General features: G+C 34.5%; 1 protein-coding gene across 1 annotated transcript; it reads left to right on the top strand.

Moving 5' to 3' along the window:
- Positions 1 to 65,446: 65,446 nt before the first annotated feature.
- On the top strand, positions 65,447 to 125,468 carry LOC145661728 (trypsin-1-like). Its single transcript, XM_081727063.1, has 7 exons — positions 65,447 to 65,450; positions 69,435 to 69,494; positions 85,821 to 85,957; positions 91,606 to 91,733; positions 95,692 to 95,816; positions 109,900 to 110,075; positions 125,172 to 125,468. Exons 1-7 carry the CDS (start codon positions 65,447 to 65,449, stop codon positions 125,349 to 125,351), a joined length of 810 nt encoding a protein of 269 aa, XP_081583189.1. The 3' UTR covers positions 125,352 to 125,468.
- Positions 125,469 to 144,179: the final 18,711 nt, after the last annotated feature.

The raw sequence follows: 144,179 nt of genomic DNA, 5'->3' as shown, positions 1-144,179 counted from the left end.
TGGTTGGAAAGAAGAGACATTTTGGTAATGTCCTAGTTCAGGAGCCCATGCATGAATTCATGAAGTCATGGAGTTCTTTCATCAAGAAATCCACTTCGATACTATAGGAATTACTTTATTTGGGAGGAATTGCATTCCTATGTTCAAATCCACTTACAGAGGACTTAACTATTCCGGGTGTAAATGTAGCAAGCGAGCATATACTGTAAGAACAACAGCGCAAAAAACACCAACCAACCTGCTAGGTGACCACTAAAACTTACAATTGTAACCTGCGTAAGAGCAGAGCGAAACTGACCTTCGCGTTGAAGAAAACGCTTCGCTTTTATCTGTGACCCTGACCAAATTTTGATAACTTTTGATTCGCTCGTCTAGTTCGCAGGCCGCATACAGACAAACCGACATACAGACAGACTTTTTTCATTTTATTTATTTCACATAAGTTCATTGGCACGCTTGTTCAATCTTAGAGCTTTCGTGTTTGGTACGTGAGGTGCCAGAAAGAAACTTCGTGTGTACTGGTGTTTTGTCGAAAGATTTCAGCTTAATAAAATATATCATAGAATATTATCAAATCTAAATCACACACACATCTTCATTCATATTATTATTCTAACATACAAGAAGTGATGCGTCTTTTCGTTTAGAGTTCGTGTGGTCTAGGACATCTCTTAAGACGTTTCACAGGCCAGCTGAAAACGGATTGAAATATGAAACAACAACAAAACTCAACTAGATACTCAATAATCTTACCTTTTGTTCTTGGAACTGCACAACGTTTGTATGTACCTGTATACGTACTGTATGTCATTTTTCAACGTTGAATTCAATGATAATCTCTCATTCTGTAATGTGTATGATATATGGTGTAACTTAACTTTAATCATGAGATGTAGAACTTGCCTATTTTAATATACAGATGCAGTTGTAGTTAGATGAGCACATAGAAACACTTGAGCTCCTATCAACAAAGACTAAACTCATACATTTTCTATAGGATTAACCACACACACACACACAATCACATGATCTCATACCTCCCACAAAAAGTGACTTTGACAGAAACTTGTCGTAACAAGTACCGGGGCTTTATTCTATGGAATCTAACAACTAAGTATTTTCACATGTATTTCAGGCATAAAAAGTAGATTGAAATAATAGTCAAAGCAACATCCAATTTTTATCCACGTCTTCAAATATTCGAGACCGTATCGTCATCATTCATTAACCATGATCATTTCTCGTGTAAAATCAAGGAGATGTTCCCTTCCAATCATATATTCAAAATATTCTACTTGAGTAGAGGAAATCTCATCCTACGTCTTCAAGTGAACATGAAAATCTGATCCGGTGCTTCCGGAAAAGAAGTGACTTTGAAAGCTAGTCATAGCAACATTCAATTTTCTAATGGGGACGTGATTCAAAAAAATATCCCAACAGTTCTTCAAAATAATAATCAATACTGCATCATCATATATTATAATATCCTATCAAATGGGGACCAAGGCTAAATTTCGATGGTGCTACACTTCTTCAAATAGCAACTTCCACGAGGAACCCAAGAGCAGTTCAATACTTATGGGGTAGATACCTGCACGAGCCGGGCTCGGCCCGAGGCCTAAAGCCCGGCGCGTCCCGCAGGCTGGGCTTGGGCGGGCCGACTCTGTTATTTCTTTGGGCCGGGCTGGGCTTGAGCGGGCCGACATTGATTTGTCTTCTGGTCAGGCCGGGCTAGTGCCAATTAATAGCAATTATTTAATAATTATTGACTTTCGTTAAACGATACTTAGAATAAAGGCAAACGTTGAAGAAGTTTGCCCCTGAAAAATGTTACAAAATGAAACTTTTAAAATTTATCGGGCCCGGGCCGGGCTTGGGCCAAGAATTTAAAAAAACTTATCGGGCCGGACCGGGCCGGGCTCGGACCGAAAATCCCCAAACTTTTCGGGCCCGGGCTGGGCCGGGCCTAGGTACATTCAGGCTGGATTGGGCTTAGGTTGAAAAATTCGGCCCGTGCAGGTCTCTACTATGGAGGACTTAAATATACTAATTCTCATCCTAGGTTTTCAAAAAGCCCGGAAGTGCGATATTCGCCTTAGCAACTAAGACCAACTCGATGAAAGGACAAATTTCATAGTCTGGTAACAGATCCTGTTCCCATGGAAACGTAACCTTTTTGGTGGTGGGTGGATTCCAAAATAACTACCCAATACAAGCCTACGGCCACATACACCTAGCAACTACCAAAAAACACAAGAGAATTTTCCCACCCCGAGTCAAGCCCCTCAATTATACTGCAGCTACATAATTATTAATTTTTCTTGCTAGATGATGAAACATCCTAAAGTGAGTTTATGTTTTTCCTCGCAGTCGTCTTGCAAATCACGATGGGCATTGATTAAATTCTGTTTCACATTTTTAACTTCTATCCATAGCTGACCGGTATTCTTATGAGAAATCTTGCAAACTTTATCTATTAATTGGTAATAGTTCATTTCCATCCTAAGTTTGTCCCAACAGATTTCATTTGTTCAATGGTCGTTGCTTTCGTCTTCATTTCTAGTGAAATTTTATCTATTTCGTTCCTGATGACTGTAATTTGTAGCCGTATGGTATTTGTCTGTTGTTGTATCTTGACTTCAATCTTGTCTTCAATGACTGCTGTCTGTTGCTGCATCTTGGCTTCCATCTTGTTTCCAATAGCTGTTGTCTATTGCTCCATCTTAATTTACAGTTGGTTCAACTATTAGACCATTCTTACCGACAGTCTTTGGATTTGTTCGGTTGACGATTTGAAACTGCATTGTAATAATTTCTTGTTTTTTCTTTTACCGCGTTGTTACAGGCACACAAATTAAAATTCAGAACACAATAATAATATTCTGATCACGTGAACACTTATTCTAGTATCTAAAACAGCACATTTGTCTGAATTACCACTTCCAACTTGTCAACTTACAGTTCCGAATAAGATATGAAGTGTATAATTGTCGTAAAATGTATTTGTTAAAGACACCAACAAATTCACAAACAGAATAAAACTACACCATAAAGTTTGTTTTAGTTATTGAAAATATATAAAAGTATATATAAAACTATAAATAAAAACCCGCTTTCTCTAGAGGCTGAAAATATTCTAATTTCAAAGCTCTAGAATCATTTTAACACTGTAACCGTAATATAACTACCGAAACATTAACTGCAATACACGGTCTGTGAGACCAGTACATTGGTTTTTATTTATAAACCATACATTGTTAGAATTTAAGCGACAGAAAACACACAATCTTTACGTTATATCTTTCTACAATTATATAAAAAGTTTAAACTCACTTTATGAATAAACTTTTACAGTATATATTGTTGTTTGTTTAAAAACAGGAGATGCGAAAAGGACGTAAATTACAGAATAAAACAGGCTAAACAAGTATTCTATAGGAAAAGGGGACGGCTAACATCAAGAAATGTGTTGCTGGACGTTCATAAACGATTTACTTAGACACTGATATGGAGCGTGGCGCTTTAAGGATCAGAGACGTGGACATTGAAAAGAGCTGGAATTTCCGAGCTGAAATGTAGTGTTGGTGTAAAATAATGTGCATCCAATGGACCGAAAGGAAAATGGCTGAAGACGTAATAAAGGAAGCTATTGGAGTGCGACAGATCATGAAGATAATTGGAAAAAGAAGAATCAGCATACTTGACCATCTGATTCGGAACTCCGACTAGATCACCGTGTTGAAGGAGGGAAGGGTAGAAGGAAAACCAGGAAGAGAAGAGCAAGGATAGACTCTCTAGATACAGTTTGAAAGAAGAGGCCTTACCAAAGTATAAAACAGCTCTCCGAAGAAAGAGAAAAGTTTTAAAAGTTCCATGTTACCCACGAACCTATGGTTGAGGTGAACAAGAAGAAAGAGATTTAGATCTCGGCCTTGGTGCCGTAAATAAGTGTTATTAGAAATTTTATGTTTAGGTATTTTTTCTAAAATAATAGAAAGAAGTGAATTTTTAAAGTTTGGGCAAGTACAAAGATAGTATTGAATCCTAGCAAAAGCAGATACAGTATTTTACAATGTACACAAAGAAAGCAAATAAACAAATGGAAGCTCTGGATTTCCCTGTCCACTTCTTCAGCTATGTGATGTGGACTTGCTTGTTCTGCTCTTTCCTCCTATCATCATTCAACTGCAGTCTCTCGTTGGGGGAGTGGATATTCAAAGCGGAGTGGGAAGAAATCAGTATATTTTGTTCTTTAGACGACCACTATAGAACGAATTCAATAATACATAGCAAGAAAGGTTTCCTTGCAGCCAAATCAACATCTTTAAAGGCATTTCATACCCTTTCTTGACTCTCTACTAAATCTGGAAATGTTATTAGATCCGTTATTTCGTGTGTTCCTCTATACGGAAGACAAAAAGTATTTTTGCTTTGTTTGGGAGACAAGAAATCTCAATGGCTACTTGGAAGAAAGTCATCAATTTTGGCCAGGATGTAGATAGATGAACTTTAGGAAACGAAATCAATGGTGAAGGTGATGTTCAAAGCGGAATTGTTAGAGATCAAACCTTTACAATTCTTACGTTCTCTATAGAAAAAAGATGACAATAAATATCAAAAATCGGTATTAAGCTATCGATTAAATGTCCCAAGAGTGCATTTGTCTTTAAAGTTAATTCTCCATTAATACTGGAGAACTAAAAATACAAGAAAAAGAATTCTTGTTATGACAATGGTCTAAATAAAACTAAAACGCTAAGGGAGGCGAGTAGCGTTTTTTTTTAAATGATTGACTAATCGTTCGAATAGTATTTACTATTTTCGCTCTTGATCCTCTGTTCATTCCGGAAGTGGTACAAAACAGGATATTCCGATTTTACCGTTGATCGATATACAGCAAAGATGTATTTATCGAGAAGTGGATTTCTTTAATTTAGTTAGCGTCCCCATAATATGTTTAATTTTGTTACACTAGTCTCTACATTAACCCATATACGCCTAGAATACTTTTCTCACTAAATTAAGCAATACTGTAAACGTTAGTAATAGGGGTGTGTAAGAACCAGAACTTATTAAAAAATTACGTACTTGTCCTACTTAACTAAGAAAGACTGTTGCGAAAACCCAACAATCTATTTTTAATTATTATTGCTCTCAAACTTAACGAACTATTATACAAAAAATGAGACGAATAAAAGTCGTGAATTAAGACATGAAATGTGTTTTTAGTTAATATCCCCTTCAGATTAGAAACACAACATGCATTTCTTCACCAAGGTGAACGACCATTCCGCAAGAAAAATAATACAAATTCGGAAATAATACTCTACACACAAAGTCGTTACGAGTAAGAACATCGAAATTCTCCACTGGAAGCAACATCTATCCATGGGTGGCTACGTAACTTCCAGTAGCAAAAGATCGTTATAAAATAAAAGAAAACACTATTATTTAGTAACACTACAAATGTTGCGAAAACTTAACTATGAGCATATATGGGTTAAAATTGTAAGACGTAGAAATGTACCATAGCTTCGAGTTTCAATATTAATTGAGAAAGTATTGCCCCATATAAACCAGAATCCATGACATGATGTACTCTTGGCACTACTACTTGCTCATTAAATTGATCTTATGAAGCACAGGAGTAGTAGTTTATAATTACAACCATGTTTTCTCTGTACTAATTAAAACTGCACTACAAATTACCTTCTGAAGGTTCTAAGCATCATTTTGTTTTATATTTGTTCTTGGAGATATCTTCTTCACATTTGTTATATTTGAAATGAATATGCGACCCATGTATTTCTTCTAAGAAAACAATTCTCCTTTAAAATATAATTCATGCTTTATATATACTATTCTCTGCATGACCTAATATTTTCTTTCTTTTGTAATATCACCCGTCTATGACATACTTTTGTGTAATTATTTTAAAGACACACAAGGAACTAATATAGTTATTGATTTTGAAAAATTCAATAATCGAATTCATACTGAAAGTTTCCGATAATTATTTTAGTGATCTTACGAAGTCCGTTTTGAATAGTATAATTACGAATTATATATACATTCAACTAACTATGTGATAGAAATATATAATTTTTATCCTTTCGATAAGTTAATTGAATCACAACCGGCTGAGTAATATTTTGGGATAACGTAATCTAATGATATTTTGAGTCAGTGTAATTTGAAGAAATATATTTTTATTGAAGTTTATGATCACTACAAACTTTAAATCTAAATAAAGTTGACAATGTCTTGTAAGAAATCCCATGGAGTGAACTACAGCAATTCCTAATATTACCCAAATTTTAGTTTCATCCTCTCTCAAATGATATTTTAATGAAAATGACATTACTTTCCAACTCAAAACTTTTCGTCCACTGCTATGTAGCTGTATATATCACTATCTCATTATAACACGTTGTATATTTGTAGTGTCCCGCTGAATCTGCAAACATAATAATAATGAACTTATTTGCTGTCATGATAAAGAAGACGTAATTGAGGAAAACAAGAGTCCATAAGTAGTAATAAACACAGTGATAAAGTATTTTGTAAATGAAAACACAAATATATAATTTCACCGAAAATACAACACTGAAGTTCTGATTTTAAAATAATACATCACCATTTTTGAGTAATGTAAGTAATGGTGCGTATCTAACGATTTGCGATTTAAAAAAAAATATAAAGTACAAATATTTAAGATATTTATGTTATTAGTTTAAACCGACATGTTAACTCATATTCAATGAACGTAATGTAACAATTACATGAAAATAGCGAGAAGGCATTTGAACTCTGACCTACCGTAATACACATATTAGATGCAGGCTTTTTATTCAAGGCTAAATTGTATTTTAGTTGAAAATTTTGCGTATAATGAAGCTAAATGTAATAAATTTGTTTATTCTGATTTCTTTCATAAACTTTTTTTTAAAGAAAATTACTAGAGCATATTTAAATCACCTTCTGGCCCCAGGTAGCGTAGCTAGTAACGCTCTCGCCTTCGGTTCGATATGTCGCTGTTTTGATTCCCGGTGGGGAATTAGGTTGACAATTTGTAAAAGTTTTTTTCAGGCCAGCGAACCTGAATGTGATTTTCCTGGGTTTAACTTATTCACCAGCGAAATGCCGGTGCAGTAGCTATTTTAAAGGTACCAAGCCGATTCCTTCCTTCCACAATCCCTTATCCCTGCTGGGCCACGGTGGCTCAGTGTTAGAGCACCTCTGGTGCATGGGGTTCTAGGTTCAACCCTGCTCCCGCCAAGTGAACTTTGTGGTGGACAAACACCATTCGCGTGGGTTTTCTCGGGGTTCTCCCGTTTTCTCCCACGTTCTTCATTCCACCATTTCATTCATTACTCATCATCACCATCTCCTTTAGTCTAGCCGCCATAACCGTGGGACGTAGAACTCAAAAATGTCATTTCATTTTTCCCTTTCTCCCTGCTCTTTCACTGAATAATGTGTTCGCCGAGAGACGTAATCCTTCATACGTGAAGGGCAAAATGACCATAGATGCCAAAAGCTCAGAAATTTAAAAGCAAAATTCTAATCCTACATGAATGAGCTTGCAACTGCTCACTAATTACTTAATAAACTTAAGAAAATTATCTAATACGGTGTCAATTTTGTTTCGTTTAAGACGATAGAAGTTTGCTAATAAGAACATTACGATTAAGCTGTTACTCAGCGACTTAATAGATAGAAACATGAGAATTCTTGTATCAATATGGTTAGTGTACTCAATCTTGGCGTGAAAATGCGTAGTTCGATTCCGGATGATAGATCATGTGGATGCTCTATGTCTACGCTTCATATAGTATCTCCTTAAAAATGTCATATACTATATGTCAATCTAAGATCGATAACAAGATAAGTCAGTATAAATGAATTCTTCCACTCCAGAAGTTATAGGTCGATTTTATCTTGGGTCTGAAAGGAATATAAAATTATTGCTATCTTATATTTCTAAGTTTTACTTACACTCTATTCTTAGACACTACACGACTAATGCTGGGTATTGTTGAAACAAGCGATTCTCCCTCCCACTAATTTCAACCTCCAACTACATTGGTCAATCACTAATCTCTGATAAAGGATACGAAATATTTGACAAAAATGAGAGTGTTCAATATTCTGAGTGAACACAAAAGCAGTCCCCGATTTTAAATGGTATAAATGCAATACCGAAAGCACTGCTCTGGTCAAATTTTTGAACTTGCTACATAAACACAAGAACTTTCGGTATAACCCATTGAAACTAGAAATATGAGTGCGCTATCTGTTACATGGGAACCATCGAGATGTTAATCCAACTTCAGTCAAATATTCTGTATCGTACAAGACATAATAGAAACTTCTAGCTACACTGATGCTTGCCTGAAGGCTATGCAGGTTTCTTGGTAGTGTAGGTACATAGATGAGGTTTGTTGTCCATCAAAACTTCAGAAACGCAATACTGAAAGTATTAACCCCATTACGTACGTTGCGCATAACAAGAATGCCTGGAATTGGATTACTTTTCGATGGTTTTCACGTAACAGATGATGCGCACATAGTGTATTTGTAATTCTAATCAATACTAGTTAAATCGTTTTCAGCTTATGTACCTACTGTGAAAGTTTGAGCAAAATGTTATTTTTGATATTAAAGTAATTTGTTTTCCAAATGAGAGATTGAGTTGCTCATCCTGCCTACTCAGGAAATGTAGTTATAAATTGAGGAAGTCAGACTCTATCATTATTGGCCAATTTGATCTGAAGCAATTGCAACAATGGGAAACTCTCAGAAATAATTAGAACATAATTTTTTTAAAAAATAAAAGTTATAATAACGTTTTTATATAGAAGTAACAGTGTCGATTCTGTTCTGATGTTTCTTTGACTTTTACTAGAATAGAGACTATGGGAAAACCTCAAAAAATGTAAATGTCATTGTTAGGGGTATTACAAAGCAGGTGTTAGTTGTTAAAATTGCAAGTTTTACAAGTATAAGTATTAACAAAATGAATGTCGACTCTCTTCTCTGTCAACGTCAATCTTTAATATGTCAATAAACCACTTCGCTCGGTACTTACTCTTGAGTAGCAACGAAAGTTCAAGAACACATACATTTACACAACTTTATCTTGTTGTACACTTAAAACCATCAACTTTGTACACTTACATCATTTTAGGTGTTAATATTTACATCATAAAGAAAGGCACAACTAAATATTGAATACCATTTTTTTAAAATTCATTTTCTTGTGGTTCATATAAAACCTAAAAATAACTTCAGGAACATTTGTCTTGTACCCGACATAAAATTCCTGGTCACTAAGAAATTAAAAAGTTACGTAACTTAATTGTCTCTACTCAAAACTATGAATGGTAAAATAAGTGACATCTTTCCCAGTATTTGCAGATAATATCAGACCCCAAATCAAGAAACCTTTATCAATCATAATGTGTTAAAATTGATATATATTTATAGAAGTTTTATTACTTTTTCAAACTTCTAGAGGAAGTAATATCTCACGTTTAAGTCCAATTAGTTCGAATAATTTGACGCCTGTGAATGTGTGTGAAGAATTCCGAAAAAATATATTTCAACGAAAGATACTCTGAATAATATAGTTTTATTTTTAAACTTTTAAGGTTGTTTAATCCTACCACATTATGGGACTATATTCAGCGCCCTTTCTTTAATGATTTTAATCTCAAACACTAAAGATTTAGGATAAGAGTAGATGATATATATCGATAGATTGATTATGTATAGATATTAGACATGTATTGTATGCAAAACTAATGGATATTTTGTAAGTTACTACGAAGTTACTATTTTATTTTTTTGCTGATATCAGTTCAATGCAGGCTTAATGCTAGTAAACCTACGAACAGGATGTACGGTATATTACACTAAAACCGGACAGTTGCAATCGAAGTTTTCTTTAACTGTGAGGTTAATTTTATACTAATTTTTCACTGAATTGAATTCCGATGAGCTTTAATACGGATGAGAGTCAAAGAAAGCACGAATTGTATATATATATCATATTTTAATAAATTTTGAAAATTTACTTTAAATACTTAGCCAAGTGGGGAAAAGAGTACCAGCTAAATGGCAACGTTTACTATTTTATAGTTTATTGATTTTAATTTCAAGCAGATTTTATAGTTGTAAAGCCTCAAAGAATATAATTATAAGACGCATTTAATCGAAATCGAACGATTTTATTAAAAGTTAATGTGGAAAAGACATTGTAAATCGACTAGGGGTTAAGTGACACTCTTATGTTTAAAATATTTTGATTGTAAGCAGTGGGCGTATTTAGAACACTATATATATATCCTTTTGACAATTTTTACTTTTACTTTTTTCATATTGGGAAAGTTTATGCATACAGGGAGAAATTAAGCTCATTATATGCCTCTCGCAGCTGATACAATGCCACTCCAAACCACAAGAAGAAGGGCAAGTGCCAAATTTCATCAAAATAAGATTATTATAGCAGATTTCAAATGATAAGCGGCATGGCCTTGAGTTGGCTTCACGCGGCGTCCAATTGGCTTTGAGCGTTGTTGACAATTCGCGACAAGCAGTTCTGCACGCTGACTTCTCGCGCTACTGGGAATCTTGACAATAGCAGAGGCGCTTATTAGAAATATTGTATTAGCACATTAACTGCTCACTTTACGAAGTAGAGAAAAGAATTACGAACACATACGTGAAAACTACATCTTTTTATGACAACTGGTTGTCATGATACACGCTTTGAAAGGTTTCCATATAAAACAATTAGTAAAACGAGCGTTGAGTCCCGTCTAATTTCTAGTGGATTTTTAAAGGATAATCAGGGGTGTAATCAACAGGTTGTTCTAGGGGAACATTACTTTCAGGGGGAGGAAAGCTTTTCACACATTAAAAACAGAACAAATGACCTCTTTCAGAATATGAAAGCATTTCAACTCACCATGTATACTATACACATATTATGTTTTCTCGATGCTACCTTAACAAAAGACGGATCTTGACAGTACTGAAGTTGAAAACCGGATTGTAAGAGATAAATCAATAAGCTATTCATAAGAAAACAAATGCTGTTTCTAGCAGTCTGTTTATCCGACTTTGTGTTTATGTAGGTTAAAATACTAAAGGGAAAAAAACTCGAAAAAATATCAACTCAGATATTATTATGCAATAATATAGTAGTGAGATCACACGGTGAGCGTCCAGTTAGGGAAATAAGAATATAAAGCATATAATTAATATTAGTTGTTTTAATTAGGCAAAGGCGCCGATCCTGGGGGGACTGAGGGAGCCAGGGCCCCCTCATTTTATTTGTAAATTTGCAATATTAGGCATAATTTGAGTGCAATTTGTCTTAAAATCATCATGTATGCTTTCTGCATCTGAATGCCCCCCCCCAAAAAAAATTACAGATAAATCAGCGTCCTTGTAATTAGGTACAGAAACTGTATTGATGATTTCTTTTTTCTTTTATTAAAAAATCGTATTTTATTATAAACGTTCCTAATTTGCATTAACTATTAAATAAGTTTACTAAACATATACCAGATGAATCTCATTTCAGGGCTGGAAATAGTTTGGAAAGTCAAGGCCCCCTTTTCCCGCGTTTCTACACCCTTGAGAATAGTAAGCGATCGAATTAAATAACAAGCCTCTGCAATCTTCTTCATATATATATATATATATATATATATATATATATATATTCGATTCCCGGCGGGAGCTCATGTGGTTCGGATTCCACGTTAATCAGTAGGTCCACGTCTCATATAGCCTCGCTGCTGAATGCTAAACTAAAATCAACTCAACTCAATATTATATATATATATATATATATATATATATATATATATATATATATATATATATATATATATATATATATATGAGAACAGAAGGTATGGGACATTCGTAATATTGTTTTGAAATTGCCTTCATGCAAGATTCTTCCTTCTTCGACAGAAGAAACACAGTATGATTTTTTTCTTCGTTTCAATACCTTACGTATGTGTGGCCAATTACGTACTCCTTTACTCCTCTAGCAGGGATGCAAAAGCACCAGGCGTCTGACTGGTGTCATAAATTATTGTAACCCAAAACAAACTCGACCATATCGTGTTGCTTACGAATCAGATGGATTGTTGTTGTGAGACCTACATCAAGTATAAATTCTCACCAAATGTTAATATAGGAACAGACATGGAAGCAAAGGAGCTAGTTGTGCGTGTAGGAACGCAACTTCTCTTCTAGCATAAACAGAATTCATCAGTGTCTGGGTTGCTTTCTTTCGTGGTAGTTCATTTGTTCTCCAAAATTATAGTTGACAATGTCTTTAAGGAAACCGAGTATAAGTGCGGAATTTTCTTTTTTTAAAAAAAAAAAGTGCTACAAAGTGAAACTCGAAGAATCATTTTTTGTGTTTACATTTTTTGGAACTCATAATAATAAATTTACAAGAGTCAAATTCAGACAATGGCGAAATATTAATTGACATAGAAGACAGTGAAAGTAGTGTTGAAAACGAACGTTAGCAGTTCCACTGGAATAAGTTAATAGGTAGGTTATTCAGTTGCTATATATACTTCTAGGATACACAGCCAAAATCTTTGAGTTTGCTGGAATAGTATATTTACATTGTGAATAATGTTGCCAATGTATGTGTAATAATCTCAACTAGAGGAAGAGCGAGAAGGGAAAGGGGAGTCCGAAATCCGGCAACACCGGGCGGAATATCACACAGCATTGGCTACTGCCCGTGATGCTTTACATCTGAAAAACATAATAGCTTTACTATGTAGCAGGTGATTGGACAGACGCTTGCTACAATTGTCATTTTATGTAGTTGCTATTAAAAATTCTACTTTCATCTTACGTGTTGTAAATGAAAGTTCAATGGAACCTCGCAAATTAATAAGTAGAAATAATTAATTACGCACTTGTAATCATGCAAGAATTTTTTTGCTCTAATAACTTTTGAAGATAATCTTATATATTCTCAGAGGAGTTGCTTCATACTAAAATAAATAAGAAACAACTGTTCCTTAATTACGTAAGAATATTTATTCAAGTGGGATATTAGCAGTGTTAAATCATTCAGAATTTGAGATTTTATTTATATTTTGTGAAGCATTAAATATTTATTGTAGCACTCTAGCAGGTCAGAAAATATGAAAATAACTGAAGATGAATTGAATGTTTGATCTCTTTGCTCTGTTAATATATAACTAATACAAAGAAATTGCATCTGCAATATAATCTCAAAATGATATATATATATAGTTCTAATGCATTTGTGAAAATTAGTTTCTCCGAAATCATCAATCTCCAGAGATGTTTCTAATTCGTACGTGCTTGCTAGGAGCAATTCTAGCTTTGGTAAGAAAACAAAACTAATTATTTTAGTACTCATACTTTCATATTAATTTGTCAATTAGATGTCTTAACAGAAAATTTGTCATTTATTAATCGTATATCAAATGTTAAACATATATTCCTTTAAACACTTTATACACCAATGTAAATGCATCAAATATTAAATTTTAATATGTTCGGTAAGCTGATATCAACTAAACATATTTTTCTACACTGTCATTCTTCCTGTGTATATACATTTAGCTCATTTCGTCTCTATATAAAAAACAATATTTTTTTCTTTTATGTCGGGTTACTGTTTTCAGCTTAAGTCATTTCCCCGAATACGATATGTGGAACTTCATTGCCAAATATCACGAAAAACTATTTATCGTATGCAATAAAATGTATATTGAGCGTGTAACTACCTGAGCACTACATGCCCACTATTTTATTTTGAAACTAGCTTTCATAGCTCAATAATAGAGATTGTTTTATAATTAAATATGGCAGCTATGAGAACAAATATACGCATAAATACAGGCATTTTCAAATATATGGTTTGCCTTTCATTTTTGCACAGTAGTGAACTTCCTCATAAAGAAAAAAGGGATACATTTTGGAAGAGGAAAGAGATGCGGAAGGCGAGGCTTTTTGTCAGAAATCAAACTACGTTATTTTAATTTATAACGATTTGTATTTCCAAAGAGTTCTCTATTTTAGTCGTTTATCAACACTTTTGTTCTTGTTCTACTCTTTATTCAAACACACAGAAATATCTATGAATCTAAAGTACATCCTGTTTGCATAAAATTGTAATGGAATTTGATTGTTTATTCATCAGTGTCACTGGTTTGAACGATTTCCAATTCAGGTTTACACATTCGGTCTTGGAAGTCTTTTATATAGTGGTTTGTTTGCAGTAAAGCAGAACAGGTGACAAGGAAACGCAAATGTTAAAACATAATCATTGAAATCGGCTTGATCAATGTGAACTATTACTGACCAAATACAGGTATCTCACACCTCAAAGTTAAGCTACTCTTTTATCATAGACACTTTGATCAAAAAGAAAATGTCATAGAATTTTAGTGTTTCAATAGCTACCAATATTCATTCGTTAGTACAATACAACAGATTGGTCCCTTCTCATTTTGATCATTTCAATTTTCGTCTTCCAATTGTAATTACTGCATTTTAAACGCTCGTATAAATTGGAGATGATATAGTCAAACAGAAAACATATATAATTATGCTATTCTCCATTATTTCGAATAACAAAAGTGTTATTTCTCAAAAAAGTTACAAACAAGATACCCAACTATATTTGCATGATCTCGCTCTCCGGCTTTTGAGTTCCATTCCCAGGAGATCAGTTATTATGTAACAACAAGTTATTATGTTATTGTGTGCAATACAAAGAACAACATGTGACAAAGGGGTTACTAGATTCATGTATTATCTTCAAAACTAGCTACTCCGATATGACCTATTTTTGAAATAAATACAGGAACCCGGTCCTGGAATGTTTATATATAGTCAATTATGGTAGAAAAGTTATGAAGGACATTGTTCTACAATTTAGTTACTTAGCACATGCCAATCCTTATTTCCAGAAGGAAAACGTGTAATAGTAATTTTAACTAATAATTATTTCAATCCTCGTCTCTCAACTGTATTTTCATGTATTATAAAACTTTCGTATAAAATGGAGATTACATAGGCACAATATATATTTTTCAAATATATTTGTTTTTCTTCTAAGCGGATAATGAAAAATTCATCTTTCCAACTAATTAGTAACATGAAATACAAGTATCTCTGCATGATTTCGCTGGTTGGGTTTCAAATACAGGAGAATAACATATTGCTGTTTTGACCCAGCATTACGAATCAAATGGAGGAACAACTAAACCAAAATAATACATACTTCTTTGCAAAGCCAGAAGTCCTGACGACTGCGAATTGATCCAATGGCCGTGTATCACACAGTTAAGCGAGTGTCACGTGGTCACCCACAGCCATTCATACACTATAAGGCCAGGGAGTTAGGTAAACTCGTTTGGATGAATTTTTTTTCCTGATTTCTTTCACTTTAAAAAGCTTAGTTGATTACTTCAAAAATATCACAAAAATTTATCATTTTGAAATTCCTAGTACGTCAGATGTGACGTACGCCCTGCTGGATAAATATGACATCAAATTTTCACACTGCGATAATAGCCCTGAAACCAATCCATCATTGACATTTTTTGCCAACTTCCGTTCATAACGAAGTGACCTTTTCAATCATGGCGTACATCATTGAAAGCTTTTGATAACGATGGCCACCGTAATCATTCCAGTTGTCTTAGAGTATCTTGTTTGCGATGTGACAGCAATTTTGCGCCTAAATTTAAAAAGATCAATATTGTACTGGTTTGATTTCCCAAACACAACCCATGAATTTACGATTATCGTGTTATAATTAGTCTAAATATCATCTAATACCCCTTTTTTCCCCCTTGCATCAATTCTAAAGTTGTGAACTAGCCAATCATGTGGTAGACACATTCCAAATGTTAATTTTTAGATGTCATAAGGTGTAACTGCTAAATTCTAATATTATCATGATGATGTCAGTTCCACTTCATCACTCGTGAAACAGGATTTATGTTGTCCAAATTTTGTCGTCAAAAAACGACACTTTGAATCGTCTGCGACATATAGCTTATTGAGAACCACTTTCGAATCTATCATTATCCATGTTTTCACTAACACTTTCCTTTCTCTTCATACCCTTTTCACAGTTGAGATCAAATTTATAAAAAGTAGGAGTCGAAAACATACAATATTCAGTGTTTGTAGCTAAATTGTATAAGTTTCTTTCCAGTAATTTATTTTGGTCGATTATGACCAAGTATTGCAGTATCATTTCGTCAACGCTCAAATCACTATGAACAATATTCCCTTGTTGAAACGAATGGCTTACTTTTGTAATAAGAAGACGAACTATGAAACTTTCATCATTCATTAGCTGGTTTACTCTATCAATGAATTGCATTTAGCTTTTCTTTTTTACAAATATTGGTTTCGTGTCATAACATTTTTGAATATATTCAGATCTAAGTCTTAATCGTCACTCCAACATTGTTCAAGCTCCCTCGTGGCTAAGCGGTTACAGTATGCTTCTTAGGCGTGGGAGACCATGGCTCGATTCCCGGCGGAAGCTCATGTGGTTCGGATTCCACGTTAATAAGTAAGTCCACGTCTCATATAGACCCCCATGTAAAAGCGATGATAAATTTAAAGAAATAAAAAGTAATCCAATATTGTTCTTCACGTGGAAGTTTGTTGTAGCCACTAAATAATTCAAATTCTACCTACAGCTAATGCTCACACAACTGAAGATGATGATTATCCTTTATCTCCACACTATAATATATTTTTATTTCACTACGTCACTTTTAGATATGCAATAGAATATTTTAGTAATTAATTGGTTCACACCATTCTGCTTCATTTCATTCAAGTTTTTGTCAGTTTGTACACCAACTTGAGAAAATTTTGTATATGATGCGTCCGTTTTTCTTAAAAATAGAAGAGTAAACAGTTTTCTTTCCGTACCATTTATTTCCTTGCCTACAGATGTTGTAGGGATTCCAGACGAGATGACACTAAGAGTTAGGTTTTCTAACGCACACAGTCATCTTTAATTTTATGTTGAATTACTGTAATAATTCTCTTGGTACGTCAGTTACTCTTTTTTTCCAGTACCGTCATCGTTCCCTTCCTCTTCATTACTAGATTAATTTGGATCAAAATGAACAATAACAAAACATACAATATCAATACAATAAGAGAAATTGGGAGGGTTCAATATATAATCAAATTTCTTGTAGCGAAGGAGATCTGTGCTAGTAATTTATGTAGACATACTTTATACGTCCTTATTATATTGAAACTGTAGCAATTGTGAAAGCTTAAATATCATAAACTGCCTTCCAGTAATAACTGCCCAATATATGGCTTAAGTGTTTAACAATAAATGATAAGGCTGAAAAATAAGGAATGTAGGTCAATCTGTACGTTCCCTTATACAGTTTTTTTTTTAACTCACGGATTTCATTTGGGTCTAGACTTTCTAACTGATGTCCGATTTTCGTCTGATTTTCGGCAAATAGTCAACGAAAAATGGGAGATTTATGAGACTACAGTACACATACTGGTTTAAATTTATCCGGTGTAATATCATCCACTCCTCAAGAAAAACAGTAAATATCCGCCAGTGTAAATTGCAATCGGATTCAGGTTTTGGATTTTTGAAGCAAAATTGCAGGATATAAATTAAATGTTGGCATGAATACAAATTAAGTATTAGCCTGGTGACATGTTTGATAGCTATTGCCAGTTTCTCGTGACAAACGACGGAGGGATTCTTGGGCGACCTAAGGAGTCGATAACTGACATCTTCTACATCAGCCGCTGTCGGGGTCCGATGCTTGCCTGTCTCACTCAGTAGCGATCCTGTTTCTTTCCATTTATTCACTACCGACCATATTATGTTACAGTCTGGGACAGAACGTGAAGCAAATTTGTTTCTAAATGACTTTGTGTAGCAACAGCATAATCCGTTCTCCAAAAACGTTTGACAGTAAACTCATGTTGCTCCGAAGGTTACACTATTCTCAATGTGACTTGATCATACTTAAACAGTAGTACAGAATTGTACAGCACAATTCCCAATACAAAGATCCAGTATTATTTTTCAATTGACCTTGGCAAGGCTGCCATCTAACGAAGAAAACTCAAATCTCCACACCGCATCGCACCTCATTCCAATTGAAAGATATGTTGTTGAAATTTGCTGTTTTTCTTGAGGCGTGGCCACCATTACCCCGGATGAATTTAAACCAGCAAACATAGTCCCATAAATCTTCTATCCTTCGTTGATCGTTTGCCACAAATCTAATAAAAACAGGACATAAGTTAGAAGTTCTATACCCAAATGAAATCCGCATGTTTCTTTAAAAAATCGCACTGTATTACTTGATAGTATAATACTTTGAACCAATGTACAAGTAATATGATAATAATGGTTCATATCACATAATAATAATAATGGTTATATGGTAATAATATCTATAATAATGACATTTATGAGGAAATTAAAATAACTTTCTTCCTGATTGCTGCGTACTTATTTTTGCGTAATGCTCAAAAACAAAATGGACTTTATTAGAACATAAGAATAAAAGTAAAAGATAAGAAAAAGAAAATTTCTTAATCACCATACGTAAAAGTAGTATCTTGAAGGTATACTCGTAAATTTAAACGTTGTTCTTTCACAACGGTATAAACGAGAAATATCAGGAAAATTGTATTATGACAGTCTCCAATTAGTCGCCTGCTACGCTCGCGTGTGCACCTGTTTGACTTCAGGTTCATGTTTGAAGTGGTTCTCTTCTTCAAGAAAAGTAAGTCCCATGACGTTGCGTGGTAGATAAGGCATTCATCTTGGATTCTAATACGACCACCACACATCCATTTATACTTATATCATCGCAAAACTGAGATACAAACTTCATTCTGGTCCAAAATAAACAAAATGCATGTTTCATTTGATTTGAATAATTACTGTTCATTTATGTTGCGACATTTTTGAATATGGTGGATACTGTCAATTTTTTTTCTCAGTTTCATTATATTCGTTCCGTAGCAGATTACTATAAAACTGCCAGAGATGCTTATAAATATCTCGAAATAAATATTATTCAGTAGAATCTCACCTTACAAACTATACCTACATTATTCCTATATCTTAAAACTCTAGGGAGCTGGATTTTTTGTGCAGCCTAAGGTGTTCGATTTTGAGAATTTAGTTTGCGCAAAATAAAGTGGCAAGCTGAAATACTCTTACAAATAAAAAAGGAATAACATTTGGAAATGTAACTATTATTGTAATTTGTTATTTTGGGAATCCTGCACCTCATAGCTGGAATAGAACTTAGACATTCTCTTACAATGACGTCATCAATATTGCAGCCAAGCTGTAGGATGCTCTCGTCCCATGTGCACTGAAATATACCCTCTATTTGAATTCACTTTCATTTTTGGGGTGGTCCACTTCTTTATACAAAATAAATGGTCGAATGATTTGAGTGCTGTTTATAAGTCCCTCATCTTGGATTTCAATATAGCAGCTCTGTCGCTCTGTATATTTTGCATTTCTGTCCACTTTGTCGAAAAGTTTCGCGTTTGATGAATTCCTTCATATGACCAAAATTGAAGGAAATTATGCTTACCTCTTTCGGTTCAAACGAATCAATAGTGCACATTCCCTTCGTGTCTTAAATGAGTCTAAGAAAAAATTAGAAAATTAAGCTTTTGTTACCAGACAAATTTAAAAATGTCATCAATGGGTTTAGAGCCTTCCACGTCTCAGAAGAAATCATGATCTGTCTCGGCTATTAGTTTCTAGATACTGGTAGGTATCTTCTGAGATTGAAACGTGTGAACCACACATTGTAAAGAGTATTCTGAGTATAATGTACCATTCCCTTAGGTTGAGAGGTTTCAGCGTTACATCAGAAGCAATGCTGCTCCTACAGTCCTTAGCATTTCTTGAACACAGAAAGACAACGATAACAGTCGACAGGTGACAGCGACAGTAGCTCTACTGTGTCTGTTGATTGCAAACGTGTAAGGAAAATGCAGAAAAATGTGTATTCCGTAAACGATCAGTTTAATGGTTATGGTGAATTCTTCAGACATTTGTGGATAATGGTATGCAGAATAGTGATATACGTATTCAAATACTGGCATCAGTTTATGTCTTATCTTTATCCAGTGTTACGAAACTTAACTCTTGCACTCAAAGAAGCTGTTTGTTCACAGAGTGAACAAAGCAGTCTCCTTGTCGTTTGCGTCTGATAATTATTTCTGCGTCTGATATCAATTATTTCCGGTGGGAATCAGGTTTCTTAGAGGCCTGTCTGATGTTGCAAAACATTTTCCTACCATATAGGATGAATGTGATCGTGGTAAGTCTGTAGAGAAATACTGTTGTCTCAAATCCAGTTCTATTCCAATTGATCAAGAGTTGGAGTAGCATTGCAACAAACAAGCCAAACAGCATGGCGGAGAAGAAGGCGAAGAAAAGAAGCAGTTGCTCAGCATGATACAATTACGCATATAAAATGCTTACGCTTAGCGCAAAATGTGTGGTTTTATGATGTTACACGAATGTTCTGTAGACCTAGAATTTTCATCAAGTGCAATAACAAGAGATTAGAAACGTAGTAGTCCCATTGTGGTATTCAGTCTAGAAAGATGAAATACTTCTTTGTTTGATTAAAATAGTATCGGATACTACATGTTAAGGAACGTCGTTACTAGATAGATGGTGTATGAATTTAAACTTTACCTCCAATGAAGTGATTTCGTCCAGGAACACTTCGCCACAACATCAAATGCATTAGTGGATACAATTAAGAAAATAAAATGTAAAGAAAGGAAGACAGACGTCGCACTGAATGTGCCCAGGAATGTTCCGTTGGTTTTCGACATATTGATATTGTGAGAGCCATTTAATAAAACATCAACAAACTGTTTAAGTAATTAATATAATTAAATAATAAGTCTTTAAATTACATCAATGTAACTTTTTCTTCCAAAGAAATACCAAAGATACTTCTTTAACCTGTTTCCCATTAAGTTCCTTGTATACACTGGTATTTTACTGTTGTTATAGATTTCATGATTTTGACTAGAAAAGTCAGCGTTAAAATGCTGGAAATGAAGATGGAAAAGTATTGATCTTCTTTTATCATCATCATCATCATCATCATAGGTATTCTGCCTTTATTGGCAGGTCACTTGCCACAGCTGAGAAGCTTCCATGCTCCACGGTCCTCCGCTAACCTTTTCGTCTTCGCGTATGATCTTTCTGTTTTAATATCATCCATTAATTGTAGTCTCCTTCGCCCCCTCCCTCTCTTTCCCGCCACCATACCCTCTAGGACGTCTCTCATGATACAATCTCTTCTTAGGCAATGTCCCAACCAGTTTCTCTTCCTCTTCCTAATAATATCTAAAAGTGTTCTTTTCTCACCCACCATTTCTAACACTCTCTCATTCGTCTTCCTCTCGACCCAACTAATTCTTTCCATTCTTCTCCACACCCAGATTTCGAAGGCTTCCAGTCGATTTTCGTCACCTTTACGTAATGTCCACGTTTTCGCCCCATACAGTACAACACTCCACACGAAGCATTTTATGAGTCTTTTTCTCAACTCTTTGTTCAAGGTCCCACAAAACAGACTTTTCTTTCTTTTAAAGGCTTCTTTCGCCATTCCTATCCTTGCTTTTATTTCACGTTCGCATTTTAATGTCATTACTAAGAATACTACCCAGGTATCTTCTTTTAGCAATAAGATGAAATTTCAGCAGCCCTTCTGCGCGGGGTTCAGACAACACTTGTTATTACAGAACATGTACTCATCTAAAGGGGAGGTTTTCATACGGATGACCATGAAAAATGCAGTTTCCTTCAGGCTGTAGATAATGAAGACAAAGAACTCCTACGTTGTGCTCATGGAGCGCGAATTATCAGTTTCTAGTGCAAATTCATCGTGCAAGAACAGTAAAATCAAGCATTCACATAACAGTTTTGTTTCCAAACACAGATTTATTTATAGAAACGCTATACTGTTTTGAAGGGAGAAAAATCCTTATAGTCCAGGAGTTGTGTATCGTGTATGGATTGGACAAGGTTGTGCGGGCTATTCAACTTCACTCATTAACGAATTTCTTTCGTGCGTACGTTATTTTCATTTTTCCAGTAATTCAGGCGTTAAGTAGCTGTGCAACGACTTCCGAAGGCAGTACTGACGCTGGTAAAGAATATGTGCTACACTTTTTCGAAAGATTTGGTACAACGGAGCTGTCGGATTACATGACAAATAATGCTGTAACATTCGAAGTGTGAACTCTTGGTTCACAGTTGACAACATTCGATTATTTCAATTTGATCATATAAGTGTCTAAACGAAATTCACGGATCTAATTTCTCTGATCACTCTTCCACTTTCATCTTAGAAGAACATCGTTTCAGAGATATAAAAGGTAGCACACCCATCCAAGGTAGCATAACCGATAATACACCCAACTTAAATCCTTAGCATAGAAACAATCTCACCAAAATCATGTTCATTGAGGAAATGTTTCAGAGTAACGATATACTTATGTCAGGTTCTGGAAATAATTTGTTTTATATGAACGAGAAGATGATTATTTTTAAACAGAGCCCTCAAAACGGTATTTATTTTCTATACGTATGTGATGTATTTTTGTGCATTTCGACACAACATGTAAAATGCTTCTTGTAGTGTTCAAAGATTTGTCTGTTTCTTATATAGTGTAGAAGATTAAGATTTTTATCGTTTTAATAGCAGACTATGTCAAATTTCCCGTGAAAGACGGTCGAGAACTCAAGGGAAAGAACAAATGCAACTTAGGTTTCAGCTTATAAATACTCTTTCAATTTCGAAACCGGAAAATATTTGTATGAACTTAATATCTTTCAATTTTGTTCACATGAAAATTTTTCGTGGAACGCGAAATGTTGCTACAAAGTGGATATAAATTCAACATATACATGAAGACTGAGTTTTCATATTCGAATCCAAGATGAGGGCGTTATACATCACACCCAAATAATGTGACAATGTCTTTTGTAGAAAGAAGTGAACTACCCCAAAATCTGAAAATGAAATCAAGTAGTGGGGAACTTTCAGTGCACATGGGATCATAGCAGGCGCATACACTAAATCTTGCTCGCCAAGTTCCAGTATCCGCTATATTTTAAAATGTTAAACTGTTTCCTTAATAGCAAAAATAATAATAATAATAATAATAATAATAATAATAATAATAATTTGGTTTTTCTCTCTTTGTTTATATGTTACTAACAGACATACATAATTTCCTTATATTTTTAAAGAGTATAATAGTGTTGAATATACTACGATGTTTCATAGCTTTCCAACTTTTCAAAATTAGCCTTAAGAGCCTGACTTACTAAAAATAATACAAAACTTACCATTTTTCTTTTGCTTGTTCATTCATAAGTGAAAGCAGATAATGAAATGCAACTCACCACAATCATAAATAACGTTATTTTACAACAGAAAATATAAACCTGAAGAGTTTTCAGTGTTACCATCCATAGAAATTAAAGTGTTGCCAGAATAACAAAGCCCCTAAACTCAAGTTAAACCAGCGATTAGAGAAACAATCTTAATTGCATTAGGTTATGTATAATGTATTTTTGGTATCCTGCGAACTACTTTTTAAATAACATTATTATTTAGTTTTAGTATATGTATGTTAAAACTATTTAGTTTATTACAAACTAAATACAACAATTATTTAAAAATTTTCTCCGAAGTTCAGCAACTCTTCTCGCCGTCGACGAAAATAAGATAAATTCAGTTGCGATTCCTTATATCTCTTATGGACAATACGTAACTTTAGCAACTAGTGAGTACAATGTGATTTTTCTTTCTCCTCGTTTACGAATATTTTGGTAAAATAACAGTAAGCTGCATGAAGAAAGTATTGATACGTGTCTTTGCTCAAAACACGAGTAGCATCAGAAACTTTAAAAGCAGTTCTCAGCTGAAAACCTCATAACTTACATTGTTATGAACTAACTTCTGTTCTGAAGCTTAAATAAAACATCTGTAAAATTAAATTTAAAGTTAGTGATTTATATTCTTTAAATATGTCAGACCAGCGTGAAAGGTTTTTATTCATGTGATGTCTGAGATATTCGGGCATATAATTACAAAATCATTTCTGACAATTCATATATATATATATTTTAGTAAACTAAATTTTCGGCTTCCACAGATATATATTATTTTACACAATAGTATGAAAGTTTCAAAGAACAGCACAAAGTAGCTATCTTGCGATTTTCTCTCTCCTCATTTACAAATAATGCTGGAAAAATAACTGTTGAACTGGAAGAAAGAAGTGTTGATACGTGACTTTGTTCAAAACAGGAGTTTCGGCATAAATTTAGAAAAAAAATATGAGATGAAAACTGCATGTTTTCCTATAACTCATATTGTTATAAACAAATTTTTGTTCTAAAGATTAAACAAAACATTTGTAAAATTAAATTTGAAGTTAGTGATTTTTATTTTTGAAATTTTTCAGACCTGCATGGGACTGTTTATGTTCATATGTCTTTTATGTTCGGGCATATAATATAAATTTTCGGCTCCAGAAGATATGTATCATTTTATACAATAGTATGAATGTTTCAGAGGACAACACAAAGTATTACACACTTGATAATTTGGGAATACAAACTGGTTTGTAGCAACAACATACTGATAGCAGACTAAAGGTTTTATATATTCATATAGAAAAATACTCTTTTATCTCTCCCAGTTAAAGATAAAATATTTTTCCTTGACAAGTCATGACCTCTTCCAGATCAACTACTGGGACACGAATAATTTAAATAGCTTCACACTTTTGCTTTAAATGATGTAAGCTTGGAGGTTGCCCAAAATAATAACAACTTTAACATTTTTAGTTACTACCTCGTTTGTGGAAAATTATATTATTTGACCAACACCGTGACAGAAATTATGTACATGTTTTCATTGAAATAATCTACAAAGTGTTTTTTTTCTTTCCGTTCATGAGATATGGATGTGTTGGGGTATGTGCATAATGTTTCAATAATATTCGTAACTTTATTCGCCATTTACAAGGAAAAAATAATTTGGTATATTTGAATGTGCTTCTTGCCCCCATAGCGTAGCTAGTAACTCTCTTGCGTTCGAAGCAAGCGGTCCCAGGTTCGATTCGCACCAGGGTCCCGAGTTCTGCGGATAGTGTCTTCTCCGAGAGACTTTATCTCCCATACGTGACGGGCTAATTGGCCACAGATGGCAAGTGCCCCTAAATCTGAACCCTAAATAATTATATAAGATATGAATCTAAATAAGGAATTAATGAAAACATTATCCATAATAATAATTTTGAAAGTTTTGTTTTAATTCAAGTACAAAGTAAATACTTTTATTTAAAGTATAAAGTTCCATGCATATGTAGAAAATAAAAGAATATAAGTAAAACGTAAGTTCTTTATGTTCTACCAATCAGTAGTATTGGTGAAAAAAAATATATCAATACTATCGAAAACAATAGGATTAGTATTAAAATAGACGTAAAACCTAGTGAGTTTATTTTCAATATTATAATATCTATGTTGTGTTATATAGCATACATTATAAACTTAACTAATTAATTTATTTATCTATTTACTTTTGATAGTTTCAAAGCGGAACTGCATCTCCAAACCGTGATGCAGGTAAGAACTTTTTGCAAATATTCACAATTTAATTTTTAGATTATACCTACACTAAGGTGTGATGCTACCAATAATAGTTGTACATAGAGAAAATTAGTATAAAATATCTCTTCGTCCTCAATATTAATTTCAAAATCACTATTGTGTTTTGGTTTGAAACTTAGACATATATACATAAAGAATATATTTTTCAATTAAATGTGAACCTCTAGAAAATTGTAAATAATCCAGACTAATTTATTGTTAGTCCACGTTACCCCCGCTGAATATTTCTGAAGTGGTGTGGACAGTAAGATGTGCAATCTTGAATGATAACACGAAGAATGTACATGTATGTGGAATACAGCATTGAACTCAATGAGAAAGGGACCATCATCGGATTAAAACCACACTGCAGCAAGTTATTCGTGTTAATAAACTCATTATAATCCTGGAATACGGCGTTCTTGGTGGGAAGTGACATCTGAATTATAAGGTGCAGATGCTTTCCTTAAAGCGACTTTATCACCAGCATTGAATATTACACGTGGTTTAGCTCAAATTCAGAAAATTGTATCGCGATATTCCATAATCAACGCCGTCTTCCAAGGTTGAGAAAAAATATAATGGATAATATGCTTTTACATATACTTATTAAACATAAGGGATAACTGTGAATCGAAATAAGATTTACTATTACTAATATGAAATAGCAGATGATGACAGAAATCAGCTATACATAAATGTTCGCCACATCCTTGCGCTCGTATCGAAGCTTTATTTAGAGTTATTAGCAGTTTCGTTCATGCAAAGACATTCAAAGTTCGGAAATCTTTCAGTTCGTTCATCTCGAACTGTTGTCCATCTGTTTTGCTACTATTTACTGATCTTTAGAACCTCTGTTCACGTAGTACAGACGTTCTACGAGCATAGCATTTTCAACCTCAATGCACTGCTGTTGGTGCTGGCCGTTCTGACCAAAGATTGACGTGTTTAAAGTTTCTGACGTCATCCTTAAAGAGGTAATAATTTGTATATAGGATCCCTGGTAGTTACAAGGTTAGTGCACCTCTTTCGGACAGGAGACTGGTTCGATTCCTGATGGAAAATTTATGTGGTTTGGGATCCCAATTTAAACTGTCAGATTATGTCCAACATAGTACCGCTACCGAAAACAATGTTAATATTCAATTCAACTTCGGTGTGCGTAGGTTGGAAACACAAATATAATCGATACACGGTTCGGACAAATTGCAGTGTATATGTCTAGAAGACTGATAATTGTACTTTAAAACCAAAAACATGGTGCAATAAGGTTTTTCCAAAAAATCGTTTTAAAAATAATAAAACAAGTCTTTACAATTATTTATAACATAAAGTGGATGTATATACTTGTAGAGTTCAGACTATAGTACTATGCGAATTCAGCGAAGCTGTAGTACTAGATTCACTCCTGTCTATGGTGCGTGTAGTTTCGAGTCTGAAAAAGTGTATGATCATTATACTACCGATAATTACAGCGAAACTATTAAATCAAGTACAGAAAATTGGATATGTATAACCCATTTGTTGCAAAAGAAACAAAGAAATTGGATTGGTTTCTTGTCTATTTTATAAAACCTTTGGAATGTTAATGTGCACTTGAACCATATTGATGTATATACTGAATTTGAATTTCAATGATCTCTTTAATCATACAGGTATTAATGTATTTACTGGAAACTAAGAAAAATGAAGAGTAAAGTGGAAAAATTGGGGATGTCCACTTTTAATAATTTTTCAGGAAACGATTTTTAAAGTTCAAACATTTTATTTTCGGAAGTAATCGTGGAACGTGGTTGAAATTTAGTTATAAGTTCTTTATTATATTGGAAACTAGCTTACCAAATCTTTTGTTCAACGTATATTATTGTGAGTAAAAGAATACAGAAAAAGAAAACTAACATGGAATTGGTTTGTTTTGGGGAAGAAGGGGTCTATTCCAGACAAAACAACGGAGAATAGACGCGATTGTTTTTCAAATTATAAACAAAAGATTGTTTTCTACCTTTGTTGCTTTTAATTACTCTCTTTAACCCAGCTAATTACAGTAAAAGCTTTTTATTCGCGGGGTATATGTTCCATAAATATGCCGCGAATACAGAAACCTTGAATACGGAATTGTAATTTATATGGGATTGTAGGGGATACGTTACTAGGTGACAAAATAAAAAAAACAAATACATATATAATAAATCAATTACTGTAATTGAAGTTTTTGATCATATTGATTAATTATTATCTTCAGGCTTAGGCAATGGTTTGAAGAATTTTGTAATTTTTTCTTGCTTGGCAGTTTTTAAAAGCTCCTTCAATTCAGACTGATATTCAGCAGTGGCATTAGTAATTTGCCTCTTAAAAATAAGACTTCGTTCCATAGACGGATCAATTTTAATAAAGAAATCACAAACCTCATTTGCCATTCTTAAACCTTCACTAAGATTTTTCAAATTAAATGTCACGTTTCCAGTGCTTGTTGAAGCCCCTTCTTCAATGGGCTGTGAATTTAACATTTCCTCCAAGTAGGTTTCAGTCGAATCTTAATCTTGCGATTCAAGCAATTTCTGAATGTCACTTGATTCTATCTGTTCGAACCCATCTCGTCCTATTCCATTAGGAATTTCGGCTATATTTGCAGTCAAAGTTTGAATTTGCACACATTCTTCATTTTCCGCAGTCAGAGCAGGTCACAGCTTTTTCCAGTATGACTTCAATGTGTGTGGCTTCAGTTCTCCCAATGATTCTGTTATGTTTACGATGCATTTTGCTATGTCAAATTTCTTCCAGCATTCTATAACATTCATATCAGGATTACATTCCATATTATTCAATACGATTTTGAAGGTTCGTCTAATGCAATATAGCTTAAATGTCTGGATTATTCCTTGGTCCATAGGTTGAAGCAAAGCCGTCGTGTTGGGAGGTAAAAATGTCACTTTTATATTTAAATGCATAGTTTCAAGTTCACGAGGATGACCTGGTGCATTGTCCAAAACTAGAACGGTTTTAAAGTCTAAATTTTGTTTTTTTAAATAAGTTTCAAATTCAGTAACAAAACAATTCCGGAACCAGTCACAAACAATAGCGCTTGTAACCTATGATTTCTTATTAGCACGCCAAAACACTAGCAGGTCGTCCTTGTTTTGATTTTTTAAAGCCCGAGGATTTAACGATCTGTAAAGCATCAGTGGTTTAATGACACAATCTTCAGATGCATTAGAACATAGCAGCAGTGTAACTCTATCCTTTGCTGCCTTAAATCCAGGAGCAGACTTTTCGCTTTTAGAAATGAATGATTTGTTTGGCATTCTTTTCCAAAAAATACTTGCTCAGGTTTGTATCCTCCATCAGCTACTAAGTTTGCAAATTCTTCTGGATATCGTTCTGCTGGAGCAGTGTCTGCAGATGCAGCTTCTTCAACGATTTTAATGTTATGCAATGATTGTCTCACCTTAAATTTATTGAACCAACCTTCCGATGCTTGAAATCCTCCATCTGTACATTCACCAATACAACTACCATCAGGTTCTTTAAAATGAGCGTAAAGACGCTTTGCCTTCTCCCGGATCATTGGACCACTCAGGGGCGCCGTTTTTTGGTTGCGGTCTTCGATCTATAATGACAACGCCACTTCCATTTTCCCTATTGCTGAATCACGAACAATTTTCGCTGACAGTGAAGTTGAAGCTACAGACGACCTTATTTTATCTTAGGATTTTTTTATCGATCGTACAGTTGTTTCCTTGACATTGAATGAGCGTGATATGGATGCAAACAACTCTCCAAGGCGTAAACGATCAAGCATTTCTGTTCTCACTTTAAGCGGTAACACAGATTTTTTTCGTGTCAAAACTCGTTTCGAGTTTTTTTTAGTTGGCATTACTGTATAAATTAGAACGACAGCGGTAGAGACGTGTTACTCGATCACAATTTTTGTAACGAAAGGAAAGACGAAACAATAAAACACGCAAAGCGGCTCTTACCAATGGACGGAACGTCTAATAATGTGGCATTTAAAAATGTACTTTATTCATTGAGTAATAAGGTTGCTTTCATCCTGTTTGTTTACATTCTCAAAAACACCGGTCGCGGCGAAAGCGGTTTATGTCAAAGTCCGAACCAATACAGCGGCGATATCATTTAACAACATACTTTAGGCGGAGTTGTAATAAGGTCTATTTTACATTTTATTAGTCCATTTGACCTCGTTTGCAAAGGATATTGGGTTGGATATCTATTGGAATCCTTTTTATTATTTGTATGTACGTACAAATTAGATCCGTGATTAAAGAAATCTTTAGCCTCGAATATAGGAATTGGGTCGCATTTTTTAATCCGCGAATAGGGAAAACGCGAATGAAGGAAGCGCGAATAAGGAGCTTTTTTTGTACTTATTGGAGAGTTCCATAAGCTTGCAGATAGTACAATTTTTCTTCCGAGATAAACAACTTCCTTTTAAAAATCAGAAAATATGTCATAAGATCACAGGAATAAATATCGTGTTGATCATTGCATCTTATTCAAAGTATTCCCAACCGATTTAACCTGTTACTTTAATGTACAATGGGAATTTTGGAAATGTACTCTTATTTTTTAATCAGTATCAAGTATGGGGGAGTAGGACAAGGAGAACAAGTGGGGTACAAAAATTCATTGGCTTTGTTGATCTGATAGTCAATGCCGTATAAATGAATATCTGACCTTGCTTTCGGAAAGGTGCAGTTGCTTAAACATGATTGTTGCACAAGTTTGTTAATCTTTTACTTCCCTTCGTTGGGCTGGAATTTAAAACTTTTAATCTTTAAACATGACCCTACTATTTATCTTCCTAGTTGCAACTATAACTACTAAAAATATCTTTTAATTATCGAGAAAGACAAACAATGACGCCTCTTTTGTAAAAAAAAGTGTGATTCAGAAAGAAAATTTGACAATCATAGTATTATTTTGAGTTTCAAAAGATTAATGACTTACCTTCATATGTTATTTTTCGATTTAAGAATTCTCACTCCAATAAATCTGGTTTGGTGCGCCAGTTCTTAATGGGGGCGAATCACAGAAGAAAACCAATTCCCTATGCCAAGTGTCCCTATGCTTTACAAAAAATCTTGTGTGACTTTCCTCTATTCGAAGCATCATGATTGGAAGAGTAAAATGGACGTTTTCTTAAGTACAGTGATTGTAAGGAATGATATCCGATCTCGAATAGTGAAACTGTTAACTTCACTCACTTGAAATAGTAAAGGTTTCACTATGCTGAATCTGATTACATTATTTCAATCCTCTGGTATTTCAGCTCTTGATTTTGTGTTCACCAGTCCCGTGTTCTTCCTTATCACGCACAAAGTAGGAATAAGCACGAACTGGGAATGTTACTTGGATGGAAGTGAACTTTTGCCTTTCATGTGCAATGTAATGAAGCCGTCTGAATAAATTCTTAACTAAGTATTTTGACGACTTCAAGAGTGACAGAACAGTTGAAGATAATGTATATTGGGAGACATTATTTTACTATTTTAAAAACAAGTAGATTGTTGAAGCTATATTTAGCTGCATTAATCTGTCAACATTGGAACACTAACACAGTTGAACATTATCGACAAAAAGGAAGAACAATAAGAGTAAAATGAATGACCCCTTTCCTCCAATGTAAGTGATGACGATAGCCACTAATTCCATTTCACAGAGAATTTTTAAACGGCTATATCAAGCTAACTGTAAACCTTTCCCTCTTTTTGAAATATTGAATGAAAATATTCAACCTGGTCTACAAGATGGCATGGAAATCCAAATTTTGTCCAAAAGTTTACATTCTCTATTTTTCCACTGGAAGTGATGACGATATCCCCTTCTTCCATTTTACAATGATTTTTAAACGACTAGAGCAGGCTAACCGTAAACCTTTTCCCCTTTTTTGATATATTGAATGAAGCTACGCAATGTACTTTACAAGATGGCATGAATATCTAAATTTTGCCCAAAAGTGGACATCTTCCTTTTTTGCCAGGAGTCTTCAAATGTATTTTCCAAAATGTATACTAAATAAATGAACTGGTCAAATGATACAAATTAGCTGAAGTAAAGTATAACAATGGATAAATTTTAAAACAACACTTTTTTAAAATTTTGGCACATTAGTATTCTCAAATAAATATTCATTAATTAAATGAAAGACTGGCATAACCCATGAGGTTAGTTTACTATTCGTTAGTGCGTTAGATCCCAACTTTAATACACTTTTCATCTCAAGAGGTTCTGGTCTGACTTGTGTAGGTGTTCAGGTCAAACGTCAGAATTACCACCGATAGTACGTTTTATTCTAATAGGATAATAAATGAATATTATGTACTTCAATTTTATAAATAGGTTTGGAATTCAAAGGCTTCTGGTTAACCTTTTTATCTTGTGTTCTGGAGAAGCAATATTTACTAATCATGGAAACATTAACATTCGAAAACTTAACGATTGATCTGTAGATAGTTTTCATTAGCTGATCAAAGTAAAAAGAGAATACAAGTACGGAGTAAAGATGCTAAATAGGATAGTGAGCAATTACGACGTAGAGGAATTTTGCATTGAAGAATTACCATATTGCGGAAAGTTTTTCTACATACTTACTAAGATAAAACATATCCTGAGCCTAGAAGATTTTATATTGGAAACCAAGATGAAAACTGGTTTTGGTACGACTTTTTTCCAGAGCACAAAGCACTACTACTATGATCTGTCTCGACGAAATATTTAATCATTGTTATATTGAAAGGGACCTGTCAAAACTCCCGTCTTTACAACGATTCTAGCATTTATATTTTCATATTTATACGGAATGTTAATGCGCATTCTGTATAATAGTGATTTATAGAGACTGATAATGCAACAAGTTCTACCGTTTGAATTGATATACTGGAACATAGACTGTACGTTCTGTTTCTGATTTAACAAACTTTGAACCAATCACTTTATACATATATTTACGTATGTTTAGTAATTGTATCTTGTTTCATCCTTTAGAAAGTAGTGTTATATAGCGTCTATCAGAATAGCTGTAGTTAGAAGTAATACGATTAACGAATAAAGTGAATGATCAATATAGTTGCCATGTGTAATACTGCGCATATTCACAAAAGGTTTGTCAGTAATGGAGCTTGTACTTTGGAATTGTTTGGATTCTTTGCAAAGTGAATTCGGAGATAAATATCTATACTTATATCAATTTTTGTATCTACGTAACATCCTGTGTGAACGGATAGGAATGCCGAAGGTACGTTTAACTTTCTACAAACTTGGCACTTGTACAGTGAAGAATATAATAAAGTCGAAGTTCGAGTTAAACGAAGTAATAGATCTTTCCTCCAGAAGAATTGTATCAGATCTTTTTTTCACTGAACGTCTCAGAGTATTACATCCAACATTGCAGAACAGAATGCTCCGAACCGAGACATGCCAAGATATTTCACTGTATGGAGCAGGAAACATTAGCATCCCTTACGGTAACATTAGATAGACAGAAATTTTATTCAGGTGAGTTCTATTGAGCTCAAATGATAGGAATTCATGCAATTAAATAGAAAATAGTAACATACAATATGCAGAAGAATAAAACGATAGAAAAGGGGGACAAGAGAGAAATAGAAGGAAAGAGGCAAAGTAAAAAGCGAAAAGCATGGGAATAACTGTAATTTTAACGATCAAGAATTACGATTCTGCTTCTTTCCCCCAGCTTCCTCTTTTGATCTTTAATGTTTCTCTCTTAATGGTCTAAATCACTCGCAGTAGTAATCTTAATTATATAGGAAATCACTTCATTACCTAACAACGTTTAACGCATTGAACAAATAATTGGAAATCCTGGAAGGTAATCGCACAAAGAGCCTTTGAACAATGCCATAGCACGTTCTTTAAATAGCAATGTTTTTCCTTTAGCACAAAAAGTCACTGCGAGTATCTGCCACCCAGCTAAGCTTTACTCTTTACTACTGTAAGATACATCAGCTTAATTAATGTAAACTCTTTCAAATCGTGTGTTCTAACACCCGTAATGTCTCAGAAGCTATGTGAGAGATGACATATTTTATTATCCTGGTGAAACAGAAAGAATGTGTGTTCATATTTATATTGGTTTTATTTGAACACCCACAAGTCCTTACACTACATATTAATTATAGACAAGCATAAAAAAACTGGTTTCGTATCTAGTAAACTTTTATACTACGCTGTGCATAGGAAAAGGAATCTTGTAGCACAGATTTATCAATCCATACGTCCGTCTACCACAACAAAACTTTAAACAGTATCGAGAAGCAGTTATTTCAAACGTTTCAGCGTGAAAGTAATGGGTTCCGTCTCCCTATTAAATCTCTATTCCTACCGGAAATTGTTAATTTTTTCATTTGAAATTTAGACATATATCACCCTAGAACGAACATGGTAACATACTTGATGTTACTCTTTTTAAAATCAGTTAATGCAAACTCTTGCTTTAATCAATCTTACAATATCAATGCCTTTTATTAATATCTTAGAACTTCTACTTTACAACTTATAACATTTCTGTTCACTACTCCTATTCAAAAAACATCTTACTTTTCATGATACTCTTATTACACACTTCAATATTAACATCCATTTTCTCTGGCTTTACTCTGTATAAAAACCATACAACATTATTCTGACTCAAAATCTAAACTAACTACAATCAACTTGAGTCCCTCCAAACCACATAAACAACTTACTTGATATATTCCAAATTATATAACAACCATTCTCACTTCTTCTTCTACCTCTCTCTTTTTTCGGTACAGTACAAAAACTAAAGTACTTTCTGCCCTAAAGTCTTACTCAAGCATATCCTCATTCCGTGCCCTAAGCCTCATTTTATCTTATACCCCTAACATCCTCCCCGGGTATCATAAAAAAAAAGAAAAGATCCTCATACATATAACTTTCTTTTTAGCACTTGTCGAAATTCTAGCCCTTCTCTTTGCCTAATCGTTGTTCCTTGTTCTTATGTCTAAGTTTCTGTTCTAAGTATGTTATTATGTGATGCCACTGAAGAACCTTTTGTTGCCAAATCAATAGATGTTCTAAAAGGAACTCCTGTAACTCATGCTTTATCGACTCAATATATTCCGTTACATCTTTTATCTTATTATCTTTCCGACATTGCTTGTAGATCTTCCTTGACTTTTGTGACCTTTGGTACTTGTCCTCGCACTCGTCTGTTTTAGTCTTTCTAGGTAAACTGTACTTCTCTTGACCTGCAATTGTAATATTTTCTTCTTCAGACTCCATCAGTAAACGGTAACTCTCAGAATCCGTTGATATTGTTACGGATGCTTTTTTAGTTGTAGATTTCCTCTTAGTAAACTTTTTATTTCGCTTCGCAGTATGCTGAGATTTATTAACATCTGTTAAATGACTACTAACATGATCTTGTACTACCATGAGCAAAATAAATGACGCGTCTCTTTATTTTGAAGTTTTTTAAAAATATCTCCGTTTTCTTTATATGTTCGAAATTTCGGAAGGTTTCCCCAGCAGGACAGGTTAATAACAAACCCGTTTTTAATATTTGTGTTAGAAATTAGCTTAAAATAAAGAAATTAGAAGCAAAAAACATTAAATCGACAGAAATCTCGAGAATTACCAACTCTGCTAAAGTGGGAAATTTTCAAGAACGCGAGGGAATTCTGCAGTTCAACACGAAGCAGCGACATCTATGTCATTGAGAGAAGCGTGGATTAGATCTACAAACGAAAATTTTAACGAAATATTTCTAATATGTCTTATTATATGCATTATCAGCGAACTCCAAATATATGAATCTATGCTAAGTATTAACGTATAGATAGTGCAAATAGTGGAAATTACCTATGGAAAAAGACGAATTGTTAGCCCAATCGTAATGAAAAATCGTCTTTACTGTAGAACAGGTTCAGCTTACGCAAGAGAGCGAATAGCTCAGTTAGATAAAGCAACGAGTTAGTATACCGAAGGTAGACGGTTCGAATCCCGTGGAAGTACTGTTGTCATTTTTATCACTAAGGTTATTTTATTTATTTTCTATTTGGGAAAGAATCAAATTGTAACATATGTGTAAAACTCATGACGATACCCCCCCAAAAAAACAAAAAAAAAACAAAAAAAAAACAAAAAAAAGAGAAAATATCGTCGCATTTGCATTAGTGTCTCTAATTTTTGTTTGCAAACAGATTCGTAATTATTTCCCCTGTGCTCACTGATGTATAACGAATGTTTTCCAGTAAATGTTAATTCTAATTTGGAGAATTTTATAGTTTCACAATGTTTCTCAGTACATAGTCTTCTATCTACGTGTTTGGATATTTTGATAACAGATTTCCCTATTAAATGTTTAATTTTCTCTATAAATATTTGTCTTAAATTGAAATTGTTTTGAATTTACTACATAAGCAAGGAGGAGAGCTCAAGTAATAGATATTCTACGTAAAAGCAACCTATTGTAGAATGATGATGCTTCTTACCTTCAGCACATAATCTTAACGTTAGAGATTCACAGAGAGAAAAATCCTGTTTTTCCTCCCCTATCACCACTCATCTTAAAGCTCTACCTATAATGATTCGTGTCACATAATTTCGGCTCTCCAAAGACATTCATATTTATTATTATTATTATTATTATTATTATTATTATTATTATTATTATTATTATTATTATTATTATTATTATTCCTGAATATGCCACCCTTACATAATGTTGTAAGACATCTTAGTTTAAAGTGCTTTCTTTAGTAATAATTTGAGCAACCACGTTACAAAATTTAAAATGTATGATTGGGCACGACGTTTTATTTCCCCTCCTCTCTTTTCAGCACTCTCCAACAGAAGGTATATTATTTCTGAGAAGCAGGGCAGACAAAATGAATAAGAAATATATTTAGAGCATCCTTTCCTCCTTCGTGAATGTAATATCACGTAGCATTTTTTATTCTACTGAAGACGACCCTAGGCCGTTATGGTTAGGTAACAAAAGAAATACCTAATATATTTATAGCGCCCCTTAACTGTAATATTACCTCTTCTTTATTTGTTCGAGGCTTCCCTACACAACCAAGGGTGACAAAAAGAATAGGAAAAGTGTCTAAAGATTACAAAAGACTTCATATTTTGTCAGAAACAAGGCAGTATATACACAACATTGCTTTCGTTAACAAGTGTTTCACCCTTGAGTCGCTTATAAAATTAGGCAGAATAACTTTTGCCGATCATTGTTCTAGAGGGATTTGTCCAGGATGGTTTGGTGTCGAGCTAATAACGATGAATATGTTTATTTATATCACTGTTAAAGAAATAGCAAACTTTCTGAAATGAATTTACTTAGGAAACATATCTTCCTTCTACTTAGCCAGAGCCCACTCTGAAAAATTGCATCTGGCACTCTGAGTGAAAGTTCTATGGGACTATTAGAAAAATATATTCCCGTTTTCACGCTGATGGTAGAATTTCTTAAACAGTTATTGAATTACATTCGAAGGGTAGGCGTAAATAGCGCCCCCGCAACAATGTGGCGTGGGGACCGCACAAGCTGCAAGGCCAAATAATATACAGAAAGTACGCAGGGGCGGAGCAGGCCAAATTTTCACACGGCAAAGTGACTTTTTGGCGCCCTTCCTCTAGTAGTAGCCTATATTTTACATTTTATCATAGTGTTTTTAATAGTTTAAACCAGGAGCGTCATTTCAGATTTTCCTTTGGGGGGGGGGGCAAGACCTCTTGATATAAGTAAAATTTCGCTTTTTTCACTGATATACTACTATTCTAATGATAAAATCTATATACATCTCAAACTCACGGGGGGCAAATGCCCCTCCCTGCCTTCCCTAAATGACGCCCCTGTTTTAAACCGATTTTCAAAAAGAAATCCATTACCTAGGAAAACTTCACAAAGAATATGGCCCGCTATAAACAATACCAACTCCACCCCCCCCCTGGTCTAGTTGCTAGCACGCCTGCCTTCTGTGGTACCGGGTCCAATTCCCGGTGGATTACTGTTGAACGATAAAAGTGGTTCGGATTCCACTATAATTATTATCCACATCTCCCTTGCCCATTAAGGCATAACCGTGGAACGCTAAACTCAAGCAAACAAACAAACAATAGTTAATTCCCGGGACTCTTTATTCTACATGCCATCTCTCAATTTTTCGATACAGCCCTCTTAGTACTATAAAACTCTCTTCTTCCATAGTGAAATGGAAAAAGATCATACAATTGCCACTACTTTACAAGAATATAAACCAAAAACGTCAGTAGAAAGCACATTATAAAATTTACTTTTTGAGGCTCGTTTTGGTGCCCTCTTTCTCTGGCGCCCCGGGCAGTCGCCCGGCCCTTAGTCTGCCCTTGAAAGTACGGACGCATAACTAAGGACTGCGGAGGAGAGGTTAACCTTCATGTTATGCCACTGGTTTGACGTGTTTGAAATGTTCAGTAAGTGATCGGTTAGTGAAATAATTTCGACGGTTACTGATGTTTAAAGTTTAGCTAAGACAAAGCTACCTAATCAAATACATTTGATATCGCGATGTCACAATTTGATTTTTCCTCACATAAAAAAGATAAAAACAATAGTAATAAAAACCCTTACTCGTACTGGGCTCTTAACTAACTAACAACCTAATTCCTACAGACTAGTTGCTCTGTCCAACTGAGTTTCGATTTCTTACGCGAAAGAAGTCTGTTATATTAAGAAGCATGCTTTTCATTATCAAAACTGTTCGAAGTAATACGAACATGGCTTAAGAACAGAGACGGAACTGAATTACCACTCGATTGACCTTGAGGGCAAATCACCAAAGCGTAGCTATAAACGTAAGGTCAGCATGCATTTCTCTGGAGTTGTGTTCAGTATTCCTATCTGCCACTCATGCTTGTTCGTAGGAGTAATATGTTACAAACCTAACCTTTCGATAGAGCACAATGACAGAGAACCAAAATTAATGAATTCTTGCCATTGTGAACGTGGGATACCACCATGTGCAATAAAACTGTCGCGTCTCCTTGAAGTGATATTTTATCGAAAATAACTCGTTTTCCTTTATATATCCGAAGTTTTTGACGGTTTCAAAATGAGGAAACGTTACTGACAAACAAGGACGCATTTAGGGGTGGGTCCAGGTGGTCCGGACTCCCCTCTGAAATCCCAACTTTTCTGTAAATTTAGCCTAAATTTAAGGATTATCTTTTAAATTTTATTATAATTTATCCTAATATTAAAGTCGGACTTCTCCCGAAATAAATTACTGCATACGTGCCTGATGACAATTTTCAATATATTCGTTAAATAATAAAGTAAAATAACTAAATTAGGAGCAAGAAGCTTCAACACGGGCTAACTTTTGTCCACTGCCAATATTGTTAGAAGGGATATTAATAGCAAAAACTGCTAGGCAATGCTGAACCTTGGAATTTCACTCCGAACAGCAAGCCTATTATTGAGAACTACATATGAAACATTTTATCAAAACATATCTAGCTTTTACCTGGCATGAAATTATTATATACACCAAAATTCACTCTCCTAAAATGTGTATCTAAAAAGTGCTCTACGTATCTACGAAGCAATGAAAATTATTTATCGAAATATGTGAGCAGGGAATTCTAACAGCCAGCCATTTTATTTAAATCGTAGTAAACCTTTAACCGGGCGTTAACGTGAAGAAAAGCTTGGTCCATTGGTAAAGTGTTGAAAGAATATAAACTCAATGTTCGTAGGTTCGAATCTATCCACTCACCATAACATTTTGTTTTTATGTGTAACGATGAAATAAGAAAGAAAAAATGTATAACCGTTAAGACAAAACTTCAACCAAGTCTGAAGAGAACAATACTAAAATAGTAACACAATGACGTCAACCAAAAATTATTTCATGTAGCGTTTGGACGAAATTACAGCTGTTAACAATTGCAGAAATAAAAAGAGGCTGATAGCTGTAATGCAGCCTAGACTTCTGAATGCATTTACTTCCTCAAAACTTCCGTCTCGTTATTGGTATACCGTTAATCATTGTAAAACCTTTCAATTGGAAGTGAAATGACACAAACTAAAACAGTTTTAAATCAATAAATGTCTATGTGTAAAAGTAGGTGTCTTTTATCTGTAGTTCTGAGTTCCTTTTACTTTGAAGTGACAAATGAGAGAAGAAAGTATGGTGTTCGAAAAAAAAATCAAATTTGAGATTTCAACGAATTTACACGTATTATAGACCCTAACACCGAAAAAGTTATTTTTCGATAGATGTCTATCTGTTCGTCCGTCCGTTCGCTACACTTTTCTGTGCACTCGCCTAGAAGCCATACCGTTCAACTTATCTGCACCAAATTTTAGTTTAAGATTTTCATAGTGTTTCCTATAGTTTTTTTTTATTTCCCTCCTACTCCCAAAACAAGGGTAGTTTCCTGTACGATGAAAATATAAAAAAGATATTTTCTCATAACTGGCTCTAACGATCTTGTTTTCTTTCTTTTTTTATAAATCAATATTTAATTAGCAACCCTATTTTGTGGTATAAGGCATTTATCTGAGAAAAATCTACAAGGGGTAGAGTTTTTTCTCAGTAATTTTCTCAAAATGGACTCAAATGTTTTCGTTCATATTTCATAAATAAAGATTTCATTAATAACTTATCAATATGGCATAACTCGTTTGTCCTAAAAAAAAATGCGAGGGGTAGTTTATTCTTGGTGGAGTGTTGTCTGGGCGATTTTCTCAAAAACGACTCAAAAGAGTTTATTCATATTTCAAGAATAAATATTTCGTTAATAACCGAACAATATGGCAAAACTCGTTTGTCCTGAAAAAATATGCGAGGGGTAGTTTACTCTTGGGGGTGTTTTTCCTCCACGGTTTTCTCAAAAATGAGTCAAGCAATTTTGTTCGTACTCAGAAATAAATATTTCATTAAAAACCTAGTAATATGGAATAACTCGCTTACCCTGAAAGAATCCTCAAGAGATATGAGTTTATTCGGGGAGTTATTTTTCCCTCACGATTTTCTCAAAAATTACTCGGACAATTTTATTGATAATTCATAAATAAGTATTTCATTAATAACCCTATATTTTAGTATAAGTCATTTCTATGAAAAACAATTACAACGGATAGTTTATTTTTGGGGTCAAGGTTATTTCCCCGACAATTTTTTCGAACGACAGGCGATTTTGTTCAAATTTCGCAAATAAATATTTCATTAATAACCAAAAGTATATCTTAACTCATTGTTTGAAACAATTCACAAGAGGTAGGTTACTCCTGACGTGTTCTTTTTGAACGACTTTCCCAACGTGACTCATTTGACTTTTTTCATATTTCATAAACAATGATTGCATTAATTGGTCTATTATATGTCTAATGAAAATGTGCTCAAAGTGTGAGTTAGTTTTGTAGTATGGATTTTCTTCAATCGAAGTTTCTTATTCGATAATCTGACATTCGATGTATTTGAATAATACGATAATTTTATTCGTATTATCCAAATACACACTTCAGTAACAACTGCGGTCTAACACAGTTAAGAAATTGAATTGAAAAAGTTTAGTGCGGTGGTCCTGTAATTGAATATTTTTTGAGAAACTCCCTAGCTTTTTGTGGTAAACTCAGGCTTTTCTCAGCGACAAAAGAGAGAAGAAAATACAGTGATTGTGAAAATAATATCAAATTCAGAATTCAACGGATTTACATGTTTCATGGCGTCTACATACCGAAAATGTGACTTTTCGACACCCGTCCTTCCGGTCCGTCCGTTCGGCACACTTTTATATGCACTCGCCTAGAGGCCATACCGTTCAACTTATCTACACCAAATTTTAAACTTAGGGTTTACTTAGTATTCTTACAGGAGCTTTAGCATTTTTTCCTACCACCTAAAATAAGTGTGATTTACAAACAGCTAAAATCGAAAAACGCTATTTTCTCAAAAATGGTTTTAACAATTTTGTTTATTTTTCATTAATCAATATTTAATTAACAACCCTATATTGCAGTATCAGATATTTCTCTTAGAAAAATTTACGAGGGGTAGTTTATTCTTTGAGGTGACTTTTTCTCGACGATTTTCTCAGAAAAGACCCTGGCGAATTTTGTACACACTTCATAAATAAATATTTGACCTTACAACATGGTATAAGTCAATTGACCTGAAAAATATATGAGTAGTAGTTTATTCTTGGACTTGAATTTATTCCCAGTGAGTTTCTCAAACACGACCAGTTGGCAACCCTGTATCTCTACAACGAAGCTGAATTCGAAAACTGCAAGAGGACCATTTGTCTCCTTTTGATGTCACGAATCACCTCCCGAAATTTGTGGACATCTTTCAGGTTCACCCTTAATGAAGCTTCTTTTCGAAAAGTTAACTATTAACTTTAGGCATTGTTTATCTTTTTTTAAATCACAAATGTCGTTATTAATTTTAAGGCAGAGAACTACTTCTGAGAGAATAGATCTTGAAAAATAATTTTAAAACTTAGACTTTTGTTTTCGAGACATTCCAGACAAGACGAGACATTTTACAAGCTATCTCGTGTCTAAAGCATTTGCCTCGTATTATCTTGGATGTCACAAAGCGCGTCTTGTCTCTTTCTCGAGACATGTCTTATCTCGTGCGCATTCGTTAACACTTGGGAAGGATTATCTTTCTACTCAAAGCATTGTTTTTATAATGGTTGCATATTTATGATAATTGCTGTCCACATAAATTACAGTCCTTTCAGTTGAATTAATTATTATTATTATTATTATTATTGAAATTGCAATATCTAGTTTAACGTTGGACGATTATGCACCTACGCTAAGGGAGAATGATGATGAATGAAATGGTGAAATGAAGAAAGTGGGAGGAAAATGGAAAATCTCAAGAAAACACATACCCATGCACACGGTATTTGTCCACCTTAAATTTCACTTGGCACGAAGTGGAATCCAGCCACGGACCCCCTGCACCAAAGGTCCCTGCAATGCTTTATTATTATTATTATTATTATTATTATTATTATTATTATTAATAATAATAATAATAATAATAATAATAATAATAATAATAATAATAATAATAATAATAATAATAATAATAATTGAAGCGAGCTTAACGAGTTTCAACCGTACGACTCAACCAACGTTTGGGTGCCTGTTCGTTCGTCTGCTCCTCTCATAAAAGACATTTCATTTTAATGAAACTAGTAAGTGCCTTCCTTTAGCTCTGCGAAATACCTATTGCTTGGAATATGAATCTGCAAAACATAAGAGGTAAAATTAACCAAATGGTGCAAGTTTCCACTTATATATACAAAACAATTTTGCAATATCAACTACGTGAATCTTGTCCCATAAAGAAGCCGAAACCCCTACACCGAAGAGCCCTCCGAGATTTGATCATTGTCCACACGGACTGAAATCGTCATTTGAAGCCAAGACTTTAATATGAAGCCAATAATGTCTTTAAAATAGACGGAAAATTCGGAAGTTATAAGCATTTTCATATTTTTGCCTTTTCCCATAAGGGACCCGTAGCTCCCTATACTGAAGATTTCCCCCCGGAGATTTGATCATTGTCCACTCGGACTGAATTTGTCATTTGGAACCAACACTTTAATACGAAGCAAAATATTTCTTTAAAATAGACGAAAAATTCGAAAGTTATAAACATGTTAATAATTTTGCCTTTTCTCATAAGGGGGCCGTATTAGCCTACACTGAAGAGCCCCACGAGATTTGATCATTGACCACTTGGACTGAAATTCTCATTTGAAACCAAAACTTTAATATGAAGCCAAAAATTAAACTTTTACATCAATTTAAACTGACTGGGTTTCGGTTCCCCCCACTATTGTTTAGTTTAGTTAAGTGGTAATTTGTGACAGCTTCACATCATCAAAAGAATGTTTCACTTCCCCTCCCCTCCCCTCCCCCGTTTTTTTTTGTCTATGGATCCACCACTGGAATCAATAGACACTCTTCCTATTCTTTTTGTCACCCTTGATTGTGTAGGGGCTCCCTCGTACAAATAAAGAAGCGGTAATATTACAATCAAGGGGTGCTATATATTAGGTATTTTTATTAGTTACCTACCCCTAACCGCACAGGGCCATCTTTCGTAGAATAAAAAATATTACGTGATATTCCAATCATGAAAGGGGAGAGGATGCTGTAAATATATTTCTTATTCATTTTGTCTGTCCTGCTTATCAAAGATTACTTTCTGTTGGAAGGGTACTGAAATGAGAGGGGCAAAATAAAAAGTCGTACCCCCTCCTACATGGTTGCTCAAATAAGTACTAAAGAAAGCTTTTTAAACTAAGATATTTAAGATTTAAACTAGGAAACTAAGATATCCTTACATTATGTAAGGATGGCATATTCAGGATTATTATTATTATTATTATTATTATTATTATTATTATTATTATTATTATTATTATTATTATTATTATTATTATTATTTGAATGTTTTTGGAGCACCGAAATTTTGTGAGACGAACAATGATATGTGGAGGTTTAAGATGGGTGGTCATAGAGGAGGAAAAACCAGGATTTTTCTCTGTCTGACTCTCTAACGTAAAGATTATGTGCTGAAGGTAAGAAGCATCATCATTATACAATAGGTTGCTTTTACGTAGAATATCAATTATTTGAGTTCTCCTCCTTCGGTCTACTTACCTTATGTAGTAAATTCAAAACAATTTCAATTCAATACAAATACATTGTAAAACTTTTCCGTAATTAAACATCTAGAGAAAATTAAACATTTAATAGGGAAATATGTTATCAAAATATCCAAACACGTAGATAGAAGACTATCTAGTGAGAAATATTGTGAAACTTTATAAAATTCTCCAAATTAGAATTAACATTTACTGGGAAACATTCGTTATGCGCCAGCGAGCATATGGTGAGCAGTGAGCACAGGGGAAATAATTACGAAACTGTTTGCAAACAAAATTAGGGACGCAATGCAAGTACGACAACGGCATTTTTTCTTTTTTTTGGTATCGAGTTTTACACATACGTTACAATTTGATTTTTTCCCACATAAAAAAATAAATAAAATAACCGTAGTGTAGTGATAAAAATGGTAACGGCACTTCCAAGGGATCGAACCCGCAACCTTCAGCATACAGACTCGTTGCTTTAACTAACCTAGCTATTTGTTTTTTTACGTGAACTGAGCCTGTTCCGGTAAAGAAGATATTTCATTACGATCGTCCTACCAATTCGTCCTTTTCCATAGATAATTTCCACTATTTGCTCTATCTTTATGTTAATACTTAGCATATATTCATATATTTGGAGTTTGCAGATAATGCATATAATAAGATATACTAGAAATATTCATTAAAAGTTTAGTTTGTAGATTTAATCCACATTTCTCTCAATGACATAGATGTCGCTGCTTCGTGTTGAAAAGCAGAATTCCCTCGTGTTCTTGAAAATTTCCCACTTTAGCAGAGTTGGTAATTCTCGAGATTTCTGTCGATTTAATGTTTTTTGCTTCTGATTTCTTTATTTTAAGCTAATTTCTAACACAAATATTAAAAACGGGTTTGTTATTAACCTGTCCTGCTGGGGAAACCTTCCGAAATTTCGAACATATAAAGAAAACGGAGATATTTTCAAAAAACTTCAAAATAAAGAGACGCGTCATTTATTTTGCTCATGGTAGTACCTTGGACGAAGAACCTGGTAGTGATTCTGTTGATTGATAAAAGATAGTGTCGATTGTTAACATCTAGTACAAATTTTGGACTTGTTCTTTAGCTAAAATTCAAGAACTTTCATCACTCTGATGCTGTAGTTGTTCTAATTCTTGCTCCTTCTCCGAAACTTGGTCATTTATATTTAATTCTTTAATATCTCCATCTATGTGCTGTAGTACACAAGCATACGAAAAATGATGTAATCCTGTACATTTAAAGCAGCGTTTTCTGAAGGCAGGACACTTATTTCTTGCATGTAAACGATGACAACTTTTGCATAGTGTAACTTGTCTATCACTTCCACTTGAATAACCTAACGGCACAGAACCTGCCGACGTTTTCTTTGAACTTCTGTGTGAGGAACTAATACTAGTGAAATAATCCGACCAAGTGCCTGTCTTCCTCTTTGCTCTATTAGTTTGCATGAGATGAACCGGATGTTGATTGCGCTCAGTTGTAGTACTGAATACGGACATTTGTTGTTCGGTAATTTCAATAGCTGTTGCTATATCCATAACTTGCTGGAAATTTAGAGACTATGAAATTAATATCTGTCTACGAGCAATATTATTTTTCATACCAAGTACAAATTGGTCAGGTAATGAATGATCCAAACAACTACCAAAATTACAATAGGCAGCTTGATTTTTCAAAGTCATAACAAATTGTGCCACTGTTTGATGTTCCAACTGTGTTAATTGATGGAATTTGAATCTTTCTGCCCTTTCATTTGTCTTGACTCCATAGTGAACTAACACGAGTTTCTTTAATTCGTCATACGTTTTTTCTGCAGGCTTGTTTGGAGTACACAAATTTCGTAACTCTTCGTACGCCGGAGTACCCATTACTGCCAAAAATGTAGCAACCTTTCGGTCTTCGTGTAAGACTGCTGATAAAGCCACCTGTTCAAAATGTTCTAAGTAGATCTGGAATCTCCCTGTTTCTACATCAAAGGGCTCGAAATTGCCAAAAGAAGCCATCTTGTTTCAGAAGCGTAACTTTAAATCCTACCGATTGCGCAATTGTTACTCTTTTTAAAATCAGTTAATGCAAACTCTTGCTTTAATCAATCTTACAATATCAATGCCTTTTATTAATATCTTAGAACTTCTCCTTTACAACTTATAACATTTCTGTTCACTACTCCTATTCAAAAAACATCTTACTTTTCATGATACTCTTATTACACACTTCAATATTAACATCCACTTTGTCTGGCTTTACTCTGTATAAAAACCATACAACATTATTCTGACTCAAAATCTAAACTAACTACAATCAACTTGAGTCCCTCCAAACCACATAAACAACTTACTTGATATATTCCAAATTATATAGCAACCATTCTCACTTCTTCTTCTACCTCTCTCTTTTTTCGGTACAGTTCAAAAACTAAAGTACTTTCTGCCCTAAAGTCTTACTCAAGCATATCCTCATTCCGTGCCCTAAGCCTCATTCTATCTTATACCCCTAACACTCGAGGTGTTTTTTCGTAATCGTTTCTGCGTGTAAAGACAACATATCATGAAAATCCATAATTTCTAATCAAAACCTGAAGTGATTGAAATTCAACCTAAATGATTGAAATTTACTAATACTTCCTGTATTTGTTACTTTCTACTTTTGTTGCCATTGAATGAGTATGCTAATAGATATCATGAAGTTTTGAGTAAAAACGATTTATCATCTTAATACAACATTGAAGACTATCCAGCATACTTTATTGAAACCGGAAGTAGTTCAAACTTACTAATAATCTAGTTTCCAGAACTGATTTCTCTAGAGCAAAGATGGCAAATACTATCAACATACGGTTGCTTTGATTAATTCAAGGTCTAAGTATAGGTTCCAATAATTCTGTTAACGCTCTATTCAGAACGAAAGTAATGAAATTATCAATTTCAGATTTGAACGTTTGTTACCATAGAAAACTAACTGTAAACTGTAACGGGAATCAGTTCTTTTTAAACAATCTGCGTCTTTAAACAATATATCAAGACTAACCAAAATGTTGTACCGAAAGCTTAAGAGATTCGAATTTACTTTATTACCTGTTTCAATCATGACTTCTATAGAGCATAAACGGTAAATGCATCCAAAATTTAATTTGCATAATTATTCATGCATTAAGGAATATATCATTACATACCAAATATTTTGGCCCCAAATAGAAACGAACCCACAACCTTAAGCTTGAAAGGCTTGCACTTTATCACTGTTTCAAATACTTTATTGTATATTTCTTAGAGAGTTACATCAAAAAGACTAAACAAAATATATACACATTAATAAATTGCTGCTAGAAAATTAACACTTCTGTTCAGGAATAGAAAGTGCTATAGTTTGTGTGCGTAACAAAAGCTGGTTGATGTTCAAATCACATTGATATTAGAATAATTGCATGAAAGAATATCGATAGTTTTAATATAATCAACAGAATTGAATTATGTTTAGTGCTCGGATAAAATTCATAATCAAGAAGCAACATAACTAACGCACAATGATCATTATAAGGAATTGTTCTGGAGATACGGGCAATAATTTTCTGATAGGGGAAAAATATCGTTGTGTTCCGTGAGTAACTTTCAAGCTGGCGTTGTAGAGTATCTGGAATATAACAGGTTCCACAGAAAGAAGTATTACGGATACCCGATTCATAAAGTCTCCCATTAGTTGGATATATATTGTAAACAAAACTATACCAAAGACATTACATGGCCGGGGTAATATCGGGGCAAAATGTTCGCTTTGATTTTATTCCAGTTTGTAACGAAGTAATGTTCTACAATACGGGAAACAGAAACTGTCGTGGAGTTGAAGCGATTATATAATTGTTTAGCAGAAAAATGTTCAAGATCACTCAGTGCAATAACCGAGTAGCTAATATCAATAAATATGTCCTTGAGGTATGGCACAATGCAAATCCAAGATTGTATATGCTGGGTAGCTTGTAACTCAACGTAGCAAAGTGTTATACACAAAGTCATGCTGGAAAGGGTCTCAAGTATGAACAGAGGGTGTCGATGTAACAACAGCAGCGAGTACCTCTAAGGTTGAATGTTTTAGGACCAAGGTCACCGTCACGTGTTAATAAACAAATAGTCGCGTGACTTACAAATAAGCAGTGATTATTCCACATCAGTTGCCCTATGCGTTTTCGTATGATAAAATGATATTACATTAGCATGTAAAATAGTTGTGTAAGGAACGAAAGACGACTAAAAATTTAAAAGGTAAACTCGGTCGGTAAGGCTTACATGCCGGGTTTAAGTTTCATGGATAAGAGAAACCAAAGTACATGTGGTATGAAAATTATAGTGCATAGTGTCTCGTTTGCGAGGTTGGCAAGTGACGCCTAAGATTTTGATGCGATGAGTAAAAGAGGTCACGGATAAATATACGTGTTACTCAGCCTTGTTTATACGCAACAGACGTAGTTTTGTTTGTTGAGAACAGTACCTGAAATGAACTCATAATTCGATATGAGAGTTTCAACACTTGTTCTTTTGGACTGGTAATTAAATGCTGTATATCTACCACTGAGATAATATCTTTAGTTTTTTTCATAGGCTAATTTGCTCAGGGATAGATTCAAACAAGATATTACATACATATGAAAATAGGAAGTAAAAATGTGTTCAAAAAAATCACTGAAACATTGTGTTTACAATACAATAATTACATTGATATACATAAGTGAACTAACAAATGAAAATATTTTCGTTTCTGAACAAGTAATGAGATAATAATGGAATGTGAATGATAAGCTAAATAAATGTTGTAATGTTAATGATCTTCCAATGTTAAAACATGTATCTTCGTCTCAGTGACGACCTAATTTCTATTGTTATAGTAGCAGTATGATAGGTAAAATGAGGATAAAGGATTAAACTCGTAGATTATAAGAAATTATAAGACTAAGAGTGAAGGCGGAATATTTTCCCTAATAATTTACACAACTTTTACCAAACATCTGTTACACTGTTACAGTTTTCTAATTTATGATTAAAAGAATCTTCTTGTTGGCATATATTACGCGTGTCATTCGCATGAGAATCCTTGGAGCGATGAATCAATCGAAAACAAATATATCTTAATATCTTTTAGAGATTATCTTTTTGAAATCTGACACGAAAATTACTAACAAATACAAGCACATCAGGTTTCGACACACTGAAGAGGATTGTAATATATATACGATCGAGAATTTATATCCTCTGCAAAATTCATTTTGTTTGAACAGAAGGTTCTTGTAAAAAAGATCTCACCTACAACTGGCAACCTAAATCAATGAAAGTGAAACGCATGTAGACACCTTTTACCGTTATGGTCTTTGGAAATAAGTATTGGAACTAGTACAATAATAAGTTTCGACAACTTTCTGTTTTGATACAATGTTAACAATAGTTACTCTGAAACGATAGTGAATATTATTTCTTGATATCGTTTACTATTTTTGCTCTAATGCCTGTTAAGAGGCAAAGAGACGGACGTATGGAAGAAGCCATTCGACAATACTTCCGTCACTTATCCAAAACATAGATTAAAAGTTTGAAAATGTGTCCTTGGTTTCATAAACATTATAAACAAATGGTACCAGAAGGACTTCTATATATAATTTAAAAACATCGGCAGTGATAGTATGAGAGATTTTAAACCACTTGTGGTACGCTTGCTTTTCATTAATATGTAACAAATAGATTTATGGGTGTTCCGGTAAAACCATTATAAATTTCATCATACAAACTTCTTACTTTTCGTCAGGGTAATAATGTATAAGTGATAACTCACACAGCCCCTGAAAAATATATAAGCTTGCGAACACAAGATTTTTAAGAATGTTTACGTACAGAACACTGATGTCTCTGGAATTGACAGTGACTAAGGCTTAGCTGGGTGGCAGACACTCGCAGTAACTTTCTGTCCCAAAGACTTTCTGTAATTGCTATTTAAAGAATGCTATATAGCGTTGTTCTGTCCCTTGTGCGCACCGTACTTAACACTAACTTCCGATATCTAGTCACAAAAATGCAAGGTATAAATTATTATTAACAAATAAGAGAATACAAAACCGAATTTTGAAAGACAAAGGTAAACTTTGACTAGACTAGGTTTCAACCGTCGTTGCTTCACTTTACAAGCTGACAACTTACAGAATTATCCACGTCAGAGCTTGCAAGTTACATTTTCAAAACTTTACTTATACTGCACGTGTGTTAATAACAATTCTTTGAGATATCATTGCTATTTCCCCCTTCCTCAAGAACTGGAACTACTTTGGCATATTTACGAAATGACTTTTTTTAATCCTGGATCAATCCGAGATATGTTTTGGAGCAACAGTAAGTCCCCAGGGTACATAAATTCATCTTCATTCTAAACTACAGAATATTATTTATATGAAAGGAAGATTCTTGCTAGGCATAGATGGTTAACGGCAGTTGTCAAAGTTCAAACTTTGAATGAAACTGGATGATTCTCTCGCAATAGCTGATTTAACAGCGGTTGATAATAGTGGTTTAAAAGGCTGCTTTACCAACTTTTGATAAGGTCTGTGTAGCTAAGTGGAAAGCATGAGACACTCATCCTAAATGTTCTTATTTCGTTAACCAGAATGGGTTTCCAAGTATTTGTTCAAGAAGTTAAGCATTGTAAATTATGTTCGCGATTACTACAGAAAGTGATTTATCCAACGAAGGAAGAAACACACAAGAGAAATGAAGGGACAAGGAGAGAAATTTGAATGTGAAATATGATTTAATTATTATTCGTTAAAATTTCATTTATAACCAGTTTTTTCAATTTTCTTTCCCTCTTTACTTCTCTTCCATCTTGTATCTTCTCTCCAAATTTTTTCTGTCTCTGTATTTTGCATATTCTTATTTTCTATTTCTTTAAATTAATTCATTCCTCTTAAAACTCAATTGAATAGAATTTCTGGCTACCTCGTGTTTCTGTAAATGATGCTAATGTTTCTTGTTCCAAAAAGACAAATACCTTGGCATGTATTGTTTTGAGGCATTTCTGTACTGTCAAGTTGATTGTCCAACTGTCATTCGTACAATGTAAAAAATGTGATTCAATTCTCCTGGAGGAAAGAACTATCATTTCTTATATCTCCAACTTTCAGTTAATTATATTCGTAACAGGAAGTACAAATGTAAAGTATCAAGAGAAATTAGAGAAAAAGAATTTTCGAAGCTGCAGAACTTTCAATTTGTCTACATCGTAGATAAAGAAAGAACAACGTCACGATAGAAAGTCAAACTGAAATTAATAGAACAGTTTCGTTTCATTTCTTTTACATTTCTCAATTTGATTTTTTCGTAAAACTTTAACTTCGTTTTTTAGCAGAGGAGATTCGACTAACTGAAAAGGTAACACAAATGGGTGTTATAGGAATTCACTCTTAGAACGTAGGCAGTCCGTTAAACCATATGATAACGAAGACTCATTTTTCGATTTTAAATAGGTAGGTAAACTAATAATTTCAACCGGAAACGCTAAGAAAGACATAAGGTTATCACTTAATAAGGACAACTATATTAATCTACTCTAGCTGATTGACCTCTTGATTTTAATTCTATTTTTTAAAAATATATAGTTAGAATATTTATCTCTGATGACTTCGTAAATGAAGTCAATATCTTAACATTTTCATATGTAACTGTTATTGAAACAATTGCTATCCATTTTACGCTTTCTACAATTGAAAGAAAAGGTACAATTGCACAATAATAGAAACTACGTATTAGTACAGTTAGTTAGATTGTACAGTTAGATAGAACAAACCATTATCCAGCGTTAGGTATCTGGTAAACAAAATTAGTGTTTATAGGTATGACGTTTTTACTGCATTTAGCAGAGTTTATTCTATACACTTTTCATTTTTGCGTGTATAGAGGTAGCATATAGTATATTTGGCCTAATATAATCGGGTTACGAAACGAGTAATTGTAACGTAAACATTTCACTTCAAGGGTTTTCAGTTCAATACGCATATTCCGACAAACGTGTAATTATCAAATCCCAAATATACCCAACCATTCTTAAGTTTGTATACAATGTTGCCAATTAAATTCTTTTTTCATGTTTGATAGGTTAGAAACCTCAACTATGTTATAATTAATTGGCCATTACTTAGGATTGTACTTATGAAAATGAAAAATAATCTCTATGCTGACACAGAAGGAGCTATACTAATCAGTGCTTTCCCGGCATGCTATTCGGAAAGGCTTCTTGTCTTCTGACACAACTGAATTTGGGATTATTTACTAAACTACTATAAAAGTCAAACTAGATAAAAAATTTCCCTAAACTTACAAGAAACTATTATAGAAATTATATTTTTGGCATTGTGCTCATGAATATGAAGAGAGTAATTTGGCAACATCGCGTTGATTTCCAAGCTATTGTAAATCTGTAATAATGTCATCAATACGGCCGCCAACTAATTTCGACTCACTAAATTCACAAACTTATAGCTTCATTAATTTTTTAAATGACAGCCATTTTAAAATATGATCCGTAAAATTCGGAAAATAATTATTTTCCAAAGATAAGTTCCCGTCAAAAATAACAAGAGACAATAAGGATCTGCGGTCCTTAATTTCATTGCTGGATTGTTGCTCCTCTTTTTCAGAATCAGACTCGTCATTGAGGAAACTTCAACAGAACTTGCTGTTGGTTTTATAGATCCGATCAACTGTGATGATGCTGATAATGTTGGATTGGCTATACAGAATTCCATAGATGGGAAGGAATATGCTCAGGTGTATTGATAGAATTAATCATTGTAAACGTTATTGCATTTCAGAGGTTGTACGAATTGGGAAGGAATTCGTTCGCATCGAATTGAGAAGAAATCCACTCTGTTTTGGAGGTTGACTATAATGATGGAAAGAGAAGAAAACTTCATTACTCTTTTCATCTATAAACTTATTTAAACATCGATATCTCTATTTGAGGGCGAGTTTATGAAGAAAGTACGGAAGCGGGTCTTGCGCGTGCTTTCACTCAAAACTTGGAGAATTCCTCTCATGATCCAGAAGCAGAATGCCTTGTTGATGGAGGCTGCTTGCTTCAACACATAGTGTGGCCCAAGGTTGGGACTTGGGATGATGTGTCGATTTTGTACTTGAATTACTTGAGTAAACACTTCGGAAGAAACTGTCTAATAGTCATTAAAATGCAGATGGGCCTTCCATTGAAGATCACGAGCATAGGCATTGAGATAGACAGTCCTTTGCACATGACATTGATATTTCTTCTGGTACTGCGGTGTATAAAAGCCAGCAATCTCTGTTCCGCAACAGAGGAAACGTGAAACATCTCACATTATTTCCTTAAGATATATCTCAAGTTAAGGGTTGTCGAGAGCACAAACCAACTAGTGATAAAGATACATAAATAGTATCTACAACCTCCTTAGCCCAAATTCATCCAACTGTAAATGTAATTGCAGATGATACAGACAAACTTGTACTACTTATTCACCATGCAGACGTAAAGCGGGAAAACTACTCATGCAGACGTTGAGGGAGAAAAGCTCACAGTCTTGCTCTATCTACAACAGACCTAAAATAAGGAATCATCTTTCACACCATGTAATAACATATTATTCACACACGTGATGAATGGTTGCGGCACAGCTTTTGCGCCCTACAAAGTTGGCAAATTAAAAACGCTTAAAGCTATGAACGCAGAAACACGTCAGTAGGCAGATATTTTTCTACTACAAATCGCAACAGCCGGTATAATATCAGAAGCAGGTCAAAAGTTTCTTGTAGCCTTATATGTGGGACAAGTGGAAATGATTTCACTAAGTTGAGATATTCAATCTATTTAAAGAGGACAACAACTCTGTTCAAAACACTTCCACAGTTGCTGCCACCGACGTATGCGTCAACAACGTTCCATTGTTTTCGAGTTTATAGGCAATTTCAGTAATAGAAAATCTATCCCTGGACGGTCTCGACACACAATTTTAGAACTTGAACGTTAAATCACAGCATTTCCTGCCTATTCAGACCGACCTTCCATCAGCTCATGACAACATCCTGAAGATTTTGTGTAGTTGATGCAATCCTCTCGACGATAAATTTTGTAGCGCAAATCAGGTTCATTCCGAAAGCGTAGTCTTCCATGCGTTTCTGCATGCAAGAACTGTTATGGGAGTGACTTCAGCATTTATAAAACGGATTTATCATTACAAACGATCTATGCGAACTATAACGAAGATGACTGCAGACGAAAATATACTGATGCTGATTCATCTCCCGTTTATTTAAAAAAAAATATGAATTTTAAAATGTTAACATTAATTAAAATTTTCTATTAAAGTTTTGATTCAACATATTAAATGGTTTAAGTCCATTTTCAAAAAGGTAAATTTATGTTCTGAGAACGCACAAAAATATATAAACCGGATGGCATGGGACGTCTTAGTTCAGTAATAGGTAAACCCATAAGTGGACTGCGACTTGGTATGCAATCTATTTTATACACTTTGGTCTGCAAAATCAATTTTCTCGCTCGATGTAAATACAATAATAGATTTACACCATATTTTCCTTCCACCACCATATTTGATTGAAGATTTTTTTACTTCTTTTAAAGTAAATTAAGTTCATTATCATTATTGTTTTTCTTAATGACGGTGAATAAAAGTATCAAAAATCAATAAGTCCTATTTTGTACCCTTTCCTATTTGATCAATGTTCTATCTGCGGTGAAACATTCCAAATTAGTATATCAAGATATACCACCGCGGTCATCTTGAATTTATGTAGTCATACAGGGAATCGGAAACGTAAGGATATAAGTACCTTGTGAATAGCAATTCTCCATGTGAAAAGGAATATATTTGGTTGTTAAGTGTTCCTATCATGAAAAGGCTCACAGTCTCTGGAACTACATCCACGGATACACTTTTAGTATTTCGTACATTATTGATGAGAACACCATATATTACCCAATATAAAATTGATTATCTCTATTATTTCTTGAGATACGCCAATGACTTTGGTGATATTCGACAATTATTGAAACATCATCTAATGATTCTTTAATAATGTTTCCCTAAGCCAAACACTTTAAAAGTTGTTTTCTATGAAAGATAAAAATGTTTTGAAAATAGTCATTTTCAAATTTGAGAAGCCATACTTAAAAACGGATTCAATATTGAGCTATTGTTTATAATTACAATAAAGCTTCAACGTTTTCTCTGAAACATAAATTAAGAACGAAGTTTCTATCTTGAACCGCAATAAAGTTGTGACTTTTTTTTTAAATACAGTAAGTCGAAATTAGTTGAAGGCCATATTAATGACGTCACTACGGATTTTCCCCAGATTGGAAACCATTGTGATATTATCCAAATAACTTTCTTCATACTGAACAACATATTCATAATATAATTTCTACAACAATTTCTTCTCTGTCACTTCCTATTTTGACAAGACTGCACCACTAATATACAAAAATAAGGACCGTATTGCACCTCCCTTATAATCTGATTTGCCAAATTCACACTTAAACGTGTGCAAAATTCTGTTAAAGACGGTTAACCGTACTTCGGAATCTTGTAATTGTAATGCTAAAATAACCAAAAGAGTAGAAGTCATGAAAATAAGAAAACTTACTATACGCACGGTTTCTACTAGCACTCTTTGCACCTTGAATTAAAATTTGATCAAAATATTCATTAACATTTTGGCTGATATTGTGTTTTCTAAATAAATAAAAATCAGTTCAAAAGTTTAATCAAACATCGATACCTTCAAGTTACATTCAACAAAAGTCAGCATTGTAGAAAGACAGGTACTTTTGTCCAAGTGACAGAGTCTGCACCTGGGACATCATCTTAGTAAGAGCTTAGACGGTTTTCAGGTTCTTCGTTCATTTCTTTCACGGAGACTATACGAAACAAGGTCTACAGATTAAAATTGAATAGGGGGCGAAATACTCTCCAACTTGTAATTGCTACTGGTACGTTTGCGAAATGACTGTCTACTTGACACTAGAGAAGCAGGGAGAGCAATAATAATATATGGTGTTAGGTCTCTCCATCTATCCAAGATGTGCCTGGCGGAAAGTAGGAGAAATCATTTTAAAAAACTTCAAGACTTTGGGCACTGTACTCCTTCTTTGCTCCAGATTCTCATCCTTCCAATAGCAGGGCTGAGTTCCATGTTCTATTATGTTATATATCGGATTATCAAATATGCTATCAACGGTTTCACTCGTTTTTGTATTTATCAGTATCTTAGTAATTAAGGATGTTTTTGTAAGGAACGAAATGAAAAAAATTGCTGGATACGAAATTAATAAAAGTAAATGCTTAAGCGATTTCTATAGTAAGCTGATTAGTATACTTTTGAAATATTTTGGACGTTATTATTATTATTATTATTATTATTATTATTATTATTATTATTATTATTATTATTATTGACTACAAACTTCACTATGCATAATTATAAGAAGGCTAACTTTGTCTGATTAACCTTCCAACTAGTAGCCTGCTTTTCGCATATAGTGCAAGTCTGCAACCTACATTAATTTGCTGTTGACACAAGAAAATTTGATGATGTTTCTGTGATCAGTTTTCAAATCACTACTAGTTATGTGAGCAGATTTAGGTAACATCCGACTTCAATGATATACAAGAGCACTTTGGACCAATGACAGAGCGTTTCTCTGTGGTCAGAAGCTAATCATTTTCTATTTAAGACTATATATTTGATAGTGGTTATATACTCAAATGTTTTTCATTATCTACTATATCCCCCTCACAAACTCTATGAAACAATTTTTTTCAGGAACACTCATTTTCATTAATCAATCAATTGTCTTCTTCTGCTTGAACGTATAATGAGGATGGATGAACTAACCACTTTTTATTAAAGAATAATATGCAATTGGATAATGTTGAAATAATTGATTACTAACACATCGCTCAAAAAGAATTCTTGTAATAGGAATAATACATAAACTTATTTTTAGTTCAATTAACCAAATTCTGACGAATCTTTCATTCTCTGCCAACCTTTTATAGTTTTGTTTCTTATTCTTGTATCCAGTCCAAGAGTATTGATCGATTATAATAATTCATTTGTACTTACTAAATTTGTGCTTAAAACTTACTGATAGTCACTAATCTGCTACGTGAGCACAAAGCCTACTTATTGTACACTAATATCGGTCTCTTTGTTTTGTTTTATGTCTTCCCGTAACACTGTCTCGAGGCATGATATTGCTGGCTGAAATTAATGGCTTCCAGAAAGCCACTATTTATCTCAGTGACGCCATAAACTATGATTTGAAATAAAAAAAAGTTGTTTTCTATTACTTTTGCAGTAATCAAATTTTCATCTATAATCTTGTGGCTGTAATGGTATCACAACCTTCGAATAAATGCCGTATGAGTGCCACATATTACCTTGAAAGACCCAAAGAACAAATTTGACGAATATAAATTTGGATTGGAATTCATTTCTTAAAACAAAGAGTATAGTTGTACCGTGTCCTGCGAAAACGAACTAAGCGCCACTTTCATACTTTTAAAAAAAATACGTATAAAGGTTGATGTCCAGCATTAATGTAGCCGTAATCAAAAGTTAAATTATGTTTCTTTTTTTCGAAAGGTGTTGGTTTTCCTCTCTTTTCGATTGTGCAAAACGTTCTAATGCTTATCACGATCCAATCGTCGCATTTACGTGGATTTTCAAAGTTTGGCGCTTAGTTCACTTTTGCATAACACGGTACAGTTTGGAATGTAACCTTGAAATGAAACGCTGAACTGCTGAATAAGAATGTACTATTCATAAACATAAATACTTTACATGCTACGTTTCGATCTTCTAAGCAAGATCAACATCAGACATACACATACAGCAAAGAATGTATGTCTGGTGAGGATCTTGATTAGAAGAACGAAACGTAACATGTAAATAATTTATTTGTATGAATAGTACAGTCTTGTTCAGGAGTTCAGTTTTTTTTATTTCTCTTCTTATTCACAAGACCTGAAAGAATTAGGTATTCTCAATGCAGCCTTATTACAAATGACAAATGCCTAATCCCAGATTGTTTCCATTAGTTCAAGGTACAATTTAAGTTAGCTATTTTGTAAACTTTTGTTAAATGCACCTATGATGTTCTTGGGATTAGTTTCGGTATTCTCCACCACTGTTTTGGATCGGTATAGCAGAACCGTATGTGAAAGTGTGAGACACTATTAACGTAGTTGTTAACATGCCATTCATAGCATATTTAATGGTTATGAATGCATGTTCTTGTAGCGAAATGTCAGATATATAAGTCAAAGTGTATGCAATTTCTAAATGTAAAAAAAAGGTTAGCTGGAGCATACTTCAAAAGCGATAAGGATGTAAACCAAATTGAAGAAGTTTCTCTAAGCAAAATGCAGCAATCTTTGAAATATCCATGTATTCAAACAGTCTATTTGAATATCTTCCCCGAGTCCAAATTCCCACTACCTGACTACGATGTACTAAAGATCGTGATTATCAACGGTTTTACTTTTGGGGCTGAAAGTACAGTAGTATAAGTCATAAAATATTAATTTTACAGGAGAAGCGAAAATGTGTTTTCAAGACAATATTTTCTAGAATTGGGTCGATTGTTTATTGAATGAAAAAACGCACTGCAAAGCAGCACGTTCAATGTGTCTCACATGAGACATGTCGTAAGATTTTTTACAATGTCTTTATTAGTTATATGGATTTAATTATGAATTCAATGGTTTAATAAATCACTGTAAGTAGTTATGACACTGACAATTTTTCAGGTTCCTCAGAACTTGATTTTCCGTCATCTTCACAATGCCGTAGGTTTCTGTTGCAGTTGTGCCAAACAAAGAGTTTTCACTTAAAAGTCATTGAATATCATTGTACCTTGAGGAAATAGCAGGCTTCAATGTTTCACTTAACTGCGGAACTTGTAACGGTCATGTAGTATGTCGAGTAGATATGTTTAGTCCAACACTTTGAAAGTCCTCACCAAAGCTTTCCATGTAGTATATCACTCCAGTGCTATCTTTACGCCCTTGCATGTGAACCGTTTTGGATATAAACACATCTTGTTCACTACGACCTTTTTTACGAAGAGGACATGATCGTTTTCCACGAAAGCCTTAAAATTCCTAAAACTGTCCAATTCTATGTTAACAATGATAAAATGTTGTTTATGATTGTAATTTTTTACAAATCAGGAGCGGATTCGGAAGGGGGGTGAACCGGACAATCGATCCTCGCAGTATTACAACCCACCGCCCTCTAGAAGTCCGCCCTGGATCCGCTCCTGTAACACGTTGCAGCTAATCATTATCGATAATTGTGAAAGCGCTTTTGTAGCTTTCTCAATAATAGCATGTATGGAATCCTCTTCCAAGTTCGTTTGTCCTCTTAGAAGAAACTTGTGGTGTATAAAATTCAAGTTTGGAACTGTTTGATGCAGTCACGGATTTAAAAACACTATTAAGTTGTACCTGTTTTGTCCACTATAATTGTCAGATCAACTGTTATCATTCAATATCAGTGCTGGAAAGTTCTATTTCTGGCCACCTGTATACACCGGAAGCCATGCCATTTGCTCCTCTCAAAGCATTTGTTTCGATCCAAATTACACAGGAAATTTTCTGTGTCGTGCTATCAAGAATTTGTAATTGAATTTTGCACAATTGTCTTAACTATAAACTTTCAGAAGTAAAAACTTCGTAAGCAGTGCTATTGGAAGGCACTTTTTTAAAATCAACCATCAATAACCGTTCTTTAAAATTGTTTCTTGCTCGGTTCTTATCTTCCCCTTTGAAATTGTATCGCTGATTTGCCTCTTGCCGCACCAATCCGCACCGATCCTCACGATACAGTTGGTACATTTCAGCTAAATTTAGTTCGGAACCCAAGTACTTTTTCATGAATTGTTCACGAAAGCAATGACTAGTAATTGCTAGAAATCTTGAAAAATGGTGATTTAATTGTTCACGTACTGCTGAAAATATTTTATTCGGACACTCATGTTTCCCTCTTCTGTCATTCACGATAACCCCGTCTTGCAATTGTTTCAGTGCTCACAACTTGGAAGGAAATGTTGAGTGTTAATAGAAGAGAAAAAAATTCTACTTTACGATCTTTGATTCGAAATCTGTAGCAAAGACGTGCGCTTCTTTGACAATTTCTTTGGCCACTGCTTTCTCGTCTAACTTTGATTGGTACCTTTTTTCACATAAGACACTATTAACTGGCGTTTCGGATTAACTGTTACATCTCAATTCCAAAAGATTTTATGAATGTCTCTCATTTTACTTTCAGATATAATTTGAGAGCAACGATCGCGACAAGTTGAAGGAAAACCTGATCTCACCCTTTTCGCGGACACAATTTTGTTCTTTCTAAAAGCGTACTCCTCCCTTACCGGTGTTTTCTTTTGCGAATTTCAGATTTCCATGTGGATTTATTTCTTCTTCTATTCCTTGCCTTTTTACGCCTTGTAGTTTCTTCAGGGCAAATCTGAATCCGATGACGCTATTTCACATTTATAATCTGTATCATCTATGTCACCAGCGTCCAAAAGACCATCAAGAATTGACACATCGCTTAGTGTAAGAGAAGACTGTATCTACTACTTGGTCACGGCACAACAGGTCCACCTGAAATTACAAAAATATATTTTGTAATTAGTATGTTTTGTTTAAATAACGGAAATCACAAATATTTCTATCAAACGTATCCGTGAAGTAACGCTAAAATCTCCCCAAGCAATGAAATAACATTTCGGTATATAAGTTGGCTATACTGGCTTCAAGTGTCATCCTCCGAGGAACATGTATTTATACTGTATCACTCAATCACGAAAGTTTGTTAACTTACAGAAACAGCCGCGAGAGGCTGTCACTGAAAACAAGTATAGCGAATTAAAAACATTGTACTTATGAGCCTACAGTGAATGTAAACTCACTTCAGGATACTCTTCAGCCCCGATAGTATCCAAAACTTTTTGGAATAGTAGGAGAGGCTTAGTAACCACAATGTTCCCGCAGAACACAATTGAAGAACCTCTGACAAAAAAAAAACCTAATACTCATTCAAGTGTTTTAGTGCACTTGCACTTGACTGAATACGGTTTCTTGTACCCTTACTTTCCGAACTCGCCTTGTACAATCCTTTATTTATATTTGTTCGTAGTTCAGTCTAAATAAGCGGTTTCTTAAACTGTGTTCCGTGGATCTCTTGTTATGGGCGGGACCCTGTTAGTACTCCAAAACTACTGAGACCAAGAAATATAATATACCAAGAACATTGAGCGAACAAAAATGTTTTTGAGCGAACAAAAATTATACATATTTACTGGGTTATGTACTGACGTAGGAGAAGTAGAAGTAGATTGGCCGAAAACGTGGACATGGTTACGCATCGCAAGTTCCCACAGAAAACTGACTCATGCTCTGTCTGGGAACTACGTTTGTAACCAATGAAAATAAAAAATATATGTGAGATTTATGCATTATTTCCTTTCTTAATGGTAAAAATGAGAGTTGTAAAACTAAAAATGTATGCTGCAAATTCTGTGTTAATTCTCGAGGATCCACGAGAAAGATTGATTCTTAACAAATTTCTGATATGCGGAGTTTCAAAATAAAAGTGTGTATGGAACAGTTATTTTTTTCGTGATTATAGACTATTAGCTAAATCAGTTCCGTAGTAATAAATTAGTTAAGGAAATAAGCAGTATCAGAGGAAGCCAACCAGTAATCCCTTTCCTCAGGCAAAGTTTGTAACGTACCATCTCAGGGCATTCTATGAGAATATGAATACAAAGAGATCTATATTTTTGTATGCAATATCCCCTTCATTTTATAAGTATCCTAGAGATATTTTCTGAGAGGGAAACTGGAAGTCCTTCTGAAGACTTTCTGTTTCGTATAACCTCTTTTTCATAATCAGAAGGATGAGTCACATATTTAGTTATCTTTTGTAAGATAGAAAGTAAGGTTTTTCTGTTTCTCATTTCTCTTAAAATTAAAAAAATAATCATACTAAGAGATACTTACCAATGTCTGCTTATCATGTTCAATTGTTTGTCTATGGAACATTTCCAATATCATGCATTTTTACACAAATTTTGAAGTGCGTCTGCACAATTAGACAGTTCCAAGATACTAAGAACCCGCCGATCTCCTGCATGAAACAGCACCATTGTCCTAATTCACAATCTTTACTATCTTGATAAGTCAATTTCTTTATTATATCTCGAACTATAATTTTTCTCTCGCCTCCTTCTCCTTCCTGTATTTTTTATTTGAAACTTGTTTTCTTTATCATCTTGAAATCTTCTCGAAAATCATAACTTTGTGTGCGTATTTGTCTCTACGTTCTCCATGTAATATAGTAATGAAACTGATGCATACAAACCTATTTTCTTCTTGTCTGTCATCTTGTAATCTACATTTTCAGCTAAGTTTAAAATATCATATGCGAAGTTAATTACTGTTCTCTCTGTCTTTTGTTATCCTATCTTTTAAATCTAAGTTACAATTACTAATGTAAATTAAATCTAAATTAAAAAATTCTAAATTCGTCAATTAATTTCTTCCGGAAATTCTTGTAAATAATGGTTTCTCAATTATAAATTTCATGAAAGAATTTAATCCATTGGCTACTTGTGCCTTTAGAAGCCGATGTTAACAACACATTTCGTTATTCCTAATCGTTGACTGATACTTCGCATGCATATTCGAACTCATCAAAAACATAATAAATGTCATTATCACTTTTTATGTTGGAATGCTGAATCTTACCAATATCTGTAAATATTGTCTCTGCAACTTTTCTTTCGGATTCAGCCACGTTTTCACTTTTGTTTTTGTTTTTTTTTACGTTATCTACTTGATTACTATTTCCTTCAGAAAAATCTACAACTACTGGTAGGACTTCTCCGCAAGTACCTACTTTAAATTGTGTTTTTCCTAACCCCTCTATATTTCATTCTAATGTCTTAATAATTTCCTGAATCTGACTATTAGATCTTTCTAATTTCTTGTGTTTTCGTACTGTACGAATTGTATCAATTTTAAATATGGTCTCTATTCCTATATCAGTTCGCTCTAATGGTTTCTGTTGTAGCATTGAATACATAAAACTTTAACACTTAACACAACAAATTAACTTGAACTTATCTGATAACTATAATTTCGTAATTTTTTACAGGGATTAATTATGAACGTAGTCAACGAAGATGGGTACAGGCGTAGAAATCACCTCAATTAAAATTTTAACAATTGAACGAAATATATTAATAAACTTTAAATGTTTGAAAATTTTAATTTTCAACTTTCTAAATATGACATATGTTATAGTCAGTCGGAACTTTATATAGGCAGAAGCCACATTTAACATTTCCACCATGTAAACCTTGATTAGAAGTATTTATTAAAAAGCGAGTTAGGAAAGTATCCTTATTACAAACAGAACACTTGAATTCAACTCGGACTGCTTAAATTAGCACAAGGTTCATACCAAATTACATAATTTTGCTAATCTTTCTCAAATGCACATATGATGTGCTTTGTTTTAGTTTCATGATTCTCTACCACCGTTTTGAGTCGTCAAAACAGAACCCTTATATGTAAATGACAAACACTACCTGTAGCGTAGTAGTTAATAGGTATTTCAAGTCATATTTAATGTGTACAAGGGGATGTTCGTGTTACGAAATGTCAGATATGAGTTGTCCATTCCTAAAACAGTTCTTGTTCATTTATATTAAATCCCAGAAAACCGAGAACTGTCGGATCGTTGCGTTTTGTAGAACTGCAAATATTTGAAGATGTTCAAGTTTTTTACAGGAAACACACTGAAGTATTCCCAGTTCTACGAAAGATAGAGATCGTACATTTTTTTCAGTTTTTTGGAAGTCGATGTAAACTTACAACAGCCGTTTTGGAACTGGACGACCCATATGTAATGAATGGGTATATATGGAGTTCTGAATATAAAAGAGGAATCATAGCTCAGATGATGACGACAACAAAATTCAAGAGGTTCATTGAGCAAAGTGCAACAATTCTTCAAGTATCAATACTAAAAATCTATTTGAATTTCTTCGTGAATACGATATTCTCACTAACTGATTGCGATGAACTAAAGACCGTGATTATCAATTGTTTTATTTAAAATTTAAACTGACATGAATTATAACTGAAACCAACTATTACTGTAATATCGACTCGCATTCTCTGAATTCAACAGCATTCCAGTTCCATTCATTGTGAAAATTAGACTAAAGTATTTACACAACGAGCATTCTTGCATTACAGCACATTGCTCCAAAATTCGAGTCAAAATCACACGTGCGTATGAGATTTCTCTGAAGAAATCTTAGTTAACAAATTCCTCTTAAAATTGAGTGTCATGTCAGCACTCTGAATTTGAGGTACCTTACATAACGTTGTCCATTGCAGTGTGTTTGTGTTAACATAGAATTATAAAAATGATTACATTCATTTAACATCATTCGCAAAATTTGTTTACGAAATTACCAATACCAAAAGAAAAACAAATAAACGATGATATTTGAATAACTGAAAAGTAAAATGCAAAATATTTCTAATTAATGACAATAAAATATTAAGATCCCGTGACTCTAAATCTGACGTTTTTGATTATTTCACATACTCTCCCTTCCGCACTCCTTAGATTGCTAATTGGGTTTGTTGCGTTTGAACAGACTTTAGTGTCACTGTTAATATTAAAGATATAGTAAACTATGAATTGGATATTAACATTGGTTGGTTTTGATTATTTGTATTGACAAAAACTGTTCATTCACACAAATATGGTTGCTATTAGTGCGTCGTCGCCCCACTAAACTTAGACTTAACTACCATATGGACTCTCACTAATCCAGTCAACAACACCATGAGGTATGGGTTTGTAAGACATATCTATCGGTTTCTATAATTTTTACGTGTCACCACTATCGATTTTCTAAGGATAATAATGGGGCTGAACTTTAACTTCAAAAGTGAAAAAAATATCTCAGCAACCAAAAATACAACACATATGACATTAATGTATATTTCAACATTTCATTCCTTACCATTCCGTGGGAATATTCAGGTGTCTAACCATTTCTACATAGTTTTATCTGAAATATTATCAGGACTACTGCTCAGCGTAATGGCCCTAAAACTATGGATTCTGCACTACTTACAAGTAACACTTCACATCGTTGCTGCCGGTCTGACGCTAAACTATACATTTTCGGAAAGCACTAGTCCTAAATAGGATAACTACACAGTGCGACGGTCAGACGTTGCCGCGTTCAGGACTTATGGAGCGTCAAACATTAACATGGGGTTTATGAGAGTAACCATAGCAGTCGTATTATTTCATGCTAATTCGTCTTGCATTTGAACTCTGTGCTAACATTTGTGTTGTAGCAGTCGTATTATTTCATGCTAATTCGTCTTGCATTTGTACTCTGTGCTAACATTTGTGTTGTTTTTGTGTTTTTTAGGTATGCGTTGTAAGATGGATCCGAAAGTGGTCGTTTGGGCTCTGGTGGCCGAGATCGGGACAAATGAGCGCAATCCAAATTTGGAAGAGCAAAGGATGGTGGCACACATCAAGTCTCTTTTGACCAGCGGGATGGAAGTCGTTGAAGAGATTCGTACGCTCGGCTTCGGTGACAGTGATGGTGACCAGGGGGACGGAGACATGGATTTTGGAGACGAGGAAGACCAAGAGCAGGAGGATGCAGAGATGCCTTCGTCATCGCAGCAGTCTCATACGTCTTCCGCATCTGGCTCATCAGCGTCAGAATACCTGCCCTCTCCTGTGAAGAAGCCGAAGTTCCAGGATCAGCCTCCAGAAGACTCCAAAATGACACCAGAGCAGTGGCGCGAGTACAAGGCAAAAGCCTATGCCTACTGGACGGTAAATCCAAAAACAGGTGGGCCTTGGAACACAAAGACCGGTCGTGCTACCCACTCGACTCTGCAGAATCAGTTCAGGTATATTCGGAACATTGGCGTGCTACGTCACTTTGGGGCAACACAAGGCAAAGATGACAAGAAGACGCTGATGGCAGAGATCAATGAGGCAGTTCGGGGCATGTTCGCGGAGAAACAGCACACTGCTATCATTCACGATCGAACGTTGCGAATTTGGGCTAGGCAAACAGCTAATGAACTGGACCCTAACAAGAGTCTCAAGTTCAAGGCATCACCGTCGTGGGTGTACAGATTCAAGAAGCGCAACAACATCGTGGACCGTGCAATCACCCACAGGGTCGGCAGGACCTGGCAACTGAAAGAGTTGGACTTGCAGCAGCAGGCTGATGCTTTCGTATTAGCGACTCGCGAGCTCATTGCAAGCGAAAGCATCCCACCAACGCAGGTTGCCAATGCAGATCAGAGTAGCTTCAAGAAGTTGTTGCAGAGTACTCGCACTCTCCGTACCAAAGGAACAACAGTCGTGCGAACGGTTGTGGGATCCATGAGCGCAACAACCCACAGCTACATGATCATGCCCGTGATCACCATGGCCGGAGAGATTCTGTGGCCGATGTATGTACTGGTGTCGGAACCAAGTGGAAAGTTTCCGGGAAACAAGCCTGCAGATCCACCGAACATCAAATCATTTGCTGGCAAAACGTCCAACATGAACAGGGACGACCTTAAGGACTTCTACGAGCAAGTGTTCTGGCCAAGCATGCCTGATGATCGGAAGAAGATCGTTTTGCTATTGGACTCGTGGACTCTGAACAAGGACGACAATCTATCGAACGCACTGAAGCCTGCCGACGTTGCGTTGCACAAGAGACTGATTCCTGGTGGTTGCACTGGAAAGATTCAGCCTTTAGATGTGCATTTCTTCCGTCAGTACAAGTCCTTTGTACGCTTTGTGACCGACACACTGGCCATGGACAGTGTCATGGATATCTGGCATCGCGATCGATTCCTGGCACTACAGTCGTTTTCACTCTACCAGTTCAGCGCACCCCGATTCAAGAACCTGATCCGGTACGCTTTCCACAAGGCTGGCTATCTGGACGAGGAGCCGGGAATGTGGATCTCTCCGCACGAGTACTGCTTTGACTCCCTCGACGAAGGTGACGTGTGCTTCACGTGCGGCGAACTACCGTTCGTCAAGTGTGCACACTGTGAGCGCACTCTTTGCATCTCTCATGCTCTGTTCGACGATTTGCACATTGATTGTACCCTTTAACTTACGCAAACAAGTGCTCAATCAGACAACGTCGATTCAAACGTCACAAACCTTGTGTTCTTCTTCGTTTCCTGTAACTCTCATAAACCCCATGTTAATGTTTGACGCTCCATAAGTCCTGAACGCGGCAACGTCTGACCGTCGCAATGTGTAGTTATCCTATTTAGGACTAGTGCTTTCCGAAAATGTATAGTTTAGCGTCAGACCGGCAGCAACGATGTGAAGTGTTACTTGTTAGTGTCATTTTTTAATCATTTTTACGTGTCATTTAATCTTCATTTTTAAAAACCGACAGCGTCAAATAAATCTGAACCTCAAAACCATTGCGAATGTTTTTATTTGTTTCTGAAACACCGCGACCTATGATTATTTTATATAATATCGAACACTTTCGTTACTTTTACATTTCAGTTTTTCAACGTTGTCCCACGACTAACAGAGTTGTGCTGCTAAGCGACTAACAATGTTTTAGGGGCCATCAGTACTACCAGAATTCAAATCCAGCACATAAAATTGAATATTCGACACTAATGTCACTGGTTTTCTCTTAGGTATTCTATTCTTACTCGGAGTATTTGTAATCTGCAGTATTATGTTTGGTTATCAACGCTAAATATTGGCATCTGTTGCACTCGCTAAGATTTCTCCTGTGGGGATAGCATTGTACAGTTAAACATGTCAAGAATTTGACACGACGATAATGATAAGAATAGGGCGCCGACAATGAATTGCATGTTTTATATAAGAAGTACGTTTGTTCTTGAACATAGAAACACTTTGTATATCTTCCCCTCTTTATATAGTGATTAGATTTAAAGCGTACTTTTCTCTGGGATGTTGGGTTGTCAGTAAACTCGTTCTGAAAACTTCAAATGTATACTGAAAAATATACGCGAGCGACACTAGAATGCCTGGTAGAAAATTCTAACACTTCTAATTGAATACCCTTCTCTTATTTCTGAACTTTTTATGTCCAACCTATATTCCCATGTTACTAAAATGTTTAATCATTTATTTAACTACATTTTATTTTGTTTGAATATGAAATCGTCTCAGGGTATTGATATACGGAATGGTCTAATGTAATTGCAAAACACAATGTGTTGCATAATTATAACCAACACAATAGATAGATAGACAAGGTAGATAGTACATAGGATAAATAATTCATATCGATTCACGATTGTAACTATTAAACTAATGAACGAAACCACTTAAAATTCGTACAACGCCATTACTTCCCATTGGATACGCACTCTGTTGCATCACCAAGTTTACAGTTTTCTCAAGCCAACTTACAGTCATATTTTCTAAATGCATCATGTTAGATTTTCTATGCGTTTAAAATTTACAATGTCTTATGAAAATGCACAATATCAAATTGGCTGTTCATTGTTGTGAACTAAAGATATTACAGTGTCAAAGACACCGAACTTCTAATTTCTTTAGCAGGAATAATGAAAGCAATACAGTTGGGGCAATACGCATCCAAGGTAACTTATTGTATACTTCTATAACTATGTATAGTGTATATATTTGCTTGACACAAAATTTAAGAGTTTTGGATTTATTATTTTAAATTTGCAGGGTAGTATATAGAAAAATAATCTTGTCAGAATGTATTATTATTAAGCTTGATAGAATGACCTTTATAAAAATATGATTTTTCTGTACTTTGATAGGGCTACAAAGTGGTCATCGCAGTGGAAATAGGATATTCAACGGAAATGACGCTCAATTAGGTATGTAGTCATTTTTGTATAACTTTGATGATATAATAACTAAATAACATTCTTTCTCGTGTATTATTACTTATATTTTCAATGTAGGAATTACTACAAGAATTCAGCGACGATATAAGTGAAAGGAGCTGAGAAATGCTGATTCTGAGTAGAAATAAAATATATCTCAGAAAATTATATTTAGGTCACGAAATATGGTGATATTTATTTTCCTGTGAAAAGATGAATTGCTGAAAATGGGATTAGAAACACTCAAAATAAACATCAAAATGTAGATTGGAGTCATTGTTGCAACTTCTTTGATTATCATTAAATGAATTTTTCTCCGTCGATTTCAGCAACGCCAGTTTGTAAAATGAAAATTATATTTGAATAATTTTAGATGTTTTCAAAATATAAGCACTAAGCGTTAAGTATTCCGTTATTTTCTTAGTGTTTACACCTCCAAACACTGATAAATTTACTGGAAAATATTGATTGTGCACCATATAATTGACTAAAAGTATTCATATTGAATTATGGTCTTCTTAGAGGATATAAAATTGAACCTCGTCCATATTACTCAAAAGAAAACAGATTTTCTAGAGACTTGAATATTAATCCAATTTTACCATCATTCAGAATTTTAGTCCCATGTTTACAATTGCACCTATATTTCGTTTCACTAGTTTATTTCGGTTGATACAAATATTTTCAGTATCTTATTTCATGCAACTTGTAATTTCAAAAATTACTTTCTTTTTAACACATACGTATTATTATATGCTGTTTTCTACAACATTCCATTGTGTGTTATTACGTGTATTACGTGTTAAATACATTATCTTTTATTTGTTATAAATATATAGTCATGTTATATATTAGTGGAATAATTAGGTTACTTTAATGACAAGTATTGATTACTATGACTTAGCATGATGATTTAACTAACACAGTAGCCTGACTATTTTATCAAACTACTTTACTTAACATTGCACAAGTCTATTTAGAAAAGGAATTTCAACTAATTAGAATTTTATATATTATTACTATAAACATTATAACTAACATATCAAAAACTACATTTACTTTTGTTCTATCTTACTATGGCTCCACAGTAGGGTATTTATCCCATCTTTGAAAACTCATCTCTTATCATCTACACAACTTAATACTAAATTATTTTCTTCTATGCTAAATATATCGCGCTTATAACTTCTAATTAAATCCATCTCCTTATACTATTCCATACGATTGAGCAATCTTGATATTCTTGAAATATCAATTCTCTATCTACAACACTTTCTTAACATCTTTCGCTCTTTTATAACATTTTTCTTAATGGAACTTTCTTTTAAAGACTTTCTCTGTTACATCTATTTCAGGTGCGTTAATTGAGTACATTATCGATCATAAACCAACAACTTATTCTATAATTGTACTGTAATATCAAAATAATCTTTTATTTTACCAATTATTATCTGTTTATCTGTGGTATATTTTATCTATTATTTTCCGGATATTCTCTTGTATAAAAGCAGTCATATAATTCATTATTTCCTCGTACACATCTTTTGCTTGAATATGGTAAATGTAACGATCTTTATCTATTTAACATATTTTTATTTTATAATTATCTGTTGGATTCATCACATTACAATTCCAGTCGTACATTACATATTTTCATAGGTCTAGTATACTCGTTCCAACATATATCGGTATATTAAAGGTTCATATGGTTTTATTCAATATTCTTGCACATAGATTCTTGTATAAACAATTCTATTTTTAAAATTTGGTTGAGCAATTATTTTTGTGCTCTTGATAGATCACATTCTATTTGAACAGGTTTACATTTTTTTCTCATATTTCATATAATTTCCCGAGTACACTGTTATTCATCAGGTAATAGAAGTCTTTCACAAAATCATTTGTTGTTGCAGGTTTTATTTGTGTGCTTAAATCTACGTAAGTCTTTATCCAATCGGATTGCTCCCGTTCATTATTTATTAGTTTATTTAATTTTAATTCAAGTGACATCCATTAATTTTGGCTGTGAATCACATATTTTTCTTTTTGACATAGGGTTGTTAATAGCATTAGATGTTTTGTCACGGTGGATACAAAATTTGAGGAGCTATGGATAATCTTTCTGATAATCATGTACCTCTTTTGGATATTCAAGATCTACTTCTAATGTATAACCAATATAGGAATTATCGAATATATTTGTAAAATCTATTTGTTCCATTTCGTCCTCATTTAATAATTTAGCTTGCTTATGCGGTAGATATTGATTCATAGCCCATCCGTACAAATTGTTGGCGTCTAAGTACACAATGTAAGAATCTTCCTCTTTCTCATCGTAATCTTCCATATATTTATTATTTGCTTTTACGTATCTTTTGGAGCATTGACTAATTCCACTCCTAATGAATTTTTCTATTATCAAGACCATATCATAATCTGATAATAATTTAAGTTTTATATTTTTCAACTTTAACAGATCATCCTAAACTAATCCTGGTGTTGTCATATATCAAGTTGGATGTAAACCATGAGCATTAAGACATGTTTCTTTAAAACTTTTAAATACATTTGATAACAACAATACTTCAGTTTTAGATATTAATAAGGGTATTGCAGAGATTATTAACTTAAAATGTATCTCAGATTTTCTTTACATGCGCATAGTCTTCATCACTAATATGTGTGAGAGTAAGCTTGCTGAAGAATGCTTTTTCTGGTAGTAATTTTATTGTATACACTTAATTGAATCATAAACATAATCATACGGATAAACACATCTTCTAATTTCATGCTTGAATTATTCTTGATCAGGATAGAATGTTGTGTATGAATCATTTATCTTCTTTTTAGGTTTGATGATAATATGTAAAAACTACATGCTAAAAGTCTAAATGAATCTATAAATTTTAACTTGATGGTTCCAACTTTTTATTGAACGATATATATCGTTGATCGTTATTATATGTAACTCTATTTTGCTTTATTACATCCTAGCTTTCTTAAAAACAAGTGAGAATCATATCTCATTAAGTTACGTATAATCAATCACCCGCACAAAATTTATGCACTTTAACTTTTAAATTACAATTTTTACATGATACAGCTACAAACCCACCAGTTATATGTTTAACTTTATGGTTTTCGTCACAAGTAACACTTCACAAGTGTAACACACTGATTTCGATAAAAGTTTTTAGCTCGATAAAATAAACGAAAAATGTTAATAACAGTAACTCAATGTGTGCAAAGGACACAAATATTGCAACGAAAGTTTTTGTAGGAACAATACGCAAAAATAAAAGAATACTGCTTTCTTATTTTTGGCAGAAAAAACGGTATTATGGTAAACCACCCATCCAAAATTTAGAATTTGACGTCCGAAAGTCAAAAACAAGTGGACCGAAATGAACGAAATTGTGCACATATGTTGTAGACATAAAATGAGGTAATACGTGTTTCAAATTTTCCTGGGAACAACAGTTGGATGCCTCACGGACCTTCCAAATTTTTAGTACGAAACATCAAAAGAAAGTGCTAATAACAGTATGTCTGAAGTACCTAAAGGACATGAAGAATCCCAACGAAACATTGTATACAGACAATACGCCAAAAATTAATTAAAGGTTTTTTTTTTTTTTGAAAAACGGTGTAGGGGCAAAAGTCACATCCAAAAGTTTGAGAGTTGACGGCGAAAGGCAAACTAAATGTGGACCGAAGTGCACGAAATTATTCACAGAGATTCTAGACGTAAAATGACGGAATATTTGTTTCATATTTTCCTGAAAGAAACGGTTGGGTGGGGCACTTACTTCTCCAAGCCTTTAACAACGAAGTACCAAAGGTACTAATAACAGTTTGTCAGATGTATCTAATGCTCGTGAAGAATTCTAACGAAGCTTTATGCAGGGACAGTACAGAAAAATTAAGGGCACGTGTCTTTTTTTCTGTGCAAAAAGATTTTAGGGGAAGAAATCCCCATTCAAAATATTGAAAGTTGACCTCAATGCGAATTACAAGTGCACGGAAGTGAACGAAATTTTACACAGATATTGTGGGCATAAAATAAAGAATCAGGTCCTTTGAATTTTTCGAAAAAACAGTTGAATGGGGCACAGACTCTTCCAAACCTTTCATTATGAAATATCTTAAGTGCGAATAAATATATGTCAAAAGTGCCTAAAGGATATTGAAAATTGTAACGAACCTTCCAAGTAGGGACAACTAACTGTTATATGTTTATAGTTTGTGCGGAGAAACGGTGTTTGGGTCAAGACTCCTCTACAAAAGTAAATATTACCATAGAAGCGCAGGAAGGCATAGACAGGAGCGAATGGAATTTTTTGTAGATAGTGTATATTTAAAATAAGGCAATCCGTGTTTCCTAAGTGTCCTCATTCGATTTGTTTCTAATTTGACACATCAACAGTAAACAGAAAATAAATAGACACGTGTGTTCGTTTATGCGGATAAACATTTTTAGGGTTATAGGCACCCCCAGGTGTTCTAGAAAACACTCTACACCTGAGAAACAACTAGTGTTATAATAGTAAACTTTTTTAAAAAAGATAGATGTCCTGAAAGTGGGAATAAATACAGTGATTTTGAAGTGTGTCTCGCTTCTACCCTGCCAATTTCAATTTCATAGACTGATCATTGCGTCTTCTACCGTGATACAAACAAACGAATAACCAGCAAATGTAAATCGAGTCGTTCCAAGAAGCCTGACTGACGTTCGACTAATGACATGAACATATAAGTTGATCCAACGTTACTGTTCTCTGAAGTCTTTAAATTTTGTACAATTACGAGAATTGTGTATATCTGTAAATTTTTGTCAAGAAGGAATAAGTAAGCCATTATTTAAGAACACACTTTTAGGTGTTTATCTTTCTAATGCGTGTTTCCGGGCCCTCATTAGAATAGTTTGTATAATGTGCTTGTGATTTTCTATTTACTGCTATCAAGTTATTGAAAATAAGTTGCAATATAGATAAAGTGCTATACTTCAAGATGTTTCAAATACCACGGTTATCTGAAACACTTCATGTGTTTGTGCTTTGTTATCAATTCTGACATAATAGATACTTGACCTCTTGAAAGTGTGAATGATATAAATATACGTGAATCTTACACTATGAAACATTATTCACAAAAGTCTGCATTTTGTTAGTTGTTGTCTATAAGTTCTGGTAGTGATGGTGTATGTCAATCCAAACCATACAATTAAACTTTTAGGTATGTACTTCGATATCGAAGTATTCTGTAACGTACAAAAAACTGAAGTCAATGACGTCGAGCGACAAGTCGCAGGTTTTTATACTAGACATTGTAGAACGAGCTGATGATGGGTCGTTCAACATACCGACAATACAACATTAGTTTTATCGAAAGGCAATAACTTCCTCGAACCAAGTGAAAGTGAGGACTCTAGTGATGAAGATAATGCCAGTGGTAAGTGGTATGGAAGTGAAGATTACCACCTTACGATGTATTATAAAAGAAGGCGGTTGACTACTGGAAGAGTGGCAAAAAAACTCTTTCCTTAAAATCCGTCCCTGTTTGTACCTGTTGCTGCAGCCTGCGAATGCCTAATTCCGGAGACGTAACGGAACCAATCACATCGCTGCCACAGGGCGAGAAACACTGAGGCAAATATCGACGTTTGTGTACGAAACAATGCAGGATGCATTGCAAGCAAATATGCCGGTTCATGATATAGATATACAAAGATGGGATGTCCATTTTGACAAGTCGCTTCCCTTTCGTTCATTTAAAGCACCCAGGAAATCTTTATGGAACTTTAAGAAGGCGCATCATATTGTGTCGCAAAAAGTGAAGAAATAAGTAACGAAAATCAGTACCAGTGCTCAAATCAAAGTGGACGAACAAGTACAAAGTGATGCTTTCATTGAAACAGTGAAATAAAACCTAGTAGAAGTAGGGATTTTCAATATATTTATTTCTCACCTGAGCGGTTTCCAGTTAGAGATGCATAGTGGTCGTAGTTTTGCTGTGCAACTAACCAAACAAAGTGGACGTAATTGTACAGTCTGTGTCTTCAAAGACTCACAGCTGTGCTATACAGGCTTTGATATCAGCTACTCAATATACCGCTATTCAAAATATAACGCTACTCAAAAAACCAAAGGGGCTAACTCGAAGAATACAACCATTAGACCTTTATGGATTTTGCTTGTGGAAGACATTTATTCTGCGGTTTTTAGACATAGTTCTTCTACAGGAACACGACGCTAATCTGCATTTACGAAACAGCATTTTCTTTGGAGAGGGCCTTGGCCTCTACACACTTTTCCACCGCAAACCAAACAACATGTAATCCCTTACTTTTTGTGTATTGTCCCTAAACAAAGTTTCGCTTCAATTCTCCACGTCCTTCACACATACCTAACATACTATTATGGGAACTTTTGTTATTTCGTTATCAAAGGTTCGAAGGAGGCGGTGCTCACCCAACCGTTTTTTTTTTTCAGAAACACGTATTCCACTATTTTACGTCTACAATATCTGCGCACAAATTCTTTAATTTCCGTTCACTTGTTCTTGTCTTTCGGACCCAACTTCCAAAATTTTGAGTGGAGATCTTTGCCCCCTAAAACTATCTTTCCACAAAAAACTCCTGTGCGTTTACTTTATGTGTTATATCTACCTACGAAATATTATCAAAATCGGAGTGTTACACTTGGGAAGTGTTACTTAGTATATTCTTCTTTACAATAAGAGCAGCGCTCAGAATTGATTAATTCTTTCTTCTGTTTACGTGTTAAAGGTAATTCGTTATTTTGTTAATATATGGATGATATTTGCTTGACTTCGTTCTTTAATATATTTATGAATTTGTTTGTTGTATCTTTATCTCTATACACCTCAGTATCGGTTTTAGTTAAGTCTCTTTTTACAAGAAAATAACAGAATCCTGGTGGCTTAAGCTGTTGATATTATTTTCGTACATGATTCCTTTTCTGGATAACAGTCTTCGCAACTCATAATTTTATACAGTAACCATCTTCTTCTGTCATTTCTATTTTAGCAATCTGGGAGTAAATGAAATTTTCTTTGATTGTATAATGCATCTTGTGAGAAAAAAATGTAACATCAATCACATAGGAATTTTCGAGTTTTGTTCTTAGTTATTTGACTACTAACTAATCTACTCAAGACTTTAATACCGCACTAATGTGCTTTATTTTATTCTTTATATATAATAAATTTACGTGGATGTCTTTTTTGAGTGATATAAAATGACTCCATATATTTTTTCGTTGTATGTATAAAAGTTAATGGATATGTCGCGTATTTTTTCAATTTGTGGATGTCACATAGATTTACTGAAAAATAAATGTGTTTAATTCTTTCTCTAACTTTTTCAATAGTTTATGCCTTTGTCGTACTCGCACACTATAAAAATTTCAAGATTACAAAACTCTACATATAAGTATAAGAATTTTCTATCTTTGTTTTGAATATTAATTACAGCTTTCTTCTTGTTAATTTCACCTGGTAGTTCTATGTATGGTGGTCTTCTGTATAGTGGATATTTATTAAGTGCTAATTCTAGGTACTTTATATTCATAAGAGGCTACCCGGAACCTCTAGCTTGGAACTCATCCATTCTTGTTGTTAATGTGTCTTTAGCGTTAGTTATGACTTTTTGGTTCGTTGATTCGTATACATGTAAGTTATTAGCGTTAAAATAAAAGTTCTGAATTTCTTTGGTTTCCTTATATTGATAGTTTATTAAAATATTGACTATTAAAGGGCCGTGTTTTTGTAATTATATTTAGTTATATAGTTATTATATAACTAAAGATAATAATTGAGTTATATTAACATATAGTTAACTAAACTTATGTAACTAATTAATGTTAATTAACTACAATAGTTAGTTAACTTATATTTAGTTTCACTGTTAAAGCTTTTGATGTTGAAGTACCATATTGTTCGAGAGGATCCGGTTCTTTCTAATCAGTTTTCAATTTCCATGTTTCTAATTTCATATTAAATACTACATTTTCAAGTTTTAAATCTAGTGATTGTCATTCTGTTTTATCTTTGATTCATCAATTATATTTTCTTTAAATGGAATTATTTTTCGTATGTGCTTGATTTTAATTTTGATAATTCTTGCGGAACTTTATTTCTGGAGAATACACTCTGAGTAAATAGGAATATTTGGGTTAATCTTAATCCGTTTTCTACATACTCATAGTTTTAATGTGATAAATAAGTTCCGCTTTTCTTAATCGGAAGTAACATCTTATCCCCTTCTGAGTACATATTTTCCTAAGTTCTACTACAGTATAATTAACTAAAAACATCATCTTCTTGTTTTCCCCTAGTAATATTTGATCTGATTTCATTTTTAACACTAATAGAACAGATACTATTCATACGACCTGACAAATTCTTTATGTTTATTGGCTGTTATATTAGAAATTCCAAGTTAAGGGGAAAGTTCATCAAAACTAAAAATTATGTAATATATTTCCGTTTTCCCTTTATTCAATAATATGAATCTACTACATCAAATAAGGGCTTCGTATGTCCTTATCGATATATGCTCCTACTATTTCATTATATTCTTCTAACATATTAAGAATATCTATTTTACTATAATCACTATATTCTCATGACATGTTTTTACATAAAACACAAGAATTAATTCCTCTTAACCAGTAAACCATACACATAACAAAACATATGATTACACCTAGTTTTATACATTTTAGATTTTGACTCTCTATATATCGAACATTCCGTTTACTCTCTACCGATTGTAAACCGCTTGCTATTAATATTAATTTATTTCTAAAAGATTTACTTAAATGTTTATTCGCTTTTTGAAACCTGAATAAATCTATTTTGTCTTCAATTTTCATTACGAAGTCTTCAGAAAACTTTCTATTCTCACAGTATATTAGCTAAATTAAGTTTACATCTTTACTTTTATATTCAAGAATGAATTATTCGCTCTTATAATGCAATCTAACGGTTGATCAAATAATATTATACTGGTATTTCTCAACCAAGAGACATCCCACAAACTTGTAATAGACCTTCACTTTATTAAAACATTAAACTCATTTACGCAGTTTGTCAGTTATATATCTTTTAAATCTTTAATATCTTGAAACCAGACCGCAATTTAGTTTGTCTTCAAACGCGTTCAAAAATGAGGTCTTAAATGAATTACTTATACAAGACATAATATTCAATTTATATAAACCATTAAACTGATTACGGAAATCAGTACACATACCTTCAGTGTTCAAACGTATATTCCGAGCAATTGATATGTGATCTTACACAAACGATTGAGGAATGTGAAAATATTGCTTTAAACAAATCTTATTTTTTTCTCATATTTACCAATTTAGTTTATATTTCCTTTTTATGATAACAAAAAATTAAACATATATTACACGACTTAGCTTCCCAATTTATATAATTATTAAAACGTTTAGCAAAGGAAATTGTAAGTGTACATTGATATGAAATGCGTCCCCAATTTAGTTTGTTTTGAGTAATAAAGTTTTCAAAAGTATTCTTTAATTTAGATATATGTTTCCACTCTTCAATGTTTGTTTCATTAAGCACTTCAATAACAACATATCTTCACATAGAGTTTACAAAATATTCTACTGTATATTTAGGACCTAATTTACTAAACATGTCTTTCATAATATCTTTACATTCGGTTTTCAATTTTTCAGCTTGATGTTCTTTGATATTGCCATTAAATTCTTCTATCCCTAGTCGGAAATATTCTTTCATTCCCTTTTCCTTACATAATTTTCTTAATTCTACTCCAGTATTTCCGTTCATACTATTTATTATAGAAATATAAAAAAAGAAATTTCATCTTTTAATATAAAAATTTTATGAGATGACCTCTATGACCGGAATACGATTTTGAAACATAATCGATTAATTCTTGAGATTGCCAATGATCAATGGTAGTTCCTTCCATACCTTACAAACACTTTTTTCCTAAAACTTGTATGAGTAATATCCATAAAAAGTTAAACGTAAATTAGATCTACACAATACCATTATCTCCCTCTATACAGCTATTATGCAAATCATCAAACCCTAGCCATTTAGGATGTACATTATTACCTTCTTTCGTAAAACATTTTCAACAATATACACATCATTATATTTAGGTTTTAATAATTCCTGTTCATGGAACCTTCTTTGAAAAGATTATTTATGCATTTTTATGGTGTGTCTTGGTGGACTAAATGACAAATAAATGTCTTAGCCAGTTAGGTGTATATCAAACAAACCTTTAGATTTACTTATCTAACAATCACCAATTATGTATTTAGGTTAAACACGCTAACTTTCTTTCCTATACACTTTCCTTAATATTATTTGCTAATTTCTCTTATTAACTTCTCAAACTTTATACCAATTGTTCTAGCTACATTATTATTATACTTACCAAACAATTCTTTTACTATATCAATGTATTTATAACTTCCTTTCGTAGTAAACTTTTTCCATATATTTTGCTTAAGAGTTGTATTAAAGTGTTCTACGATGAGTACCTTTTCAAAACAAGGTGTTTAGTGATGATTGATATTATATTCGTTCAACAACTTTAGAAACTTCGTTATAAAATTATTTACCTATATCGGTTTGTAAACTATTAGGTTTTCTCATTTCTGATACTCATTACAACGCTTGTGTAGCATTCTTACCGCTCTTATCATTAACAGGAGCAGCAAACTCATTTTTTAGAAAACTCATCAGTTATTGCTATTAAATACTTATATTGTTTATTCAATCTAGAAACATCTTTTAATACTCCACTATCCATTTCTGTAAGATCAGCTTAACAAAGATCATCTATACTTTTTATAATAATATTTAGTCAGTCTTGCTGGCTTCTTAATTTCTTCTATAATGTAATCTCTTTATCTTTAGACCTATATACCTGTATTTTCTTCTAGACATTTTTCATTTTCTATGATTTCTGTTCTATAATTAATAGCTACATCACATTCACACCTTTCTTCATATATCTTCCATTCTTTGTCTGTTCTTTATTAATTGTATCTTTCTTCATATCTGTTGATTTCTTTCAATTAATATCATACATCATCATTACTAATTATTTCATGTAAAAATTAGTAAAATTGTCTTTCTAATAACAAATAATAATTCTCATTTTACAATAGATAATTTTTAAACTGCTTGGAATGTAATTTCGTCATGCTTTTTGACGACTAAATGTAAAGTTTCTACTGAAGTACTGTTTAAAAATATAATTATAAAATATCTGTCTGGACTTACTATATGCATAATTTTTTCCTAAAAATAAATATAACCATTCGATAAATTAAGTATTCCAAACATTGGATTTTAAAAATATTTCGTTCTGAATCAACATAACTAGTTTATAGTTTCTTTCTGCATAATTAATTTCAAACTCTTTTTCTTCATCCTTTGGAAGTCTTGTTTTGTAGCGAGTATCCCAGTATCAATACTACTCTTTTTAAGTATGTTTCTTGCATTATTTAACATATCTTCAAATTTGTTTCTATAGTTTCTAATATATTATTAACATTACTATATATTACCTCGAGTTGTTCTAAAGTTACTACATCTTCTTGATCAATTGCATTAGCCGTATTAACAAGTTTGTATTTTTAAAATTCAATCCATGTTCTATTATTTATTTTAAAACCCTTTAGTTATATCACTCTAATTTTTAATAGCTTTAATTGTACTTCACTAATGTTTGAAGAATGACTTTTGCTACTTTTAATATTACCAAAGATATTCACATTTATAATATATACAATTCTTATAATATCCCAGCAAGAAGTGCACTGTAACGGGCTCCAAGAAAATGAATTAAATAATCATTCTCATCTTGAATTGAAACGTTGATACTGTTTAACTTATTGTGATGTATTAGAAGACAATCTTTTCTTTAGGTTATACGTGATTTGGTCTCCAAAATCATGCTTCCTGGTAAATCAGACTGATTATTTATAGTATGAAATGGATGAAAGTATGATGACTCATTTCTAACATTTTCCGTTCCGAAAGAAATAAATGTTTCTCGATAAAAGCTAAAACACTATTCATAGTTTCCAAGGTTATTGAATTACAATTACCCCATATTTTAACTTTTCTTTCTATTTTCACTACATTTAACTCTGTATCCTATCCTACTGAAATATAGCTAAAATGATTGAATATATCCAAATCTATCAAATGATGTCAACCGATGTGTAATTATGATTTGTTTGAAGTAGGTAGATAGTCTATCGGACTAATTATAGTTTATGTTGTTAATTTATTATTTTGCCTCTAATGTTTGCTGTGCAAAGTCCTGTAAGAGCAATTTCCAAATTGATTTCAAAGGAATAGTGCAGAGGCATGCTTAGTACAAGTTAATAATCATTTAAATTTAAAAAAAACTTTCATTTATTATATAATAAAATGAACAATTGGGACATTAGAGTAAGGTTAACGAATAAAAAGAATAATGATATGTTATTACCTGATGATATAAGATGTTTAATAGTAGGAAGGAGTAGATGTGCTAAGACGACGTTAATGATTGTTAAGCGGGCGAATCGAAGAACGTAAAAGAAATATAAAGAACAAGATCAGCCTATTATCGATGCATTTAAAGATTTAGAACAAGATATATGAAAGTAGCAGAAAAATATCTAATATAAGACTTAGTTTCAGTTGTACATAAAATTTGCAAAGAAGACCCAAGCTTCTTAGACACACCATCTCTGTACGATAGCCCTATAATGGAAAGTGATACACCTATAACTGAAGCAACATAACATATCTGAAAACAAATTAAATGTATAGTAGAAGTACAGCCAATTGCTAAAGAAATACGTTTTTCTAAATTGTTACAAAGTATTAAGCAACAAGAGATGGTAAGACTTTTGGAATAAATGCATGTAAGGAAGAAGGGAGAATAAAATTATAGGATTTACTGAGGATAAGTTCAATGGTGAAGATTTGATCATTAATAATCGACATTATACAGGAACAGAACATATATGGGAATTAAACTATGAGTATAATGATAATAATGTAGAAAAAAATACGAAAATAGTAATCCATTCTAATGTTCCATTTCACAACAATGATCGAAATACAAGAAAACAAACACCTAATAGAGGTGAAAATATTAAGAAAGTATCAAATCCATATGGGATCAATATATAAAACCAACTCTTGCTCCAACACCAACAAGAAAGAAAACACCAAAGTCTGGAGAAGGAATAATAGTATATAACGAATTTCCAAAAGACTGTATATAGATGAATGTTATATTATTTCATTTATAAATAATACTTTATGTAAAGAGTAAGTAGGTATTATGGATATGACTAATTCCAAACTCTCACAATTTAATCCTAATGACCTAAAGGAAATGTGTTATTTGATAAAGATTTTAAATATACTACCATTAAAATTTTGAGAAGAAGAGAAATAAGGTAAAGAATTACAAAGTGATTTGACTTTTAAAAACTTCCATTTGAGATTCGTATTCCAGGATGTTCATACTGAGCCAACTTTGCAGCCCTGTCATGTTTTAAAAGAGCATGATAATACACACTTTCTTGCAGGAAACTCCATAGAGTCTAATCTAAACTCTCTATTGGTCAAAGGTTTAAGGTGAACTCAGGCAACGGTAAAATCGAATACGTAAGTGTGCTCTCCTAACTTTGCAAAAATATAGATATGAATGGTCAGTATAACATGGAGCCGTTTTAGAGACCGAACGGGTGTGGTGGTGAGGAGCGGACCGACTCTGATGATCCATTAAGATACAGTTCAGCTTTAGGGAAACTTGAAGATAAACTGCCATGAACAAATCTACCAGACAGATTAGAAAGAGGAGATAAAAGTAAAACTCCATTGGATGAGGCTTGTAGAAAACAATATATACCACAAGATAAAACAGAGATACAGGATCTAGACATATTACAAACAAAGAATTAGAAAATTATACTGGCAAAGGAGCTTTTTCTAAAGACGCAAACTAGATAACAGAACTTTTACTAGCTTTAAGACCTGCATTAGCGATGAATACAAAAGTAAGGTTTGGTTCACGTGTATGAGGAATTTAGATTTCTTTGTAAATTTTGTATAATTTGTGTGGATTTCTTACGATAAAATGATTTTAATTTTATAATATAATAAGATTGAAATTCAGAGATTTTACATATTTAAGTACTAATGAAGAAGTGAAAATATCAAATATTGATCACATTATAACGAACATAGAAATCAAAGAAAAAGAAGCAAAAATAAGCAAAGGTCAAAGTATGTGTTTATCACTTTCTGTAGCTCCAATTAATAAAATAAACAAAAAATTAAACAAATCATAAATTTATTATAAAGGTTTTATGTTTACTTTTAAACTATTCTACCTATAATAGAAGTTCTAGATATCGCCACTTGTGAAGTTGCCGGAATCGCAAAGGCGGAATATGATACAAAAGTAATAAGAATAATTAGAAGAAAAAAGATACATAACTCAGCAGTGGGAAATGGCAAGATTGTGAGGTTCCGAAAACCGGAAATCCAAAATCGGTAAACATGAAATCCAACCCTTAAGTAACTTTGAATTTACACAACTCGTCACAAAGTTAAACATTAAAACCTCTACAAATGTATTTATGAGTGAAGAATTAACTAAACAAACAAAGAAATCTGAATGTGGTGGTGTTAATTTTCATACATCTGAGAATACAGTGTATGAACGCATGGATTTATTACTAGAAGAAACAAATAAAGAAATATGCATTTTATTCATTCGGACATTATCAACCAATGCCTCTTATAAAGTACCACTTTGTAACATTATCGCATACACTTCTGCATGTATACAACATTTTAGTGATGTAATTTGTGGACATTTATGTATTGGGGTGTAAAAACTGTTTACAGATGGATATAGTTTTTTAGATATTATAACTAATTAAGTAGAAATATATTTGTTTAAAGAAATTACATTTAATTTCTTAATTTGTTGCATGGAGTTAAATCCACAAAATATTTCTTTGTAGTAAATATATATAAAATAGTCATATGAATTACAATCTTTGAAAGCTAATAGAAAAAATCGAGAATTTAAATAAGCCAAACACATCTTTTGAGTTTAATATTGATGTTGGTGTAGGTTTTATTCGTTTTTATTATGCTGATATGTATGTAAGTTTTGAAACTAGGGGAGAAGCTTTCAGTTGTAAGAAAAATATTAAACTCTTTAATAATTTATTTCCATATTTGTTTCGTCAAATACGAATCAGTAAGCATGGAGAAATATTAGATACTAAAGACCATTCTAGTTTAAGTTCAACTTCAGTAAATACGTCTACAAATAATTATGGTAAAACTGGATGGGTAGGAATTAAATGATGGAGAATATTTGATGAGAGAGTATTTCTGTTTAGACTATTACCAGTATTTTTTCTGATTATAAAGATATTATGATGAATGGAGGATTATAATATATATTTTAAAGAAGTGGATCTGATGATAATGATTTTTTCGTTTGGAATACGAAGGAACAAGATGGGTCATTTGAGAATGATCAACATATACAGGTAAAGTCAAAATTTCAAATATGGAATTGAGAATGCCTGTTGTTATATATGAACCAAAATATGAATAAAACCAACAAATATATATGAACCAAAGCGCACTCCGTTAGATGATTGTGTTAGTTAAACATCATGATAAATCATATTAGTCAAAACCTTTCCTAGAACTAACCTAATTTGTTACTTATAATGCTTCTGATATTGACGAGTGTCACTCTTCTTTCCATTCCCCTTTCGGAAATCTACATAAACATATTTAAATAGTTTAGTTGCTCGTGCCTTAGTATTTTGGCATTGTAAATCGGGGCCTTTATAATATATCTGATATTTGCGTGTATATGTATTTTGTAAAAGAGTAAAATAAAATTCAGAAATATTTTGTTTTACTTCTCGAAGAAAACAGCAGTAGTGAAAGATTAATCTTAATTTAGACAACAGAAATTTTATATTTTTGAAGAAATTTCTTTCGCATACAAAAATTGTGAATGCTAAAAGTTACGCAGAAATGAATAGAATCTATTCAATTAAATATATTTTAAATAAATGCAAAAATCATATCATATCTAAAAACTCTGTTGTTATAGAGCACATATTTGACACATGTATCGCAAACCTAAGTTATTCTTTAAGTTTACTTTTGAGTTAGCGTTTGTAGTATAATACAATGTTTTGAAACATAAATTTCTCATTCAATTTTCAGGTGATGTGCCATATTACGTTGAACTCAACGTGATTAGAGGTTCTGAAGCATTCCTATGTGGTGGTAGCATTATTAACGAAAATTTCGTTATTACGGCTGCCCATTGCGTGACAGATCCTCCTGCACTTCTCATACAGGTAAGGAGTAAAGTTTAGCTAACTGGAAAGTTCTAAAAGTCCAATCAGTAAATAATAGCAATATACTGCTATACATTAAAGGACAATTTCAGACAATTTGAAAAATACAGTACAATTTATGGCTGCTAAAGGAAAGAGTAGTGTCAAGAAAACATGTATGTATGTGACATATGTCTAGCAACAGTTAGAAACATAAATATAAACTAATACGTAATTGATGTTAGTATATAAGTCCTCGTGTGCATAGAAATAAATGCTACGTTTATAATTCACATTGCTTCAATTTAGACTTTTAGACGACTGATGGAAACATCGTCTTCTTATATGGCCATTATGCATCCAAATATTTAACCAATGAAATGAGAGGGTTACAGAAGGAAAATATTTTGCTATGAATTTCTCATCGTACAGACAAAATCAGGTTGCATCAAACAACGTGGTGCTTTGTTATTTTTCAACATAATTCTCAGGATTAAAAGTATTTGTCTCATCGTTGCTCATATTCTAGTACTAGAAGCACGAAGCAGTCATTCTGACTGCTTCAAGAAATGTAATTTCGTATCACTTCTATAATATTTTCGCTAAGGCCCTGAAATTCATTGACTTTTAATATGATAGTGCCCACTTGTTGATATCATTAATAATAAGTTTATGCTTCTTTTTACAGGGGCGCTATTGTCAATTATACCTAGAATCACGAAACAGTCATTTTGACTGCCTTATAAAGAGTATAGGAAATTAGTGATTTTGTTTGTAAGTTAAATATGGCAGTATTAAATATTTCTTATTTCTAGATAAAAGAAAAATTGAAACCTTTACTCATTGTAATTTGAGAGAGGAAAATTTAAGATAACTTATTGTTTTATTAGGTATATTGCGATACATAGTTCCAAATATAACTTCATATTTTTTTATTGTGTTATGAGATATCTCTCAGTGTTTTATGGTCGACAAACGAATTAGTTCAGATACAAGTGGACAATATCTACATGATTGTGTGCACTTGGAGTTGGTTGAGCTGAACCGTGTGCATTGACATTTTACGATGAGAACTCAAAAAATATTTCGAGTATTGCATGATCTCTTAGAAGATGAGTCTGAGGATTCAAGTGAAGGGTATGGAAACTGAAGTGATTCTTAACCTGAAGAGAAAATTTTATATTCCAGTGATGAAGGAGAGCAAAGCAGTGATGGAGATGACAACGCCAGTAGTGGTGACAGTTTTATTACTCCAGATGAAACATTGTAGAAAAAATTGGATTTGGGACAAAGTGACGTTGGCCGCATATTTAAGCAGAATATTGGTCGCGAAGTTCCGAGCAACTTTATCCTACAAAAGTCAGAGTTCGATTTCTGCAATATATGGCAAATAAACCCGATAAATTCCGCATCAAAATCTGGTTATTAGCCGACGTACAATCAGTCTACCCTCAATAGTCGGTTTCTTACTCAGAGGGAAAAACATGTACTGATTGTATTTGAGAACAAAATTCCGAGACCAATATTAGGGCTCCAACAAGAACGGGAATGCGGAATGGTGGAAACTCCATAACGACGAGCTACATAATGTGCACGGTTTATCAAACTGTGCAAGGTGGCTCAGTGGTATAGCGTTCACTTCAGGTGCTTGAGGTCCCTGGTTCGATCCCAGCTCGCGGCGTGTGGACTTTGTTGTGGCCAAACACCGTGCTCGTGGGTTTTCTAGGGGTTCTCCCATTCCTCCCACTTTCTTTATTCCACCATTTCAATCATCTCTCATCACCAACGTCTCCTTTAGCCTAACCGGCATAGTCGTGGGACGTAAAACTTAAAGATTTCATTTTCTTGAGAATTCATACATTCCTTCCAATTCGAAGAAGACCCGATTTTCTTATTAGAAATGAATAAAAAATGATTGTGAAAAAGTAGGAATAATAGTATTCACGCGAAAGATGTTGAGCAAACTTAAGATCCATTTGGATCACTCTCAAACAACGGAGAGAGAGAATGTGTATAGATCACTCATATAGATCGAAATATAGAAATAGATATAACAATATATATCACTCATATCCATAGGCAATATTTGATGCACTAAATGTTTTATAAATTTGTACACTTTTATCTTTAGGAATGATAAGCATCGAAACAATTCGGTAATGATGTGTGGAATAAATGAACAACAGACATGTCAAACATATTGTCAGTACTAATTTTAATCTTGTCCTTTGGACACTGGGCACACCTTTTCCTTTTTGACGCCTTTACCATCTGGGCTTGTAGCTGGTGATATATACGTACTGCTTCGTACTGGTCCTGTTGAAACACTTTGGTTTTTATTTGTGTAGTTTCCAATGAGAAATGTTGCTATCAATATTTTAGCGGAGAAATTTTCTTGTACGCAGGATCCATGTTCCCTTTTAGTAGCGTGTAAATACAGTGAGCGTTGTTCACTGATATATCAAGCAAATCAAAAATGATTTCTAAGTAGTACTTCACCTTGGATTTTCTGTTGCCTTCGTAGGTAACCTTTTTCTGATGCATCAGATCAACACGATCCATATCGTTGTTATACTCAGCGACTATTTCAGGGCAAGAGACTTGTATCGTTCTGCACTTATTTTTAGTTTTCTGATTGCTGTTGCTACATCATTGGAATTCAAAATGTTTGAAAGCAAAACCACAGATTTGTTATCCATCTATTTAACACATGGTATTCCATTTGATGACAAGATTTGACTTTCCCCTCGTTCCATGTGTTTGCCTTTCTTTAGAGAGTTTGACATATATTTTCTGTTAGTCCGCACCGTTCCGCACAAATATAGCTGCGTATTTTGTGCATTTACTGTTGAAGCAAAGGAGAATCGAAATAATTGTCTATGTAGATCTTACAAAATAAGTTCTCAATCCGTTTCGACAGCATCATGACTACAATCTCTCCTAGTCCACAGTCGGGGTCAGTTTTCTCCCCATGTGCGAGTCAGATTGGTATAAGTAACAGGTCTTTGAGTCAGATCTGTACCACATCCTGAAACCCCATTTTATAGGTTTGCTCTCTATGTACTGCTTCATTATATTCTGTCCTTTGAACTTCATCGTTTGTTCATGTATGGGTTTTGCTTGCTTGGGTTTCTTGCATTCTGAAAGCAGTGATTGAAATGATTGATCACAGGTCGTATCTTAATGCTCTATCATAATCTGGGTTAGTTCTGAAAATCATCTCCTCATTATTTACAAAATGCAACGCACTTCTGATTAATTCGAAATGTCTTCGAGATATCACATTTGCTATGTATGACACTTGAAGGTCACGACCAGTCGACCAATAATCTCTCAACTACGGAACATAGTAGCTCATTACCAAATTCATTCCCAAGAACGCATGCATTTCTTTCAGATTAGTTTGGAAAGGAATGCCCTTTTGCTTCATATATAAATTACTCTGTTTCGAACACATCTACCGGATTCGGCTCCACATTAAAATCAACATTTTTATTTTATTTTCCATAATCGTAATCAGTAGAATCCTTGTGATACACTGCTCCGCCAGGTTCCCAGTTGAACACGATTTTTCCTTTCTCGGTTCTAGCACTGGTACATTTTGCTTTAGAATTCCCTAACAAATCACTGATTTCTGGGAATGTTGATGAGAAAGAAACTCGTGACACGGTTGAGTTTTTTGTAGCTGATGACGTTGATGGAACAGAACTATTGCACGTAGGGGCTTGTGAAATGGGTGTTTTAATTACAACTTCCTCTCCTATACGGTGGACATTATCCTCAAGAAAGTCCAAATATTCATCAAAAGTCGTATGTTGTCTTCATCGTACGATGTGGTAGGAGTAATATCGAAAATGTGTACTCGAAAAATCTCAAACAATACATTTGTGTAAAATCTTATTTTCTTACCGGCCATAGGTACATATGCGTCCCATAAGAGAAAAACGGCTATATTTTGAAAAGTAACAAACATATAAAATATTAAGTTTATGCACAGAATATACTAGACACATACAAAACCGCCACAACTAATAAATGTAGTTCAGAAAATTTTTACAATGTTATGGAAAATTTTAAAATTTCATATTTATGTTTCACAGAAAACCAAATATCAAGTTTATTTTCATGTTTCCTCTATGTTTAAGAGTCACGATACAAAAAATGAAATATTTTCAATGATCGGTTCCAATTTAAGGAAGTTTCAAAGAAATGGGACAAATATGTCCTTGAACGTTAATGGTTATCCCTTTCCCCTCGAATCGAGAGCCCAGACATTCGAGATTTTCCTTTCCGCTCGTATGTCGGGGCTACCCCGCACTAATTTTGACACTTTAATTACTCGCATGTCGATAGAGCCCCGCTTGTATGATTTAGTCGACAACTTCTGCCATCTTTTAGCCGTCTGTTCAACTCCTTACTCGACTGTTCCTGCCAGTTTCCAACAAATAAAAAGCGATATACAAATGTAAACAAAGACCAAAGATGGCTGGGTTTGTGAGAGACGAATATATATAAGGTGTTTTCGAAGCTTCAGATACGATTTCAGTGATAGTGGTAGCGAATATTTAGATAATGAGAGTTTGAGTGAAGAAAGTATTGGTGATAAATCTTCCGATTCCAATGAAAATGATGACCAAGTGACAGGTGATGTGTTGACAAGGGACAGTTGGACTCCCTATGGTAATAATGATGCAGATTTTCCAAAAATACCCTTCACAGCAAATTCCGGGTATAAACCACCAGTTGTTGGAAGGCCAATTACAGAAATCGAATTTTTCCAATTATTTTTTAGTGACACTTTGATTGAGGAAATTACAAATGAAACAAACAGGTACCCTAATTCTAAGATACAAATGGCACTACAAAAAGGTCCATTTGGTCCACTTGGCATGACATGACAGTTCCTGAACTGAAGGCATTTTTGGGTATAATACTAAATATGGCACTAATCCTAAAACAAACATACAAGATTACTTTTCATCTTGAACGTCTTGACAACAAGTTTACAGATTTTTTTGGTGCCAGGACAAAATGTAAGCATTGATGAAAGTAGAGTGGGTTTCAAAGGGAGAATAGTTTGAAGTGCTACAACCCACAGAAGGTAACCAAATGGGGGCTACGAGTATTTGTATTGGCCTATTCAAGTACTGGGTATATCTCAAAATAAATCCGAACTGTACAGCTTGCTGTGTCAAAACAAATTCGAAAGGAAAGGGTTAACCACAGTAACTCTGAGTTGCTGATGAGTTTGTCATTTTCCTTTCCAATAACATTATAGATAAATATAAAAGTATTGAATACCAGACCAGCACTCACTTTTGGAAAAACACTGCTTAGCTCAGTAACTTTTAAGACGCATCGTACACAATAAATTAGTTTTTTTGGAATTATAACAATTCATATTTTGAAATATATATATAATCATTATCTTCATTTATGTTATATACGTACGTAAATCAGGTATACATATCCGAAAAGTAGTTGCTCGTTTGAATAGTATTTTAATTTTCATAATTCAGGGCGAACCTTTGTGATAGTGCGGAAACCAAATTAAAAGTAAATAAGTAAACGGCGCTGAAATAACTACGCTACGCTGAAATAACTACGCTGAAATAAATACTAAGCGTAATTTTCTGATTGTTGAAATAACAAATTTACTTTCATGACAGGTGATTGCTGGCTCAATTGATTTTAGAGGGGATGGTAATTTTGCCCAAACACGGTTATCGTACAAGTTTTATCCTCACCCAGAATACAGAAGAGTTCCTCTGATGAAAATTTATCCTAACCCATATACGTAAGTATTACTTCTTTATATACTTTTCCATTGCTTATACATTTTTTCTTATTGCTATAGGTATGAAGTGCAAAGGAAATGCTGAAATCAAATTTAATATGTGGAACGACGAAAATGAATGTAGGTAGGTCAGGCCTAACTGAGGGGCCCGCAGAATCTGCGGTGCGGAGAAGCCCTTAGGGTTTCACGAAGCAAATGCCAACAACTATAGGCTACAAAAAGTGAGCTGAAATACAGAATATCCCTTTCCCTGAACAATATTATTACTTTAGAAAAGAAAAATGTGCTCTGGGTGAAAATTCATCCATTTTAGCAACATCAGTTTAAAAAAGTCATCTTAGAACTTGAAGGATAAAGGAAAATAATTTTTGCCTTTTTCGGTGAGTATTAATTTTAATTGTAATTGTATTATATTCCACGGATTTATTAACAATTGTCTTCTACAAAGACATAATATAATGGGAAGTTAATGGCCATGAGAAGGGGTCCAAAAAATAAACCTGCGGGGGGAACCGACATTTTCGCGTTATGCTACTGAGGTAGGTAGGTATGCTATCAATCTAGTAATTAAGCTTTAGAGCTACTAAGGTTCTCCATAGAAGAGTCAACAAAGGTAACGAAAAACTTTCCTCTGGACATGCAGCTCCTACATCTTCCTATATATATATATATATATATATATATATATATATATATATATATGTGTGTGTGTGTGTGTGTGTGTGTGTGTGTGTGTGTGTGTGAGTGTGTGTGTGTGTGTGTGTATAGTTCCATTCCAGTGTATAAATGGTAAGTTTTCAGGCTGCGAGTTTCAAGGTGGTCTACAGAAATATGTGAAGCTTTCCTGAATCTTATGTGTGATCTTGTCACCTTCAATTGGCATTGAACTACCAGATATCTCTAAATTTGCATTGTTCGTGCCCGCGCTAGATTATTAAATAGATCTGAAGCACCGGAACTGGAAAGATTACGTTACTCCTTTCTTAGTCGAACAAGCTCCATTGCTGGCTGCCTTCGGTTTCAGTACCAGTATGTGTGTTCTATTCAAAAACAAGATGCTGAATACGAACACCTAAGATATAGCTAACATGGTGGGACGAAACATTTTGTATATCTCTGAATCTGCACACTATTCAATTAAATTTAAACGTTTTCCTGAGAGGAAAAGCTTAAATTTCCATACCGAGAATTATAAGGAATATAATATTATTCTCACTTCTTTACGAAACAATTCTGCCTTAGTGAATCTTCGAGCTCCAGACAACGTTTGTAATCTCCAAAGTCTATTTCAGGAAGTGCCCTTTCATCGTCAACACTTCTTTGCTATATTTTTTAAACTTCAAACGATTCTGACAGGATCTTGTTGTTATAAATGTTTAAAATAGCTGCTTGGCTGAGTGTTCGTGATAACATGGCAAAATTCTTGTACTATTACTTGGTTGCAAGTTATTTTGTTATCTAGTGATGTTGGTATTAGGCTTTCACAGCGATTTCTTCATAACAGTGTTCCTTATTGTTATACTAGTTGCTACCGCAATCCAAAGTATTCAATCTCAGATCAAGGATTCTGTCTGTAGTCAGCTGTGTATTGACCACACATTATTTATACTCGATAAAGATAACTTTGCAACATTTTTTAATAATTTACAAATATATTAGGTCGTATAGTTCTCTGCTCAAATATGATTGAATTTTTATTTTATAAAATATGCATTCTATTGTGTTTCGAATATAAGTCTTTGTTAGTCTGGACTTACTTCTCGATATACTAGTATGTCATTTGTTGATATGGTGTTATTTTTATTTTTGACTATTAACCGTTGTTTAAATTGCAAACTACATATTGTGATCCGCACGTACTGTTCTCTTGTAGTCACGCATTTATTTGGAGCACATTTCCACTGCACCTGAAGTGCTTAATACTATTGCTCGTTTTCAATTCAATATTAGTGTAATTGTATCAATCTTAGATGAAATTTGTACCTTTTATTCATCTGAAAGTTCCGCTGCTGAAACAAAGTGTTCATTAACTGGTCATTGAAATAACTATGGCTATTTTAATTCCTAGTCCTGTGGTTAGTATTTATATAAAACCAAGTACATTATCATAATGACTCTCTCTCACAATTGTTTAGCCCATTTGTGTTTTATTTCTGACAATACTGGAGCTCAATGTTCCTTGCATTCTAGATTTTCGACCCATATGCACTATGTAATGTAGGAAATTGTGATAACTAGAATCTTACTGTTAACGAAATTGATTTACTATGTTTAACTTTTCCCTGCAAATTTGGGCTTGTCCTCTGGGGCAGTTGATTCAACAAAATATCCAGCTTCGAGTATCATTACAAATCAAACAACATGCATATGCGCATAAAATATTAGCAAATACCTTCTAAATATATGTTTTATATGGACGGCCTAAAGAGTAATAATTCTTTGGACGAAGATACGGGCGAGTATATTTCAAAACTTAGCTTGCATCTACTGTAATCAGTATATATTACTGATGTAACATCATTTAAGGTTTCCTCGATCAGAGCTTCACATCTGGTTCTGTCGAGTCATTTCAACGCTTGAATGTGTTATTGTAAACTTCGAGAATGTCTTCCTAACATCATTCTAGCGCAAGGTGTTCTCAAGAGTTCACACCAGCTACAAAACATTAATGTATGGTCCTAGTTTCTTGCTTGCCTGTGCATGTCAACATTCATGGAAACGAATTTGTTGACAGTGCCGATTTCAGATGCTGCAATGATGAACGCTCGTCAGAGCTCTTATCTTAGAAGCAATTTCCTCCAACGGATTTTCTCCCGTTGAAAAATAGAGTGTAATGTTGATAACCAAACATGATCAAGTAAATTATTTTGCGTAACTGGAAGACGTCGTTAGGAGTTAATTTTAGAAATAAAGTGAAATTGTTACTCATGCATATCAGACGTTTATCCTATACATTCATATTTAATGGTTGGCACTAAACATTCGTACTACGGACAGTGTTAGCTAATTTAGCATTAGTCGTATTCTTGTAAATTGTCCAGAGTATTCTAAATAGAGAGAGCTTTGACGGATATTTAAAAATCTTAACCAAATTCTTGGAACATTGCTGTCAAAATAGGCTAATTTTCACGTTTATTTAAGAGATTGGAAAGTCCTGATACTAAAAATGTATATTTTAGTCTCTTCTAATACGTTTTGTTATTATTGATCTTCACTTTTTCTCAAATGTTTTTACATTTTTATAATTTTAGAAGCTTCGTTTTCAACGTGTAATGTATGTAACTGGTCGAGCATTTGCTTCATTGTAAAGGGTATTAATAGAATCGCTGCTCAAGTCCTAATTAAAGGAAAATTATGTATTTGTCTGTTTAAAAGAGATACACTTTTCTGAAAATTTTTAAGATCAATATTTATAAATAAAAAATACGTACCAAAAGTGTAAATAGGTGTTATTATTATTTACCTTCATTTTCAAATATGTTCTTACGTCTTCATTCATTTAGACTTCCGAAGGTTAGTTGCTTTTTACAAGTTACCTTTTCAACATTTGATGTAGATAACTGGTCGAACATTTGCTTCATTGTAAAGTGTATTAATATAACACCTACTCACGTACTAATTAAACAATAATTATGTATTTTTCTGTTTAAAATATATACACTTTTATGCATATTTTCAAAATCAATACCTATAAATAAATAATTACTTACCAAAAGTGTAAATATTTATGTTGAATACATGTGTGTAGCATGTATGTGTAAGAAGAAACAGATAATTCTAAGGAACTAATACCACGTGAGAGAATCATCTAATAAGATGACACTGAATAAATGTTTCGTAATAATATATTTTCCACAAACTCTATGAACGTTTGCCATTTTGGTATTGTTATCATAAAAAACTGAATCAAGATTGAATATACCGATTTTAATTCTTGATTTTTGTTCTTTTTTTCTAGGATAATGCAGGCACGCGAGGCTCCAATAAATGATGTAGCGTTAATAGAAGTCAATGAACCATTTCAGTTTAATACTTACATAAAACCAATACCACTACCTCCAAGCTCAGTACCGAGAATATCAGGTACTGTAAGTTGTTTGATATAGTAGTAACATTATCCTGTTGTTGCATGCAGTCAACAATGCGTTTGTGCTAAATTTCTATTTCTGTAGTATCCCCTTTTTGTATTTTACAACTGGACTTTTAAAATTAAGCGAGGCTGATTGCTGCAAAAACAGTACTCTGTTATCTGGACCTTATTCGATTATGTAAAGTCTCCTGCATAGTTACATGATGAGGTTTATAGCTTAGACATCTCTTTCGAAACACATTAGATTTTCTGTAAAACCTCCTTAATATGTAGATTGGTATGGCTTCTTGTTATTGTCCAAAAGTATGTTTCTATGGTTTCAGAACTCTGCGTCATTTTAGTGCATATCTTACAGAACACTATGCTGATATTTAACGAGACAAATGGTGTTTGTGCATGCTCATGGAAGAGAAATCGTGTTTCACATTTCCAATTGTGGTATTTGCTATAAACACCCTGTCTTATATAGCTTGGCCATACTCTTTACTGCTAGTTTGAGGTAAAGATGTTCTCAGTATAACTTCGGGTATCTTCTGAAAAAAAGTAAACCAGGGATCGAACCTCGAAGCCAACCTTTGCAATCGAGGAAGATTTTGCAGATGTATTTTTCTTCTTTTAAATATAATAAAGACTTGTTACCAAGTGTAGAAAGCAAGCTACATTGGTTGAAGTACTTAATGACACAACATTTCGAAACCTTGTACTAATGTCTGGACATGCTTATTTGTCATTTAGCTCTCCATACGAAACCAATCCTCTACCTACATAAAGGAATCTTTCCATATGTCAAATAATGATCAAAGTGAAGACATAGAATATAATACTCGCCTGAGTACAAAATAAAAGTCAAAGTAGAACAAAAACAGCGTTAGCAGAGGATATCAATATCATTGTCTTTAGGGCCTGTTACACATCGCTAAAAGCATGTTAGCTTAGTGGTAAAAAGTTGAATTTCAAATCGTAAAGTTGGTAGTTCGATTCTCATTTGGGTCATTTTTTATGAAATTGTATTATCCACAATGCATAAAAAATATATAAATTAATTACATGAAACTATATATATATATATATATATATATATATATATATATATATATATATATATATATATATATATATATATATATAATCATTGCAGAACACAATTACTTATTATGTTTAAAATATAGCAACTCAGATACAAGTTCACACTACGTCGGCATTGTAATAATGTTAAATACAAATTAAGAAAATCGTTTAATAGCTATAAATATATTATGTAGTTAATTTATAGGCTGCCGTTTATCATATAGAGGTTACTTCTCAACATTCTCATTACAGCATGTCATTTACGTTCTTGATATACGGATATAGAAAGGGAATAAACAGAACTTGCACGAACAGGGTCACGAGAAATGACAGAAATTATCTTTAGAACGGAAAGTAGTTACATAGAGTTTCATTTCAATACGTTGATCTGCTTTTGTATATTCATTACTCTCTTTTTTGCTTTGTGTGTGTGTGTGTGTGTGTGTGCGTGCGTGCGTGCTTGTCTGTGTGCGTTTGTCTGTATGTGTTGCAGAATACACCAAGTTGAATACATTTGTAATATCTATGAGTATCATTGTCACCGCACACTGAAAATTCAGAGTTGCGATTTTTTACATTGAGTTTGTGTGTTCATGTTAGCTTATTGGTAAATTACGGGCATGCCAATCATGAGGTCTTGAGTTTAAAGAGTGCAGTGAACATTTTTTGGTAGAATTGCACAAAAATCGGATACAAGGAGTGGGTTACTCCTAGAAATATATTCAGAAACGTTTAGGTAGCTCTGAAAGAGGCTGTTCTCGGGAGTTAAGGTCGGGACATTGATATTGTGTCCAGGACAATACTGAATTTATTACACTCTCCATTCTTCTGGGTATGGAATCTACTAAACGGGTGACAAATCTTTCTCGTTCTCCTACCTCCAGCCATGTCTGGATACAAGATGCCACATGTCATTTGGAGTTCTTGGTGGATCAGGCCAACTATGCCTTAGAGTACGCTTCACCTCGTCCCACATATTTTCCGTGAGATTGGAGGTGGATTAAATCAACCTCAGGCTGCACTGCGGACAATACCTGAACCACACGAGGAGTAAGTATTGACGACTGGTCTTCCTGGAACTGAATTACACCATCATGCTGAAATACTCGTACGGATGGCGCCATGATATTAGTCATAATGTCTAAGTACTAAGCACTATCCAGATGTCCTTCAATTCTGTGAAGCTGTCCTGCACCGGGAATGGAAATCCAACCCCAACACGAAATAGATATATGTTCTCTACGATTGCAACCAGCCACATATCCAGAGTCATATCGGGTGCCTCCTGGACGATACGCATAGCGCGATCCCCCTTCAATGCTGTGAATATGGATTCACCTGAGAAAACTACGTTTCCCCAGTTGCAAACCACATTCGTGTGTCCAAACGCGAAGTAAATTTTGTGTTCGCCTGAGAGTTTTCCTTCACAGCAGCAAAAGAGCGACGTAACCGAGCGTGACGAAGTTTTCGTAAAGCTGTCTCTGTACTACCAGGAAAATGAGAAGCTTCCATTAGCTGTCTAGACGTCCTTAGTGTGTCTAACCGGGCTTCGTTTTATAATCTTGCATCTTCCGCCTCGGTAGACACATGGGGCTGACCAGGAGATCGTAAATTAAAAGTCTGGCCTCTAGCACCATATTCCCGAATCCATCGTCATTTTGTAGTGTCCGGGATAAATACTTGCCTGATAGCTGCAGGTGCAGAAATGCCTTCCCACTCCCATAAAGAAAATACGGCTGTACGTTTATCCATAGTTACTCATGTTCTGAGTTGTGAGCACGAAGCAATAGGTAAAATCAAGTACCAGACATATGATTGCTTACTTGTACGACATTTTTGTTATGGGGAACGACTTGGCCAACGGCTCGCGAAAGAAAGCTTAAAATAGTGCGAAAAATATAATAATAATAATAATAATAATAATAATAATAATAATAATAATAATAATAATAATAATAATAATAATAATAATAATAATAATAAATACAGTTTTCATAAATAAGTATTATTACATTCTAAAACCTGCTTAAACATGATTTTTTATACTACTTTACACGAATAAAAGCTTATACCACAATCCAAACACTTTAAGCGATATGATGATGGCTGTTTTGAGACGAAAAATTTCGAAGTCCAACTTCGGGTATCTTCGGAAATCAGTAAACTAAAGCTTCTGGTTTTGTGCACCAAGTCAATCTTAACAATCGGGAAAATTTGTACACATATGTTTTGTCTTCAGTTTAATATAATAAGATATTCTGAAATTGTAATAAGTGTAGAACATTCAAAAGTAACATTGAATGAAATGCTTAATGATAAATTATTTCGAAACTATCTACTCACATTCTCGTTTCGTCATTGTGATTTCCATCTGGGAATGAACATTTAAGTATGAGATCAGTTATACACCTGTATTTGATTAGAAGCAGCTTTGCAAGGGCGGTCATGTTAACTTAGTGGTTTATCCCCGAGCGTTCAAATCATGAGTTCGTTAGTTCGTTACCCGTTAAGGTGACATTTTTTATGGTTTTCTATTTCCTTAATTTAAAATTTAACACCAGAGGTATTGACAGAACGTCGGTATGTTATATGTGAATTTTTAATCCAAATTAAGTAAATCTTGTAATAACAATAAATAAGTTATATAGTGTATTTGTTTGCAGCTATTTTAATTAGCAGTTATCTTCTCAATATTCGCATTACGGCGTGTGTTTAGTAGAGTATACTCAAAATAGGAAAGTGGTTCAAGACAAAAATCTATCTAAACTGTAAAAAACTCGTTGTGTTATTTCAACGACATGCCTATGTGTTAACACGATTATTTTAAAATATGACACAAACAGTTAGAACAACTCACTCTCTATTTGGAGTTGTGTGTCATATTTCGGTAATTAAAATGACACACAACATTTGTGTTAAGTTAACACAAACGTTGAATCTCTGGTGTTTTTTTCTCAGTAATTGCCAAATATGTTAGGCATTTAATTATAGACTTATGTACTGAAGCTATAGAAAAACAGAGTAGAAAGAAATACTTAAACAAATCTAGGTGTTCGCAAAATTTCAACGTGCAAACTGCGCGATATGTGTTTGATTGTTTTACGTAACGCTTCTGAAAAAATATGTCAACAGCGAGAAACAACACCGTATTTCTGTGTCACTTCTACAATGCACTAGAACTCACCAATCAACATCGGGGACTGTGTTTCAAAATTGGCGGAATACAAGTAGAAACTCGATTAAGAGGCAAACATACTATAAGAATATCGGTAAGTGTTTCCTATCATTCTTGGACAAGATGTTGGTGAAGGTTGTGCTTCGCACCATCAAGAAAAACTTCACAATAAATATAGGGGATGAGTTTCTTAGATTATGAAGATTTTCTAAATGAAGTGTTCTGTAGGATACTATTCATGTTTTAAAATTAGAATGGTAAGCATGCACAACACAAGCTTTTCCAACACAGAAAAGTGGTTACATCAACACCGCACGGAGTTATTTCAACACATAAATAGGTGTCATAGTAAGACAGAAGTGGAGTCGAATTAACACCAAGAATGCTGTTAGTTTGGTGGTCGAAGCTTGACTTTTAACACAGGCAGTTTTAAATTAACACCAAAACGGTGTTATTATAAGGCTTTGACCTTGACTTATGACACAGATTATGTGTTGAAATATTAATAAAATATGTTTAAATAACACAGGAACTAAGTTTATATTGGTACTTGACATGGTATAATATAAACACAAAATAATTAACACACTACCCACTGTGTTACATTTTCGTGTTGGTGCAACACCACCACAAATAACACTCAAAGCTTCTGCCCACAAAACTGACCCTGAAATGGTGTCGGATCAACACCGAAATTACTAACACAGATCTGAATTTAACAACATCGATTTAACAAAATTTAACACACACCCTACGTTAAACGTCAACACCACAGGGTCTGTGTTGAATAAACACCGCATGGTGCTGGCCACGCTGAAACCACTGCTCTATATTAAAATTGAGTTGAATTGACACAACCATTCTTTAATCTGTGGCCGCAAACTGTTATGTAAGAAATTCATGAATCGCACAGGTCACATAAAGAGATTGAGAACGGTAATCGCTCTCTCTCAACTCTACCTTATCCGCATTTATACATATAAAAATGTATGTATCTATATATGTGTGTATGTTTCAACATAACGCATGTATGCTAGAGCAGGGTATCTCAACTTGGGAGTCGCGACTTCCATGGGTTCGCGAAGGTCAGCAGAAGAAATAAATATAATTAGGATCTAATATTTGAAATTATTTTTAATTATTGTTTAGAATCTTGTTGATAGGCATACTTTTATTTTTTATACATAGTGTAGAGAAGAACAACAAAAAACGAGTCTACTAAACATTTTCCAAAGATACAACGTTGTTTAAAAATAAATTTAAATGAAAGAGGTATGATATGAAAATAATGAGAACTGTATATTGAAATACCAGAAAAAGACATATGCAAAAAAACTTGCATATTGAACTACAATTTAAATTGAAACCTAATGAGAAACCTAAGCGTGGTGTAATTTCACTAGTGCAGCAATGCAGAGGTCAATATTCGTGACGCACATTATCAAGCCATTATCAACTGGTAAGTGATTTGTTGTTTTGGTTTTAATTTTACCATGGAAGGAAAACCACCTTCGCACAGGTACCATATAGCAAATGGAATTATTACTTTTAGTGCAGCAGATACCAGACCAAAAAATTGTTCTCTCCTTATCAAACAGAACTTATCCAAGTCTTCGTTACAGAAAACCAGTTGAAAGGATTTGTCGCACCATGATTCTATTAGTTCGCCAAGAAATTGTGGGCTTAGATGTTCACTATGTTCGGTATGAACGGCACTGTTAACTATGAACAGGAAATGGATTCCATTATTATAGAAATAGGTATGTTAAAGCTCCCAGACAAGCTTATTATAAAACAAATTAACCCTGGAACTCCAGACATATTTTTATACCTTTGTGTACCAGTCGAGTCCAATGGACCCCCAGTAATATATTGAGATGCTCTAGCCATATAATTAAATTTTTGGGAGAAAATGAACAACGAACTACTAAACAATTTCACCTTGCAATGTATTTAAGACGAATTAATAAAATACACTTCGTAGTTATGGTAGTTATACTGTACACTAGAAATATGGTAACTTAGCAGTATTACTATTTCTTTATATTAGCTCAAATAGAAGTTCTAATTTTTAGGCATAATGAAATAGTCAGCCTTTTACATACACGTAATAACAACATTAGATTACACATAGCAAATATTTGCTTTTAAAAACTGAAAATTACGATGCCTTTGCCTTTTCTTTTGCATTTGCTAAGGTTAGTGTACGAAACATTTTTCACAAACAAATCTTCTGTGCTCATTTGTTTTGCATTTGGTACAGAAGGTTCTTATCTTGCGATCCAGTTTTGATGGCCAGATACCGCATCGATCTTTCTTTTTGAATGACTCTTTTTTCGTGAGCTGATCAGTTTTTGTGTGGCTTCTCTCCTGTGGAAGGTCTTCTCCAATATGGTCCAACTGTTTGCAGAGGAAAATCAGGAAGTTACGGCGTTTCAATCTCTGCCGCTTATCTTTCTTCTGTCGTGACAAGAATATAAGTGTTGAGTGCGCTTATATCAATCATTTCGAAGAATACTATCAGAGGCCATTTCCTGGTCATTCGCTTTGTGCTGTAACAACGGGTCATCTGGTCCATAGTGTGGATACCAGACTTGGTTTTGTTATAGTAAAGGATTTCTTCTGGCTTTTACTCTGCTGTAGAAGTGTAAACTTCAGGCTGGTTATGCATTGTACTCAGAAGAGTAACAGTTTTGTACTTATTTGGACAGTGCGAAACTATCATGTCATCCTGTTGGAATCCAAAGAAACTGCTTCCTACAACCCAACTTTTATCCGCTTTGGTAAATGAAGTTGGGAGTTCTGGCTTACTCTTCCGTATAGTTCCAACGTAGGTGAGGTTTCGTTCCTTCAATTTACGTACAAGACAAAGACTTGTAAAGTTGTCATCCCCAGTAATACTTCTACCACTTCCAGCAATTTATTCTGTCAGTTCAAGAACGACTCCTTCCAATTAATTGACTTCTGTTCCCTGTTCTGGACTTTTCCCGCTATATATATGTGCATCTTCCACACATAGCTTGTGGTGCTTTCACAAATATACCAGTACTTTATTCCATATTTACCTGGTTTACTTGGTATGTTCTGCCGAAAGAGACAACGTCCACAAAACATCACAAGCTGTTCGTCCACCGTCATGTTATCTCCGGGAATATAAGCGTTCTGTAGAGCTTTAACCTAGTCTTCAAACACTGCACGAATTGGAGATAGTTTATCATCAGGTCTTCTCTGGCGTCTGAGCTCTGCATCATCAAAACGTAGAGAGGAATTGATTTGTTCAAAACGATTCCTGCTCATAATGGAATTGAAGATAAGTCGACCGTTTTCCTTACTCAAGAGCTGCCTAGTTTCTTGATTCTTTGATTTGTATACCCCAATAAGTCCACGCCGATATATTTCTGAAGTTCCTCAACACTAACAGGTTTCCACTCACGAGGAAATTTTATCCTATCTTCCTTGTTATTCCACTTGCAAATTATTTCCAGAATGTTCTTACGACAAAATAGACAAAACCAGATTTCTCATCATCAACTTCCCTGTTAGCATACCGTGTAGGACTACGCTCCTTTCTAGTTACATTGGCAGCACCAGTACGTCAACGACTGGTAGTGAAGGGTACTAAATTTCAATGTTCTAAGCTTCTTCTAGAGCGGAAAATTGCTTCATTTTGCACGTCGCTGTCACTAACATCACAAAAATCAATCTCACTTGCAGATAAATCTTATAATTCACAGTCCATCATCTGTCAATCACCTCCTCTTCTAGCAACATACATCGGTCTATGTCGTTATCGGAAAGTCCGCCACGTTCCATTATCCTCACATACTAAATCTAATGACTAAAGGGAAACGTGCACTGGCTGGTTTAGAATATATTATAGGTATAAATGTATAATATGTCCCTGAGAAGTGGTGTCAAGGAGAAAACACCATAAACCAGTAGACTTTACGTTAATTCTGCCATCTATGATCCACAATGTAAATCAAAATCAAAGTTGAACCAGTATTCCTGTTTAAAGTATACAGTGGGTCCACTGGTCCAGTGAGTACAGTGGGTCCACAATGTTATAATTTTTATATATACCACCTGACTTAAATGAACTAAGTATTTCTGACATAACATTGGAGAGGAGCACCATAAGGAAAAAGTCACGGAATATTAGCGACCACTCACGAAAACTTACTCTGTAATTAATAAACTAAAAGTCATATGGGTCCAATGGACCCATTTGGGACTCCCAGGGTTAAAACCGGGTCTCTGGCAAGAGGATGTAATAAAACGGAATCGTGATATGAATTATGTTGAGAACCACTGGACTAAAGTAATTTTAACCATATTTCTTAGAGTATGAAAAAGAGTAATGTCAGGTTAGCTATGGTGAACGGGAGGGGGATACATATAAAAGATGGCTAGAAAATCTTTGATATTAGTTTTAATAATGTGATCGATTTAATTTTAATAATATAGATAATGATTGATTTTTAGTTTTCGGAGTCCCTTAAGTAAATAGCGCGACTTTCGATTTCGCTTAGATTAACTTAGATTAAGCTCCCATTAGTAAAGATGGGCAAGAGCGACTTTTCTTTCAGTTCGACGGGACTCGAAACAGGCATCTTGAGATCTACTCCAGAACTCAGCGCGAGAAAGTTTCACCAACTCCACTCGGACTAGGGTCGAGTTTCGGGTCGAGTCGATCCAAAATAAGCCAAATTCGGCGTGTAGTCCTACCTAAACAATACATAGACAATATAATTATTCTATTGTCGATGATACTATTATTACTAAAACTTATTTTATTAATATTATAACAACACCGTGAAAGAACATGAACGATAGACGGTTTGTATCGGAATGCTAAAAGCTAGTTCACTGACGACATCGGTAGTTTGAAGTCTAGAAAGCAACGACATCGTTCACCACTGCAAGCTGCAAGCGTCGTTGGATCACAGATGATCAACTATAGACCTCTCGCCAAAAATTGGTGGCCTTGCAGCGGCAATCCGCCGAGGCCCTAGTCCCATTTTTAAAATTTTACTACCAGCGGCAGAGACGCGACGAAACGCCAACGAACCAGAAAATTACTACCCCAAGTTATATTAAATTGCCTAAATCCATGATTTCTTTGTGTTTAGGTAAATCTAAAAAACACTTTAAAAAAGAAACTACACCCAGGGAAGCATGACCATTTCACGTTATGTTTACTAGCCGCATGCTCTTCCGACTTTGCCACGGAAATGATGATTAAACCTCCCTTGTAGAAGTATAAATTATTAAGGTCTCAATTTATCCAATCAGACAAATCACTCTATCTCGAGTTATATAAGGTGATACTGTGAATCGTTTCAGATTTATTGCTTTCTGGCAGACTACTATCAATGTGCAAATTTTGAGCAAAATCGCCGAAGCATACCTTCTGAACTTTTCCTCTTTAGTATAATGTTAACCAGAGATCGCGTGCGTCAACGAAAAATTAATCCACAATACACAGATCCACCACACATCGTGATCCACGACACACTGAACCACGACCCACCGTGACCCACGGTGACCCACCACCCAACGTGACACATTGACGCACCGTGATTCACAACGACACACTATAAACCACTCTGAACCACTGTGACCAACTCTGACGCACAAAAATCCATCATCAACAACTTTGACACATGATCCACACCATCCTCTCCACTGACTAAAGAGGTTATACTTGTAGTAAGGCATTTTTTCAGTAGTTTCCTCCTCTAAAGACTCTCACGTTGCATCTCAAAGAAATGTAATGAGTCCTATTGCTATTATTAAAATAGAAATATAACAATCCAAAAGTTTCTGAAAATTCATTTCCATTCCATACAAATGAAAAAAGAAAATTAAAGATCTTCAAAGTGAAACGTAGAATTCACCAGGGTTCAGAAAATTGCTGTCCGTTATGCACTGAGCAGAATAGGTCGGTAGGTCGTAATGGGTCGATGAGTCAGTGTGAGTTACTGTGAGGTATGCTTCGCAGTGGGTTACGTTCTGTTGACCCATCTGACCCACCGACTCACTCTATCTCTGATTTAACTAGAACTGATTTAAAATACGAAACATACACCTAGACAGAGATTTCCTCGATTGCAAAGGTTCACTTGATACATATACTAGTAGAAAATACACCGTAGCAAATTGATATGATTAAAAAGCACGTCTCGAAGTGGATACAAACTACATTCCAAGTTACTAAAAACGTCTTCAAGACCCCCGAAAACTATAAGTTCGACAAATATTTCAGTAAATTTTAACATTTTATTTTTTAGATCTCCCAGCTCCTCATACTCTGAAGATGAGGATAAATTCGTACGTAAATGTCATTGCGTGCATCACTATTTATTTCAAATACCCAAACACCTATAGATAAAACACTACAATCTGTCGTTGTACATTATTAACAAAAACAATAAAACCATATATTACTAAACAGAAATAAAACACGAATGTGGATAAAACTATGGATTTCACACAAATACCGGTCATTCTCAATTATGTTTACCTGTCTCGGTACCCCTCCCCCCCCCCGTAGTTGACTCCCAGCCCGTATAGAGTGATGAGTAAGTTTGAATGTCATCGCTAATGGAAGTGTCATCATTTTTGTCAGAGACTGCGAAAACTACGAATTTCACACTAATATCCGCTATTTTGAATTTTTTACATTTTATCTTGGTTCCATCGCCCCCGGTGATCCCAGGCGCTCAATCGACGGGGTGAATTTGGCAGTTAATGTGATCGGATTTTCACCATATATCTTATCTGCCGCGAAACGTGTGAACATAACACTAATATCGGTCATTTTCTACTACTTTTACATGTCCTGGTAACCCCCTTTAGACCCCCTGAGTATAAATTTGAAAAAGTATCCCTTGGTTTGCTCTGTGGCTTGCACCAAGTTACACGTGACCCAAATTTGGTAACTATTTGTCGATTCGTATGGTCTCTATGCAGCACACGAAAAGTCCAACGGCTTACTAATGAGATAACACTAGCTCTCTTTGTAACATGCTTCTAGTGACGTATAACGGGCTCTCAACACAATGACATTCATATGCACTGCCAATGCTTTTTATTCTACTTTCACTTTTATTTTAGTACTCAGCCGAGAATTATGTTCTAAGTCTTAACTTTGAGCATTCTTTTACGTATGGAAAGATTCCATTACGAATCTAAATGTTCTTTTACGTATGGAGAGCTAAATGACAAACAAGCATGTGCTGACACTAATGCAAGGTTTCGAAATGTTGTTTCGTTAAGTATTTCAATCAATGTTGCTTTTGTCTACACTTGGTAATAATTCTTATCATATTTAAAAGAAGAAAAACACATTTGCACACATTTCTGCGATTGCAAAGGTTGGCTTGGAGATTCGAACCTGGTTTACTTTTTTCTGAAGATACCCATGTTGCACTTTGCCTGAAAATTTGCATCAAAATAGCAATAAAGAGTGCGGCCAAGCTTTAAGAGAAATGGTGTACATAATTGTACTTAATCTTGTGCAAGTTTTACAAAGAAAATTGTGTGTGAGAGCTCATACTTGTTTTAATATTTTTCCTGGTGAAAATGTTTTTGCCTGTAGAGGCATTTTGAGCCTGTTGTACCTCTTTTTAGTGCCTGTGTTCCTCTTGTAAATTGATACAGGCACAAAACAGGGGCACAGGGGCCCTGTGCAACCATGATTGGTGCCTTATCGGCGTGCACCCCGCCTGTAATATATGTGAAAACATTACAGGTAAGGCTCAGATCTTGTATCGAGAAACTGTACACTCTGGGTAATGTGGGAATGTACAGGACATGGCATGTTCATTGGATGTAAGAAGCGTATAGAAGGCAAATATGTGCGAAGAATGGTGACTGACAAAAACATGGTATGTGTGAAGCACAAACATAGACTGTGCAGGGAGCATGCTGTAAACAGTATACATGCGCTGTTACGTTATTTTGTACAGGTTGTGTAAAAGGAATGTATTTCGAAAAGAACATGTTTACAGTCTAAAACAGGGCAAAAACATTTATCTATGGAATGCACCTGTGTTGTTAGTGTAAACATGGATAAAGCAGACCATGTCACTATATAATTTACATGAAGAAACATGTAGCAACCAAATGTCTTTGTTTCATATGTATGTACAAGTGATGCACAGGCATAGCACAAATACGTAAAATTTTGATACATGTACAGGCGATTAAAACATGTGATGGACATCGTCTGTTTTGGGGATGAAACAGGTAGAAAACATAATAAGCACAACAAAGTTTTAACAGGTACAAAAGTGTAAGACTTATGACTTGAAGAAAGGACTTACTTACTTTACTTTATTTGTCAGACTCCCAACTTACCTATAAATTCTATTATTCGTTTGCCGTTTGTCCGTTGCCCTTTCTCCACTTGAAAGTTGCGTAACCACCTACTTGTAGATCTTGTTTTATGTTTATGCCATCCCCAGTCTCATAACACATGTCGTGTTATCTTCCCATTGAACAAGAGCACAATCTATAAGATTACACACGAGCTCAGTAAACGATTATCAGTTTCCACTACACAATTCACAAACCGCTAGGTAAGTACGCCTGGTTTCTTTCCGACCACATGACATGGATATGCCATGGGTAACGACGGAACGACTTTTGCTGTACACATGTGGTCTCACGTGTTCTTTACCTGATTCCTCTCACGTGTCTTTACCTGATTCATGGTATGTGCATGCTGTGTTTTCCGATGTAACGACTTGTGCTGTACATCACCCGGCTTCAATCCCACCACTTAACATGAACATATTGTGTTTAACGGGTTAACGGCTTTGCCTGTCCAGTACATGTAATATTCCTTGTTCTGTACCAGAACAGGCGTCCCTGTTTTTCGCCTGACAGGTGTTAAACATGTTCGAATTCCAGGCACACCTGTAAGGTACATGCTTTTTTTCACCTGGGTTAGGATATGCTCATTTTAAAGTATCAAAGGTGATTACTATGTCTCGGTTTGTTGTTCCCCTTGTATTTCTGCTGGTCAGTTCTATATTATGTACTAGCACAGATAAATAACCTTGTTCCTCAGACGCCGTCTACATTCAGCAAGACTGGAATAAGCATTGCCACTCGCTGCTTATCTTATCGGTCAACTTGTCATAAGGGCATCTAAAGCTAATGCCCCTGATTGTCATTTACTGTACATTCTCGCTCAGACGCCAGGAGAACAACTAAAGAAAGAAAACTTTTCTGTCTCTCAAAATATATTCGTAATATAAATTTAAATTATATTGTTGAAATAACAGTACATTAATAGTGGCCATCTAAAATATAATTTTTAAGATTGTTCACAATATTACTAATATGAACATTAATACAGGTATATTGGCCAACGGGGCCGAAAACAATACATAAAAAGCAATAAGTTTTATTTGCAAACAGGGTAGTTTACGACATGTAATTTGGAATAACATATATAATTACTATACGATGTTTAATGAAGGTTTACCTCTGCTCATCAAAATATAATATGTAGTCTTAATTCAGCGTATAGATTAAACAAAATACTATCGTGAACATGTCAGTTCTCGTCGCTTGTATTGGTAGTAAACTCTAATTCAATATTCTGTAAGTTAATGTTTCACAAGGTGTTAAACTCCTTTACACATTTCAATCGTTGAATAGGTTGCAAACCAAAAATAAGTCGCTATTCCTTGTTTGTTTCTATGTTTCTATTGGTGTTCAAAAAGTATTAAGTTTTATGTATTTACTGTAACTTATGTACTAGTGTAAAGAATCAAATCGCAGGAACCATTTAGATAAATTGGAACTATCGCTTGCAGGTAAATGTTTAGCCAGTGGCTTCGGAATGACCGAATGGACTGATACCCCAACCGTCCTTCAAAAAGTTGAACTGGATGTAATTGAAGATTGGAGGGTAGAAACTTCTAGTGGAGAAGATATATCGGATTATTTTCTTTACACACGTCCCTTTTCAACGTATACAGATACATGTAGGGTAAGATGACTATTTCATGTATAATAAGCCATTTAAATATAGGAGTTTCGTTCTAATTTTAAGATTAAACAAGGATTCGCTTGGCGAACAGTACATTATTTGCATTCTAGTAGAGTGAAGTTGTGATTGTTTAATTTATCATTAGCTTCCGAAGCTTCATGTATAAATTATATACACATATATTTTTCCGTTTTTGACTACTATTTGAAAGGGCAATATTATATGCAATGTAATAAGTGTTATATATACGACTACACAAACACGGATAATTCATTTCTTATAGTTGAATACAGCAGACTTGTGTGTAAATGGATTTTTAATACCTTTTTATATTATTCTTGCAACTAAATCTTTCTTTCTGATTAGGAATATATCACATAGAATGACATGTATCAAATCGTATATAGGGTCTCATTTTCTTTTTGGGTCCGCATATAGGGCCTTTTCACCAACACCTTCGAACATTGGTATGTAACCTAAGACGTACCTGGAATATCAAAAATCGTCTCCATCAGCCTCGACGACCTTCTGAAAACGTTCTGGAAGGCCATGGGTTCCATCGCAGTCGAACTTGGTGGGACGTGAAGTGAAGAAGATATCAAGTGCATATTGAACCTCTACTAGCTGTTTGAATTGGCGTTCTCTAAGGTGATTGTCCAAGGAATGGAACAGGTGGTAATCGGACGGTACAATGTCCGTGGAGTATGGCGGATCCAATACTGTTTTCCATCCAAGGCGTAGAATGATGTACTGGGTCATTTTAGCCACGTGGGGCTTAGCGTTGCCTTGTAACAAGAGGACCCCTTTGCGATTCAGAACTGCTGGATCCAGACAGTACACAGTGACAGTACACAGTTGCATTGATGATCTGACCAGCTGGTAGCAGTTCCCGATGGACGATGCCTCGAGCAGTCTACAAAATGCACAGGAGAACCTTATTCTGGCTGGCTTGGGCTGTTTTTCAACCGGTTCATGGGATGCTAACCAACAATGACGGCGCCGTGGAGCTTCGTACAGGACCCACTTCCCATCACATGTCAACACCCTGTTCAGAAATTGCTCCTTCCTCAGACGAGACACCAAAGAAACACAGGTGTCTGCTCGCGTTGCTTTCTGGCTCCAAGTCAAATCATGTAGGACCTATCAACCCAACTTGCAGTGCTTCCCAAGTTGATGGTGGTGGTGCAGAATGGTTTCTCCACTTACACTGAAAGGTAGTACCAGTTCCTGACATGTCTGTCTTCGCCTCAATTGCTGCCCGAAGGTCTTTATTTTGAACATCTGTTTGTCTTCCGGCACGTGGTGCGTCTTCGAGTGTTTCGTCACCGTCCTTAAACCGTCATACCACTGCACTCTCCGCGTAGTCACGACACCCTCACCAAAGGCCTGTCATATCTTCCGCTCCGCGGAGCAGCAATTTGAACTCGTACAGCAAACAAGCCCTTATGACGCTCTGTGAAGGCCCCATGTTCACTCAGTCCTTACGCACGTTCACGGTGCATCTGAACAGCCACAACCAAGTAGTATGTTGGATATACTCACTAGTGTTGCTCACGAGACCTGGTTTGGGGCATTCTCGTTTCGAAAATGTGTCGTGAAGGTAGTCTCGTCTGGAAAAGTGCATATGTTTCTATTGAAAGAGCTCTGTCTCATCTCGTACCCTTTCATGAAAATTCTGTCTCGTCTCGTCTCGTCCAACAACTGACTTTCACCTTATATCCATTCGCATTCAACTCACGGTGTGAGGGCCAATTGAACACAGACCTCCACAAAGAGACAGAACTTTCTTGGTCACCTTCATATTATTATTATTATTATTGCTGGAGTAGTGATTTGACTTTCTCCGCAATAAAATACTTGCTAATTTTATATAACGTTGCAAATATCTTCTAGATAAATTAATCAAGAAAAAATAAAAGGTAATTCCCTACAGAATGATATTTCAGTGCAATTAGTTCCTTATGATTCTATCAGACAGCAACGCTGTTTTTAAATAGAAAAATCGGAATGTTAACGTGATGAAATTGTTGTTTGTTACACAGCAAAAAATATTAAAAGAAGTTCTATATACATTCCTTACTAGAAAATAATGTTGTCTTCAGAACTTTTATTCTTTTAGCCTTCAGAACTTGTCTTCAGAGCTCAGTCAAATTTTATTTTGACTTTTGAACTTGATTGCCTAAATTTTAACCTTGGAAATTTGGATGTGGAGTAAAATAAAGAAGGTTAGCAGGGTAGAGAGGAAAACGAATAAGGAAATGCTGAAAAAATGCAAGAGACGAGAGCAATATTAGACGATATAAGGAAGCGAAAAATGGACGGATCACAAGTTTTGATCTTGCTAAGGGATTGCATTCTGAGGGATGTAGTAAAGGGGGTGATATCAGGAGAGCGAGAGTGTGTAAGAAGGTTGGAATTGATAGATTGTAATAAGGAGGGTGGTACTTTATGTTGGGTTGCGAGGCAGATATTAGCGGGAAATCGCAAAAATGGAAGCTTCTTACCTAATTCACGGAAACTGGCCTGTTTATTAATGGGAGAACACTGAGGAGGAGGAGGAGGAGGAGGATAATTATACTACAAGTAAAACAAGCCGAAACAATGGTTTATGCATAAGAATTGGTCAGCATTTTTTTTCTGGTGGCAGTTTTGTAAAGTTCTAGCTCTCTCAAACTGGTTAGATTGTAAGTTCAAGTCACTCGGGTCGGTTGTCGGGTTAAGTCACCTCGGGTTGGTTCACTCGGGTCACTTTGGGTCGGGCCAATCGGGTCAGCTCGGGTCGGGTTGTCGGGTCGGGTCAGTCAATTTGGGTCACGGGTGGGGTCGGGTCGGTCTTCATCACATATAATTTCCACGAAAATTACAATATACCACGGTTTATACCTCATTGGACTTCCAATAAAACGTTTTCAATGATGTGTACACCATGTCACCATTTTTGTATGAGGGAATGTCTAGAGGGATTTTGTTGGAATTTGATGGAGTGTAGATTCCTGTGTGTGTGTGTGTGTGTGTGTGTGTGTGTGTGTGTGTGTGTGTGTGTGTGTGTGTGTGTGTGTGTGTGTGTATGTATGTATGTATGTATGTGTGTGATACCTTACAGGATACAAGATGTCGAGGAAGTGTGTAAATAAACCGGACAATTTCTGTTATGTATGTGGGGAGCTGATATTTAAATCACAACGTCGATGTTTTACTCCACTTGTGAGGAAGTGTTATCAGTTATATTTTGGTTGCTGTGTAGGAGACCAGGATAAGAACTGGGTTCCTCATTACATTTGTTGTACTTGCGTGAAACGTCTGACTGGGTGGGCAAATGGTGGACGAAACATGTACTTCGCAGTACCGATGATCTGGAGGGAACCAAAAGATCATTCTTCAGACTGCTACTTTTGTATGACACAGATAAAAGAAATAAGCAGTAAATCTAACCACACAGTACAGTACCCTAATTTGCATCAGCAATTAGGCCAGTTCCACACAGTGCAGAATTACCTGTACCGGTACCTCCTCCTCATCTTACGGTAAATGAGGATTACGTACTTGAGGCAACTATTGAAGTTCCAAATGAGGATGATGATCCTACTTATGTAGGAAGCACATCTACATTGGATTCCCATCTGATAACTCCGGGTGAACTAAATGACCTCATACGGGATTTAAAACTCTCCAATACACAGACAGATCTTCTTGATTCTAAACTTAAGGCTGGAATCTGCTCCATCGTGACACTAAAGTGTGTATTTTTCGAAACCTTCATACAGAGTTTCAAAACTACTATTCTCAAGAAAATGATTTAGTGTATTGTAATAATGTCTGTGCTGTGATGGATAGACTTGGACATGCACATATAAGTACAGAGTGGAGATTGCTTATTGACTCTTTGAAAACTAGTTTTAAGGCTGTCCTTTTGCACAATAGCAACAAATTTCCTTCAGTGCCTTTGGCTTATGCAACTAATATGAAGGAAACCTATGAAAACATCGAAATAGTGTTAGAAAAAATTCAGTATGAGAAATACAAGTGGACCGTTTGCTGTGATTTACGAGTCATTTCTTTGTTAATGGGTTTGCAGCTTGGTTATACGAAATATTGTTGTTTCCTCTGCGAATGGGACAGCAGGAACAAAGCGGAACATTACATGAAGAAGGAATGGCCAACGCATGTATTAACTCCTGGACAGAAGAATGCTGTTTATTCCTCACTGGTGAGCCCTGATTAGATAATTCTACCTCCTCTTCACATAAAGTTGGGGCTCTTCAAAAGCTTTGTTAGGACAATGGACAAAAGTAATGCAGGATCTTGTTACCTCAAGGAAACAATTCCTCGGGTTAGTGACGCTAGGGATTTTTGTAGACCCCCAAATAAGATGTTTGATTCGTGACCAAAAATTTGAGGATCTCTTAACTCTGGTTGAGAAAGCAGCTTGGTGTCCATTTAAATGTTTAACAGAGATTTTTTTAGGAAACAAGAAAGCCCCAAATTACCGTGAAATTGTGAGTGATTTCCGGCAATCATTCAATGAAATGGGTTGCAACATGTCCCTTAAAGTTCACTTTCTAGACTCCCACCTGCATTTCTTTCCTGAAAAGCTTGGTGCTGTTAGTGATGAGTATGGGGAACATTTTCATCAGGACATTTCCTCCATGGAGAAGAGGTACCAGTGACAGTGTAGTTCAAAAATGCTAGCTGATTACTGTTGGACACTTAAGAGATGTTTCAGAAACCAAACACAGAAGAAAGTCGACAACTAAAACATATTAGTTGAGGTAAGTAAGTGTCCATTTATTAAGAAGATACCACTCACTTCTTTTTGTATTATTTATTAAGTAGATATAAAATGGTGACACGGTGTATACATCATTGAAAATATGTTTTATTTCAAATCCAATAAGATATAAACCGTGCTTATATTGCAATTTTCGTGGAAGTTATATGTGATTTTATCTGCACTAATGAATATTGTAAAATGAACAGTACACATAGCATATTTTTTATATAAATATGTTTATTTCTGTAGATAGAATAATGCTATTCTTATGAAACTTAGAGGGCTTACTAAGTATAAATCAGGCTAACATACAATATAATTTGTGCGTTTATATACCAAAGGTACCCAAGCTACAAGTATGAAAATGGTTTTAAAAGAAGAAAAAAAGAAAAAGAACAGAAATTTGAGGGGAAATTTTCCGAAAACACCTCTGTCACGGGAAAACTGAGGGTGATGGAGAAAAACTGATTGCAGATTCGAATTCTACGTAAAAATTTCTATTAGAATCAGGCATTTTCTTCCGTGTGCCAGAGAAAAAGAATTTTTTTTCAACTAGTGCAATAGGAACCATTTTCAAACTCATCAACCGTTATCCAAACCGGTTAATGTTGATCGCAGATATTAAAAATACTCACATCCGTATATTATTTAATACAAACGAAAATTTTACCTGCACATTTCTGCACAAACGATGTATAAACGATCGCGACTATTTGTGGTTCAATCGAACACAACTGGTGGGGCTAGCACTTAGACATCTCCCCTTTTTTTTCGTTCTGTCCACGCATCTGATAGATTAGAAAAAAATTTCGCCTGCGCATTACTGCTCAAACGATGTGCAACCAATTGAGATGATTTTCTTTTGAATGGGACGTAGGGGGTGCTACCAATTAGGTAGCCTATACTTTGTTATCGTTTTGGCGCGCCCGCAATTGTGTACAAACGAAAATTTCGCCTGCAAATTTCTGTACAAAACCGTAACAAACAAGTGCGACAGTTTGTGGTTGAATTCGACATGGTGGGAGGCCTATCAATTAGAGAGCCCATAGTTTGTTATCGTTTTGGCGGGGCCACATTTATGTGCAAACGAAAATTTCAGCTGCACATTTATGTACAAAGGCGTACAAACAAGTGCGACAGTTTGTGGTTGAATTGAACACGGTGGGAGGGCTAACATTTAGACAGCCCCCCACTTTGTTTTCGTTCTGGCGACGCCCCTAATTGTGTAGAAACGAAAATCTCGCCTGCACATTTCTTTATAACTATATTCAAACGATTGCGACAATTTGTGATTCAATTGCACATGGTGGGAGGGCTACCATTTAGACAGACCCCCGCTTTGTTTTCGTTCTGAGGTCGCCCCTAATTGTGTACAAACGAAACTTTTGCCTGCATATTTCTGTACAAACGATTTACAAACGATTGCGACAATTTGTAATTGAATTGAACATGGTGATTGGGCTATCACTTAGAAAGTCCCCTACTTTGTTTTCGCCCTGGCGGCGCCCCTAATTATGTACAAACGAAAATTTTGCATGCACATTTCTGTACAAACGATGTAGAAACGATTGCGACAATTTGTGACTGAATTGGACATGGTGGGGGGCTATCACTTAAACAGCCCCCACTTTGTTTTCGTTCTGGCGGCGCCCTTAATTATGTACAAACAATAATTTAGCCTGCACATTTCTGTACAAACGATATAGAAACGATTGTGACAATTTGTGATTGAATTGGACATGGTGGGGGGCTACCACTTAGACAGCCCCCCCTTTGTTTTCGTTCTGAGCTCGCCCCTAATTGTATACAAACGAAAATTTTGTCTGCATATTTCTGTACAAACGATGTACAAACGATTGCGACAATTTGTGATTGAATTGAACATGGTGATTGGGCTATCACTTAGAAAGCCCCCCACTTTCTTTTCGCCCTGGCGGCGCCCCTAATAGTGTACAAACGAAAATGTGGCCTGCACATTTCTGTACAAACAATGTACAAACGATTGCGATACTTTGTGATTCAATTGGACATCGTGTGGGGAGCTACCACTCAGACAGCTCCCCACTTTGTTTTCGTTCTGGCGGCGCCCCTAAGTTTGTTCAAACAAACATTTCGCCTGCACATTTCTGTACAAACGATGCACAAACGAATGCGACAACTTGTGATTGAATTGGACATGGTGGGGGGCTACCACTTAGACAGCCCCCATTTTTTTCTGTTCTGGCGGCGCCCTTAATTATGTACAAACGAAAATTTCGCGTGCACATTTCTGTACAAACGAAGTACAAACTATTGCGACAATTTGTGATTGAATAGGACATGGTCGGGGGCTACCACTTAGACAGCCCCCAATTTTTTTCGTTCTGGCGGCGCCCCTAATTGAGTGCGAACATACATTTCGCCTGCACATTTCTGTACAAACGAAGTACAAACTATTGCGACAATTTGTGATTGAATAGGATACGGTCGGGGGCTACCACTTAGACAGCCCCCATTTTTTCTGTTCTGGCGGCGCCCCTAATTGTGTACAAACGAGAATTTCGCCTGCACATTTCTGTACAAACGAAGTACACACGATTGCGACAATTTGTGATTCAACTGGACATGGTGGGAGGGGCTACCATTTGGACAGCCCCCACTTTGGTTTCGTTCTGACGGCGCCCCTGATTGTGTACAAACGAAAATTTCGCCTTCACATTTCTGTAGAAACGATGTACAAATGATTGCGACAATTTGTGCTTGAATAGGACTTGTTGGTGGGGGGCTACCATTTAGACAGCCCCGACTTTGTTTTCGTTCTGACGGCGCCCCTAATTGTGTACAAACGAAAATTTCGCCTTCACATTTCTGTAGAAACGATGTACAAATGATTGCGACAATTTGTGCTTGAATAGGGCATGTTGTTGGGGGGCTACCATTTAGACAGCCCCCACTTTGTTTTCGTTCTGACGGCGCCCTTAATTGTGTACAAACGAAAATTTCGTCTGCACATTTGTGTGCAAACGATTGAGACCTTTTCCGATTGAGTCTGATAAGGGGGTGGTGCTGTCTAAATAGACGTCTCCTTTTCACCTCTACTGTAATTAAATTCTTCCTCGAGAAAATCTGTAATCAACACTGTCAGTAGCTACGTCCTCGACTAATATACCTTAACAAGTACAGCTTTATTTTCGTATATTTTTCAACAGTTAACCAATTTAAAACTATCGCAAACAAGAATATGTAGTCAACTTCTTAAATACTTCACTCGCCGAAACCCGTTCAGCGCGTGCAACAAGCAAAAACAACATGTTTGGCGTCTCACAAATGGAAAAGGGGGAAAAAAGAGAAGGAAAAGCAGCACGGCAGTGCCTTATCGCAGTCAGAGCTGACAACATAGTTTCGGTCGTCACTAACGCGAATAGACCTACTAGCGGTGTACAAGAGTTATACAGTTACAATATACGTCGTGCCACAGTAGCGCTACAGGCGGAATGTGCACGAACTACAAATGAATATGTTCCCTTACAAGCATCAGTCACTGTTGCACCCTCTTTAAATTCTACACATCCTTTTTTCTCCCACTTTTTGACCTTGACAAGCAGAAGTACCAGGCTTTCCGAGTTCACAACCATAAACTGTTTGTATACAGAGTACGTTTTCAGTTCTTCGAATGACTGTGCGCGCGAAGAACAAGGGTGATGATCGGGCTACCGTATACGGAAGTCAGTAACACCCGGTTGCAATAATAAATGTAAAATACAAATATAGAGCCTTGACAATGCCGTGAGGATGAATATATATATATATATATATATATATATATATATATATATATATATATATATATATATATATATATATATATATATATATATATAAAACACAGTTCTGACTGAATTATTTAAAATGAATTATTTAATAACTATACGTTTTTTGTTACAGTTTCAAGGACCTAAAGTCCTCTTCATCAGACATTGAGAAAAAGACAGATAACATCAAAACTTATATCTTCCTCAGCTGTTAGTTAGCATATTCATTTATATAATTTTAATTGTTGTTTTTATATATGTAAAAATTTTTCAATTAATAATATGTAAAAATATCATATAATTACGTTGTTAATACATGTTAATTGTCAATGCAATTTTACAATTATATTGATCTTTACATAAAATAAAAGAAAATAACAGAAATTTGGAAACTATTTGAATACACTAATAGCCTTTATGCACTTTTCTTCTCTATGATTTCTAATAATCTCTCTCTCCCATTGCTCACGTATATTTATACCACTTGTCCAGTTCAATAAATTCTCTTGTTCTTTCTTTATTCTTCTCGCTTCCTTCCACTTCCTAATAATATTTATTTTTTCTCTTTCTAATCCTTCCGCCCCTTCCCAATCTATCCTATGTCCCTTTTTTCAAATGTTTGTAAATAGCGTTATTTTCTCTTTTCATTCGAACACCATCTTTATGTTGTTTTAATCTGTCCATAAGCCTTTTTTCCCGTCTCCCCTATGTATTTCATGTCACACTCACTACATTTCACTTCATTGATAACTCCTTCTTCTTCTTCCTCTATATTGCTTTCTCTCCTTTTCTTTTTCTTCCTTATACATCTCAAAACGTTTCTTCTCCTTTTCTATAGGTCTTAATCGTTTCCGTTTTTTCTCCTGTTCTGTGAATTTCATGCCACTTCTTATTTTCTTCCTCTTCTTTCTTTTTTTGATCTTGACAGCTAACTACCGGCTGAGGAAGATATAAGATTTGCTGTCATCTGTCTTTGCTCAATGTCTGATGAAGATGACGTTAGGTCCTTGAAACTAACAAGAAAACGTAAAGTTATTAAATAATTCATTTTGTTCTGGTCAGAACTGTGTTTTAAATGTTGTTGTGATTATCCGGAACCATGGAGTTTATTTTATATATATATGAACTCTGTGATTATCCAGAACCATGGAGTTTATTTTCGATGAGATTTATATATCCCCTCTCCGTCCCATGTTGTGAAGCATAGCATCTGCAGTGCCATTGTTCATCCCAATGTGGCGGAAAACTACAAATTCGATACTGATATTTGTTATTTCGATTATTTTTATATATCTTCCCCTCCTGCAAGTAGCGAGGCTGAATTTGGATTTAAGCAGCATCAGATGTGTCACTGTTAATCTCAGCGACTCAAAAAATTATAGATTCGTCAATAATACCGTTCATTTATCGTACATTTTAAACTTTCGCTAACCCTCCCCTCCCTTAAGTTACACCGTCAAAATGATATGACAGAAACTGACAGGTTTGAACTTCATTTAGGTTGAAAATTTGATCGAGTTTGGTTTGGTTGTTCAAGAGTAATTAACTTTTATTTATTTTTATATCTCCCTCACCTATTCCCCTTCTGAAGATATCCCGTGAAAGTGAAATGATAAAAATCATCTCAGGCCCAAATGTCATCTATGTCAAAAATTTGATCGAGACCGGTCGTTTGGTTCGAGTTACCAAGTTTTATTTAGTCTTTTTTAACTCCTCCCTTCCCTCACAGCTACGTTAATCGTAAAAGTTAATATATAAATACCATCTTAGGCCCGAACCTTATCTATGTTGAAAATTTGATCGAAATCGCTTAGGTGGTTCAAGAGTGATGAAGTCACAAAGCCAGTCACTTCGTTTTCATTTTTTACATATATCTCCCTCTCTCCGGCCCCTACGTTACACCGTCAAACTGAAATGATAAAAGTCGTTCCAGATCGGAACCTTATAAATCTTGAAAGTTTGAAAGAGATCGGTGTGGTTCTTTAAGGGTTATTATTACGTTTTATATATTTTCATATATCTCGTCTCCTCTCCTCCTCCCCCCTAAGTTCTACCTTTAAAATGAAATGATAAAAAAGGTTCAAAGGTCAGAATCTTATTAACGTTGAAAATTTGATCGAAAGCACTCGGTTGGTTCAAGAGATTAAGAGCCACAAACATAGTTACTTTCAATTTTATAATATAGGTTATTATTATTATTATTATTATTATTATTATTATTATTATTATTATTATTATTATTATTATTACTATCATTTGAGTACTTTTGAATTTTCATGCGAAGATTACGGCATAATATGTTTTTATGTCTGTAATTTTTCTGGGTTGTATTTAAATATGTTATTTCCTTTACAAGTGGGAACTAATTTCTCTCAAGGTCGTTATACACTTCGTTATTCACTTTAGTGTAAGTAACCTTACAATAAGAAGTCCATTCGTTACAAAGATCAGCGCAGGCTTGTAGATAATATCTGGATTGCATTTATAGGTGGTATGGTGGTGTACGGTTAACATAATGAACTTATCCTATTCACTCCAAAGTTGTTTTTTTTTTTTTCAGAAAGTGATTGTGAAGAATCGACTTCTCATACTAGATGAGCAATACTTAAGAATGTGGAAGTAAACACCTGTATCATGATAGAGACGATTTGCGAATGTTGGTTGGGAAAGCTCAATTGAATTACCGCGACATTCTAAACACATCATTGATCTGCAGTATTCACTTTACGTGTTATCGTTCTCAGAAAGAAGCACTACACCATTTGTAAAATAAATTTTGGGTAAAATAATCGGTGGTGTAGTGGTAAAGTGCTAGACTTCTAAATGGAAGATTTCGGTTCGATTCCTCTTCAGGTAGTATAATTTTTTCGCATAAAATAATGGCAGCAAACAGAGATTCATCTTCTATTGGAGAACTTGCAAGGCATCGCTGGTGATAATTCGAATAAACAGTGTGTGCGTTCTATATCACACGCTGTAATGATAACTATGTTTCATATTTATATTCATCCCCCTCTGTCTCTCTGCCTTTCTTGACGTATCCCTATCCTGTCTTTGTACCTTTCACTTCTAGCCTCTCTCTCTCTCTCTCTCACACACACACACACGCACTTCATGAGCGTGTGCGTGTTTCAATGTTAAACTTGAACAAGAAAATGTAATTATCTGGGAACTTCGGCGTCGCGTTTTCCGTGCTCGGGGTACCATCTACAGTCATGGTCATCTCTGACAGAAACACTGTTTAAATGCAATGGAATAAGTGAAATCTCTTTTCTGTCCTCTGGGTCCCCGAGTCACAGTCGAATTACCAGATCACTACGGGTCATTACGGGTTTGAATTCGCGGCCCAGTGGTGGCCTATAACCTAACCAACATCATCCCATTGACAAGATGATCCGTTGAGAACTAGCGTCTTCATTCTATCTGTGCAAATTACGTTACATCTGCATGAGAGGAAATTGATGCTGGATGATCGGAAAAGATAAATCTTCCGAAAATACTAGAAAATTATAACCTCTTTGGTTATTTGAAAACAAACTTTTATATAAACTAGCTCGACACAAAATTTGTTTCCATCCTATAATTGAATGTGTTTTATTCACGTTGAAATTTGAATCATGCTACATATATAAGGAACATAAACTTTTCCTTTCGAAAATTTGTAACTTTTCGTTACGATACAGTTTGGACTTTTAGTATAGTGTATTTCTGATAGAGATTTAACAGTAAAATAGCACTCATACAATTTTCTCTTTCTTTCTTTCTTTCTCTCTTCTTTTCGCTTTTTTTTGTTGTTGTTTAGTTTGCATTAGTAGTCTCAAATGGAGGATATGACTAATCCTACTTACTCTGTAATTAGGCTGTATTTTGAATCAGTACGTCCAATGAACACTACCGAATTTGCAATCAAACCACGAGGAAACAAAGCATGTGTGTTAAACTTTTGATATTATGCTAGATGTGTCTCGGAGATCTATAGTTCTACTGGATATTGAGTATGCTATCCTTTATGAAAGTGACTTAATGAATGTTTAAAGCATCCTCTACATATTCGAATAATTCCTAAAAAAAGTATGTAAAAACAAACGTTATTTCTATATTACTGTTGGATTTCTGGAAACGGAACTTTGTAATGTTAGGTTCTTTTTTTTTACTACGTTTGAATTCCACATTTTTATCTCTTTTCCCTTTTCGTTTCCTTCTCCTCTCCTCTTCTCTCTCTGTGCCTCATTTCTGAAACACTGTGTAATAGACACCTGTTGTTCAATTTTTCATTGTTTGTGTTTCGGTTTCTCCCTATATCAACTTATGAATCTTGTTTCGCCTCGGTTTTGATATTTCGTTTTATCGAAACTAATACATGTGTATTTTGAAATAAGAATTGCGGTCATGTTAGCTAATTTTAGTATAGAAGAGAAGGAAGGAGGAGCGGGAGCTATTTACCTGACAGGATTATAGGATAAGAAGGTGTATATTGGGTGGCCTAACTGCATGGCGTTAGCGGTCGCAATGTTTTGATGCGGAGTGTACATAAATTAATAAAAATTAGTTTCGCTTTGCAAAAAAATCGTACTAAATAAAGAGATTTGTCCTCTTTTGCGAATAAAACCGCACGTTGCTCACGACATAAGGTAACTCCGTTAATCCCTCTAAGAAATTACACTCTGCAACATTCTCAAACGAGTACAGTAATTCCGCGATTATCAAAGCGAATGTCAATGTTATTAATCTCGGATGATGGTGACTCGAATAACACCCTTTTGTTAAACGAACGGCGCTACTGTATATACACCGTATTAAAGTGTGAGGAATATAATAACTAAATTGGGTTACATTATTTACAACAGATGTCAATATTTCTAATATAATTTGAAAATAAGACAATAAACTCAGAATATTGGAAACGTGAAAACTCAAAGTAAAATAGTCCTAAAATTTCAAAGATTACTGTTGGGAGCAGTACACACAGTTGCAGATCTGTTTTATTCATTACTACGCACAGGGTCGTGACTGTTCAAATGGAAGACAAACTTGATTTTAAAAATGACTTGATTTTCCTAATATTGAGGGGCAGATTTCTTGCCTTTTTCGTTTTTTCTATTACCCCTCTGGTTCAAACCTAGTTCTGTAACTAGGTTTCCCGGGGTACTAATATCCTACCTGAACTGTATTACAAATCACAACTATTATACTGATACGAAATTATCTAATACCCAGGAGAAACTGACAATAAATTTGAGGTAAGTTAGAGACGTAATTGTGTTATTATTGATAATGAACCCACCATTTATTTTCCTAGAGAAAAACTTCAACTTAGTGAAATTTCTGGAATATTATTAAATCGAAATATATGAAAAAAATATGGTTTAATAGAGCCTTGAAGGAAACAAATATAATTACCTACATAACCATTTGAATTGAATTTACGACCATAGTCAAAACGTACGTAGAACTAGTTTAATTTATACATATGGCATTGAAATCATATCGAAATTGCTTATTCGAATTAAGAAAGATTTTAATGTTATTTTATTTCCCGTTACACTTCTTTTAACATAAGGTAACTTTACTATGACATGAAGGTCCTAATATTGACATTGCAAGTAAATGTGACTTCCTTTGATCCTCTAATTTTCACCCATTTATATTAAAAATGCGGTAACCACTTCCTTCTCAACCTCCTGTGCAAAAGATATATTGTATAAGTCGTATGTTATATCAGAAAACAGCAGAATGTTATCAAATATTCTTTTTTCTGCCCTTTTTTATCGATGTTTCTCCACAAAATTCTGCACGCTCTGCACGAAGGAAGGTAATGCACTAAGGTTTGTTTAGAGGCAGTATTCATCAATCCTAGAAAATTTGTAGTGATGATATTTGTCCTACTTCAATTACATTTTAACTTGTTAACAATAAAAGAAATATAAATAATATATCAAATTTGCAAACTAAAATTACTATAATTTTATATAACGTAGATATTTGTCTTATCTACCAAAGAGGTGTATACACATGCTTCTGTATTCCTCAATTTCTACCACTGAAAGTGACAGTAATGTGGAGTAAATATATGGATATAGAGACATTTCCTAAGGATCTAGGGTCACTTTTTCGTTCTTTGTTTTTGGACCGCAGTATTCGTTCTTGGGAACAGAAATTATGCTTTAATTTATTTAAGTACACATTTATATCTAAGTATATATATATGCATACCATCTAAGTATATATATATATATGCATACCATCAGAACTACTATTACTAATAATAATAAATTATTTTATGAAATATAAACGTTACATTCTCTGCACTTGATACCTTCGGAATTTAACCAAACTGTGCTTAGTATGACGTAATTACTAGATATAGGTATGTTTCCTACAAGTACTCTAAGGCAACTTACATGCTATGGCAACAGTATCTTTATATTTCCAAATTTCTTCAAATTCATTTTGTAGAAAATATGTATGTCTTTGTTTCTGAAAAAAAAAGACAGTAATTTATGTTCTTCTACAAACGAAACTTTTATCTTGCAGGGTGATTCTGGAGGCCCCATAGTGTGCGAATATAACGGGCAGGAATTCTTAACAGGAATCACGTCTGGTGGCTCACATGAACTTTGCGTAGTAAGCGAAACGGATGTTTCCACGTACACCAGAGTTTCCAAATTCACAGATTGGGTGGAGAGTGTCGTTAATAAAGCAGTTGTTCAGTAATGCAAATATGATGTAAACAGATATTACCTTTGTAAGAGATGTTTGGCATAATGTATGTTACTGAATGGAATACAAATATATGAGCATTATTTTAAAACTTCTTTTAATGTTGGTGCATTTTTTTATATAATGAATATCAAGGAAACTAAAGGAGTACACTTTGTTTACTGTTACATTTTAAAAGTATACAAGAACAGCACAAGTTTTCATTGTTAAGTAAATGGAGATATGGAGCAGGGCTGCCGTGTCGTGACAAAACGCTGTAACTTTGGCGGAGCAGTTTTGCGAAAAAAAAAGCCGTAAAGTTTTAATCAGAAAATATGATCTGTATCGTGTAGAACCAATGTATCTTGACTTTGAAAACACGTGGTTACATGTAATGTTACGTAAATGCATGTTGTGTGATTAAATTTGGTGAAAATTGATCGGTTGACCATTATTGCCTACTTAGACTGGTTCTACACGATACAGATCACATTTTCGGATGAAAACTTTACGGCTCATTTTCGCAAAACTGCTCCGCCAAAGTTACAGCGTTTTGTCACGACACGGCAGCCCTGCTCCATATCGTATTGTTATTTGTTACCATACCTATATATAACGAAAACCGAGACTAAATGGATAACGTTACTGCGTTAAATACCGTTTTAGCTGTTACTGACACAATTACGGTACTTATTAAAAATAACGTTATTGACACTGAAATAGAGCATTTCGTTATTAAGTTGAGTTACTGTTACAGTACTGTTAATGTATGGCAATGTAATAAGTTGCAACAAAATAATAGCATTAAAGACGTAAATGTTTAACTTAATATAATTGCATTTAATTGCATCAAATATATTCGTTATTTGTTACAGTTTCTAAAACGTAACGAAAAACGAAACCAATTCAGTAACGTTATTGTCATGGGCATCAGTTCAAATGTTACTCTCACAATTACGGTACTTATTAAAAATAACGTTATTGACACTGAAAGAGAGCATTTCGTTATTAACTTAGAGTTACTCTAGCGGTATTGTTAATATATGGCAACGCAACAAGTTGCAACAAAATATTTCCCGAGCACCAAAGGTCACGTGAGGAGGCTGTAATTATTCTTAGAATGGAAAGCCTTAACATAGGGTTATAGTTTAATACTCTGATACGCGTTTGTAACATGGAAGTCACATGATTTATAACATGGAAAAGACTTGGTCGTTCTCTTTCTTGCAATCATCAATATATATTTACAGGGGTGTATCCAGGATTTCCTGAAGGGGGTGCACCAATAACTACCACTACATTTTATTTAAATTTTTAAGTTTTTAAATGCCTTCAGGCATCTGTGGTGTGAATGAGGAATATTACTTTGTTCTCTGAATCCTTTTCCTTTAAACCTTCAGAAAATCGACTTCAACTATTGCTTTTACAAAACTAAGCTTTCTTTTAAGCCTCAAACGGACACATGACAACAGAAAGTTTCGGAAAATGATCCTTTTTCACTGCTAGGTTCTCATCTAAGATAATGTATATTTACAGTGAAGAGGTGTGGATATGCTCCGGTGAACCCCTAAATTAGGACCCTTACACACACACACACACACACACACACACATATATATATATATATATATATATATATATATATATATATATATATATATATATATATATATATATATATATATATAATTGTTCAATGTTCACTGGAATTTTCGTACGTAAATAATCGGGAGCAACAGGATTGCGCACACTATAGATCCCGAATTGCGCACAAATCTCTGTTGGTCTTTCTGAACACACATTTTTGCCCAACGTTGCCACAATGGTAGATTTAAAATCTGTGCGCAAAGAAGGTTTTCCTTCAGACTAGGATAGAAACAAAAATTAGAAATAAAATTCATATTATATTGAGGATTAATTAAATATAATTTGGTCAGTAGATACAAGAAGTCATAATACCTCTAAATTTACAATCCAAATGTTAAAATTTTCTTGTCTCATAATCTGAATCCCTTTGGAGTTCTAGTACCTATTTTTAGGTACTAAAGTAGCGTTTTTATTATTCGATTAAAAAAGAACCAATAAAGCTTTTTACTTTTTTCAAGTCTAGAGGCACTGTAGAACACGTTATGTATGGTTTTACGCCTTCCTGCGTCGAGACATAGGAGGTGATGTCATCATAACTTAAAAAAAAATATTTGTGTTAGGCCTATTTTCATTATTTTTTGGCGGGCTTACTTTCGCACCTAGAAGATTGAAATTTTGTACAAACATTCAGTCCACCGAGTACTATTTATTAGATTTTTTCGGATCTCTGCGTTAGCACAAGGTACATCCAGAGGGGCAAAAAGGCAAATAAAAGGAATTTTGTGGTCTAAAAAATCACTTTTTTCGCGATTTTCCCGCCTGAGATACATGATGGAAACATGTGAAGGGTCCGTTTGAAAAGCAGTTTTATTCTGAAGATAATAAATGGCGAACTATGATTCTAGGATAAATAGGGATGTCTCAGGAAATGTTCTGCATGAGATCAGGGTATTTTACAGTAATCTGGGGCATTGTGGGGATTATTGATATTTTTGCCGCCCTGACTGTTCAAGATAAAAGCTTGAAATTTTGTACAGGCATTTAGTACACCCCTTAGTGTTTTCCAGTTGAGTTTTAGGTCTCTGCATTAACACAGTGGGGGTCCAGAGGGGCTCAATTTTTTAAAAAAAAGAAATATTTTCAAAGAAAAATCCCGATTTCTCTCAAAATTTCCCGCCTCAGGGACATGATAAGGAGATGTGAATGGTACCATTTGAAAGGTTGCTCTATTGTAAAAAGAAAACGAGGTATGAACCATGATCCTATGATAAATAGGGATGATGCTGTAGCCGTTTGACTGAAAGTCTCTAATTTACCTTAAAAAGCCGCAATCTATAAGGGTTAAGCATTTCATACTGCTTCAATATAATGTTATGTTTCTTTCAATCTTCCTTTTTTTGTTTATTGATATATCCTTTCGCAATTGATCTTAATTTCAATTTTGTTTCTGATTGTATCTTCAGCAAAGAAGAGATCACCTGATAAATATCTGGACCAAGTGAATAGAATTATTAATTGTAATGTTTGTGAAATGTTTCCGCCCTATTTTCGTTCGAGGAGCTTCTGAGGGTTCTGAAGCCCACATTCTAGGTGGGAACCTAAATAAAACAAAGCAAACATTTATGGTGACACTCTTAATTTTAATAATAATAATAATAATAATAATAATAATAATAATAATAATAATAATAATAATAATAATAATAATAATATAGTATACATAATTCCCACTACTAGCCAAGTTTTATGGAAAAATTGAACATTGAAAAAGTGAATAATTTTCTCCATTGTCGTAAAGTTTTGCTGTGGTAAATTTATTGAGGTCTGTCGTTAACGTCTGGTCATATAATAGGATACTTGTTACAATAATATATGCGATACAATAAACTTAAATTACAATATTATTAGTATAATACAACGATGTGAGTAAACTACTTCCTCATACTAATTACACTGCATTCCAATATAATCCTTGCAAAATTACACGATTTACTTATTAATAATATGGAATCTGTCAATATATATCTTAAATAACCTTCCTAAATCTAGTTAGAATATATAATTAGAAACAGTATGACGTAGCTACTTGCTAGTTTTATAACATACACTACGACTATGCACAGTAAATGCTGTCATTGTTCGTACCTAATGTTACTCGCACAAGTTAGGACGATAATTTTAGCTTCTTCATTTATAAATCGTAACTTTTCTCCATCATAACTGAACTCAACTTCTCTTTCAATCACTTGCTGAAGTAGCCTCTGTAATATTTCTCGGAAGAACTGGTGTGAGATCTTTTTTATTTTTTTTTTTTTTTCGAATGCAGTATATAGCTTCTCTATCTTTATGTGTTAATTCCTCTGTATTTTCTAAATTAGCTCAATCCTAGTAATTTTATTCGGCCCTCGGTTCGGGTATTTCGCTGTTCTTTTCTTACAGATTTACGTAACAGAAGAGAAAATATTTTCCATCTGACAACATTGCTTAATTTTTCTGTGCGCAATCCTGTACATAATGACAGCTTGTCAATGACTTATCGGATAAAACTGATAAAACTGGAAAAGTGTGCGCAATCTCATTGATGAAATAATCGATGAAACTTGCCGGATCATGATGAAACTTGCAGGTGACGTAATGTATTCCCTCTAGAGTAATTAGTGACCGACGCTATGACGTATTTGGCAAATGCGCAAGAGTTGCAACGAACATGGCGGCAAGCAGTGTGTCTGTAGCTGTGGAGAAGCGACGTATAATCAAATTTCTTGTGAAGGAGAAAGTTAAACCGGCTGAGATTTTCAGAAGATTGCAAGCACAGTATGGTGAACAAACGACGTCAGGAACAAGAGTGTACGCAGTGGCGGCGATTGAACGTTAAAAGTGGGGGACAAGACATGATCTGAATATTTGTATATCAATGTTAACTTCCCTGGTTGTTTCTAACACTTTGTTTGACGAAAGGGTGTATAATTAATAGGATACTATCTTATTCAGTTAAAATAGCGTACATCGTATTTCATATTTTATTGAGTAAATTGACAAGAGCAACGCAAGTAGGTACTAGCTCTACGAAGGTGTAAGAAGAGATTGGATTCCTTGTTCAAAAACATCTTAAAATTCTGCTTGGAAAATCGTATAATCAAATTATTTAATAACACATTTGTAAAACAGATAGATAGAAAGGATAATATTAATCATAGTAATGCATAATGAGACTTATTTTGCAAAAGTTATATTGAAACTGGAGATTAATGAACAACTTACATTTTTAATTCCACACATGCCATTAAATGTATGTTATTACTCTTAGAAGGACAGTAAATACTACAAGCATATGCTCGACGTTTAAAGAAAGGTTTACTTTTGCAGCTTCCCGAAACATGTTCGTTGTCATTAGGTACAGTTTTCACTTTCTTAAAACACATCAAAACACAACAATACTTAGAATCACTCTACACTCCAGTTATGCAAAATAATCCTAAAACCTAGAATTATGTTGAATTCACTAAATTTAATTGTATATACACTCGTACACCCATAAATACACCACTTACTCGTATATTACACTGCAAAACAATGGAAAAGGTAGAAGTTGTCTCTTATTACTCTCTTTTTAATTAATATTCCTTATTATTAGAAAGAAGAAAAGACATTTTAACAACTGACAAATTCTGTGCAATTAAAGAATAACTTGTGAAGGCTTTTTTTTCTTCGAAATGTTCTCTCAATTAGTTTCAAAGCAGTAGATTAATATATCGAGCCGCCCTTGTAAGAAGAAACGAAAGTACGCTGGAATTGTTGCACTCCAATCGATTAATTTTTGAGCAATTTTGCATGGCATTTAAAACCCAATTCTTGTAGCTTACTTAACTTCACAAGAAGACAACCAATAGGTGCTCACGCAAGGCAAATATTATATAGAACCATTTTTACTAGGAAACACTTATAAGATACAAAAACTTTACGTTTCCAAATGAAACCATATATATTAATTGATCACTTCGAAAAAGTGGGGGGGGGGCAACTGCCCCCCTTTGCCCCCCCGAATCGCCGCCCATGAGTGTACGAATGGTGTGAACAGTTTCACGAAGGACAGGAGCTGGTGACAAAAGAAACGCATGGGCAAACGACATGAAAGGTGTTATCCAAGGGTATTTTCTAGACAAAGGGAGCACAATTAATGCCCAGTATTACTCGTCATTGTCGAGTGGTGGTGTACGAAAGTCAATTCGCAAGGAAAGACCTGGGATGCTGTCTGGAGATGTCATTCTTCTCCATGACAATGCCCGCCCCACACGGCTAATGTGACAATAACAACTGTAGCCGAAAAGCCGTGGGAAGTTCTGCCCTATCCACCATACAGTCCAGATTTAGTTCGCCGTGTTTATCATTTGTCTGCATCCCTTAAATACCGTTTCGGAGGGAAGAAATTCACGACGTATGAAGCACTGCAGATGTCCTCCAGTGTTTACGACAACAACCAAGTTCTTTCTAGGCCAAATCAATCAGGGAGCTACCACAGCCATGCCAACGTTCCCCCGCCGCGCACGGAGAATACTTTAAAAAGCAGACATAGTTTGGTGCTTCTTCTGCTACTTGTTTATTCTGAAGAATTAAAAGTCCCGGTCAACCTTGAACGACCCTTTTATATATATATATATATATATATATATATATATATATATATATATATATATATATATATATATATATATATATATATATATATATATATATCGTGTTTCAAAAAGAATATACGTATTTCGAATGCATCTATTTATTAAATTTTAAGACATTAGAATATGAAATGTTACACATATATTTACGAACCTCTCAAGTTCAAATTACATATGTTCAATATGTCCTCCATCAGCGACACGAACAATATCACATCGATACTGAAATTCCTCCCATACTCGGGCAAGCATGTCCTGCGTCACTGATGTTATGGCAGTACGGATCCGATTCTTCAATTCTTCCAGATTCTGTGAGAGTGGTGGTACATAAACGTTGTCTTTAACGAAACCTCACAGGAAGAAGTCACAGGGTGGTATATCTTGCGATCGTAGAGGACAGCTGAGACATGCTAAGTCGCCAGCTCCTTGACGACCAATCCAACGGTTCGGTAGAGATACATTACAATATTCAGCCACTTGGCGACTCCAGTGAGGGGGTGCTCCGTCTTATTTAAAAATGAGGTTGTCTTCATGCAGCCTCGGAAACAACTAGTTTTGTAACAATACGAGATACAGCTGACTGTTAACCGTGTTTCCATTAAAGATGAATGGGTCGTAAACAGATGATCGTGATATCACACAAAACACATTGACTTTGGGCGAATCTCGTACATGTTCAATGATTGCATGTGGGTTCTGTAAGCCCCAAATTCGAACATTTTGTTTGTTTACCTTACCACTAACACGAAAAGTTGCTTCATCACTGAACACGATGCGTTGTGCAAAAGTGTTATCATCGTGAATAGTATCCAGAATCTCGTTACAAAATGTCAAACGATTGCGTTTGTCATCAGGACGCAGAGTTTGTAACAGCTGTAATTTGCACGGCTTCATAACCAAACGACGTCTCAAAACACGACAAATTGTTGTTGTCGGCACTTGTAACTCTCGACTGCCACGACGAGTTGATATTGAAGGACTACGTTGGAAAGCAATTTGAATTCGTGCAACATTTTCTTCAGGAACACGAGGGTGGCCAGGACTCCTTCCTTTACATACTCATCCTGTATCAACAAACTCTCGAGACCATCTGCAAATGTCCCACCCATTCGGAGGATCAATTTGGTACCTCAACCTGGAGCGTTTTTGTAAAGTAATGACGGAGTTGCACTTTGCAAACACGATAACACAAAAGGATTTCTGCTGCGGAGTAGCCATTTTCAACATATGACGGTTACCAAGCAAAACAAAAGACAACTGACATCTAGGGGCTGTTAATATAAACTAGACTATGTATTCGTTTCTCCAATAGCCGACTCCAGGTGCAGCGTTCGACAGTTTGGACAAAATAATTCTTTGTAATACATATATTATTTTTGAAACAGTATATATATATATATATATATATATATATATATATATATATATATATATATATATATATATATATATATATATATAGACAGGGAGACAGAGAGAGCTAGATATATATAAAATAAAGCGTTTGTGTGTCTGTCTATGTGCGACTGGGATCAGACGAGCAGATCAAGAGTTACTAAATTTGGGTCACGGGTACCTTGCTCCAGGCCGCAGGCCAAGACGCGTTTCTTTTTGATACTTTAAACCAAGGGGGTCTCAGGAAGCGTGTACCGGGACGTGTAAAAATAGTATAAAATGACTGCAATTAGCAGCAAATTCATCGGTTTCGCGGTCTCTGAGATCAATTTTCAAACTCCGATCGTATTAACTTCTAAATTCACCCATTCGACTGTGGGACGGGAATCACCGGGGCTGGAGGATTGTGTCCGTCAGCATGGCCACAAGGTTACACTTTTGAACAGACAGTGTATTTCTTTCTAACTTCTATTCATCTTGCAAAATCATTTTTTCATTCACGGAAAAGAAAAGTTTTTTTTCTTGCCTCTCTCTGAACGCTTCTAAGCTGGTGAGAAACTCAGTTCTTTCTTTATCCGCAGGTGTTCCTCAGTTTTTATCGCTTCTGATAACTAAACTAAGAACCCGTTATTTCTCAACTCAACTCTTATCGTCTTAACAGAGTGCTTTGAAACAGCAAACTTTTTTCTTTCCCTAAGTGAGGTTACCAACCCATGGTTTTCGATATTGTGACTGTTTTGTATATATTTTTCATAACAACAATCACTACTGTTTGGAAATCTTTTTAAACATGAAGTTGTTACAGTGTGACTGAGTGCTCGTTAAATGTTGTATTCCCACACATTAACGTTTCGTCATCCTTCCTACCGTGGGAACAGTGCTCATAGCCTGCATGAGTCGCAGACGAAATGATTAAGGTACACAATTGCCAATGTGCATTCTTTTCCACTGAACTGTTTTATATAGAACCCTAACGTGAAAAATCCATCAGTCGCGGAAGGAATCTTCAAGTTTAGTCTGCAACACTTGTTTAGACGTCGTCTTCGAGTTTTCGTTCCCACAGAACTGAAACATGTGTTCCCAGAGCTCTTAAATCTACCACCATTATATTTGTATTATGTAGGAATATACAAACTTCGATACTTCCCTTATTAATTTTTATAATACACTACCAACCCGAGGCATGGTGATCGGGATGTTCTCGAGTGTTAGCAAAAGCGAGGAGGTGGCGCCTACCACTGAAGGAAGAAGAAACGAAAAATCACTTAAAGAGAAATTTACCTACGTATTAGTACAGGATAATTATGAAGAGTTATTAAGTATGTGGTGAAATTATAATTGCCGTACCAACCGGAAAAGTGAACGAAGTGATATTCCAATAATTATCTTCTGAAGTACAGCATTTTCTGAGTTACGAGGCTTCATCAGGAGTTAGTGTTCCCTCCATTCGCACACTCATTGCCCCAACTACGCAGTGAAAGTCTCATGTCGGTGTGAATAGCGATTCAGTGTAAGTGATTACGATATAACTCAAGGGCTATGTTCTTAGTGTTTTCATCTATCATATACATATCTACGTATATGTTGTGATAGCAAGCGTTTTGTCTTCCTCAACTTCATTCATTCATTTGTGTGTGTAATTTCCTCTGTTTAAGCATTCGTGCTATGTGAAGTGAAAATTTTGTGTTATTAATATCTTTCCGTTTACTCCGTACACACGTATATCTAGTCAATAAATAAGAGTTCGTCTCAGGTGATATTATCTTCTTTATTTATGTGTGTGCGAATCCTTATGAATAGTCGACTTACCAGTTACGTATATACACAATAAGCGTGTGTGCAAAAGTAAGTATAACTAAAACTAAGTCTCGAAATCACAGAAGCTACTCATGTCGAATCACTTGTTTTATTTTACTGCCATCAATCTGCGCTTGGAAAGGACATGAGCTCTGACCTGAATTGTTATCAGCTGTTTCTTTAGGGAATACTCCGAAAGCCAGAACCCGAGGGAGACGGTAGGTAGCAATTTTAATGGCACCCGAACTAGCGACTTGAGCCAAGACCATCAGTGATTTGAGCATGGAGGTAGTAGTTATGTTAATAAGTACTACGAATACTGAAATATACAATTATATTAATCACATCTTTCTCTCTACAGGTTGTCCAAACGCAGACAACAACAGCAAAATTTACTATTTTCGTCCTCATATAGTGTTCCGTAGTATATGTATTTTGCTCGAATTTTATTTACGTTCATTATTTTCCATCAGTACTTGCATTTTCATTATGGCTTACCAACAAGTTAATTTACTTAAGATACTTGAACAAATGCAAGCTGAAAATAGGGAACGTTTTCAGAAAACCGAAGAAAAATTAGGTAGACAAAAAGAGGAATTAGATAGACAGGAACAAAAATTAGATAGTCAGGAAGAGAATCTTGCTAAATTACAGGCAAAAATAGAGGCAGTTGAAACCAAATGCGATGAAGGAACTACCAAAATAGGTGATAGAATACAAGCATTAGAGAACAAAGTAGATCAAAACATTGAAAAAGTTCAGTGGGGAATCGAACATAATACAGTAGCTATTCAGCAGAATAGAGATAGCATAGAGTTCATAGTCCGCGACGTACGTTCAATGGGAATGAAAGTAACTGAAAACACAAATCATTTAATGGGTATATCCGAAAAATTAGAATCAACCCTAGCACAGGTAGAGGCCAATCACGCAATTTGTAGCGCCAACAAAGGACGTTGTCTTGTATTGCATAGAGAAAATGAGTTATTTAGACGAAATACGTGAGGAAGTTGTAGATTTAAAAGAACAGGTTCAAAAGAATGAAAGGCCACTCCAGATGTGTTATGAAGAGATTAGGCAACTAGATTACAATGTTAAAGTTAAAACGAACAGGTATTCGGGAACTATGCTGAAGTCAATGTAGCTCAGCGCGAAATAGGATATATCAGGCACGATTTGGCATTAGTATACCAAAAAGTAGAAAGTATTGAAAACAAAACACGGGAATCAGAACCCAATACTGATAGTGACATTCATGTCGAAACGGAATATAAATCTAACAGTGACTCAGCTTATACCGAACATAGTGAAGTTAGCAGTAGCGACGAAACTCATGTTAAGGTCAGTGCCAATAGAAATTTTAAACACAATAATAGAGAAACTAGACATAGAAAAGTGGGAACAGCTAAGCTGAAAAACCACCTTACGCCGAAAATTATTGCGTATTTACCTAAGTTTAAAGGTGATCCTGTACTGAGTCAGTACTACATATCTGCGCAAGTTAGCATTAGCTACGGAAGTTGTCAAATTGTAAGAAAAAGCCTTAGTACAAGCCATACCGCATATATTGGAGGGTGTAGCCTTAAGCTGGTATTACACACGTAATGAGGAATTTAAGACTTTAGAAGAGGATAAAAAAGCGCTAATTCAATCTTTTGCTGGAGATGCAACGATACATAGTAGGCTGTAGTCTTATAAACAACTCGATTCAATCCTAAGACCCACGACTCAGTACATGCTTTAGGTTTAGATCAGTTTAATAAACTTAGAGAACTGACACCGCAATTACCAGAGAACTTGATATTAACGGACATCACACACATGTGGCCTCAGAGATTTCGTACAGAACTTTATTTACATTCTTGTACTGATATCAGGGAATTTTTGACGTCTATTCAGAAATTACAAACATTGTATTTCCAACAGAATAGAGAGGAAAAATACTTGCAGAGTAACAATTCTAACAATAGACAGAATAAATCTTGTCAGAATTATCACAGATCTTTCAGTTATGGTAATAATAATCAGAATAGACATTATAAACAAAAGGTTAATAATACCAAGGCTCAAAGAGGCGGTAACAAGAGACATGCAAATGATCGTCACAACAATGATCCACAACCACGTTCTCGCAATCAGAACACTAACTACGAGTAAGATCGGAATCGTAACCCTCACAATTACAACAAACTACCAAAACCACGTAGTAGTAATTCTGAGGATAGAAGGAATGACCACCGAAATAAGAAAGGTAGAGGTAATAAACAATTCTACGCTTGTAATAATGACAAGCAGAATAGGAATGATAAACATAATTATAAAAGATCAAATCATCGCAACGAACGAGACTCTTATTCTCAGGAAAACCATTAACAGGCTGTACTATGGGTCGAGTATCAGCCAATGTAAATCACTTTACGGAAGGCCCAAATAAATATTTTTATGTAACCCACACGCACATATGTAACTGTAAAGACCCAAATTCAGCTATAAGTGACTGTGAATCGGACACTGATAGTATAGATCACTATGTTCATTCTAAACCAACTCAGATTTCTTCGAAAATTAAAGTAGAAGTTTGTAACGCAGATGTAGAATGCCTATGTGACACAGGCTCAGATCTTTCTCTATTATCTTTAGCTCTCTGGAAACGTATCAGTGCTGAAGTCACGGCACCAAAACTAACCCCAGCCGGTGACATTTTTCTAGTCGATTTCAGTGGGTATGTGAAAAGAAAAGTAAGAGGCTATACGTTAATAACAGTACAAATTGATATCATTTCCATTTACTTAAAAGTATAAGTCACGGAATCACTCAACCAAGACCTTATTCTAGGATTAGATGCTCTTACAGCTTTAAGTAGTAAAATAAATCTAATTCAGGGTACTATTTCTATGGCGTACAACAATTTAAGAACTCTTGTCGACATTTTACCTGACCAGCATGAATTAGAGGAAATTTCACACGACGAGGAATGTGGTATAGCGGACAAAAATTTTTCGATTTCTGCATCGACATTTGTCAGGCAGCATGAAAAGGACAAACAAATTCAAGATGCTTAGAATCTAACCCACAACCTTGCAACACAGCAAAAGAAACAATTACGTTTTCTTTTTTCTGAATATAGGGATATCTTTGCCAACTATCCTGGCCTTTGTAAGGATTTTGTTTATGAAATGGAAGTCAAGACTGACAAACCGCTAGTCCGAAAACAGTACGCCATCCCACATAAGTATTTACCTGACGTTCGAGAAGCGATTAAACTATAAGAGCTAGAGTTAATTTGCCACTCCAATTCTATCCATAGTAACACCATCTTAGTTGTACCTGAGAAAAACGGTAAGCCGAGAGTATGTGTCGATCTGCGTTTGCCGAAGAAGTATATTGAATTACTACGACCTGTTACTGAAGGTAAGGTGTAAACCATTCGTAAGCTCCTTTGATTTAGTGAGTAGTTACAATCAAGCATTACTCACTCCCAAATCACAGGAATACATAGCGTTTAATTTTGGAGACCAACATTATCAGTATCGCGTTACATGTTTTGGATATAAAAATGGTAGTAGTGTATTGAATAGTATGTTGCAGAGAGTATTAGGACCCAAACTACACACCAAAATATTGAGGTACATCTACGATCTCGCCTGTTTTACTGACACTTTCGAAGAACATATCCAGCTGTTAAAGCAAATCGTTCAGAAATTTAGAGCATTTAACCTTACTCTCAAATTGAGAAATGTTTATTTTGTACAGACTCCATTCCTTTATTAGGTTTTCTCATCACCTTCGAGGGCATTAAAAAAGATCCCAAAATTGTGGAAGCAGTACGCAACTTACCCCGACCTACTAACATAAAATCTCTACAATCTGTTATAGAACTCTTCAATTGGTCTCGTTCTTTCGTTCCTCATTTTTAAGAGAAATTGAAACCACTCTTCGAACTCCTCAAAAAGGGTAAGAAATGGCGTTGGGAGAATATCCACGAAAACGCCTGTCAGCAAATTAAACCTAATATATGTAAAGATGTTCTTTTGTCACATCTAGACCATAACCAAAACTACTATATTGAGTCGCATGCCTCTCGGCTTTGAATCAGGCCACCTTCCTCCGCACTCCTTTATCAGTATGTAGGCGAAAGAAAAAAGTAATCCAATTTATTAGTAGGATTCTGATGTCACCAGAATCCTGGTATAGTGTAAGTGAATTAGAATATTTAGCAATCATTTCGCTGTTCGAAAATGGCGCCAACTATTGATCGGTCATCATGTTATTTTCATTACAGAACATAAAAATCTCAGCTGGTTGGACAAAGCTAAACCTTGGAACACCCGTCTTTTACGATGGAGTATTGGATTATAACAACTGGATTATGAAATTCGTTACCAGAAAGGTTCCGACAATTTGTGCGCAGATACACGTCCACGTTTATTTCCCTCCACAGATCTAACTACTGAACGTGTTCGTTCTTTACAGGTCATTCAAGATGAAATCCTTAATATATCGCCTGAAGAACATCGCTGTTTACAACGTGAAGATGTTGAATATTTACCTATTATTTCTTTTCTAGAAGGTGAAATAATGGAAGAGTTACCTCGAAATTCCAGAAACTGGTCAAAATTCTTTAAGTTAGATAATTATATTTTATTGTACAGAGATTTTCATTTCCCTGACTCATGGAAAATTTGTACCCCTAGATCCTTAGTGGAGAAGATGATAATTGCTTATCATGATCAATTTCATCACCCAGGTACTGAGAAAACAGTGAGAATTATTTCGAAGTCATTTTATTGGGGCAAGGTGAGATTTGATGTGAAGCACGTTAGGAATTGCATCAAGTGCATCCAGTTCAAACCGGATCAACATCCACCCGCCCGATGCAGGAATATAATATCAAAGTACATCACATCACACCTTATCACGCACAAGCTAATATTACAGAACGATTTAATAAAGAAATTATCTGTACTCTTAGGCTGTTGTGCAGTCAATCACACCAGCAATGAGTTGAGAACTTAACCCAAGCAGTTGTATTACATAATTACTCTATTACAGAGAGCCTCGGAGTTTCTCCTGCGAGTATACATCTTAATATTCATTTTTCTCGTTCTATTTTTAAACATTTTGGTTTACAGGTTTCGGACGATTTTGACGAAGAAGATGGTATTAATTGGTCGAACAAACTCCTCATGGCACACCACCATAGAAAGTCGATTATTGGGAAAAGAACAAGCGATGGAATCAAACCCAACAACGACGTCGTCTGGTAGTACAACGTGACTTAGTCCCTTTGAGACAACAGAATATTACCAATTTACTTAGAAAAGAAATCTCCAAGTTTTCGACCTTTACAGAGGCCCTTTTCTCTGTGCAAAAGCCCTTGATAATCGTGTTGTTGAACTTATTGATCCAACGACAGGCGAATACATAGGTTTACACTTCATGGACAGGACAAAACTTTGGAATCCAACGCCTGAAACCCGCAAAATTTGGTTAACCTTGGCACAAAGGCAACTCCCAGAACATCTTTTACGGGATTTATATTTAGTAACACCTGACACCCCGAATAATCTTACTTCTCTTACTCTTAGTGGGAAATTTCACTTATCGAAACCTAATGAGGAAGCAGAAGAGGATAGAGTAAATGGCAATCAAAAGGCGATTCCCAGGTACACCAAGTTCAAACTAATAATTTAACATCCACCCGTTTGTTATCTTTATATTTAGGTGATCCTTTGTTGAAATATTATTTGAACATTCCTTGCTGGCAACCTTCATTTTTCAAACTTATTGTTCCGAATTTGACTGGAGGACTTCTACTGAGAAGAGGCCTATTTTGAAGGAAAAGCCTGACTCAGTAGACTTATTATTAAGTTTTGACTTTTAATATAATTTAGTGTACTTGCGTTATATGGTATAAATGTGTTTAATATGGTATATAGACATTGTATATTTAGATCCATCAAGCAGTGCAGACTGTCAAGTCTCAAGATATGTTAAGATTTCATGTAGTATTTTTCCTTATCATAGGAAACACAAGAAGATGTATATTTAAGACTTACGGTCGTATCTTTCGGTTGCTTTAGTCACCGTAACTAAACAATTTTTGGAATCTATCCAAACTATTTGGGTTTCTCAATAACATTCTTTTTGCTTCATTAGCATCTTGATGCGACCGATCCTTCGGGAAGAAATTTTAGGGTATATTAATTAGGGTATCATTAAATTTATTTTTAAAGCTACATTCTAGGAAGACATGGCGTGGTGAACCATAAAATACTTGGACACCCCAATAATTAACCCATCATTCGGTAATTGTTGGAAATATTTCCCTTTTCTTTATATACACATTGAAATTTCATTGCAACTTGTGTATTCATATCCTGTATTTTAGGTATACGTTTTTGAGTATAATGAATATTAAAATTTAATGATGTTCCAAGGTTTTACTGTTATAGTGTATTTTATGGTCTGATAAATAGTTCAACGTTTGTGAATTTATAATACGTATTAATGCTATTTTCATATTTAAATAGGTTTCCCCGGAAAATCTGAAATATTTCTGTGTTACTAGTATATTAATTTTGTGAATTATTTGCGTATCAATATTTTGCTTCGTGTATTTTAAGATTGTTTACATGCATTATAATATGTTTGAAATATTTTTGTATAATTATTGTAACTATTGTTTATTTAGTGAAACAAGAACGCATACAATTTTAAAACTAATTATTCCTACCATGCGAACTAATTTCCGTTTATTCCTGTTGATGCCAAAAATTTAAAATCTATCAATGTAAAATAATATTAATGTTAATATTCTTGTTGTTAATTATTTACTTGGATTTACAGTTGAAAAGTTAAAAAGTTTATCCGAAAAATATTATTGAAGTCTTTATTTTACTTTAGTGTTTCCAACTCACGGCGTCTTATTTTCAATGATAATGAACATTTTAGGAATATTGACATCTTGTGTCTTTATCTTGTTATTTTAAGGAATTATCCGTCATGATACTCCTATGCATGATCATTGTAATGAATTGCTAATAGGATTTTATTACAGGCATACTTCAAGCCACAGTTCGATATGGCGAATATGTAAATGTTATGATAAAAACTAAACATTAGTAAAAAAAACCCTCCGAAAATACTCTCCTAAATCCGCCACTGATTCTCAGTATAAAAGGATCTTCAAGGTTGTATTCGGAAGATTATCGCTAAATATATCAACGAAACGAAATATTATGCCTGTACTCATAAACTTCAAGCTCCTCCTAAATAAAATTAGGACATTTTAGAAAACAAAACAATCAGAGAAACCCTTCCCAAAGTACTTTTCTCAATCCGCTACTAATTATTTGTATAAATTACTATTCAAGATTGTATCCGGTAAATCATTGCTAAATCGTTGCACAACTACAGTATAACAGAAATGTGGAAGTACGGTTTGACGGATATATTTAGAAACGTACGCTTCGACGGATATAGAGAAAAACATAAGTTTAAGTTTTGCGCTAGAAGCTAGAGTATTAAGATCTTAGAAATGAAACACGGATGACAAACTATAATGATCTAGAGAAGAAAAAAATGTCGATAACTCAAAAGTTAAATAGCCTCTAAAATTGCCCTCAAATACTACATTCTTCATGTTAGCTTTAATTCGTAAAACATGTGCTCCGTCCATCTTGATGGCGAATTCCAGAGCAAAATATGGCATTTAGTTCACGGAATTCTTATCTAACTATAGAATATACTATAAGAAAGCTATTTAAATAGAAAAATCATGAAAATGAAAAAAGCCAAAATTTCCAAAATTCTCGTTTTTTTCAAAAAAGCAAGCTTTTTATGTGAAAAAAACCATCGATTCAAAAAAGCCGTCTTTTCTGCATCTCTACTTTGAAGACCTTTATTTTTCTTCTTTTTTCATTTGTATCTGAGAAAGAAAGTTCAGGCACTTTTTGGATTATGATATTTGCAATTGTAATAAATAGCAATAGGATTTACTACTTTTCTTTTGAGATGGATCCTTTTGAGTTTTTAGAGGAGGTAACTACGGGAAAAAAATATTACAAGTATAACCTCTTCAGACAGTGGACAGGATGGTATAGATCATGGGTCAGAGTTGATGACGGTGGGTTTTAATGGGTCGGAGTTGGTCACAACGGTTCAGAGTGGTTTATAGTGGGTCAGCGTGCGTTGTGATGGGCAGTGGGAATATTCCAGGTGGGAAGGAATTTAAAAATGGGAATACTCACGGTTTTTTACCTGGCCTATAAATTCCCGGGAAGGAATTTATTTCCATTTCTTACTTTATCTTCCAAATTATAAGAACCATACGGCTAATTACTTTATTTTAATATATTATGATTTACTTCTAGATTTTAATGAATTTGGAGGTTAAAGAATTTTAAATACTTTGACTGTAATTTATATAGCTAATAATATGATTTTTTAAGTTCCATTTCCATTTGCACTAAAAAGTTGGGTAATTGTTTAGTATTGGGGTCCCAAAACTAGCAAAAAGTAGGATGATGTATTGAAGAAATGAGTTGATAGTGGGTTCAAGTAGTCAAGAAAGTATCGAACACATTTTTTTGACAGTATGGTTTTTGCACAAGCCGTAAAGGTAAGTGGAAGTGATTTATGTGAGAAAAGAAAGTGAATTGTTGCTAACGAAGATAAAAAACAACTTGCCTTGCGGGGCTCTAACCCGCCTTCACTCGCTAACGCACGCTTGGCAATTCTGTCTGAATTTAATGTTGGTAACGTAATTAAACGTATGAAATCATAAAACATCCGCATCGGAATAGAATATCGCAAAAAGTAGGTGCACAATCTGATCCCCAAATCTAAACAACAGCCAAAAGTAGCAAAGTACTAATTTACAAACAATGATTAGGATCCATTTTGTAAAGTAATCTAGAATTATGTAGAAATAGAGATGAACTACTATTAATAAACCCTAAACCACCGTTAGTAATAGACGTCGGTCTGTCTCCTCTCTCTGAGTTGAATTTTTGAAGAGGTACTCGGACTTCTTTTACATGTAAATTAACGAATGAAATATCGAGAAATGGGCAGGAAGAAAGGTCGTGTGTGTCAATGTTACATGCAACATTATAAAGATAGGAAAGTATCTTGCGGATATTGTAAACATACATATTTATGTGCAAATGTTAATAAAATGATGGGACATGTGTCTTCTGACAGTTACCCAAACTAATTTGTTTATAACATTTAAAAATTTAATATGCTTATAATATCAATACTAGACTCAAATTTAGAAAATCCACTTCATTAAAAATTAAACTGTTTAGCGGTTTAAAAGTATGTGGACCTACTATACCGTTTTTGAAACATATTTACTTTTATAGAACATATTTTAAATACATAT

Source organism: Thermobia domestica, chromosome 10, assembly GCF_964235325.1.
Source record: "Thermobia domestica chromosome 10, izTheDome1.hap1.1, whole genome shotgun sequence".
In the NCBI taxonomy this organism is placed as follows: Eukaryota; Metazoa; Arthropoda; class Insecta; order Zygentoma; family Lepismatidae; genus Thermobia; species Thermobia domestica.
This window is presented reverse-complemented; position numbering and strand designations above follow the sequence as displayed.

What these genes read in the sequence shown, in the direction of transcription:
- LOC145661728 (XM_081727063.1), top strand. An exon ending in CTCCTGCACTTCTCATACAG is followed by an intron (nt 85,958 to 91,605) that starts GTAAGGAGTAAA and finishes CTTTCATGACAG; the next exon opens with GTGATTGCTGGCTCAATTGA. An exon ending in CTCAGTACCGAGAATATCAG is followed by an intron (nt 95,817 to 109,899) that starts GTACTGTAAGTT and finishes TATCGCTTGCAG; the next exon opens with GTAAATGTTTAGCCAGTGGC.